General features: G+C 45.6%; 3 protein-coding genes across 5 annotated transcripts; 1 reads left to right on the top strand and 2 right to left on the bottom strand.

Annotated features, from left to right (window-relative positions):
- Positions 1 to 20,748: 20,748 nt before the first annotated feature.
- Positions 20,749 to 52,783, bottom strand: CSAD (cysteine sulfinic acid decarboxylase). Of its 2 annotated transcripts, none has more exons than XM_060251993.1 (15): positions 52,690 to 52,783; positions 51,211 to 51,363; positions 45,666 to 45,792; positions 43,973 to 44,063; positions 41,231 to 41,337; positions 39,656 to 39,771; positions 36,968 to 37,047; positions 35,957 to 36,011; positions 34,535 to 34,651; positions 27,697 to 27,761; positions 26,243 to 26,324; positions 25,165 to 25,364; positions 24,938 to 24,989; positions 23,813 to 23,902; positions 20,749 to 21,444 (listed from the first exon to the last, which is right to left on the bottom strand). In XM_060251993.1, exons 2-15 carry the CDS (start codon positions 51,334 to 51,336, stop codon positions 21,271 to 21,273), a joined length of 1,482 nt encoding a protein of 493 aa, XP_060107976.1. In that variant the 5' UTR covers positions 51,337 to 51,363; positions 52,690 to 52,783; the 3' UTR covers positions 20,749 to 21,270. The 2 variants fall into 2 exon arrangements, with proteins under 2 accessions (XP_060107976.1, XP_060107977.1); XM_060251994.1 differs by lacking the exon at positions 52,690 to 52,783 and adding an exon at positions 52,392 to 52,481.
- Positions 52,784 to 64,334: 11,551 nt separating this feature from the next.
- On the top strand, positions 64,335 to 85,091 carry ZNF740 (zinc finger protein 740). 2 transcript variants are annotated; one of them, XM_060251992.1, is made up of 7 exons: positions 64,335 to 64,484; positions 67,047 to 67,417; positions 70,411 to 70,503; positions 70,711 to 70,797; positions 73,703 to 73,826; positions 75,131 to 75,249; positions 80,435 to 85,091. In XM_060251992.1, exons 2-7 carry the CDS (start codon positions 67,409 to 67,411, stop codon positions 80,522 to 80,524), a joined length of 522 nt encoding a protein of 173 aa, XP_060107975.1. In that variant the 5' UTR covers positions 64,335 to 64,484; positions 67,047 to 67,408; the 3' UTR covers positions 80,525 to 85,091. The 2 variants fall into 2 exon arrangements, with proteins under 2 accessions (XP_060107975.1, XP_060107974.1); XM_060251991.1 differs by having other exon boundaries at positions 64,356 to 64,484; positions 67,013 to 67,417; positions 70,411 to 70,542; positions 80,435 to 81,160.
- A 2,083-nt stretch (positions 85,092 to 87,174) lies between these two features.
- Positions 87,175 to 143,028, bottom strand: ITGB7 (integrin subunit beta 7). The gene is made up of 16 exons (XM_060253103.1): positions 142,966 to 143,028; positions 124,589 to 124,661; positions 121,812 to 121,885; positions 106,202 to 106,403; positions 104,352 to 104,522; positions 103,189 to 103,430; positions 100,753 to 100,911; positions 98,170 to 98,265; positions 98,008 to 98,097; positions 96,694 to 96,837; positions 96,374 to 96,567; positions 94,238 to 94,455; positions 92,848 to 93,064; positions 90,667 to 90,872; positions 88,848 to 89,008; positions 87,175 to 87,775 (listed from the first exon to the last, which is right to left on the bottom strand). The coding sequence occupies exons 2-16, from the start codon at positions 124,656 to 124,658 to the stop codon at positions 87,710 to 87,712; spliced, it is 2,310 nt and encodes a 769-aa protein (XP_060109086.1). The 5' UTR covers positions 124,659 to 124,661; positions 142,966 to 143,028; the 3' UTR covers positions 87,175 to 87,709.
- Between the last annotated feature and the right edge of the window lie 226 nt (positions 143,029 to 143,254).

The raw sequence follows: 143,254 nt of genomic DNA, 5'->3' as shown, positions 1-143,254 counted from the left end.
CGTTGGGCTTGGGCAAGTTGCTTGGTGGTCGTTGTTGCTTCCTAGCCCAAGCCTGAGGCCTCAGAACAAGCTGAGGCAGCAGCCACGGAAAACTGGAGCTGAGCCACAATCTGGAAACAATAGGTAAGGGTGGGGGGGGTTCTCCCAAGAAGGACGTTGGTGTTTGTTTGTTTTTTTCATGCTGCAGGCAGCAGGCCCATGTGGCAGCAGCAGCAGCAGCACATACCGCGCTTTTTGAAGCTGTCATGCTCAGTAGGGGTGATTGAGTGAGGGTGGCAGGCCCTCGCAGCCGCTGGCCAGTTTAAAAACCATGTGCAAGGGGACTGTAAAACGTACTTGGGTGTAGGTTGAGGGCGGTGGCAGGCTCTTGTGGCTGCTGGGCAAGTTAGATCTTGCTTTGGAGATGCGGGGTTTAAATGCCCATTTGTTTGGGGAGAGGGGGAGCATGGGGGGGTTGAGAGCACTTGAGCAAGGATTAAAATACTCTGGGGGGGGGGGTGAGGGCTGTGGGCTCTGGCCCCCTCCCAGCAGCGTAACAGCTATGCGCTTTCTGGGCGGAGGGGTGGGTGTGTGTGCACGCTCGCCAGCCTTTGCTTGGTTCCTGCTCGGGGCTGCCAGCACAGCTTGCTCTCCGGGCTTTTCTTTTTTTCTTTTTAAGCGGACTTTGCCCCCCACCCCGTTCAGAGCAGGCGGGGGAGGATGCTCTCAGGCTGCTGCTGTCGCACAGCTTACTTGGGGGAAAGTGGATCCTTCTGCAGTCATGCTCTCTCTGGCTCTTTTAAAAAACTTTTTAACCGGCTTTGCCTCCCGTTCAGAGCTGGGGAGGGGCGGGGGAGAATGCTCTCAGGCTGCTGCTGCCCATACTAGTGGAGCCATCTGCATTCATGTTCTTTTAAAATTATTTTTTAAGCTGACTTTGCCTTCCGTTCAGGGATTTGTGGGGGGGGGGAGGATGCTCTCATGCTGCCACTGTTATCCAGGTTACATGGGGACAATGGAGTCGTCTTCATCAATGCTGGTGGGGGGGGTGTTAAATGCCCTGGCTTCACCTGTTTGGGGGTGGAGGAGGAAGGATGCTCTCAGGCTGCTGCCTTGCCCAGCTTACTTGAAAGAGAGTGGAGCCCTTTTCATCCATGCCTGCAAGGTGGAGGAGGGGGGATAAATGTCTTGGCTTTTGCCTCTAATTTGAGAAGGGAGGGGGGAAGGATGCTCTCAGTCTGCTGCCAGTAGGCAGCTTGATTGGGTGAGAGTGCAGCCATCTGCATCCATGCTGGCGGGTGTGTGTGTGTGTGTTAAATGCCTGGGCTTTACCTTCCATTTGGAGCTGGGGGGATAAGGATGCCCTCAGACCCCTTGCCTTAGCTGCCTTCCTGGGACAACCTAGATCTGTGATTGTCATTCCAGCCTCCATGAAGAGAGAGAGTGTTTTGCTCAGTGTGGTCATTGCCCCATTTGGACTGGCCAGAGCACTCCAAATGACAGAATTCCAAGTCAGCTGGTAGGTTAAGCTGAAAGTGTGTAACTGGTCCAAACTCTCCCAGCAAACTACCACAGGAGACTGAGATTTTGAAACTTTGTTTGAACATGCTGCCAGTTTGCATAAGAAACTCCAGCAATCACTTCCTGGCTACTGAAGCAAGGGAACATTAGTGACTTACAATGAATTGTAATAATCTCTAGACAGAAGGTCTGGAGTATTTACAGCTGGTTTTAGAGGATAGAATGGAAAATCAGAAATGTGACAGGAAGCCCACTTGAAACATGCATCACGAACATACACAAACACAAGAGGCAGAAATGATGAGAGGCTAATAGGACAGCAATTATTGTACAGCTTTTTTTATTTATGTTGACAGCTTTAACATCAGTTAACATCCAAGCAAGTACATTCATTTCTGAAGAATGATTTTAAGCATATAGTTGTTGGTATGATGCTTAGCTCTAAGGATGCCAGCATCAAGGTGGGACCTGGGGATCTCCTGAAATTACAACTCATCCAGACTACAGAAGTCAGTTCCACTGGAGAAAATGGATGCCTTGGAGGATGAGCACTATGATGTTGTACCCCACTAAGGTCGCTGTCCTCCTTAGGCTCCACTTCCACATCTCCAGGAATTTCCTAACCTGATAGTAGTTCTGATAGAGAAGAAGAAGAATTGCAGATTTATACCCCGCCCTTCTCTCTGAATCAGAGACTCAGAGCGGCTTACAATCTCCCATGTCTTCTCCCCCCACAACAGACACCTTGTGAGGTAGGTGGAGCTGTGAGGCTCTCACAGCAGCTGCCCTTTCAAGGACAACCTCTGCCAGAGCTATGGCTAACCCAAGGCCATTTCAGCAGGTGCAAGTGGAGGAGTGGGGAATCAAACATGGTTCTCCCAGATAAGAGTCCACACACTTAACCACTACACCAAACTGGCTCTCTAAGAAGAAGACGACATTAGATTTATATTCCCCCCTCCACTCAAGAGTCTCAGAGTGGCTCACAATCTCCTTTATCTTCCTCCCCCACAACAAACACCCTGTGAGGTGAGTGGGACTGAGAGAGCTCTCCCAGAAGCTGCCCTTTCAAGAACAAGTCCTGTGAAAACTATGGCTGATCCAAGGCCATTCCAGCAGCTGCAGGTGGAGGAGTGGGGAATCAAACCTGGTTCTCCCAGATAAGAGTTCGCACACTTAACCACTACACCAAACTGGCTCTCAAGTTTTTGAAAGAAGCTACTCAGTACTGGTGTCTGTCTGTCTAAGAGCTACTTAGGCTTGCAATTGTGTGTGACCTGAGAAGAAAGCAGTGACTGGTCTTAACCAGATTGGGAATGGCTTCAAGTGTTTAAGGGGGAAGCACAGATTTGTTGTGAATTAAGTGATATTACCTAGCAAGCTTCTGTGCTAAAGCAGCCCATGAGAATGGGTAAAGGTGAGGTACAGGGTGCACTTTTTGGCAGGTAATTGAAAATATTAAGATGTTAGTATGCCAGACTAGCATGTGGGAGGCCCAGTTTCAAATCCGTACTGTGGCATGAAAAGCTGCTAGGCCACCTTGGGTCAGTCAGACACTCAGCCTAACCTGCCTCCCAGGATGGTTGTGAGGATAGAAGAGAAGAAAATAATGTAAACCCCTTTGGGTCCCCAGTGGAGATAACTTGAAGTAAATAAAAAACATTATATTTGTGTGATAAATAGCTGCCAAACTGATGAGTGTATTTGTTAACTCCACCTACAAGGCTATCTGTGATTGCTGTTTTTTTCCTCCCCTCTCTTGCAGTACTCAGGGTTGCTTCTCTTCAATATTTTGAGAAGGCATGGCAAGTGGAGAAGGTCCATCTGGTAGTAGCGAAGCAAAAAAGAAAAAATACCTTTCAGTTTTTAAAGAGGAATGGCTGAGAGAAAGCCAATTCAAAAGCTGGCTTTGTAAAAAAGACTTAGAAACAGCAGAATGTCTTTGGTGCCGCTGCACAATATTTGTGCGTTATGAGGGGAAAGGTGCCATTATAAATCATGCAAAAAGTATGAAGCACAAAGTGGTGAAAAAAACAGTACAGACAGACACCAGTACTGAGTAGCTTCTTTCAAAAACAAGGTTCTTCAGAAGCAAATCAGGTCACTGCAGCTGAAGTGGCTGAAGTGTACCATAGTGTTATGCATCATCATAGTTATGCTAGTCAGGACTTCACAAATAAACTATTGCCAAAAATGTTTCCTGATTCCAGCATAGCAAAAAATATGTCTTGTGGACGGACAAAAGCTACCAGCATTGTGGAGAATGTTTTGGCTCCCAAATCCGTAGAATTGTTGCTGAAGGACCTAAATGCTGCACACTTTTTCTCTATAGGATGTGATGCCTCCAACAAAGGAAACAGGAAATTCTTTCCTGTGACTGTTTGTTACTTTTCTGTAACAGAGGGAATAAAAGAAGGATTGCTTGATTTCGACAATGACAATGAGGAGACCAGTGAGGCAATTGCAGCACAACTCTGCAGTGTGCTGCAGGACAGTGGTCTCACTTTAGACAGAGTGTCATCATACATTGCTGACAATGCAGCAGTGAATTTTGGAAAACACAAGTCATGTTCCAAAAACTTAAGCAGCTTAACAATAGGCTGATAGATGTGGGCTGCAAATGCCATGTGCTTCACAATTGCCTTAAAACAGGGAAGAGAGCACTGACTTTCAACGTTGAAGTCTTTATCATGCAAATATATAGCGAGTTCTCATGCTCAGCAGAAAGTACAGACTCCCTGAGGTCCTTCTTTGAGTTTGTTGATATAGAATATAGAGATTTGATTCAGCATGGTCCAACACGGTGGCTGTCACTTATGCCTGCTGTTGAACGGGTTCTTCAGTGCTGGCCTGCACTGAGGTCATACTTCCTGTCCTGTGGGGAAGAAGAATGTGAAAAAGTTGTTTGGGAAGGATTCAGTCCAGAAGAGGAGTCATCTCTTCCTCTATGCTATATGTACTTTCTACACAATTTGATGGCATTGTTCGACCCCATTGTGAAAAAACTGGAAAGTACCAATGTTAGCTGCATTGAACTCCACCAAATTCTGAGTGACCTTTGAGAAAAACTTAAAGAGAGGAAAGAGAAACAGTTCTATGGAAGATCTGCTACAGCCATCCTACCCAATGTCTCCGCATCTCAAAGGGCAAAATTCCAGAGAGAAGCAGAGCAGACACTCTCAAGTTGCATTGCCTACCTTGAGAAATGGTATGATTTTGAGAAATCAGTTTTCAAAGATATGGCATTGTTCTCACTTGACAGTCCTGTGATTTGGGAAGACTTAGAGAATCTTGTCAAATCCCTTGATTTTGGCCCTGATATCATAGACACTGACAAGCTTTTTGATGATGTCTGCATTGTTGCAAAATGCCAAAAAGAGATTTCCTCACAAGAAGAGAGGATAGACCAGAGATGGGTTCAGATCTTTAGGCGCATTCCAGACAGTGGTGTCAGCCATCTGTTGAAGCTGGTCTCTTTTGCACTGTCCATCCCAGTATCCAATGCCTACTGTGAGAGTCTTCAGCTCTGGAGCAAGGAAAGAAACCGACTGAGTGATAGCCTTGTTAAAGCAGAACTTCAGGTGAAGCTAAATTTCAGAATGTCCTGTGAAGAATTCTGCAACTTTATAAGGTCGAATCCAGAGTTGTTGAAAGCAGCAAGAAGCAAGATAAATACCGCTTTCTTTCCCAAAAGCAGAAAGCAACGTAAACATGACGGGTTCTCTTGTTTGATGTGTGCTGTTTGATTGGTTTTTGTTGCTGTAATTGTTAAATGTTTATGTTTCTTAAATTATGATAGTTTCTCTGGTTTTATTCACTCGTTTGACATATGCTGGTTGCTTGGTGTGTGTGTTGGGTTTTTTTGTAATGGTTAAATGTTTAAATTAAAGCACTTTATGTTTCTTAAAGCTTTTGGTTATTTTTGCACTGGAAGGAGGCCTAAATGCCTAAAAGTAATGTAAAATGGGGGAAAGGTGGGGGTGGGAAGTGATATATTTTGCAAAAATGTTTGAATTTTGCAAAAGTGGACATTACTTTACAGGAACAGGCAGGTTTGGGAGAGTGCCCAGAAAGTGACATCACATGAGGAGGCAGGGTTTTGGTGCCGGAAGTGACATCATTGGAATGGGTGGAAGTTACATCACTTGACCTTTGACCTGGACATGACACCACAGGAAATGACATCACAAAAGTCTCCTGGCTCCTCCCCAAAGTCTCCTGGCTCCACCCCCCCAAAGTCCCCAGATATTTCCTGAGTTGGACTTGGCAACCCTAGGTGGAGCTCATCCAAGGATTGTTATGCAGCTGCACCTACTATTCAGTGGACAAGGTAGGTTGTGGGGAGGGAGGAACCCTCAGGTTCAGGAGCTGTGCAACTTTTTCATACATTCCCAGGGTCCTCTCTTTCCACCCTCACACCTGCATGCACCTATCTGTTTGTGTGTTCTTCTTCAGCTTGCAAGCACTCCTAATGCCCATGTTCAATTGCCTGCACCACCTACACACCCCTTCCTCAACAGCACTGGCCAGTGTATCCAGTTGGAAGTGTTGTTGCCATTGCCATCAGGAATGCCAGTGCTGTGTACCACTCACACTGGGCCCTGGCAGCTGCTGTCCCTCAAAATATGCTGACATATTTAGTAGGCCCTTCCTTCAGCTGCTACTACTGGTACCTTTCCTCAAGCGACAACCAAGCTTGCTTGGTTTCAGAAAATCCTTTGACAGCTATTTTTCGTACTTTTCCTTGACTGAAACACTGGAAAATTGCTGTGAAAGGTAACAGAGAATTGTACTGAAATTAATGAATTAATTTCAAATTATATAAAGTTCATACAAGCTTTTCTGCAGTTATCCCAAAAAGGATATTTATGAGGGGCTTGCAGCTTTTTACTGGCTGTGTTTTCCATGCCTTTAAAAGCAACCTGTTGTGCAGATATTTAGCCAGTGAACTTCTTTCATCCTTTTTAATATCTACAGGAGGAGTTTAATTTTGGTGTCAGACAGCTGTTAAAAACAGGACCAGTAAAATGGTGCCAAGCCATCACTTCCAGTGCTGTTGAGATATACAGCAGTAATCTCAAATAATCTCTTTCTGCCCCACACCTCTTACTCTCACTCACTCACACAGAAATCTCATAGAAAGGCCAGATGGCTACAGCTGGGGATGCCAATTTTTCAGTGACAGATCTCCTATGTCTGCAACAACAGTATGATGAACAGAAAAGTTTCATCCAGTAAAAATGGAAAGAAAGAAAAGAAAAGAAGGAAATGGAAAGAAAAGAAAAGAAAGACATGGAAAGAAAGAACATAAGAACATAAGAGAAGCCATGTTGGATCAGACCAGTGGACCACCCAGTCCAAAATTCTCCCATAGAATGCCCCAAAAGTACCAGAATGTCCACCAGTGGGGCCAGGGCACTAGAAGCCCTCCCACTGTTGCTTCCCCCCACCCCAAGCACCAAGAATACAGACAGAGCATCCCTTGCAGACAGAAAAAGAAAGAAGGGGGGACAAGGGGAAAAAAAACCTTACTCACCATCAGATTACCCCAGTCAGCAACAATTCTGCCCGGGGTCGTTTGGTAAAGAAAATAGCTACTGGAATACCCACTCCCTGCCCCTCCCGACTGAAAAACACACACACCCCTTCTTTACCATCCAGGCCTCCTGGGGAAATCTCCCCAAAAGAACATACTGCAAGGCACTTGAAAGCTCATACCTTGAAGAACATTTCATGGGTCTAACGTGCCAGTGGACACCAGCTTTTCTCTCAAACACTGGGAGAGGGGGAGAAGGAAGGAGAGGTAGCCCAGCTCCTCTCTGTGGGAGGATCATGCGTTCAGCATGCCACCTGGTTCACCTATACTCTGCAACGTCTGCAGACACAAGAGCACAAGATCCTTACACCCGTGTTCAACCGCATTTCTGCTTCCTCAGATAAATCTATTCCTGACAACTGCTGAGCTAGCATTACTTTCTGTAGATTATGCAGACACGACCTCCTTGTAACTGGGCAGATGTTTCCTGTTAGGCTTTAAGTGTGGGTGACTTATAATTGAAGCATGTATAAAAATAAAGGAACCTTGCTCAGAAGGCAGGCTTTTTCTCCTGGAGCACGTGTCGAGTGATCATTCCTACAAGTGGCTCCCGAACAGGGACCGCTGAGCTACTGGAACAAGGGACAGCTCATCTCCTAAGAACATAAGAGAAGCCATGTTAGATCAGGCCAATGGCCCATCCAGTACAACACACTGTGTCACACAGTGGCAAAAAAAATTATATATATATATACACACACACACTGTGGCTAATAGCCACTGATGGACCTCTGCTCCATATTTTTATCTAAACCCCTCTTGAAAGTGGCTATGCTTATGGCCGCCACCACCTCCTGTGGCAGTGAATTCCACATGTTAATCACCCTTTGGGTGAAGAAGTACTTCCTTTTATCTGTTTTAACCTGTCTGCTCAGCAATTTCATCGAATGCCTATGAGTTCTTGTATTGTGAGAAAGGGAGAAAAGGACTTCTTTCTCTACTTTCTCCATCCCATGCATTATCTTGTAAACCTCTATCATGTCAACCCGCAGTCAACGTTTCTCCAAGCTAAAGAGTCCCAAGCGTTTCAACCTTTCTTCATAGGGAAAGTGTTCCAGCCCTTTAATCATTCTAGTTGCCCTTTTCTGGACTTTCTCCTACTTATCAACGCCTGGCAGAGGCCCCTGAGTGCACTCCTCGTCGTTCGCGACCTCTTCATTGGTAAGTATGGGAGGACAGTTATCACAGGCTGAGCAGAAATGTTTAGATGAGTTAAAGTTTTTGATCCAAAAGTCCGGTGGGTCCGTGACTTCTGGTCAACTTAAGACTCTGTTACAAGAGATTAGTAAGCAATGCCCCTGGTACCCAGAGGGAGGTTCTCGTAAACTTCAGGACTGGGAGAAGATAGGGAAGACCTTTCACACAGAGCCCCGAGCTTCTATTGAACTTCTGCAAGTCTGGCATCAATGCAGGTATGCAGTAGAGAAATTTATGCCCGTTTCTAACCCAAGCCAGCTCTCCAAAGATTGTCCCCTAAAAGGCACTGGTGTCCAACTTGTGCCCCCTGCCCCTCCTCTTCTTCCTCCTCCTTCTCCCCCTCCTCCACCAACAGATCCACCTGTGGGCCCACCATCTAACGCCCCAGGATGCATGGTCTGTGAAGTTTTGGAGAAGGAACTTGGTCAGGCTAAATTGGAAGATGTTCCAGAACTGGTGGAAATGTTTTCTACATTTGACAGGGGAAGAGTTGCCTGACCTTTTATCGGTATGCCCAGAAACATATGCACAGAATGAGAATAGGCAACAGGTTGTTAACTATACTGTGTTGCCCCCTCTGTTTTAAGTGAAATTCAAAAGGCTATTAGAGATATGGGCATAGGGGGAACCAATGTGCAAGGTCTTTTAAAAGGAATCTCTAATGGATACACTGTGATTTCTCAGGACTGGAAAAATATGATAAGGATGATGTTAACTCCTGGACAGTATGTGGTATGGGACAGTGAATATTGTAATTTGGCTGATGCTCAAGAGTGTGGCTCCAATGGGGTTTGTACTGCTGAACAACTATATGGATCTGGACAGTTCAGTACTATTGAAGCACAAGCTGTGCTCTCTGTTGCAACCCTTGCTATAATATCTTAATGTGCTTTACAGGTCTTTGCCAAAGTACCTATAGAAGGGTGGTCAGCTCATAGTTTTGCAACTGTCTGTCAAAAGCCACAGGAGCCCTATTTAGACCTTATCAACTGTCTTCAGGCAGCAATCAGAAGACAGGTTGATAATCCTGATGTAGCAGGAGAATTGATGATGAAATTGGCCAAGGAAAATGTTAATTTCGATCTAAAAAGAGCCCCGTGGTGCAGAGTGTTAAAACTGCAGTACTGCAGTCTTGAGCTCTGCTTACGGCCTGAGTTTGATCCCGGCGGAAGCTGGATTCAGGTAGCTGCCTCAAGGTTACTCGACCTTCCATTCTTCTGAGGTTGGTCAGATGAGTACCCAGCTTGCTGGGGGGAAAGTGTAAAAGACACACTTTACTTTGCAGCAGTGCTCAGTGCAGCAGGCTGAAATTGCTGCTATTCACAACGACCTTTCAACTTAATAGTTGACACCTTATATGCATTTAATTTGATTCATCAACTTCCTGGTGCATGTATCTCTCCAAATTGATCTTGATTTGATTGGCTATATTTTTTAAACTTGCAGGTTTTAATTTCTTGCTGCTACTATTCTCATTGCTCACTATTTGAAGCTATTCTAATCTACCTGGTGTGATTGCTCAGGGCAATGCATTTGCTGATAAGAATTTGAAAGATGTTACTTCTCTATTTACTTTTCCTTTCTCAGTCGCAGCTATTTTCACCTAAATGCCAAAGCACTAGACAAACAGTTTTTGTTGCCTTTGATCAGGCTCAGCAAATTGTTTACTTGTGCTCACATTGTGACTCTACTAATCATCTTCCTGATTATGCTGCTAACCTGCATAGTTTGCAAACTAACATAAGAACATGAGAGAAGCTGTGTTGGATCAGACCAGTGTCCCATCAAGTCCAGCACTCTCTGTCATACAGTGACCAATATATGTGTCGGTTTGGTGTCGTGGTTAAGTGTGTGGACTCTTATCTGGGAGAGTCAGGTTTGATTCCCCACTCCTCCACTTTCAACTGCTGGAGTGACCTTGGGCGGTCATAACCCTCTCAGAGGTTGTTCTGGTTAAGAGCAGTTTCTGTCGGTGCTCTCTCAGCCCCACCCACCTCACAGGGTGTCTGTTGTGAGAGAGGGAGGTAGAGGAAATTGTGAGCCGCTCTGAGACTCTTGAGTGGAGGGTGGAACATGAATTCAATATCATCTTCTATGCATACACACACATGCACATATATATGTATGTATATATATACTGTGGCTAATAGCAACTGGTGGACCTCTGCTCTGGTGGACCTCTGGAGAGCCAGTTTGGTGTAGTGGTTAAGTGTGCGGACTCTTATCTGGGAGAACCGGGTTTGATTCCCCACTCCTCCACTTGCACCTGCTAGCATGGCCTTGGGTCAGCCATAGCTCTGGCAGAGGCTGTCCTTGAAAGGACAGCTGCTGTGAGAGCCGTCTCCAGCCTCACCCACCCCACAGGGTGTCTGTTGTGGGGGGGGGGAGGTAAAGGAGATTGTGAGCCGCTCTGAGACTCTTCGGAGTGGAGGGCGGGATATAAATCCAATATCTTCTTCTTCTTCTCTATATTTTTATCTAGTCCCCTCTTGGGGCTGGCTATGCTTGTAGCTGCCACCACCTCCTGTGGCAGTGAATTCCACATGTTAATCACCCTTTGGGTGAAGAAGTACTTCCTTTTATGTGTTTTAACCCGACTGCTAAGCAATTTCATTACATGCCCACAAGTTTTTGTATTGTGAGAAAGGGAGAAAAACACTTCTTTCTCTGCTTTCTCCATCCCATGCATAATCTTGTAAACCTTTATCATGTCACCCTGCAGTCAATGTTTCTCCAAGCCAAAGAGCCTCAAGTATTTTAACCTTTCCTCATAGGGAAAGTGCTCCCTAACAAACTTTGACAAATGGATATTAACCATATAGTTTCCCTGAAACCCTGATACTGTGTCCATGTTTGCATAGACATGTACTCTGGATATCTTTAGGCTACTGCTCACTGTAGTGAAGCCACAAAACATGTAATGGCTCACCTTATTTCTGCCTTTGCGGTAATGGGTCATCTACAACTGTTGAAAACTGATAACACCCCAGCATATAGTTTTTCTGAATTTATTGATCTTTATACACAATGTAACATATGAACATATGAAGCTGCCTTATACTGAATCAGACCCTTGATCCATCAAAGTCAGTATTGTCTTCTCAGACGGGCAGCGGCTCTCCAGGGTCTCAAGCTGAGGTTTTTCACACCTATTTGCCTGGACCCTTTTTTGGAGATGCCAGGGATTGAACTTGGGACCTTCTGGTTCCCAAGCAGATGCTCTACCACTAAGCCACCGTCGCTCCCCAACATTCAAATCTAGCATGGCATTCCATATAATTCCACAGGTCAAGCTATTGTGGAACATGCTAATCAGACATTGAAAACCACTCTTCAAAAACAATTAAAAGGAGTGACAATGAAGGTTCCTGTCCAAATGCAGTTTCAGGAACAATTGAATTTGGTCATTGGGCTTATTAACTTGGCATGGTCCAATTCCCCTTATTACCTGGGGGTGCAGGCATGCTGCTGTGTTTTCTCTTGCAGGTCCTTTGTGGGTTCTGGCATGTTGTGTTTGCCCAGCTAAAGATGGCATGGCATCAGGGTCTCCCAAATCTGATTCCCAATTTCAGTCTCAGCCTCAAACGAGAGATTGTGCAACGCCCACACACCCAGACAGCTTGTGATATCACATGGGGGGATGTGAAGCGTTTAACTAATCAAGCTCAACAAACATTGGAAGAGGCTGGGGGAGAGCCATCTCCAGAGACTTTGGTGGCTGCTGTTTTTGCAGCTCACAATGATTTTTTGTTGTTTGTGTTTATGTATTTTGTCTCCTGTCAAGGCTATTAGTTTTACATTTAACAGTTTTCTATCTTACCTTGAACTGCTTCCCAATTTTTCATTCATTTAAATCTGAAAATTCCTTTTGTTGTTGGTACTGAATTTTTATTTTCTGAAAAGAACAGTGTTTTAAAATTCTACCTCACAAATTTTGGTTCCTACAAGACCTCTTTTCATTTGAAGTTATGTAATGTAAAATGTAATGTAAAATCTTATTTATATCCCGCCCTCCCCCGCCAGAGCAGGCTCAGGGCGGCTTACAACATTTAAAATGAACAATACAATAATAAAACATTAAGAACACATTAAAACCAATCAGTGATTAAAACATTCCTAGACTAACAGTGGCGGTAAGCATTATTAATTTAGCAGTAAACATTGGTACCATCATTAGTGAACGCCTGTTTGAAGAGGGCGGTCTTGCAGACCCTGCGGAACTGATCTAAGTTCTGCAGGGCCCGCACCTCCTCTGGGAGCTGATTCCAGAGTTGTGGGGCTGCAGCGGAAAAGGCCCGAGTGCGGGTGCTTTGCAGTTTTACTTCTTTTGGCCCAGGGATATTCAGTTTGTTTTTACCTACTGACCTCAGTGCTCTCTGGGGCTCATATGGGGAGAGACGGTCCCTCAGGTAGGTCGGTCCTTGGCCATATAGGGCTTTAAAGGTTATGACCAGCACTTTCTACTGGATCCGGTATACAATTGGCAGCCAGTGCAGTCCGCGCAGCCCAGGCCGTATATGCCTCCATCTTGGAAGACCAAGTAGCAGCCTGGCTGCCACATTCTGCACTAGCTGTAGCTCCCGGGTCCGGTATAGAGGCAGCCCCATGTAGAGAGCGTTACAGTAGTCCAGTCTTGAGGTGACCGTCGCATGGATCACCATCGCTAGGTCCTGCCGCTCTAGGAAAGGGGCCAACTGCCTCGCCCGCCTCAGATGAAAGAATGCTGACTTGGCAGTGGCTGTTATCTGGGCCTCCATTGATAATGAAGGCTCCAGTAAAACACCCAGGCTCTTTACCCGTTGCGCCATCTTCAGTGGCGCCCCGTCAAAGGCCGGGAGAGATATTTCCTTCCCCAGAGTGCCACGACCCACCTGGAGAACCTCTGTCTTCGCTGGATTCAACTTCAGCCCGCTCAGTCTGAGCCACGTTGCAACAGCCTGCAAAGCCCGGTCCAGGTTCCCCGGGGCGGAGGCGGGCCGGCCATCCATTAGTAGATAGATTATAGCATGTGTTATAAAAGAACACCTGTACCCTTCCTTGGATAAAACTACCCTCTCACTGTGCAACTTCTCTCTTAAGTCTTGAGAAACTAATACTTTGTTTTACCAGTGACCCAATTATTCTGTGTCATGTTTCTCATAGAAATACCTTTTCTAGATTTGTTGGTAATTCACTAGGCAGAATTCCTGAAAACTCTTGGTCTTCATTAGAAATCTGGACTTTAATAATGTTCTGCATTCCTCAAATGTATATCTTCAGTTGCTCTCTTAATGTCATTTATAGTAATGTTCCATCTATGATCAATCTTCCTATTTAGCTATTTGGTGAACCTCTTACCTGTGGAAAGAGGCATCTACATGCTTATCTCTCTTATTTTATGCCTCCATCTATAGTATCTTGTTAGAGTTTGACCTTTTCTGAGTGTTTTGTTTAGAAAATCCTTTCTATATGGATGTGCACTAGCCTGAATCATGAGAAGTGATTGTGGATTTGTATTCTGCATAATGTATGATGTATGAAACTTACCCTTTAACACTGGAAGGGTAGAGACCTTGTCAAACTAAAACTTCATGTGAGGAGGAGGAAGTCTCCAGTCCAAAACAAGTGTGGTAATTTAGCTAATGTGTGCAACCCTATCTCAACAGAGTTGAGCTCAAGTTATGGCAATTTGTGGACAGCCAAGAAAAGCTTTAAAGGGGAAAAGCACCTATTATTGTTGTTTTGTTTGTTTCTCCAAGTATGTTTTCCAGACTCTTCCATATCTACCCAAAGGTCCTGAAATTTGCATGGTCATGCCTCATTGATGTTGGAAGGAAGGCCTTCCTCAGAACCCCTTCCAAACTGAGTTATGGAAAAAACTTATTTCCAGGGAAATTCCTCTACCTAGCAAAAGGCTGGTTGCCCCAGCTGATCACAACAGCAGCCCCACTGCCACTTCCAAGTTGTGCTTCCAGGAAAAGGAATTCCTTTTGGCTGCAATAGAAACAGATTTCCCTGTGAAAAGATTGTCATGCATAGAGCACGCAAACTCTTCATGAACTCAAGAAAGACCTTTTGTTAGACTAAGGGAGGAGGGAAACAAGGAATTAGTCAGGAAATGGTTTTTCTATTGTAATAATATAGCCAAATGTGGACTGCCCACAACTGGCAATGTTTCCAAGTATGTCTGAATGTGTGTATCTTAATCACCTAGGCTACAACAAGGTGTTTACCATAAAGGCACATGAATTGATTCAGTTTATAGCATGTCACTTGCATATGTCCCTTATGTGTTTTAGAAATTGAGATGAGTTTTTGTATTCTTGCATCATAACTAGTAATGTTTATTGCTAAAGAATTGTCAGTATCAAGACACATAGCTTTTCCTTATGCATGTAGAGCTTACCTTTGGTGGTTGACATTCCTAAGCCCTTTCGCTTTGTCCCAACTGTGTCTCAACCCTGGTTGTTTGAAATCTGAATGGCAGCATATCATGAAATATGGCACACATCCTCCAAGGATTAGGCAGTGCAAAAAGGGGGGGGATTAATAACAGACTGCTGTCAAATAAAGAGGGTAGCCTTGAAAGACATGGGGGGCCCTCTCAAGCTCATCTGTGTGCCCAGAAAGGCCCCATGATGGAGACCAGAAAAACTCCATACTGGAAGGCTGGACTGCATAGTCAAGGCATGCCTCTGAGTGACCTTTTCCCCTCCACACACACATCTTCTCTAGATGGAAAATACTGGGATGTGCCAGTGTGAATGGATAATCCCATCACTGTCTCTCTCCTCCTGTGACCCATCTTTACCCCATCTCTATCAATATACTATTTAATTACCCCATTGTAGTGTCATTTCAGTCTTTCTTGGGAATGTCAAAAACCAAATTGTCACCTAGCTGCCCTTCCTAAGTGGGCATACAGAATTGATTTAATATGTTTTTGCCTTCAAAAGAGAATGTATGATACAATGTTTGAAGCAGCTATTTGTTAGCAGATAGTCTCAGTGGGTGTGGATTTAAGGTTGTAAAGTAGATATCAAAATAAAATTGTTTGCAACTTAGCAAAAACTATTAATTCTACCTCCATCGCCTTGGCCGCTTTGAATGCAGAACAGATGGAGTTGCGGCATGTATTCCTCATTATTTGTGGTATTTTGTTATTTGGCGTGATCTGTTGCTGTTGTACACAATGCTTATTGCCCCTATGCCACACTTTGCACACCTCAGCCCCTCCCACGCCCACCTTGTTATGAAAACACCAGTATGTAGCTAGCTTACAATAAATAAATTAAAAAGAGTGGGATGTGGGAGGATCATGCGTTCAGCATGCCACCTGGCTCACCTATACTCTGCAACGTCTGCAGACATAAGAGCACAAGATCCTTACACCCGTGTTCAACCGCATTTCTGCTTCCTCAGATAAATCTATTCCTGACAACTGCTGAGCTGGTATTACTTTCTGTAGACTATGCAGATACGACCTCCTTGTAACTGGGCAGATGTTTCGTGTTAGGCTTTAAGTGTGGGCGACTTCATTATAATTGAAGCATGTATAAAAATAAAGTAACCTTGCTCAGAAGGCAGGCTTTTTCTCCTGGAACACATATCGAGTCATCATTCCTACACCTCTCTGCACATCACAGAGACAGGGGAAGGAAGGAAGCCAAACAGAGCTTAGGCTTTGCAGCCTGTGTCAGTCTTCAAGGCTAGCTTTTCTCTGCACAACACAGAGACCAGGGAAGGAAGGAAGCCAGATGGAGCTCAGGCTTTGCAGCCTGTGTCAGTCTTCAAGGCTAGCTTTTCTCTGCACAATAGACACATGGTGGAAGGAAGGAAGCAGAGCAGAGGTCATGCTTTGCTGGGGGCGGGGCTAGCTTTGGCTTTTCTTGTGACCTGGTAGTCAGGCTTACGTGGCCAGGTACCAGGTCCCGACCATGCAAATGGGAAACAGTGGGTTAGAGTATACACACATACAGGCCATTTGGCTAATTTATGACTGCTTGATTTTAATCCTATACTACCATTCTTCCTGTGGAGGCCAGTGTACATCACTGGTGCCAAAGCATCTCTGCCCTGCTTGTGGCTAATTTTACACTGGGCAGAGATTCGCTCTCAGTGCACTTTAAAACGTGTAAAGTTACGCTGCATTCTGCCTTCACTTCTGTCTTGCTTTGCATTTTTGGTTGTCATTTACATTCATTTTCGTGAATTGGCACTGGAAGTGTTTTCACCCCGGAATTGCTCCTCACTTTACAAGACCACTTTTGAACTGGGGTTTTCTGCAGATTTGGATCTAAAGCCGTAAGTGTAAAAGTTTTCCTTCGGTTTCTCCTCCCATTGTGCAAAGTATGGTGGTGTTAAGGTGCATTGTTTCATGAAGGACAGCAGGTGGTGTTTTGAGCCTCCCAACGAAGGTAGTTCGTTCTTTTATGTCTTATCTGCAATGCTACTGGTTGTTGCTTTCTGTGTAGGGCTGGCCCTAGGGTCCACAGTGCCCTAGGCAGGTCCACTGTCTGCTGTTCTTCTTGGTGCCAGCCTGCAGTGCGAAGGAAGCAAGATGGAGGCGGGGAAGGTGGCCTGAAAGTGAGAAATGCGGCAGGAAAGCAAGAGAGCTAGGGCAAGCAGGAGAAAGGTGGCAGGAAAGCAAGAGAGCCAGTGCGAACAGGAGAGAGGTGGTAGGGAAGCAAGAGAGCCAGGACAAGCAGAAGAGAGGTGGTAGGAAAGCAAGAGAGCCAGTGCGAGCAGGAAAGAGGTGGTAGGAAAGCAAGAAAGCCAGGGTGAGCAGGAGAAACGTGGCAAGAAAGTGAGAGAGCCAGGGCAAGCAGAAGAGAGGTGGTAGGAAAGCGAGAGAGCCAGCATGAGCAGGAGAAACACGGCAAGAAAGCGAGAGAGCCAGGGCAAGCAGAAGAGAGGTGGTAGGAAAGCAAGAGAGCCAGGGTGAGCAGGAGAAACGCAGCAAGAAAGCAAGAGAGCCAGGACAAGCAGAAGAGAGGTGGTAGGAAAGCGAGAGAGCCAGTGCGAGCAGGAGAGAGGTGGTAGGAAAGCAAGAGAGCCAGGGCAATCAGAAGAAACATGGCAAGAAAGCGAGAGAGCCAGGGCAAGCAGAAGAGAGGTAGTAGGAAAGCAAGAGAGCCAGGGCGAGCAGGAGAAATGCGGCAAGAAAGTGAAAGAGCCAGTGCGAGCAGGAGAAAGGTGGTAGGAAAGCAAGAGAGCCAGGGCAAGCAGGAGAAATGCGGCAAGAAAGTGAAAGAGCCAGTGCGAGCAGGAGAAAGGTGGTAGGAAAGCAAGAGAGCCAGGGCAAGCAGGAGAAATGCGGCAAGAAAGTGAAAGAGCCAGTGCGAGCAGGAGAAAGGTGGTAGGAAAGCAAGAGAGCCAGGGCAAGCAGGAGAAACGCGGCAAGAAAGCCAAGAGAGGCAGGGCGAACAGTAGAAAGGTGCTAGGAAAGTGAGGAAGGCCTCTGCGAGTGGGGGGCATCCAATTCAGCACCCCCTCAGGGCTAGTACCCTAGCCAAATGCCTAATTTGCCTACTGGAAGAGCCGGCCCTGTTTCTATGATGTTTCTCAGCTGAGTCAAGCTACTGGATTTTGTTTTCTTTCATGCCTCCATTGTGTATCCCTCCTTCTACTGCCGGTTTGTTCTCTCATCAATACTAAGTACACATCAATTCTCCACTTTGAAAATGGAAAGCAGCACCATTAGGCGAGGAGGTGGTGTTTGTGGAGTTTCTTTTAATTACAGCTTCAGTCTCAAACAACGGATTTAAAGTCTGGTCTTCTATTTCACTATAGCTTGTGCATGTAAATCATCATGGACCTATACAGGGACTTAGGCCACCACAAAGTAGTGCTTATTAAGGCACCACAGATTCTTTTGTTGTCAAAGGAAAGAGTCATGAAGGAACACCTAGAAAGGCACAACACCATGCCCCCTCCCCCCCAAAAAAAGAATAAGGATAAGAGTTTGTTTGCAGATGGCATTTCTGCACCCAGGCTTCATGTACTCTGATACATACCTTTAAATTAAAATGCAGTTTTCCTGCAGAACAAAACAAGAAACTCCAACCATTGCCACTAAATTCTATTCCAAAAAAGAAGATAGCTGCTGAGTTCATCCTCAAGCACAACTTCTGCCCTTCTCATAAGAAGAAATCAATCTGTTTTTAACTAGCACTGATGGGGAGGGGGGGAATCTTTCAACCAAATTAAAACAAAACACATCTTTTCCCGTGCACAACACTGCATTCATGTACAGGTTTTTTCCTTAAAGTAGTCTTGAATTCCTGTTGACTGCTTTCCTGTGAAATATCACAGAGCAATCCTAAGGAGAGCTACACCCTTCTAAGTCCATAAGGACTTCAATGGACTTAGAAGACTAACTCTGTTTAGGGTAGATCCAAATAGGCAGCCGTTAAGCTGCAGTTGACTGGTATGCATTGCCCTTTTGAGTTGATTCACTACATGAGGATAAGCTGCCACCATTTCCAAGATTTTTCATAACCCTTTTCTTAAGTATTTTTTTTCTGAACATGTACATTCCCTATAGTCCTTGATGGCAGGAAATGCATGCCAAAGTATAATGCTGCTGGATCACAGGGCGGGGGGAGGTGTTCAGAGAGCTCAGCAAGTAACATTCTGCTCTCAGGAATAGATTCTTCAAGCAATCTCTTAATGAATAGCTTGAAAAATGATCCTTTTTAAGCTTTATGTCTCATAATGACTAGGATTGTTATTAAAAGAACAAGTGAGCAAAGAAATTCACACCAACTGCATACCTTCAGTATTCCTTTGAGATGTGAATGTTGGTCTTCCTGCAGCCTTCCGAATTTTATTCATGCTCTCAAAGTGCAGTGGCGACAGAAGAGCATTACTTGCATTATTACAGACACACTTGTAAGCCATGAATGCATGCTTTAGTTTTTTAACTAAAAACTCCGTCTGCACTGCATGAAGGTCCCTGGGTTACCCTTCGCCTCAAGATCAGCAGATATCATTTCATAGTACTCACTGTTACTAATATTTTTGCTGCTCCTAAGGGCTTCCGAGAAGTCCCTGTGAAAAATTGCTTCCAGCAGCTGCTCTGTCTCATAACGAAGCCAAACATTCCCAACGTTTTGTTTTGCCATTTTTTCTAGATGTAGTATAACTTTGAGAGTGATCCAAGGAAGAAATTCCTCAGAAATGCTCCCTAAACTGGGCTTGTAGACCTGTCTAACAGCAAGTATTCATGGGATTCCTCCCAGCACAAGAAAACAAGCCTCTGTTGGTCTAACCAGCAACCAGGAAGACGTTTCAAAGTATTCTTCCTGCAAAAGTGTGAATTTAATGACATGGATAATGCTTAAATCATTTCAGTATTAAAACTCACATTTCACTCTAGACTTTTAATCCTGGTTTAGTGCTGTCCCCAAGCTGACATTCTACACTAAAATCATAGAATCATAGAGTTGGTTTCTCTGATTCTAGTGTAGAATGTCAGTTTGGGGACAGAGTTAAACCAGGATTAAAGGTCTAGTGCTAAATTGGTCTCACATTTTGCCGATTTATTAGGCCACTGGCATATTTTAAAAGGCTTCAATGGTTAATGCAAGGTTGTTCTGAATGCAATTTCACTGTTGCCAACCTCCAGACTTGGCTAGGGGACAAGGCTGGTAACCAAATTTGTGGCAGTAGGAAAAAATTATTCATCTCAACATATTTGGTGAGCCTGACCCACGATGATCCTCTATGTTCGCCTAGATTGAGGTCTGACTTCCTTTGTCTCCATATGACCTCGTAATGAGAGCTCTGGAGAACAATGCTTATGGGAAGGCATGGGAAATACTCAACATTGGATAATTTTATATTCTTGTTCAATTGGACAGGAGATCGCTGTTAACAGCCATTGAAAAATCAAGGCGATTTCTTGCAATGAAATGTAACAATTTTTGTCTAGATGCAATGTTAGGTTATCTCAGGGCCCCTTGATCATTGAAAGAAATGTCCCCAAAGGGAAGGCATTATGGATTGCTCTTTGTGATTGAGAACGGTGGTGATTCACCTTAGCATTTCTTTACATCTTATGGAATTTAGCAGTGCCGGATTAAACCCTGTGGAGGCCCCTGGGCAGTTGAAATCTTATCTCAGAGTCTGAGTGCTCGCCCCACTGGCCACAGCCCCCACTGCAGCCTGCAGGCACAAAAGCCCCTTTTACTAAACTGGGGGGGAGAGGCAAACTTGGTGACAACACCACCAGCAGCTGCACCAGGCAAGTTGGCAAAAACCAGCTCAGCTGCTGGCTGCATGTGCAGGCTGCGAGGGCTAGAAGCAGGGGGGAAACCTCAGGGGAAGGCTGGCCTGGAGTCCCTAAAGGTGTGGAAACCCATAGGCCAGTGCCTAATTGGCCTAATTGTTAATCCAGCTCTGGAATTTGGAACAGTTCTAGGAATCTATATAAGTGTCACCCAGTGGGTATTTAAAGGACCAACTCCATCAAAGCTATGCAAGAAAATCTATTTTTGTACAACAGATCTGACATTCTGTTCATCATTGCAAGATCACATTCATTTCTTATAATTCAATTGTAATTGTCATCCCCACAATTTAACTGGGCTGCTTGTAAAAATTATTTACAAAGGGGAGAGGCAAACTTGACCTAGGGAGACCAAAGATAAGGCTTGAAATTTTCCTTCTTTCACACAATGTAGTTGGTACCCTCACCTCTACCTACAGTGGCTTCTTGCAACAGCTGGTCCCCCTCTGACATCCCTCCTCTCAGAGGAAGGAAGGCCTAGAAAAATATATTCTAGATGGTCTTAGGAGAGGGTTTATTTGAAGATGAGTAGGATGGACTAAGCACTGGTGAGCTGCAGCATTCCTGATTTTTGCAGTACCTTCAGAAGGCAGCAGAAAAGGAAAAGCATGAAGCCTCCCCACTCTTGTGACACGTTCCCATAATCATTCCAGAAGTTTCCGCAAGCAGACTGAGGGGAGGAGTGAAGAGAGGCAGGGCACGGCGGCTACAGGTCCTTGCCAAGCCTTTCAATCTCGTCTAGGAAGAAGTCCAAGTCCGCTTGGGTGACTGCTGGATTGGTGACCACCTGGCGGAAGAAGTTGGCTTTGTCTCCATGCGGCTGATAGCTCACCATCATGGATCCTTTCTTCATCATCCGTTCCTTAATAGTAGGAGCCACCTAAACCGGGCAAAGCAGAAAGCTCAGAACAGATGGAATAAGGATGTTATGGAAAGGGGTATTTCTGTTTCCTTCAGAAGGTTTCCAGATTTATCACCAAAGATGGATCGTTCTCACTGCACAAATTACCAAACAAGGCTTGCCAGAGATACAGTAGCCAGGAATGATGACTCTTTGGGGGGGGGGGGGGCAGGGACAGAAGTAATTTCACACATCTCTATGAAGTGCCCTAAACTCTATGGCAGGGGTGTCAAACATTTCTTACGAGGGTCAAATCTGACATAAACGAGACCTTGTCGGGCCAGGCCATGTGTGTACCTATTTAAGATTAGGTAGTAGGGATATAAACTTTATAAAGGACACAGATAAAACATTAGCACTTGGTCTTAAATGTGCTTTCTTGGCATTTTCCCCATGGGATTCAGGGAACTGGGCAAAGGAAGCTCTGGCTCTTTCCTTCCTTCCCCAGGGGACCAAGAGGGGGAGGAGCCTCAGCCAATAGAAGGGAGAAAGGCTTGGCTCAATAGCTCTGCTAATGATTGAGACAGCCTAGAAAAACAAGCCCTGCCTTCCCTTCCCCCTTCCTCCCCAAGGGAGGAGCCTCAGCCAATTGAGAAAATAGAGGTTTTGCTCTGTAGCGAGCCTTGCAAAGCAAGCTATTATGTGGAAGGAAACAGAGAGGGAGAATAAAGCAGATGACAGCCAGTTGCTCAGGGGTCTGATAGGAGCCCTCCAGAAGCCTGATTCAGCCCCCGGGCTGCATGTTTGATACCCCTGACCTATGGCTTCCCAGTAATCCCTAGAGGCATGACATCTCCTGAGTCAGAAGTGATGTCATGCCATACGTTGATGGTCATTTTTTTACTTTAGTTTTCACTTGCCACCACTTTGAAAGGCAGTGGGGAACGGGAGCTCAGGATATTCCAGCCAAAACAGAGAGACTAGCAACCCTAAAGAAAGAACAGTTATGCCCCTTCATCCGTCCACTGTCCCATGTCTCAGTGGATAAGCTGCAGCATTTACATTTTCCAACCCATGCAAGGGCACACCTCAGGATGGTCCAAGTAGAAAACGGGCATACTTCAAAAATGCATTTAAGGAGGTGCCATATAGGTTTAGAGTGCAGGATTCATTTGTGGAAGAATCACAACTTCCTTGGCATCTCTGGGTTAAAATCTTTGGTTTCAGAAGAGCTTAAGAACAAGGGCTGGCAATCAGGGCCCTCATCAAGTGTGCCAAAGGGGTTTGGAATATGCAACCCCAGACTCTGCTATTGTCAGGTAGTATTTAGCCAATGGATTGGCCAGGCATGATATTAGAAGCCTGGCCTTCTAACTTTGCAAGGTCAAAAGAACAAGATCTTCTTACTGCTGAACTTCCAGTTCAGCCACCCTCAAAAAGAAGAAGTTAATGATATTGGATTTATATCCCGCCCTCTACTCCGAAGAGTCTCAGACTGGCTGACAATCTCCTTTACCTTCCTTCCCCACAACAGACACCCCGTGAGGTGAGTGGGGCTGGAGAGGGCTCTCAACAGCCACTGCCCTTTCAAGGATAACCTCTGCCAGGGCTATGGCTGACCCAAGGCCATGCTAGCAGGTGCAAGTGGAGGAGTGGGGAATCAAACCCGGTTCTCCCAGATAAGAGTCCGCACACTTAACCACTACACCAAACTGGCTCTCCATAGAAGAAACCCAGTCCTTCTATGTCTGGATTCAAAGGTTGGTGCTTAAGCAGCACAATCCTTAACAGAATTACACCCCTCTAAATTCATTAATGTTAATTAACTTAATAATCTATTAATGCTAATAAATGTTAATGAGCTTAGGAGGATTCAACTCTCTGCTAAGGACTTCTCTGTACATCCCTGGGCTGACCCCAACAGACAAGAAACACATACAAATTCTTTATCAAACTTTCCCTTTGGGAGTTCTTATTGCGCTGTTAATCTTCGCAACATGCTATCTGTAGCTGTAACAAAGGAAAGGAAGGTGGTGCTGATGATGGCTGGAAAGTGCCATGAAGTTCCAGCCAACTTATGGTGACCCTCATGGGGTTTCCAAGGTGTTCAGAGGTGGTTTACCATTGCCAGCCTCTGCATTGCGACCCTGGACTTCCTTGATGCATCTCCTATCCAAGTACTTACCAAGGCTGACCCTGCTTAGTTTCCAATATCTGATGAGATTGGACTGAGCTAGCTGAACCAGAGCAAAGGCCTGAAAACAAGGCCATTAAAAAACCACACCTTTTTTGATTTCAGCAGTATTGAAACAACAGCACACATATTTTGGAAACCGTCTCGTTCCACAATATGGAATGAGAAAGAAGCCCTGCAAATCTTTTACCTCCCCTACAGTTCAGCACTCACCTTCCCCAGTCTGTGAGAGTAATCAGCAGATCCCTCCTTTCCCCGTAGACTGGGAGGCACAAACCAAAAACACAGATTGATAAACTCTGGCTAGGAGAGAAAAAAGAACAGGAAGGAGACATCCTAAACCAAGTGTTTCAGACCAGGATTCTTCCCCAAACATGTTACCAAGTGATTTGGGGGCTTATGTCAATCATGTGTGTATAATAACAGAGGAAAAGGCAAGTGTTTTGGAAAAAGCAATATTTAAAAGGTAAAGTGAGAGAGATTAGGGCTGACTGAAGCCACCCCCACCCTGCTCTGGAAGCATCGCTGCCTGATCCCAGATGTGAAAGAACCAAAGCGGGAGATTATGTGCTTTGCACAGAGGAAAAAGGAGTCTTGGCCAGGTTTGATTATAGACATCTCCAGTGAAAATGGGTACGAGCACTGGAGATCTTGACACAGGCCTTAAATAGCTGCAATCTCATGTACACAGCACTTTGCTAGAGTGGGGAGGGGCCATGGCTCAGTGGTAGAGCATCTGCTTGACAGGTAGAAGATGCAAGCCATCTCCAGTGAAGAATCAGATGGTAGGTGATGTGAAAGACCTTTGCCTGACACTTTGCCTGGAGAGCTGCTACCAGTCTGAGTAGACAATATTGACTCTGATGGGTTTCCACAGACCAACGGTCTCATTTGGTGTAAGGCAATTTCCTTACATAAGCAGAAAAGTAGTCTCGGGCTGTTCAGTGATGCAAGGAGGTGAACACTGAACACTTTTCAAGGTAGCCTCATTGCTATTCAGAAGAAAAATATATTGGATGTATATCCCACCCTCCACTCAGAGTGGGTCACAATCTCCTTTACCTTTCTCCCCCATAATAGACACCCCATGAGGTGGATGGGGCTGAGAGAGCTCTCCCAGAAGATGTCCTTTAAAGGACTACTCTGTGAGAGCTATGGCTGACCTAAGGCCATTCCAGCAGCTGCAAGTGGAGGAATAGGGAATTAAACCCAGTTCTCCCAGAAGAGTCTGTGCACTTAACCACTACACCAAACTGGCTCTTTACATGTCTTAGGGCCAGGCTCAGTTACTGGATACTGATTCCTGGATTGAGCTGTATCGGTTCACCTAAGGTTTACCTCCTGCACCAGTTGAAAACCTTCTCTCTTCTTAATCTCATCAGCCAGATATCTAGAAAATAATGGAAGAAAATGCCATGGAACTGTATGAAGCTACTATACTTTTCACCTACTGGTAACAATGTCAATGGAGATGCTGACTCCACTGACTAAGTTTTCTTAAGGATTATTTGGAAAATGAGACTTTCTCCCACACCCTCAACCCCTCCCCCCCTCATACTGCATACCTAGTGAAGGCAAAAGCCCTATCCACTCTCTGCTCCAAGCCCTTGGTCCCATTTGCCTTCCACATCAACCACAGCTTGAGGCAGTCTACTTTCCGCCCACACTGGATGGTTTTGTCCCCCCGGTCATAAGACATGTCGTAGAACTTGTCAGTCTGGAAGAGGTAGGTGGCTTTGGCACAGTGACACCTCTGCAGCAGACCCTATCAGAAAAGGACAGGAGGGGGAGAGAGTTAGAACACTTGGAAATAGGACCAAGCATGCACCCACTCTTCAGGAGCCAATGAGGGTTTGACTAGAGGGAGATAGCAATTTCAAGAAGTGGGAAAAGTTGATCTTTGGTACAGAATTCAACATCTTTTGCACCTTCATTCTTTTAAAAGGTTCTAGGCCTTATGGCTTAAAAGTACACACGCAGCACTTAGTAAACTGTTTGCAGTCAGAAAGGATGTCTTCTTCGCAAAGTGGAGTTTCAATGACCTCCATAGCTCTTCCTCAATGATAGGTAGGGAAGGCAGCAGGAACTATCTCAAACTGTTCCAGTTGCATACATTTACAAAGCTTGTGAAATTCAGCTATTGGGCTTTTCCACATTTCCCTGCGTATTCTTGTCGAGTGTGTGTGTGGGGGGAGGGGGTTTCTGTTACACACGTGGTTTTCTCCCTCTCGTGGTCAATTTGATATTGCATCAATTTATGCCTGACAAAAATCTTCTGGGAGATATGCCAGGCATACAATGACATAACATTAAATTGACCACTAGAGGGAGCAAAACATATGTATAACTGGGGGAAAACCTGAAGCAACATGAACATAACAGTAATTAAGAATGAGAATGTAGAAAAGAACCTTTGTTACAATTGTATTTGAATTACTGCAGCACAAAACACACGGGACCATGTAGAGTTACACCCTTCTAGACCCTGAAAGATCACCCTATTAAGAGTCCTGATTTTTACTTTGGTGCTGAATTTGGAGCAGATCACCCTTTGGCTCCCACAAAGTGTAGGATAGATAGAGACGGTTCAAGATGATCCCAACCAAGCTAAGGTGGTCTTCCTGAGAACCTCTGAATACTTACAGAGCTGTCTCGAAGCACAAAGGCAGAGCACTGCAGCCCAGTCATAAGCATCTTGTGGGGATTCCAAGCCACAGAGTCAGCCCTTCACATAAAAACAGAAGTGAAACAGAAAAATTGATCCAGCATTTATTTATAGAAATAAAAAGTCACACTGGTGTCTTAAGGTTTATGAAAAAGCAATGTAATGGAGGACAGAAATGAGACAGGAAAATGAAATGAAACTCTTTAGAACAAGCAAAGCTTCTCTTAGAAGGATATGGTTGTTACTGTGAATGCAGACTATTCCAAATGTCTACAAATATATGTCCCCCCCTTTTAAAAAATAACACCAATAACCACATCAAGAACAAGGCAGTGCAACAAATCCTTCTTGCAAGCTTACAATCTCAAGGATTCAGTGAGAGTCAACATCCTCTTGTGTATCTCCAAGTTTCCAGTTGAGATTGCCAACGTATGTATGTATTAGGGTTGTCAGCCCTGCAGCTGCCAATCCCAGGAGCTTTTGTGGGAAAGAACCTCAGGAGGGGGATTTGGCATGGATGCTGTAGCATCACTTCCAGACATAGCTCCCCACAGAACACAGAGATTGGGGGAAATTCCTAGAGCATCACAGATGCCATAATGGTCTTCCTCCATTTTTTATTTCTGCTGCTCCGGTGATCAAGGATGAGAGTTTGCACCATGTGGGGAGGGGCAACTGGTAAGCCTAATATATTTGGTTGTCAGTTCTCCCCCTGTATTTCTGGTTGTGTGTTTGTATGCATGCTTGGAAGTCATTAGCAACCCCAACTGGGGCATGGAGGACATTCCGAGAAGCAGCTTGAGCCTGCCTCTGCCTCCTGGTCCTGGTATTCCAAAGAGTTTTTTCATTGTACTTGCCAGGGTTGGCCCTGCTTAGCTTCCAGGATCTGACGAGACTGGGCTTCCCTGGGCTATCCAAGTCAGGGCTAGCCTAATGTATTTGTTGACATTCATTATAATGTTATAAAGGACTCAGTCAAGCCATCTAGTTCACCACTACCAACCCTATGCAGCAGTAGTTCTTTAACACAGATAATTACCAGCCTCAGTACAAGAGACATCTGGACCTAAACATACAGCATCCTACATGACAGGTAGCAAAGTGCTAGGCTCCCAGGAACTGGGGTCTCTGTTAGAAGAATTCCACCGCCTCACTCTCTGTAACACCTTGGCAGCTTCCCAAAAGCAGCATACTCTCTTGCTGTTCTGCAGCACCATCAGTGAAAGTTAGCCAGACAGTGGTACTGCACCTGCCAGCACAGCAAGGATCAGGTGACATAAGGGGCCAATTGGGTTCCATCCAGTTCAATGAAGCAGTTGATCCTAGATAGGTCCCTCAGGTATATGTCAGACTGTTTGGACTGCCCATTCATGTTTGCCTCCGAGCCATCAGCCGTACTGGCATTTTACTGTTGACAAGGAACAATGTCTACCTGTTAATCCCATCCAGAAGGTGCCGGTGTTTTCGGGAGAGGAGGGCACTGCCACCCCATGCAGCCTACAGTGAGGGAGAAAAAAAACATATAAGTTGGGTCTAAAGCCTGAGGAGGAGGCATTTGTGTCGCTAGCAATCTTCCCATGAAAATAGACAAAGAACATTCATACAACTGCACAGTGATTCCAGAGATAGCCTACCGGCCCTGGAATGGGACACTTCACCTAATTGCATCTCTGATCTATGAAAGGAAGGTGCTGGTATTGTGTGATAAGACATAGATTGTGGGCCAAAATCATCATCACCCACACCAGTTTTCCTCTGATAACTGAAGGACCATTCATAGGTATGAGAAAGATAGGTATGTCACTTATGTGCACAGCCATGAGAACTAGAAAGTTGGGCTTTTTTCAAATATGGAAGCTGGGATTTTCAGGATTCTGATTTCTGCACCAATCCAGGCTAATACAAAATGATCATAGATATGAATTCTCCTCTCTCCAGTATTAACTAAGCTAAAAGTTGCAACATACAGGGGACACAATCTGCTGTCTCTCTGCATTACTGATTCCGCACCCTAACCATGCTTCTTTCTAATCAGTCTCCAATGGGAATGAATAATTTGAACCTGGATAAAATTCACTCTCTCCCAGAGTAGAAGAATGTGGCAGAACTGCCCACTCTGAAGGAGGTTGCATGTTGTATCTCTGCAGGAGTCATTCCTCTGCACTTACTGCCTTGGAATCAGAAAGTGAGCCCAGAACAGTGACTAGCACAGAAACATAGACGCTTCCTGTGATGCCAGTTAATTCTTTCCTCTAGAAAGTTAAAAAAATGGAGGATAAAAGGAATAATGTGTGCCTCCAGTTTTAATCCGGGGGGGGGGGGCAGGGAATTTGCCAAACTATCAGAAGTTTGGGGGACCCTGCCTTGAAAACAATACACAATACAATAAACACAATACACATGGAATGTAATATTCTTAAGATCTTTTTTGAGGTATCCTTTGGCCACTTTTGATGCATTTCTGAAGAGATCCCAAGAATCAATCTACAAATAAAAGTCTGATGATCTCTGTGCCAGTAAAGATTTCTTCCTGGGTTCTCTATTAATTGTCCTTTCCCTGCTGTTTTAAACTGCCTTCTACATTGAAACATATATTGAGTTTAATATTTCTGCTGCTACGGGTCTTTTAAATTATTCCAAAGCTGCAGTAGGTATTTTGTGTGTGTTGTTAAGTGCTGTCAAATAGATTGCAACTTAAAGAGGAAAGGAAAGGTCCCCTGTGCAAGCACCAGTCGTTTCCAACTCTGGGGTGATGTTGCTTTTACAACGTTTTCACGGCAGACTTGTTAATGGGGTGGTTTGCCACTACCTTCCCCAGTCATTTACACCTTCCCCCCTGCAAGCTGGGTACTCATTTTACCGACCCTAGAAGGATGGAAGGCTGAGTCAACCTTGAGCCAGCTACCTGAAAGCCCAGCATCTGCCGGGGATCGAACTCAGGTAATGAGCAGAGCTTAGGACTGCAGTACTGCAGCTTTAACACTCTGCGCCATGGGGCTCTTCAAACTTATAGAGAAACACTATCAATTAATGACCAACAAAATGCCCTAATCGTTAATAGCCTTGCTCAGGTCTTGCAAGCTGAGGGCCAGGGCTTCCTTGACTGAGACAATCCATCCAGTGTTGGGCCTTTCTCTTCTCCTGCTGGCTTCAACTTTTTCTAGCATTATTGTCTTTTCCAGTGACTCTGGTCTTCTCATAATGTGACCAAGTGCAATAGCCTCAATTCAGTCATTTTAGCTTCTAGGGAGAGTTCAGCCTTGACTTGATCTAGAATCCACTTCTACAAGTATTTTCAAAGCTTTTTTGTAGCAGGAACTCCTCTGCATATTAGGCCACACACCCCTGATGTAGCCAATCCTCCAAAAGCTTACAGAACTCTTCTTACAGGGCCTACTGTAAGCTCTTGGAGGAGTGGGTACATCAAGGGGTGTGGTCTAATATGCAAAGGCGTTTCTGCTACAAAAAAAAGCCCTGAGTATTTTAATGGTGTTGTGTATTGTTGCTGATTAGGGATGGGCACGGAATGCAAAAATGGTGATTCAATTCATTTTATGGTTCATTGGGTTGCCTGAATTGGTGGTTCATTTAATTTCATCCCCTCCATCCAATTTCCTGCACAATTCATGGTTCATTAGTTTGTTCAGTTTGGGAAAGTGTAAAATGGCCCTCCAGTGGGCTAGAATAACCAAACTTGTGGCAAACCCTTCAGTGGACTCTCCTCTGTCTGCTCTCCAAGTTTGGTGCAAATTGGATTCCAGGGGGCCGAGTTACAGGCCACCAAAGCAGGTGCCACAAGTAAACTGCTCTCCTAGGAATATGTCAATTTGGCGAAAGAAAAGGAAGCCACCCTGCAGCTTCTGTTCCGTTTCACCCCTGGGATGCTTAGAAACTGACTAGAAGCAACAGCTCTGCACTCCCCATCCCACTGCACTTCTGTTCATTTCCCAGTGAAACTGACTAGAAGCCACAGCGGGCTGGGGGGAAAGGGAGTTACAACATCTAGCCAGTTCCTCTGGAAACTAACCAGAAACACAGGGGCTGAGGAATCATGCTGTGCCAGGCTGTCTGGAAAAATGAAGCAAAAATGAATCAAACAACATGCCAAGAAAAAAGGCAGTTCGTGTTCATGTGCAGCGGGATCAGAAGAACCAGTCTTCCGAATGAACCACAAATTGGCCATTTTTAGCATGAGTCATGATTTGTGGTTTGGTTCATGCCCATCCCTACTGCTGATCTTTAACTTGTTATTGTTGCAAACATACTGCAAGCTGCCTCATGATCGAGTAAAGCTGAGCATATGGAACATAAGCATGTGGTAGACAAGCAACAGATTTCCTTGAGTCCAGTGGCACCCTTAAGACCAACAAAAGTTTATTCAAGGTATGAGCTTTAGAGGTGCCACTGGACTCAAAATTTGCTCAACTGCTTCCGACCAACACAGCTGCCCACCTGGATCAGATTTCCTCAGCTCTGCATTTCTTTGCTATCCGCATTCTGGCTTCTAACCAACATGTCAATCATTAACACACACTGCCTCTATTCTTACCATCCCCACACCTTTAACGTAACCATCTCCTCCAGAACTGCCTGCCAGTTCTTTACAAGCTCTGCTTTGTGAGGAGCTGTCTGAAAAGATGAAGTGGGCCACAACCAAAGGTAGTGCATTTTCAGTGGTGGCACCTCGTCTCTGGGAAATTCTTCCCCTTGAGACTCACCAGATGCCTACCCTACTCTTCTTGGTGCCAAGCCAAAACGGTTTCTTTTCAACCCAGAATTTGTGATTTTTATTTACATTATTTATAGACTACCCTTTTTGCTTGGACTTGAGGGGGATTACACAGAGTGAATCAGTACAATTGACTGATGAGACATTCAATAAATAATGCAAATAGGAATAGGTTGTAGAACTAGCCAGGAGTCTAAAAACAGAACTGAAGCAAAGCATAAGTACTACCGTGACACATTAAGTAATGTAAAATTCCTAGTTTCAACAAGCTATACACAGTAGTATAGATCACTGTCCCCTGGTGTATCTCTTCCCATATGTAAGGTTTGAGGAAAACTGTTTCATTGTATACCCAGAATTAAACTTGATTGATCTTAAAGGTGTCACTGGACTCAAACTTGTTCTGTTGCTTCAGACCAACATGGCCTGAAATGAACTTTGTGAATCATTTAGTACAGTGCAAGTCTATTGCTTGCATAGAATTACAAGGTTGATCTTTTAAAATCCTTTTAACGGTGTTCTCCTACCTAGCCCAAAGACTTTCTCATGAGATTTGTTTTAAGATGCTTGATGTCTCATGCTGTTCTGAAAGCTGGGTTTTTAATTGTTTATTAACTGATAATGGCTTATATGATTTATTTTCTATTATGTTTGCATTTTGAAACTACCTTGAGCGGGCTCTCTGGAGAGGAACCCTAGATGTTTTCTTAATAAAAACTCCTACATGATGCTTAAAGGGTTTAGAGGAAAATCATGACCTTCTATATTTTTGATAGTTCTAGGGTTGCCAAGTCCAATACAGGAAATGTCTGGGGACTTTGGGGGTGGAGCCAGGAGACACTGGGAGTGAAGCCAGGAGCAAGGATGAGACAATTGACCTCCAAAGGGAGTTCTGGCCATCACATTTAAAGAGACCACACATCTTATGTCTTTTCTCCCTTGGAAATGATGAAGGATATGGGTGCCTTCTTTTGGAGCTCATAGAATCAGATCCCCTGGTCCAATCTTTTTGAAACTTAGAGGGTATTTTGGGGAGAGGTACTGGATGCTGCCATGCTGCAAATTTGGTGCCTCTGCCTCAAAAAACAGCCCCCTTAAGCCCCAGATCAATTCTCCATTATACCCTATGGGAATTGGTCTCCATAGGGAATAATGGAGTACCGAGCAAACATTTCCTTCCCCCCCTCCCGCTTTCTGATGACCCTGAAGTGGGGAGAGGGCCTCCAAACCAGGGAATCCTCTGCTCCCACATGGGGATTGGCAACCCTAGATAGTTCTGTTCTACAAACTTCAGAGTCATTTGCTTGCTAATGGGTATTGGTCATTGCATCTGATCTACAAGGAGAAGTTATGCTGGAACTGGTTAGCATATCAAAGGCTGAGATAAAACAATTCCACACAGCAGGTTTTTTAACTTACTGGCCCCCATGCCCCTGTAAGAGCCCTGTTGCCTAACATAACAGAAGCAGAAGCCCACAGATCAAACACTGTTCCATTCCCAGGATGTTAAACTGCCACATCTAGTTCCCAATCCATCTGGCCATGTGCAGGGATCCTGTTTCTTCATAATATCCCCACCTTGTCCTCAAATGAGAACTGGAAGCAACAACTGTGTCTGTCTGTCTGTCTATCATCCTATCCATCTATCTATCCACCTATCTAGCCATCATCCATCTATCATCTGTGTTCAATTTTAAACTGTGTTCGATTTTAAACTGTACCAATTTTAAACTGGGCATGCTCCCTGCACTTTATACGTGAATCTATCTATTTGTCCAACCTTCACCTTGTTAACCCCCTTTTGTAAATCATCCAACAAAAAATTCCACTCCAGATAGACCTATCTTTTTTCTTTTGGCAGAATGAGTGAAGTAGCTGAACAACTTTGTTCGTTTTTACAATGCACATTAGTAAATAATGTCCTGAAAGTAGTCACTCTCAATGTATTTTTCTGTAAACCAAGGAAGGAAAGCATCCAGTTTGGCTACAAAACAGCCCTAGAAATCTGTAGATTTTGCCTTTGAAATACCACCCCCTCCCCTCCACAGCCAATACAACACACTGGTGTAAAAAAGTATCCCATAAGTTTTTGCAAAGGAAAACTGGTCCATGAAGTAGGGCTGCCAGGCCTCCCACTACAGCAACAGGGGGAAGGGGGGAGTCAGCATCCTGTATTCGCTACGTCACTTCCAGGGAAAACCTTGAAGTGACACAGTGTAGCTCTAGGAACTACTGGAAACTCTGTGGTAAAATGCACACCACTTCCGGGTTATCCTCAGAAATAATGTAGCAGTTCACAGGATATTACCCTCCATGTCCCCAGCCTTGAACCTCCTTGCTGGCTGTAAGGTATGGCCTGAAAACCCTACCAGGAAAATGTTGAAGAGAAAAAGGTTTATAGTGGTCTTTAGAGCAGTGCAAACAAAACAATAGACTTTAACTGGAGAACATTTACTTTGTCACTGATATAGAACTCCCTGCCCCCAATACCAATAGGAATTATTAACGTTAACATTAATAGTTAATAAAGACAAATGCCCTTGCCGTTTATGCTGGTTTTCTAATATCTCAGGGGTTCAACATTTTGTGTATGTGCCATGTTCATTTCTACCCACCACAAATATGGATTTGCTTTTGGTGACAGCTGGAATTTGGCTTGAGGTAGTGAGTACACCCCAACTCAATTTGTGTATATTTTTTCATGGAGGGGGAAAAAATTAAAAAGTTTTCAAAAGGCTTAAAAAACTGCTTCTTGGAATGGGGCGGTACTAATAATATCACCGGTGCCAGTCATCCATTTCCACGCAGAGCCAGCTTCAGCTACAAATTCCTCAAAACCATTTGTTCTGCAATTCAGCACTAGATAGCTCGGCAGGGAATTTTTTTGTAGCAGGCACTCCTTTGCATATTAGGCCACATACCCCTGATGTAGCCAATCCTCCAAGAGCTTACAGGGCTCTTAGTTCAGGGCCTACTATAAGCTCCAGGAGGATTGCCTGCATCAGGGGGGTGCGGCCTAATATGCAAAGGAGTTCCTGCTAAAAAAAAAAAGCCCTGGCAAGAGGCCCTTTCCAAATTGTCCCAGTTGTTCTATGTTACATTATTCCTCCCTTTACCTTTCTAGAGGATTCTGCTGTGACCATGGCCAAAAAGGAAGAGCTCATGAGATCTCCATCAGCCAAAATAATAATAATCTGACTGTTGAATGTTGGCACAAGTTTAGATTAACACCAGAGAATACAAAGACTGGCCAGGATCCAGATTACACCTGCAACACACCTCCCTTTGTGTGTAGGCAAAGGAACCAATTCTCCCTTCTGGCTGCAGCACCCTACATAGCACTGCATGCCACACCAAGAGTGATTTGGATGTGTATGAAAAAGAGGGCTTGCAAAGTCCTGTTGCATGCTGCCTGCAGCCCTCCGTACCCTAGCTAACATGTTAGAAGTTGTAAATCTTCGACCCAGCTTCCTTGCCTGGAAGCATCTAGAGTTCTCCCACCCTTTCCCAAGTTATGTAGGTTGTTCCTTAGCATACTTACATCCACATGCAGCCAGACTTTGTGCCTTGAGCACACTTCTGCAATCTCAGCCACAGGGTCAAATGCTCCCAAGACGGTGGTGCCACAAGTGGCATTGACAAAGAAGGGAACTGCACTCTGGAAAGGGGGGCAACAGAACAACCAGAAGTGTGAGTGGGGAACTGGTATTTTTAGGGAGATGCAAGACTACTTGCTCACCCTCCTCTGCCTCCTCTTGGGTGACACCATTGCATTCCCCACCCCTTGCAAGCAGTAGCCACTGAAGCTTTTCTTTATTTAACAATCAGATGACCCAGCAGTCTTGGACAGAACCAGTATTCCAAAAGCCACCCTCTATTTCCATCCTCACCTAGAAGCCACTGCAGCCAGAAATTTAGCTGCAGCCAAAGTAATATCCATTTGTGGAGAGAGCAGGATAGAAAACTAAAGTAAGTAAGTCAGTCAGTCAATGCTTTGAGCCTAAGAGGGGAAAACATGAAATGGATGGGCATTGCAAGCTTTTGGACATGTTGTTTCATGTGCTAGTCAGCCAATAGAGAAATAGAGGTTTTGCTCCGTAGCTCCTGTGTGATTGAGCAAGCCTGGCAAAACAAGCTGTGATGCAGAAGGAAGCAAGAGAGAAAGAAGGAAGCAGATGACAGTGAGATACTTGAGGGCCTGATCAGGCTCTCGGGACGCATGTTTGACACCCCTAGTCTAATGTCTCCAGTGCTCTATCTAAGAGCAGCCCATAGAATGAGGAGAGTGGAATAATTAATGTGGTGGAAATTGCACTCAGGCAGAAATTTTTCTCCACCTTAGGTTCCAACCTGGAGCAACTTTTTTTGGGGGGGGTGGGGAGGGGAGCATCCCTACAATAGTATGCTCAAACCATCCTTATTTCTAGGTTTCCCTTCCATCCTCTTTTTTTGTTTCAATTTTTCCCAAGCCTGATTTGCTCTGATCTTTTATTGGGGGGGGGGGGGGGAGGACAGAACACAGTCAAAGTACAGGCCATCTAACACAAAAAAGGTCACTTTTCAAAGTTCTCAGAGCCGTTTTTCTTTCCTCAGTTCTTTTTGCCTGTCATTTTCCTTGGCGCAAAACTAGAGAGCTTTTGTTTTTTAAAAAAACTGGTAATTGTTATAGCAATTGTATACTCTGGGGACACAGAGAGTAAAAAAAATATTAAGTGTCAGCTGACAGAGGAAACTGCAGAAAACTCTACTGCCAACCAAAATGCCTCACACAGTGCTGATGAATGCAAAATAAAGAATCCTCCCTCTGTGGATACAGCTAAAGTCACCTCATATTTTACATTTTTATATGTTCTAGATTTTGTTTTTGTGACCTGCCCTGAGTCCGCTTGTGGGGAGGCAGAATATAAATCTAAATAAATAAATAATTTCTGATTGGCTTCCAATTCCATCTGGGAGAACTTACCTCAGATTTGACCCGGTTGATCTGTTTCTCCAGATCAGCAGGGATCATTTTCCCCCTGCAGAAGAAATGAGCAACTTAATTAATGCACAATGAAGAACAGAAAAAAAACTTCCCTGCTAAAGCCATCTTTGTTTAGAGTCAATCTATTTGCGCACCTTTTATTGAGAGTTTGAGACTAATTATTTCAGGTTGTCGTGCTGGAAAGCTTGCCCTCCCCCAAGAAGGGTGCCAGTGGATACAAAATCAACACAGCAGCTCGAAAACTGATAAAAGTTAGCCTTTCCCCTGAAAATACTAGTTCTCTCTTTGCAGGGAAGGTTTATCTTCCCCCATAGGGAAGCATTTAAACATAAGGTCATCCCACTTGCAGTCCGAAATGATACTATCTGCAAAAAAAGATGAATGATGTAATCCTGTTTCACATATTGACTCAGAGGGGCTTTAGGGATCTAGGATGAGATTTATTTCAGGCTGGAATCTAGTTTATACGACATTTAGGGTGTATTTTCAGCCTAAACCAGTTTTGCCACACACACCCCACAATGAATCACATGTCTAGTGCTAAACATTCCTTAAAGTAAACCTAGATCCTTGCATAGTGCATCCTTTTAATTTCTTTGATGACATATCTCAGCAAAATTTGGAGGAAATGATCGTTGCAGTCTTAAGGACTAGAAACTGGTTTATAAAGTTTTTAAAAGTTCCCATTGTCAGGATTCTAAACTCAGTATCAACTTGTGTGTCTCTGCAATGCAACTGCAGAATCATGAAGTCCACAGAGCCCTATAAAATTATCAGCGCAAACTAAACTTGGGGAAGGGGATCTTAAAAGTTCAAAGGGCAATTAAGCAGTGGAATAAGTCGTCTCAGGTGGTCATGGAAACACAGTCCCTGAGGATTTCCTAGGAAAGGCATGCATCAAGACAGGCAAGTGTGACAGATGATCCACTGGGAGTGTCACAGGCTCTGACTCTGGTTAACTCCACAAGGGTTTTCAGTGTGTGCTCTCACTTTTCATCAACAGCAACCAGGTAAACATTGTCTGTGCCGATTCCCAAGAAAGCTGCTCCCTTCTGGATGGAGTAATGGCACTGGAAGGGAAAAGAAGACAGTGGGGATCAGAGACAACTGCCTACTCGACTACTCTCTCTGCACATCTTGCTACATGATTTGAACATTTTAGGGCTGCTTATGGTATATCTGACTTGGTTGTGCAAAAACTAAAAGAGTTAGTTAAGGAGTGCAGTAACCATATGGAAAGTTCCATATGCTTCCATATGGAGAGTTCCCCCCGCCCACAACTAGAACACAGGAGGCCTTTGCAGTTTTGGGGCACTTCCTCAACACCAGGCTCTTTTCTGAGCATGACTCCCAGGGCTCTTAAGGTTTTGCCTTTAAGTGGATCAAAGGACCACCACCTTTGCTCTGACTCAAAGAAGGAAATGTGGGGTGGCTGCAGATGGAGCTTCCGTGTGGACGCCCTGCTTAAGGCCAATTGGAGGAGGGAGAACTGAGCTGCACCTTACAAATGTCCAAGCCCATCAAGGGGCAGTCCTAGACAATTGGCAGCAGGAGCAGCTGCCCTGGGACCCACATGGGAGGAGTACTAACTGCTCACAGAGCAGCAGCAGAAGAGCAGACTGCTGTTGCTACCATTCACATCTGCCCCATGTGGGGTCTGGGCAGTGTTCTTCTGCTAGCAGCAGCTCCTCCTCACTTTGTACATGGATCTTGCTTCGCCCTAGTGGGGGAGTGGAGCCACAGAATCACTAAGGCAGCCCCTGAGTTCAGCTTGATAACACCAGGCCTCATTTTGGGCAGGAGCTCACTAGAGCGGAGCTCTGGAACCTCTAAATTTTATTGCGCTCTTTCTTTCTTACCCCACCCAAATAATTGCTTCTGGGCTCCATTGTTCAACCCCCCTGAGAGAATTTTGCTGAACTCTAAGATTTGACAAACTTTCTAATATTTCCCCCCACCAAAAATAGGGAAATAACCAAAACACAAAGCAAACAGATGGAAATCTTCATCATGCTACTTTGGCCACACAGGAGAAAGTAATTTAAAAAGTATGATGGGAGTAAGGTTTTATTATGACAATTATAATTCAAGAAGCATTTTAAGGTAGATTCTGAGCTGATACCAGTTAGTACACTTTCTGGTGATGTCAGGGGTGTGTGGCATATGCAAATGAGTTGTGCTAATGAGCTCTGGCACCTCTTTTTCTACAAAATGATCCCTGGATAGTAACACCCCCCATTTAACTCTTTAACTGGATTTCCCCTCCCCTCAGTTCACAGTTAAGCCACAGCATCTGTTGACCGAACTGATAAGGAAGAAAGTTGATGCTAGCCTACAAGGAGACCTGGCCCAACCCTCAACACATTGTTGCTTATGGGCAGGGCTTTTTTTGTAGCAGGAACTTCTTTGCATATTAGGGCACACATCCCTGATGTAGCCAATCCTCCTGGAGTTTACAGTAGGCCTGTACTAAGAGCCCTGTAAGGTCTTGGGGGATTGGCTACATCAGGGAGGTGTGGCCTAATATGCAAAGGAGTTCCTGCTACAAAAAAAGCCCTGCTTATGGGCCAATGTTTCTGAGGAGCAGTGAGGCAATGGGCTGTAAATACCACCTCCCATTAACACCTAAAACAGCTGCCAGGGGTCAACTGTATGTCTTTGCTTCTGGGGAAACATACAACGTAGAATCAAGATCTACATCCATGTTTAATGAGACTGGGCAATTGCCATTTGGCATAGATCTTCTAAGCAGCCCAGAATCTGGACAGCTGTTCAGACATTGGAAAGTACGCCACTGACACCAAGTGGGATCCAAAGGTGTTCTTCTACCAACACGATGGCACTAATAGAATAGCACTTCCATTAGCAGAGGAGGAGGGTAATTTTGCCAGTTCTGTTTCCAATGCAGAGGCCTACTCCACCCCCAAGTTGCTGGAGAAGGCCTTCAGGAAAAGAATTTCTGGGTGCATGATCGTCTGCTTCAGCAGGGAGGTAGAAAAGGGCCTGTTCCATGAACTTTGTTCTACTCGTACTGTTTTTACTACAACTCATTGATCAATTCCACACTAGCAGTCACTCTGCCCCTGGGCTTCTGCTTTCTTCAGATTAAGCGAACAATTCCCCACCAGTTGCTGTGTGGGCATATTTTGATACATGGCTCCCGCCAATTTCCCCCACAGCTTCTTGCTCTGGTGTTTTGGAGATTTGGAAGCTGCAAGGGAAACAAGAGGGAGCCTTGAGTCAAAAGGTAGCTACGCAGTGACTAGTGGGGAATTGATCACTTAATTTTAGGGAAGCAGAAACAAGAGGGTGGAGCGACTACTAGTGAGGAATTGGTCATTGTGTCCCAGAATCCCCAGCAATGGCACAGGGAATTCTGGATAAGCTCTTAATTCATATGCCCATTTTTCTCTGCTTCTTCACTGGCCAGACCTTCATTTTCTTTTATAGTTGGGAGGCACACTCCCAAGAGCCTCAACCTGTGCCTGGAATTGGGAAAGCTACTAAAAATTTGACCCTGCGATGGCTGTACACACATATGGGGAAGTAGCCACCCATAATCTCTGAAGCAAGAGATAGCCTAGAGTTACATCCAGAAGTGGCAGCTACAAAAGTCGAGACCCCACGGGACAGCCTCCACATGAACTGCCCTAAGCAAAAACAAACAGAAGATCATACCTCTACTGAAGTGAATGCGGCTAGCCTGGGCAACGCCCAGTTGCCTTTCTGCTTGCATTCTGGGAAGCGGTGGTACCGTGCCACGTTCATGGCATATATATTAGAGATGGAACCTCCTGTGCAGAATCAAAGACCAGAGAACTCACAATAAATGTTATTTGTTCAGATATGTATTACACTTACAGCCTAAGCTACATGTATCTTGCAGTTCTGCAGGAACACTGAAAAGCAACAGAACATAGTCACAGATGCAGAATTCAGCTTCCTGATGATCTCTGCTTTTGCTCTTTTCGCTAAGAAACATTTATTTAAGACACTGATATGCTGCCTTTCCACCCAATTAGGGCCTTCAACGCACATAACAGCAATTAAAAAGACATTAAAATCAAATTTTAAAATTATGTACATAAACCCAGAAATTAAAGAACAAGAAGGGTCAGTAAGGGACTTCAGATGAAACAGAAAAGCCCTCACCTGTAGGCAACGGACAATGATGAGGGATAAACAAAATCACCCTAGGAAGGGAATTTCACCTTTTTGTGTCATGACAGAGAAGACCCTTTCTCGGATAGCCACATCTCTAGCCACAGGTAACAGTGGCACCCAGTCAGTCAATAAAATTTATTGTGTATAGCCATTGGCCATTACAAGATAGAACACGAACAGCAAAGTTCCCAAATAACACCTTAAAGGTTCCTCAGAAAGGCCAGCATCAAGAATTAGTGTTTGATGAGTGGCACCCAAATGAAGGCATTTGTCCCTTTAAATCACTTCTCCACGCCAAGCCAGCTGGCAACTTGGGCAATGCATTTAAAGTTGCTTTCTTTTTACCTCTACCTCCCCCCCCATCTTCCTTCCTTTCTTCCTTCTGGCTTTCAAATATCTAACATTCATGTCTTGCGGCTCTCAGACCTCTTATATTTATTCTATGTAGCTCTTACGTTAGGCAAGTTTGGTCACCCCTGATACATAGTTCACAAGCTCTATAAGGCTTTAAAAATCAGTACCAGCATCTTGAATTAGGCCCAGAAATGGACTGGAATCCAGTGCAGATGGAATGATAGGATCCCTATGACCCACTCCAGACAGCATTCTCCCTGCTATATTTTGTACCAACTGCAGTTCCTGGACACTCTTCAAGGGCAGCTTTGCATTCAGCACATTGCAGTAATATGTAATCTGGATGCTACCATGGCATGTACCACAGTGACCAATGGCAAGATCTTTCTTACTCAAGAAAGGCTGCATCTGGCTCACCCACTAAAACTGGTAGAAGGCACCCCTGGCCACCAAAATATACTTGAAAGCATGCAACAACTGAGCAGATGAAGAGCAAAAATGAAAGGCAGCAAGAAGGTCTGTTTCCATGTCCACTTTACAATTATAGTGAGAACTGTCAAGGGATTTCTGTCTGGAGACATTTGCTTCAGAATGAGTTTCCCCAAACGTGTTTGACACAACACTATGTAGGCAATATGGCTACTTTGATAGGATGTAGAATGACCTGCGATAAAGTGCTTGTGAATCTCAACAAGAACCCATGCCATGTAGCCATCCCTTTCACAGGCTGTATACCTGGGCAGAAGATCCCGTCTCCGCCCTCCCATCCAATCAGCTTCCGCAGCTGCTTCAGCACCACCTCCTCCATCAGTACAAACACTGGGGCAATCTCGTATGTATACCTGGAATGCAACAAACAGGCAGATGGGAATTTCTAATGAGATGCCTCCAGAGGCCACAAAGAACAGCAGGGAAGTTGTATCAAAACCCATCCTTTCAGCAATGGCACTTATGACTCAGCAGTCATTCATAAATGGGTACAGACACACAAGCAGGGCTGTGGAGAAATCTAAGGACTTTCTTGCACTAAGAAATGAAGCAGACCACAACCCCCCATTTTATGCTGGATGTGATGTTCCCATAGAAAAAGGGTGGCCAAACTATGGCTCAGGAGCCACATGCGGCTTTTACTCACATATTGTGCGTTTATTCTACGTGGCTCTTAAGTTAAGCAAGTTTGGCCACCCCTGCCATAGAAGCAGGTGCATCATGGTACAATAGTTAGTACACTGAGTGAGGGGATAACTTTCTGTGGCTCGATGTGTGCCTTGCTTGATCAGAACAAGAGCCTTGCTTAATCAGACGAGAGGCCCATCTAGTCCAGCAACATGTTTCAGAGGTCAACCAGTTGTCCTGGAGGGTCAACAAAGAGGACAGAGACTAAAGCCTTCCCCTGAGCATTGGTATACAGGGTTTGCTGCCTCTGAAGGTTCCCTTTAGTTACCCTGACTAGTAGCCACTAATGGACTTCTCCTCTGTGAGATTATGACCAATCAACCCTCCAAGTCAGCTTTTGTCTGGCCTTTCGCCAGTAATCTTTAATAAACATGAGGCAGAAATCACAGATTTTAAATATCTGTGACTATGGATGAGAGTTTCCAGTTATTTATTTTTGCCAATAAAAAAAGACAATAAACTTTTCATTAAGCAGCATGAATCAGACATTGAGAACTCTATGTAGAAGTAATGACAACCCATAATGTGTCATGATGGGATCAAATCTTGTCAGTTCTTGGGCTTGTGGGTTCTCCTCGCCTTAAAGGTGGCTTGAAGACTTTCTGGTTCCCATCAAACCACTGTTTATTGTTTTGTCCTGTTCAAACATCGTGACAAACTGTGGTTTATTCTCCGTTCTACAAGATTCCAAAGCAGGACTTGAACAGTAGTTTGGAATCCTAGTTTGTGGGCAAGAGAACTACATTTTTGTTGTGTTACCTGATTCAGAAATCATGAAGAACTGTGGTTTGTGGAGAATCAATCAATAAGCCATGAGTGAGGGAAAGGAGGGATGTGAAACACATGGCCCAAGAATTTCCAAGGCATGCTCCCCCAATGGCAAACAACATTCTGGCATTATGTCTCAGTTCAGCCAAACACTATTTCATCTTGTGTACATTCTGGATTGTATAACATTAAGTCTATCCAGGGTTTTTGCATACGTTTGGTTAGGAGTTTGTTATGGCCTTCAAATATTCTCCATCTCAGATAAGACTCTATATGACGTGACAGGCTGGGGGAGGTGGTTAAAGCTTTCAATACATTATGTACTGGCAACCCCCCTGATGGCCTAGTGTGTAGCAATGCTTCTTTATGCGTTTACAATGGTTAAACATTTACACATTAAAATACTCCAATAAAGCAGAGTTCACAAAATGGGTTGACAGAGCAAGGAAGGGAGGTAGAGGCAGTCATGCCCTTTTAATCTGTTTTTCAAATGAAAACACAACTTAGAGTTCCAGCAACTACACATGCTCAGAAGGCACAAAAACAGTGAGTGCATAGACAGGCAAGAATTGAGGTCATCTGTCACTAACAGGTCCTAACTGGAGAGCCAGTTTGGTGTAGTGGTTAAGTGTGCGGACTCTTATCTGGGAGAACCGGGTTTGATTCCCCACTCCTCCACTTGCACCTGCTGGAATGGCCTTGGGTCAGCCATAGCTCTGGCAGAGGTTGTCCTTGAAAGGGCAGCTGCTGTGAGAGCCCTCTCCAGCCCCACCCACCTCACAGGGTGTCTGTTGTGGGGGAGGAAGGTAAAGGAGATTGTGAGCCGCTCTGAGACTCTTCAGAGTGGAGGGCAGGATATAAATCCAATATCTTCTTCTTCTTCTTAACCTGGATTGTCCACACTAACCTGAACTCATCAGATCTCATAAGCTAAGCAAGGTCAGCGTTAGTTAGTATTTGGGTGAGAGATCACCAAAGGAAGCCCAAGGTCATGATGTAGAGGCCGAGTGGCAAACCTTGAAAACTTGAAATCTTGCTCTGAAAACCCCATGGGGTTGCCATAAGTCAACTGACAAGGCAAAAAAAAAAAAATCACCATCAGAGCTGGAAGAAATATTCAAGTCCTGACCTGGATAGCCCAGGCAAGCCCGATCTTGTCAGATCTTGGAACCTAAGCAGGGTTGACTGTGGTTAGTACTTAAATGGGAGACTTCCTTTAAATACCCAGTCAGGAGGTTAGAGACAGGCTTTAGTCAGTAACCTCTCTGAATATCCTTCAGGCCCCCAGGAGGGGTCAGTCACTAGAGGTTGACATGGCACACAAACACACACACACAAACCTAAAATATACAAAAATACCAGAAAAAGAAGAAACAACAAACTGAGACAAAAGAAATGCATGGACATCCTTTGTTACACAATGCCATTCTCAAACTTCTTCTAAAAATGGTAGTCTGTCTCCAGTCCAAGACAGCAATATCAGGTTCAAGAGACAGCCCTAGAAACGATTCAGCCAAAAGAGCAGATACTTACTGGCTGGTATTGAGCATGTCTGTGATCAGCTGTCCAGTCAGGGCATGAGGATCAAGCCCTGAAAACAGCTGGTTAAAAAAGCGAGGATGGCCTAGGAAAAGGAGAAAGTAAGAGAGATGTTAGCCTGAGTCCAGAACAGCCAACTTGGATATGGGATCAATAATCTAACACCAGCCCTTTCCAGAACACAATCCTCTCCAGAACAATGCTTGTTGTTTCTGTATTTGTGTGTGTGTGTAAGTGTCAACTTGGAAGTCATGGCAACCTCTGGTGACTGACCCCTACTGGGGGCCTAAAGGATATTCAGAGAGGTGGCTGAATACAGCCTGTCCCTGTCCTCCCACTGGTATTTCAAGGAGGTCCCCATCCAAATACTTGCCAGAGTAGACCCCGCTTAGCTTCCAAAATCTGATGAGATTGGGCTTGCCTGGGCTACCGAGGTCAAAGCAGAACACAGTCATCTTTCATGAGGGGCTGTGGCTGAGTGGAAGAGCCTCTGCTTTGCAAGCGGATGGTCCCAGATTCAATCCCTAGCATCTCCAGTTTAAAAACACCAGACAGCAGGCAATGTGAAAGACCTTTGCCTGAGACCCTGGAGAGGCACTGCCAGGATGGATAGACAACACTGACATTGATGGAATCAGGGTGGGACTTGCAGCACCAAAGGTGCAAACTGATACAGTCCCACTGTGCCCTAGCACCCTATAAATTCTGCAAGGAACTCTAAAAAGAAGCGGGCAAAGGGCCATTTAAGATAAAGAACCAAATTGTCTTTGTGTCCCTGCATTTTAACATCCAGCCTGATTAGGTTTGCCAGCTGCAGGTTGGAAAATACCTGGAGATTTTGGGGGGTAGAGATTAGGGAGGGCAGGGTTTGGGAAGGGGAGGGACCTCAGCAGGATATAATGCCATCCTCCAAAGCAGCCATTGGGAACTGATCGTGGTTGTTTGGAGATCAACTGTAATAGCAGGCAATCTCCAGATGCCACCTGGAGACTGGCAACCCTAATGTGCCTGATGAAGCATTCTGACAAACTTAAAAGATTGCATGCTGGGTTTCTTGTGTCATTTTTGTTTGGTTTTGATAAAAAATACTACGTGGTTCTGGTGTTCCAAAAGAACTTTCAGAGCAGCTCTTAGTCACCTGGAAACCATTTGAGAGATCTCTCTGAATCTAAACCCTTTAGCCAGTTAGCAAGTTGCTGCAAGATTTTAGACTGATAGTGAATAAAGGAATATGACTGGTTATCTTGAATCCTGGCTACTTCTTTAACAAGGGCAGAGAAATGTGGGGGAGGGGGGAGGGTTTGCACTCTCTGAACTCACAGTTCCAATCACCTTTAGGTCCGTTGTGTGCACAAATTCATCCCCCTCCCTTTGTCTTAATAGTGAAGAAAACCACTGTCCATAATTAACCACCCATGAACTGTATCATCACGAGATGAAACAGAGAAACACAAAGAGGCACTAATTATTATTCAGAGGTTTATGTTCCCTTTAATCTCACTTGCTTAGAACATTTTAATTAGAGTCAGTAATGATGGAGCAAAATGCAATCTGCTGGACTGTGAACTCAAAATAATCAACCAGAATCAGTTAGAGCACAAACCTCACTCCCAACACACAATGCCCCAAAGAGATCTGGAGTAAATACCACACACAAGTGAACTAGTTGGCAGAACAAGACACTCACATGTTTTCACACTATATCTGATAACTTCCCGACAACGTTCCAACAATCTTTCCTGGGGCTCCCCACTGTCTTTTAGATCCAGGTCCAGAATTTGATGTAGGTGATCTGGTTCCTTCCAGTCACACACCTGCATGAAAGGAAATATGATGACCAGTTTGTGCCCCCAAGGTCCCTTCTAAATAGGGATGCCAGCTCTAGGTTGGGAAATACTGGGAGATTTTAGGGGTGGAGCCTGGGGAGGGCATGGTTTGGGAAGGGGAGGGACCTCAGCAGCATTGTTGTTGTTGTTCAGTCACACAGTCAAGTCCGACTCTTTGGACAAAGTCATGCCAGGCCCCCCTGTCTTCCACCATCCTCTGAAGTCTGCTCAAATTCGTGTTTGTTACATCAGTAACACTGTCCAGCCATCTCAACTTTTGCTGTCCCCTTCTTCTTTTGCCTTCTGTCTTTCCTTGCATCAGGATCTACTCCAGGGAGTGTTCCCTTCTCATTTGGTGGTCAAAGTATTTGAGCTTCAGCCTCATCATCTGACCTTCCAGGGAACAGTCTGGGTTGATTTCCCTAAAGACTGACTGATTTGATCTTCCTGCAGTCCAAGGGACTCTCAACAGTCTTCTCCAGCATCAAAAGCATCTATTCTTCTGCACTCCACCTTCCTTATGGTCCAGCTCTCACAGCCATACCTTACTACTGGGAATACCATCGCTTTGACTATGCGGACTTTTGTTGGCAGGGTGATGTCTCTGCTTTTTATTATTCTGCCCAGGATTGCCATAGCTGTCCTCCCAAGGAGCAAACGTCTTTTAATTTCATGGCTACAGTCACCATCTGTTTGGAGAACAGTTGTAATTAGAGTTGCCAGGTCCCCTCAGGCCACCAGCAGGGATGAAGGGGTAGAGATGCCAGATCCAGGCTGGGGAACTCCTGGAGATTTTGGGCGAAGTCTGGGGACAACATGGACCTCAGTGGGGTACAATGCCATAGAGTCTACCCTCCAAAGCATCGATTTTAGCCAGGGCAACTGATCTCTGTAGTCTGGAGATGAAATGTAATTCTAGAGGATCTTGAGATCCCACCTGAAGGTTGTCATCCTAGGGTTGTCATCCCTGGAGATCTCCAGGCCCCACCAGGAGGTTGACAACTTTACTTCCAAAGGGCTCACATATAAAACTAAAAAATCAAGATGGTATGACTTTATCCTCTTAGATGTAGGTCAAGGGCTTAGGAGCCCAACAAACTAAATCCAGGTGGGCAGCTGTGTCAGTCTGAAGCAGCAGAACAAATTTTGAGCCCACTGGTACCTTTAAGACCAATGAAAGTTTATTATCTGAGGAAGTGTGCCTGCCTGCACATGAAAGCTCATACCTTAAAGAAATTTGTGTTGGTCTTAAAGGTGCCACTGGACTCAAAATCTGTTCTATTAATTAAACAGTTTGTTTCAACTTTTAATGGGCATGCCAATGTCACTTTTGAGAAGTTCAGATTTATATCAGTCCCACACAGATTACACTGCCAGGTCCTCTCATCTTCCAAATTTCTAATAGCTATTTTCTGAACTAAAACTGGAAACCCTGACTGACTTTGAATGGTTCCAATTCCTCAACATGATTTTTTTTTTTTTTGCACTGCTGAAGGATCTCTACTCTGCATGCAAGTGGAATTACAGGTTTCACGCAGGATTTAGTATAGATTCAAGTGGGCAGATGCGTTGGCCAGAATGAACAGAACATAGCATAATGTTCTGTATAACAGTACAATGTTCCTTAGCATAATAGTACTTCGTATAATCATATTACGTTCCCCTTTAAAAATCCATCTCCACTGCCAAGATCCTACTGCATGTTTCCTCCAACATAGTGCAGGCAGCTATTTAAAGACTAACAACACTTATTTCAGTATAAAACTGTGTCTCTTTAAGGCATACCTGGACTTTCTCTTCCTGTACTTTCTCTTTCAATCCTTTCTTTATGGCCTAATTACCCCAGTTCTCTTCTTGCTGATAAGTTCTACCAAGGCATTCATAAACAAATGGATAATAGCTCTTCTTCCCTGAGGGAAGATGGGAGGGCTTAAATACTAGGCATTTTTATGTTGTAGGAAGGGAAAACACACAGCTTTTTGTTGTTTACAATAAAATTGTGCTAATGAAGAAGAAGATGATGATGTTGAATTTATATCCCACCCTATGCCTTGAATCTCAGAGTGGTCACAATCTCCTTTACCTTCCCCTCCCCCCACAACAGACACCCTGTGAAGCAGGTGGAGCTGAGAGACCTCTGACAGCAGCTGCCCTTTCAAGGACAACTCCTACAAGAGCTATGGCTGTCCCAAGGCCATTCCAGCAGGTGCATGTAGAGGAGTGGGGAATCAAACCCGGTTCTCCCAGATAAGAGCCCACGCACTTAACCACACCAAACTGGCTCTCAATGAAATGATTTTAAAAAGTTATCACTCGTTTGGGTTGACCACACAAAGCAAAACAGTACTTCTCTCCTTCCCCCTCCTCTGTAGAACAGGAGGGAACACCCTATTTACCTAAAAAGAAGACTAGTCTTTTTTTTCACATGTGCCATCAAGAAAATGAGGGCACCACCTATAATTTGCATACATTTGCAATTATGTAAAGTAATAAAACATGCTTTTTAGTGGGGTCATCTTACATTCAAGATTGTCTTCCTTTTGGGTTAATAAGGTAATTTTCAGTTGATTCATGAATTATCCCCCCCCCCAGAGAAGAGCTACGAAGTAATTAACTTGGGCAGGAAAAAAAAAAACAAATGCAATTTTAAAGGGGCAGCAATTCTGGGAGCAGCACAGGGTGCCATCAAGAGTGCTTTAACTTCCAAAGAAAATGGCCAAGAATTAGATCTTTAACAAAAGACAGGAAAAAGAAAGGTCCCCTGTGCAAGCACCAGTCGTTTCCGACTCTGGGCTGACGTTGCTTTCACAACGTTTTCACGGCAGACTTTTTTACGGGTTGGTTTGCCATTGCCTTCCTCAGTTATCTACACTTCCCCCGCCCCCCCCCCCCCCCAGCAAGCTGGGTACTCATTTTACAAACCTCGGAAGAATGGAAGGCTGAGTCAACCTGGAGCCAGCTATCTGAGAACCCAGTTTCCACCTGGGATCGAACTCAGGTCGTGAGCAGAGCTTAGGACTGCATACCATTAAGCACACCATTAAGGGGAAAAAAATAGAGGAATGGCCGAATACAGCTTCATCCAGGTGGTCTGTAAAAACCAATTGAATTAACTGTAGTCATTCCAAACTCATTAGCCAGCTGAGGAACCTTTCTTAGAAGCATTGATCCAGGCATGCGTCCAAGAAGGCACACCTGAAGCAGCCACACACACTCTCTCAAGACTGACCGTTGTGACTGACTGATCCAGTCTACCTATTGAAGATCATCCAGTATAACAGAATCACCGAATCCTAGCAGCCTCCAAATACAAAAGCAGAAAAGTGAATAATGCAGAACATCAGCTTTGCAACCTCTTCTGCAGATGGTGTCCACATGAGCCTTTAAGTTATTTAAAGTAGTAACATATTTTGCAGTTCTGCCACAATCTTGCAGTTAATGCTTTAAAGTGCAACTAACAAGCATCTGACCCATTCATCTAAAGCTACACACTGAGATTTTTAAAAGGTGTTAATGCATCTTCTGTATTTAGATCCACCCAGATGGAGGCAATCGTAAACTTGAGTATTTGGGAAAATAGGCTGTTTTCAGGTCAGAAAAATACCTATGGTCTTTGAGTATTTTGGGAAATTTGGCATTTAGCCACCACAGAGGACTGCTTCAAAGGGGCAAAGATGGATCTTCAAATGGGACTCATAAAAGCTGCTCATCTGAACCACTAGTTTGTCAATCCAGACTGACTTTCCTGGAATCTTTATCTAGTGCAATACCTTAAAAATCTCCAGCTGCCTCATTGTTCTTTTGCTTCCTGCCTTGCAAAAGAATTGTGTGTTCTGATCCACACAGGAAGCATTTCACTAGCTGGGAATATAAAAGACAGCAGCATGTACTGCCAGAGATATAGACAAGTTGTGCTTCTCTTTGGACTTTTTATATACCTATGTACTATCATGATGCCAACTTTATTACACCAGAAAATTAATTTGGGGTATAAATTAAATTTATAAATATAAATATTTATTTATAAATTTATAAATATAAATTTCTGAACCTTGTAGTAGAGAATGCATGGCAGGATTCACCAGCCACCTTATTAAAACCGTGCATTATGGTTTTCCCACTGACTTTCCATCAGTCACACATCAATTGTGAATTTCCTGTTGGGAAGTCAGTTCCTAAACATATGGGGGTCTAGTTCAGATTGGGACCGATTCCTCACTAGCAGCTGCTCCACCCCCAAGCTTCTGTTTTCCCCAGCTCAAGTGATCAATTCCCCACCCATTGCTGCATGGGCACATTTTGACCCATGGCTCCCTCCAATTTTCCTAAAGGCTTCTAGAACTCTAAAAAAACAAGAGCAGGAAGCAGCAAGAGAAATTGGAGGGAGTTGCAGATCAAAATGCGCCCATGCAGCAACTTTGCGGGGGCGGGGGGGGGGGTGGTTGATCACTTGAACTGGGAAAAGCAGAAGCCCAGGCGTGGAGCAGCTGCTAGTAAGAAATTGGTCTGAGACTGTGTCACATGGAGCAATGGAGCTTTGGCCTAACCCTCCCCTACACTATTTTTCCAACTTAAAACAGCCCCATTCTATTTTCCTCATTGGGGAACTGAAACACAGTGCTGAGGCAGTTCAGATCAGGAAAATGACATGGGAGGGAAGGCAGAAACCTTCTCTCTTTCCTCATGCTCTATGTTTCCAATATGAATTGGGCACACACATACTAGGACAACGGTCCCCAACCTTTTTGGCACCAGGGACCGGTTTTGTGGAAGACAATTTTTCCACGGACCGGGGTGGGGTGGCGGTGATGCTTTTGGGATTATACAATTGTACACTTTATTTCTATTCGTTTGGTGTAATGTTTAAGTGAGCAGACTCTTATCTGGGAGAACCGGGTTTGATTCCCCACTCCTCCATTTGCAGCTGCTGGAATGGTAGAGTTGTCCTTGAAAGGGCAGCTTCTGGGGAGAGCTCTCTCAGACCCACCCACCTCACAGGGTGTCTGTTGTGGGGAAGGAAGATAAAGGAAATTGTGAGCTGTTCTGAGATTCAGAGTGGAGGGCAGGATATAAATCCAATGTCATCGTCTTATTATTACTACTACTACATTGTAATATATAATGAAATAATTATACAACTCAAGCCCCAGTTGCAAACAGGCCACGGACCGGTACTGGTCCACGGCCCGGGGGTTCGGGATCCGTGTACTAGGAAATTGAATTTCCAGCAACAAAGTCACAGCTGATATATGACAGCCTGCAAATCAGGTCAGAGAACCTAGTCATAACGCACAGCACACCACGATGTGTTGTTTAACCCTCTAGGTTAGCCATCTCTACCCCAGAAGCAGTAAGATGGGAAAAAAGCCAGGATCAGATTGGGAGAAAAAGCTCTAGAACCCTTACCTTTTCAGAGGCATCCATCCCTTTCCTGATGCCTTCCTCCATCATAATCTGGAATGCTTCTAGCAGGAATTCCTCACCAGCCACCTTATCCAAGCCAGGATGGGATAATAGATCATTGTCTGCCATTGTCAGCCACAGGTCTCGAATAAGCCCCTGGAAATCCCAGCAACAGAGGAAACTAATTCAAATTGCAGCCACTCCCCCAAGGCAAAGCCATTTAGAAATTATCTGCACCAACATGTTACAGCCCAGAGAATACCACCAACAGCCATTGCAGTCTGGACAGCCATCCCAGATTGGCGTGTTCCCTCAATGAAGAAAAACAACATGCTCAGGTTTTGTCCTGGAAAAGTAAGGACTTGGTTTATTTATTAATACACGACTTTTTCCCCCAGTGGGAATCCAAAGCACCTTACATCGTTATCCTCTTCTCCATTCTATCCTCTGAACAACCTGCTGAGGTAGGCTTAAGGCTGAGATAGAACTACTGGCCCAAAATCACCCAGCAAGCTTCTGTGGTAGAGAGGGAATTGGAACTAAAATCTCCCAGTCCTAATAGTACATCAGGAGGCTTAAAGAGGATCTAGATTTCCTCTAACATTCTGTGCAAAGTCTATGCTCATTTAGAGGCTAAGCATTCCCCACCTGTATCATTCCACCTCAGGAAAACATATCCAACTTTATTTTTTAAAACGGTGGATACCAGTATGTGTAAGCATCCTACTCTAACAATGTATTATTTCAGGAATCTTTTGTGTGCTTAATTTTTTAAAAACTGATTTATTCAGCTCTCTGGAGGCTGTGGTACTCCCCCATTCCCAGCAATGGAGCACGTGGCTGCCCTGAGATTTTCAAAAGCAGCAGGTAACCTACCCAGCAATGCTGTCCTTCAAGTAGGGGGTGAAATATTGGTACTGCCAAGAACTATATCAGGGAGGCAGGGAGAGAGAGACCGAGCCCTGACTTGGTAGCCCAGACTACCTGTTCTGATTAGATCTCAGAAGTTAAGCAAGATTGGCCCGAGTTTTATACACACAGTTTCAAACCCATTGATCCAGCCATAATTTTTTTTAAAAAATTAAAAATACAAACTGGGCAGCTGAATTCTGTGCCAAATACCAAGATTACACACTCGTATGGTGTGGAAAAACTGTGATCCCAACCATGGGTGCAGGGCACACCTGTTTTCACCTCCCTATGGCCTTGATTTCTTCTTTAGATTAACACCAAACATCTGCCAGACCTCTCTGCAGTTTCTCTCTGCCCTTCCTTGCTGCCAAACAACCTCTCTCTCTTTCTCCTTCCTCACAAACTGTTGCAAGTGGGGTGGAATTAACCCCCACTCTTTCAGCCAGCCAAAACACTTTCTAGAACCAAGCTCTATGCAGTCCAGGAAAACATTCAGCCAGAGCAGATACCATTTTTCCATAAGAGGAAAACAAAAGCTTAAAACTATTTTGCCAAGTTGCTAAAAGTTACCTGCTCATTCACGCATGGATCTCCGCAGATTTCAGGGCCAAAGTACAAGGGGAGCGACTTGTCACTGACAAGTATCGTTAGACACTGTGAGAGTTCAATACCTCTATAGCGGGGGTGTTTACATATATGCTAACAGCTTGTGGTGCCTTGCAGGAAAGCTATTTCTTTCTGGTATTGAGTCACCTATTTGTTTTCTTAGCCCTGAAACATCAGGGTTGGACCCATTTAGAGCCTTCCTAGAACACCCATTCCCCCCTCCCCAAAGCATTTGTAATTGTAAACATTAGAAGCAGCACATGCTGTGATTTAGCACTGTTGGAGAGATGAGGGGACTCAAATTGCCCGTTTGATTGACCTTTGCTCCTTTACAGCGACTTCATCAGTCAACAGTAGCAAACAATAATGCTTATCTCCATGTCATGAAAAAGCTGTACCTGTTGATTTCTGCGGATCAAGAGGCTATTAAAGGTACAGGACTTGAGAAGCTGGGTCTGCCCCCTCCCCTGGTGGTTTATCGACTGTAGGAGGGAATAACTATGCTGCTTGGCTGTGACAGATGCACTCCAAGTGCTGAAAAGATAGAGTGCACAAAAGGGAAAGATTGGGTTTTTTAAAACATTCAAATAAATAAATAAATAAATAAATAAATAAATAAAGCAAAATGATAAGGAAAGCAAAATGGAAACACTACAGTATTCAAGAAGCAGCAGCTAGGGAAATGTCACAGTTTTAGGGATGCCAACCTCCAGGTGGGACCTGGGGACCTTCCAGAATTACAGCTGATCTACAAACGACAAAAATCAGTTCCTTTGGAGTTAATGGCATTATACTCCATTGAGGTCCCTGTCCTCCCCAAGTTCCACCTCCTATTCTCCAGGGGTTTCCCAACCTGGATTTGGTAACCATACTCCCCCATTCCCAAGTGGCCAAGAGAGACCTGGGCAACCCTAGTTCCCAAGCTCCTGGCAATTATCTTGAAAAGGCAACATCCATGCATTGCCAAATCAGAAATATAAAAACGCATTAAACTGTATAGGCTTGCCAGGCTTCAGGTGGGACCTTGAGATCTGCTTTTACAACTGATCTCCAGCTGGCTACCCTGGAGAAAATGGCTGCTTTAAAGGGTGGACTCCATGAAACTGTACCATGCAGAGGCCCCTCCCCCTCCCAGATCCACCCACAAAGTCCCCAAGTATTTTCCAACACAGACCTGGCAACTCTAGTTGAAACTCCAATACTGCAGGGAAGAATGTCACATTCCTGTGATCTGGCATCACAGTTGAACTGTGACAACAAATACTGCTTCTCCAAGATAAACCTTCTAAAATGACACTATTTTTTGAATCCACAGTAAAAGTACAAGAACTGCACATTCCAACCTTTGAATAGGTTATTAAAAATACTGTAATCAAAACATCAACGAGAACACAAATCAGCCACTAAGAGAACCCACATGTTCATCCTTGACCTCAAAACATCACCCGGATACATGATTTACACTGTTCCCAAAGATTTCAAAAGTTGTAGAATTCCTTTTCCTTTTTAAACACCTGAGCTTGATATACTGTATGCTAACTGCCAAATAACACCACATGGTGGTCACCTGCTTCTTAGAACTCTTTCCATGATCTTTCTTCCTAGTTGATAGCATCAAGACTGAGTAAAGGAATCAATGTAGCATGGGATAACTGCAGGGGTGGGGAAATTCCAAAACAAATAGCAACTAGGAAACAGGACTTCTCTCTGATGAATGATGTTCCCTGGAAGGTCAGATGCTGAAGTTGAAGCTCAAATACTTTAGCTACCAAATGAGAAGGGAGCACTCACTGGAGAAGATCCTGATGCTGGGAAAGACAGAAGGCAAAAGAAGGGGACGGCAAAAGATGAGATGGCTGGACAGCGTTACTGATGTAACAAACATGAATTTGAGCAGGCTTCGGAGGATGGTGGAAGACAGGAGGGCCTGGCGTGACTTTGTCCATGGGGTCGCAAAGAGTTGGACTCGACTGTGCGACTGAACAACAACAAATGGGAGAGCTAAATCCTGTGCCATAGTCCTTGTCTACTGCCTTGAGGAAAAGCATTCTGTCTCTTTAATAGAGATGGAAGGTGCTGTTCTTTATCTCCATGCCATGAAAAGCTACAGGCACTCATTTCCACATATTATTCCTCTACTAATGGGAAAGGGCATTTCCCCCAGGCCTGTTGGCAACCTTCCTCTGATCCAAAGCTACTTCCGCCTCACTTGTTTTTTAACCCTAAATTACACCTCAGGAGATCTGATCGTAGACCTCCTACATCTTATGAAATCTAGATCCAAGTGGACAGTCTGTATTGCAAAGAAGGGAGCACCAGTGTGGTATAGAGGTTACAGTGCCTAGGGTTGCCAGGTCTGTCTTGGAAAATACCTGGAGACTTTGGGGGTGGATCCAGGAGAGGGTGGGGTTTAGGGAGGGGAGGGGCCTCCGCGGGGTAGAGTGCCCTAGAGTCCACCCTTTAAGCAGCCATTTTCTCCAGGGGAGCTGATCTCTGCCAGCTGGAGATCAGTTGTAAAAGTAGGAGATCTCCAGGCCCCACCTGGAGGCTGAGCAACCACTGACCTATACAGGCTACTGTGATCAGAAGTTACTATGCTGCATTTACAAATATAAGTGATATTTAATCAAACAGGTATAACCTTGAAACATTATACACAGTATCATATAGAAAGAGTTCATTATGCAACTTTACAGTAGAATGTACTTCTTAAATCCCATGAAAAGTAGACCGCAACAGGACCATTAACTTCCTGTTTCATTCAACAATTTCTTCAGGCTTGGGATTTACTTAGAAAGTTAAGTCAATCAAGACACAATTCTATTTTCTTTCCAAGGGATCTGACCAAATGTTCTTTCAATTTGTTAATTTCACTATTTTGCCACTGGATTCTAACTTTGTACCGCTTTGCATTCTAAACCACTGCCCACTGGCTATAAGTAGCTCTGCTCACTGTACCCCATTCCATTATCTGATGAAGTATGCATGCATATGAAAGCTTACATTCTGAATAAAACTTTGTTGATCTTAAAAGTCTACTGGGTGCCTATGGAAAACCCCCAGTTAAAGCATGGAGATCTCCTGGAATTACAAATAATGTCCAGACAAATGAAATCAGTCTCCATGGAGAAAATGACTGCTCTGGAGAATGGACTCTGTAGCATTATACCCCACAAAGGTCCCTTCCCCAAACCCCACCCCTTCCTAGGTCCACCTCCAAATATCTAGGAATTTCTGGAAATGGCAATCCTACCCATCCTAAACTTTTGTCCAGGGACCCAGAATCCTTAAGCTTGCCCCCAAAAATGTGTTTAGTTGTTGAGAACACCACAACAGTCTCCTCATGAATCCTTGTTGGAACACTGCTTTAACAAATACTGAAATGCAGAATTGCACAATTATTTTCTGAACTCTTGGAAAAGAGCACTGGATGACGCGCAGTACATCTTGTCCACGGCCTTATCCGATTTGCAAAGTTATAAAGATGACTATTATCCTTTACTTGCAACCACAGAACAGTCCTCCTTCCTCAAAGTTCAGCTTAGGCAGGAAATATTTCCACAAGCTAAGGCAGACATGTTACCTGAGGCATTTCCCAGCCCCAGCACCTGGGACACAGGAATTAAAAGGGCTTTTTTTTGTAGCAGGAACTCCTTTGCATATTAGAGAGCCACAAGAAATGAACATCAGATGTTTGGAAGGAAGGAAGGTTGGTTGGTTAGATGGGGGGAGAAAGGAGGGAGGGAGAGGTGGAAAGAAAGTTACTTGAACTTGAAATGAATTCTCCAAGCCACTGGCTAGTTTGGCAAAGTGATTTAAAGAGAGAAATGCCTTCTCCAAGCTAGCCAATGGGGGAGTGGGGGCTTTCAGAGCCACACAATGAGTGTGAAAGAGCCACACGTGGCTCCTGAGCCACAGTTTGTCTACCCTGAGCTATATTCATATCCCCTCCAACTGATCTGCACAACATGAAACACCAAGCTGGAGCTGTTCCTTACCAACTGGTCTATTTGTAAGTAAGCAGTCCACTTCACATTAGCTTTTTCCTCAAAACTTCCAAACTTCTTAGTCAGATACCGCAGCAATCCCTTGATATGCAAATATTAGCCAGGTAGTCATCAGGCTTATATCATTAATGTGAAAAGCTTCACCTGATGACTTCCAAGCATCAAACAGCTTTGAAAAAAGCCAGGCAGGTCAGGTTTTGTTTTTCTTGGTTCTTTGGCAAAAGCCTTATGTTCTTACGCAATCATGTTTGCACTCACAGCTAGGGTCACCAAAAGGCTTGGAGAAAAACAATTCTATCTTCAATTATTGCTCTCAGGTTGCCTGCATTCAAACCCAAGCAACTGCATGGAATAGTTTTATATATTGATTTTTTAAAATGACTGTGAATTGAATAATCAAGCTGAACTGTCAAATCAGTTTGAGGGCTTCAGCAGTCCTGGAGTAAAATACCCTGCTGCTTCACTTAATGCATGAATACCAGCAGCTGAAGCTTTTTATGGCATAGAAGTAAACAATATCATCGGAGAAACAAACAGCTCGTATTTAAGGAACAGGGCATTATTCTCTAGGCCTGTTGGTAAATCTATCTACAACACAAAGACCAACTAGACAAAATGGATAGTGTATAGTGTAGAAAAAGGGTGCACAATGTGGGAAGGGTACTGGTTTTAGTGATCCATATACTTCTTTGTTTAGAGTGCACTTGGATTTAATGCAGCAGCAGTGCTTATCCCAAACTTACCATAGGGCTACCAATCCCCAGGTGGGGGCAGGGGATCCCCTGGTTTGGAGGCCCTCTGCCTGCTTCAGGATAATCAGAAAGCGGTGGGGGGGGTAGAGGAAAATGTCTGCTGGGCACTCCATTATTCCCTATGGAGATAAATTCCCATAGGGTATAATGGCGAATTGATCTGTGGGTATCTGGGGCTATATGGGGGTGCCTGGTTTTTGAGGTAGAGGCACCAAATTTTCAGCATAGCATCCAATGCCTCTCTCCCCAAAATGCACTCCAAGTTTCAAAAGGATTGGACCAGGAGGTCCAATTCTATGAGTCCCCAAAGAAGGTGCCCCTATCCTTCATTATTTTCAATGGAAGGAAGGCATTTAAAAGGAGCAGGGTCCCTTTAAATGTGATGGCCAGAACACCCTTGGGAGTTCAATTATGCTTGTCACAACCTTGCTCCTGTCTCCACCTCCAAAGTCCCCAGATATTTCTTGAATTTAACTTGGCAACCCTAACCTACCTTGTGCTTGCAAGAGTATATAGTTACACAGAGCCATGTTTCAGTTTGAAACAAAAGAATGACTTTATTCTAGGGATGCCAGCCTCCAGGTAGGACCTGGGTATCTCCTGGAATTATAGCTCCTCTCCAGACTGCAGAGAAAATGAATGCTTTAAAGGGTGGGCTCTGTGACATTGAACCCCATCAAGGTCCCTGTCCTCTCCACCCAAATCTTTAGGAATTCCCCAACCTGGATCTGGCCACCTCCCATCCCTTGCTGGTGGCTGGAGGGTTTTGGGAATTCTACTTTATTCTAGAAATACGTGCCTGATAGCACAGGATAGAGAGATAGAGACAGTTCCTATACTAACTAACTAACTTCTCAGCATCTGCATCTCCATCTTGTGTCCCTGGAAGAGGGAGGGAGACAGAAGTTCTGAAAACGTTGAAACAGTGTGTGACTGCAATAAAAAAGGCCAACGTTATGCTGGAGATTATTAGGAATGGAAATGAAAACAAATCACCCAGTATCATAATGCCCCTGTATAAATTGATGGTGCAGCCTCATTTGGAGTACTGTGTACAATTCTGGTCACTCAAATAAGATATTATAGCATTGGAAAAGTGCAGAAAAGGGCAACTAAAATGATTAAAGGGTTGGAACACTTTTCCTATGTAGAAAGATTAAAATGCTTAGGGCTCTTTAGCTGGGAGAAATGACATTGGAGGGGTGACATGATAGAGATTTACAAGATTATGCATGGGATAGAGAAGGTAGAGAAAGAAGTACTTTTCTCCCTTTCTCATAATACAAGAACTCATGGGCACTCGATGAAATTGTTGAGCAGTTGTGTTAGAATGGATAAAAGGAAGTACTTCTTCACCCAAAGGGTGATTAACACATGGAATTCACTGCCACAGGAGGTGGTAGCAGGCAGCTACAAGCATAGATGGCTTCAAGAGGGGATTGGATAAACATATAGAACAGAGGTCCATCAGTGGCTATTAATCATAAGGTATGGATGGAACTGGGGGGTGGGCTCCCTCTGGGTGTCCTGCCCCCCTGGGAAAGTGCACGTGCAATACATCGCCTCTCCTTTCCCGGTGTAGTGAACGCTGCGTGGTCACTGTCTGGCTATGCCTGGCAGATGGTCACTGCAATGGCCTCTCCTACATTACTGCATCCGTGGCAACACCTTCTCGCTGGTCCCCCCCGTTTTCACAGAGTTTGCCACGTCATGGTGCGACCGAATGTCTGGCGGTATAACTGGATGGGCAGGCTGGGCTCACCAACCTCGCCAGCCAAGAGAAGGAAAACTCTAACATCAAGCCCGGGCAGAGCTCGTTAATGTAACATCTACCACCTGGAGGACTCGCTGCCGGCGTCCCGGCTAACTAGGCCATGGCAGATGACCCCATGGTGAAAGGGTGGAGCCAGTACTGCGCACACTGCGCCTCACCTAAAAATTCCTCTGCACAGGCCTGAAGGGTATCTACATCCACAACCCACAACATACCAAGTCCTGCAGTGATGGGCAAGGGGCGAAACGGCAGGTGGAAGATGCCACTGGAAGCCGCAGTCCCGATCCTGCATGTAGGCGGTTCAGGGTATTGGTCGCCTGATGCTGACCCGGAGACGAAAGCATTTTTCAGCAGCACCCTGAACGACCAAGCAGCCTTATTTAGGGACAGCACTGCTTGCTCTGTATGGAGAGGGGCCTAGAAAAGGTGGCCTAAATAAAGCTCGTCTCCTCCCTACCCCCCAGTTGGCTAGCCACGGTCAACGGGCATCCTTACTTGCAGTCGAAAAATAATCATACTGCTACAGCACCAACCCCAAATCAGACTTTTCCCTGCAGCCACTGTGGCCGGACCTACCTGTCCCGCATTGGTCTTGTCAGCCACCAGCAAGCCTGCAGCAGACTACTGCACCTTTCTTAAATCTCCGTTCGCGAAGTCAAGCTGAGAGAGATGGATGGAACTCTATGTCTGGGGCAAGTGATGCTCTGTATTCTTAGTGCTTGGGAGGGCAACAGTGGGAGGACTTCTAGTGTCCTGGCCCCACTGGTGGACCTTCTGATGGTAACTGATTTTTTTGGCCACTGTGTGACCGAGTGTTGGACTGGATGTGCCATTGGTCTGATCCAACATGGCTTCTCTTATGTTCTTATGAAATTGCTTTTCCTTAAACAGTGTTGATCTACACTTCAAAGGGAGTCAGTGAGAGTAGAGAGGAAACACAAAGATGCTTAGTGTCTGCCTACTGCCTGCAACTCTGTGATCATTTGCTTCTGGAGGCCAAGACACTGGGACATCGCATCTGGTACTCCCAACACCCAATTCACAAGAGGTTTTTACTGGAGGTAAGTGGACTACCCTGTAACATCACCTGGCTCCATTGTGGACAGTGTTCCCTCTAAACTGAGTTAGTATGAGCTAGCTTACAGATTTTTAGCCTCCAGCTCACATATTTTTGTCTTAGCTCAGAAGGATGACCCCAGAACACACTAATGTATGCAGTAGCTCACAACTTTAATTGCTCACAAGACTCTGCAGATTAGAGGGAACATTGATTGTGGCCCAAGTAACTGTGCCTTCCATCTGGGAGGTGGAATTCTACAATTGAGCCACCAACTACTGAGCTCAGTTTGTTCCCCTCAGCAAAATAGCAGCTTTGAAGGATGAACTCTGTTGGCATCACATCCCTGTTGAGCTTGCTCCCCCCAGACACCACTCCCACTCCCAAAAGTCCAGGAATTTTCCAAGCTTGAATTGGCAATAAGCCACATGTACACGCACAAGACGATGCAGAGGTAGAAATAAGTGCAACATATCTTAGTGTAGGTGAAGGATCTTAGTGTTCTTTTCCCTGCTGAAAGAAAAACAGCAGAACAAGCAGAGAAAGGTGGATTCCCTGCTGGGCTAGCTTTTCTGTTCATGTAGAAATAATTCAAGAGGAGTAACCATGCAGCAAAATTTTTGCTCAAGCAAAAGTTTTTACGGACGATGTGAAACAACATTCAAAATGGGAATCTACCCATGGTCCAACAGACTCCTTGGTGTGTGATTAAACATGAGTAGCTGTGTTAGTCTGTTGTATCTAAATAAAAGAACACAGAGCACCTTAAATGTTAAAAGCATGTGTTTTAATTAGAATCATAGAGTGAGTCAGAAGGGACTTCCAGAATCATCAGGGGTGGCCAACATGTGGCTTGGGAGTCACATGTGGTTCTTTCACACATATTGTGTAGCTCTCGAAGCCCCCACTGCCCTGACCTGCAAGCCAGCAGGCGGCTTGGAGAATGCAGTTAAAGTTACTTTCTTTCCACCTCTCCCTCCTCCACATCTACTTCCTGCCTGCCTGTTCTTAAGACACCTGATGTTCATGTCTTATGACTCTCAAACATCTGACATTTATATCTTATGTGGCTCTTACATAAAGCAAGTTTGGCTGTCCCCGATCTAGTCCAACCCCCTGCACAATGCACGAACTTCACAAATACCCCCCCCCCCGGTTGTGTCTTACAACACAGCAGACACTACGGAGGTGACCAGTGGAAGTCCACTGGTCCCCGGATGTAGCTCTGCAAATACGCTCCGCCAATCAAGATCTGTGGTGGGAAGTTTAACTGGCCAGGATTGGACCTGGCCAGACTGAGAGTTGTTCCAGGGTATGTATATAATCGGGACCCAGCCCGCGTTGCCTCGCCTTGTGATGTACTCGCTAATAAAGCATGTTGCCTTCAACACGTCTCGCCACTCAGTACATTACAGTACGGAGCGCAACTATGCCCAGATAGACAAGGAGGCCTTGGCAATAGTGGCGGGTGTGCATAAATTCAATGACTACCTGTATGGTAGGTGTTTCACGATCGCCACGGACCATAAGCCGCTACTGGGCCTCCTCGCCCCAGACCACCAGACACTGCAAATTCTGTCACAGCGCGTCCTGCAGTGGAACCCGTTCCTCAACTCGTACACATATGCCTTGGTCCACCGCCCCGGCAAAGCTATGGGACATGCGGACGCCCTCAGCCACCTGCCGCTGCCCTCTATGGACCTGTATCCCGCGCCCCGCCCACCATGTGATGCTTATAGAGACTCTATCAGAGAGACCCCTCCACGTCGCTGAGGTAGCTAAGGCCAAGGGTAGAGACCGCATCCTCGCACGCGTTTTAGTCTGGGTGGGAAGGGGTTGGCCCGCAGGCAAACTGGATGCAGAATTCAGGGCATTTGCATCACGCAGAGAAGAACTGTCCATGCACAAGGGGTGCCTTCTCTTGGGTAGCAGGGTGGTGGTCCCCCCCCATTGCATAAGCAAATGCTGGAAGACCTACACGAAACACACCCAGGGATAGTGTGCATGAAGGCCCTGGCACGTAGCTATGTATGGTGGCCAGGGATGGACGAGGAGATAGAAGGGTGAGTTCGAAGGTGCCAACCCTGCCAAGAGTCCCGACCCGATCCGCCCAGTGCCCCTGTCCACCGCTGGGAGTCCAACAGGAGGCCATGGTCCCGGTTACACCTAGACTTTGCAGGGCCATACCAGGGCCAAATATTCTTTATCTTAATAGATGCATACACCAAGTGGTCGGAAGTGATTTCCGTAGCTTCAACCTCCATCGCGGCAGCTGTCAGAGCCTTGCGAAGGGTCTTTTGCACTCATGGGATTCCCGAGACCCTCGTCACGGACAATGGGACTGCTTTCACCTCCCGGGAATTCCAGGAGTTCTTGAATCGGTACTTCATCCAGCACATTCGGTCCGCCCCTTTCCATCCAGCCACCAATGGCCAAGCAGAGCGCATGGTGCGCACCACTAAAGAGGCTCTGGGTCGCATTGTACAGGGAGATTGGGACCACTGCCTGGCAGCCTTCCTATTTGATAACAGAATCACCCCCCAACCCCATCACCGGGTTAAGCCCTGCCGAGTTACTAATGGTGAGGAAGTTGATCACGAGGCTAGACAGGTTGCATCCTGACCGGGCTACGGACCTCCGCAATTCCCCCGAAACCAGGGAAGCCGCTAGGGGATTCTTTCCAGGGGATCCGGTATACGCAAAGAACTTTGCAAGCGGGCCGGAGTGGTTAGCTGCCTGGGTGCTGCGGGTCACTGGGTCCCGCTCCTACGAGGTCTCGTCGGAGGGAGGCCAGATCCTAAGGAGGCATATTGACCAGCTGCGCCGTTGCACATTGCCGGAAGAACCGACAGCAATCGGGGGAGTACTAACAGCAACACCCCCGGAAGCTGCCCAGCCTATGCCGGCCACACCGACTATGCGGGCGGAAGAGCACCACAGCGGAGGGAGCACCTCCACCCCCAGAGAGGAGATTCCGGAACAGCAACAGGCGATGGACAGCCCTTTTCCGGCATCACCCCACCATGAGGAACCAGCCACCCTGCCAGCCACGGCGGCCACTCCAACTCCCCAAATAACCCCAAGGAGGTCGACCCGGGAATGCAGGGAGCCAGCCTACTTGAAAGACTTTGTGTCTTGAACTAGTGGGGGGAGGAGTGTTGCGTCTTGCATTTCAGTCCCGAAATTACAACACAGCGGACGCTACGGAGGTGACCAGTGGAAGTCCACTGGTCCCCGGATGTAGCTCTGCAAATACGCTCCACCAATCAAGATCTGTGGCAGGAAGTTTAACTGGCCAGGATTGGACCTGGCCAGACTGAGGGTTGTTCCAGGGTATGTATATAATCGGGACCCAGCCCGCGTTGCCTCGCCTTGTGATGTACTCGCTAATAAAGCATGCTGCCTTCAACACGTCTCGTCACTCAGTACATTACACCCCCCACTAACAAACACAGACCCCAATTTGTGATTCTTTTAATCTGCTAAAAACATTTCCATGACCCTACCTACCAACTCACGGCCCACTTTCTCTATATTTAAGGATGGCTTGCCAATTTTGTCTGCTTAGTGCATTACATTACTTAGAGTTTACATTCTGAATAAAATTTAGTTGGTCTTAGGTGCAACTTGTCTACTGCTGTGTTCTACATACATCCCCAGAGACCCCTGCTGCATGCCCAGAAGACGGCAAAAACCTCCAGAATCCCCGGTCAAACTGGCTTGGAGAAAATTGCTCCCAGAGTTTTAATCTTTAAACGGCCACTGCACTTTTGTTTTACCTTGCATGCGTAAAGCAAGGTTTTAAAATAGTAGGGGGGCCATACCCCGCCGTGACTCCAGGGGGCCTCGGTCTCAGTTAAATCTGTAGTTCTAGGCCTGGTAACCTTGGTAACATCACTTTTTTTTTTTTGCCCTCTACCAAAATGACGGCGGCGGGAGCTTCAAGAATTCGCCCAACGCGCGCGCACAAGTCAGCATCGAGCGGAACTGCTTGCCTGTTTGTGTGTGTGTACCGGGCTGTTATGTTTCCGCTTCCGGAGCAGTGGCGGCGGCGACGGTGGCTGCAGCGGTCGGGAGTATTCGACGGCAGGGGTGGCCGTGCGCGAACTTGTCCTTCCCTCCCCCCTACAGGGGAAGGGGAGCGTGGAGCGACAGCAAAGCGGAGTCAGGTACCGGAGTCGATGGGCGGCGGAGGGGGAGGGAGAAGAGCCGCGCTGTCTCTTTCGCGCGCGCGTGCACGGCACCTGGACGCCTGCCTTTGGCCCGGCACACCCGGGCTCGCGCGCGCGCGCACACACACGCACGAGCTCGCGTGGGGGTACTCGGGTGACTCTCTCGCTAGGAGCAGCAGCAACAGCAGCAGCAGCGCGTGCTTGGCGCGAGCGGATCGCGCGCGACCGGCATTCCTTGGCTCTGGCTCTGGCCCTGGCGGCACCTGTTCTCGCGCGGGCATCGCGTCGCCTTTGCGGGACGGTAGCTGGTCGTGCGCGACCTTCCTTCCTTCCTTGCCTCGAGTCGGTGGGCCGGGGCTTGTTGCGCGCTCGCCGCCTCCCCGCAGTCCTTCTGGCACGGCCAGTTCTGCTGCTTTTGCCGCCCCGGTGCACGCCGCTTGCAGTTCTTTTTTGCAGCGGTGTTTTGTTTTGGCTTTTTGGGTTTTTTTGAAGTTACGCAGCCACCTTCCCGCGGAAGTCTCGGCGCTTATGCGGCGGCTTCTTTTTCAGCCATTTCTCTCCTAAACTCCCGTATCAGGCCAATCCTTGTCTGACGGTTTTTTTTACATACTGTTTTTCCTGCTCTGTGGGAACGCAGAATAGCTTGCAACAGTGCTCTCCTTTCGCCCGTTTTGGCCTCACAACAACCACCCTGTGAGGTATGTCAGGTCCAGTCAGAGAGTGGCAGGCCCAAGGTCACCTAGTGAACTTCCATGGCAGAATGGGGATTCAAACCTCAGTTGAAGATGCACGAGTTCTGTCTAGTTTCCTTGGGTTACAGTTCAGCAAAACAACAACAGTCACCAAAAAATCCTGTTCTGTGAAGTAGCGTTTTGTCAAAATTAGTTCCCTGGCAGATTGGCGCTGTGATTATATATAGAAAATGCAATCTATATAATCTCCATATATAGATTCTCCACAGGGAAGAGAATGGATGATGCCCATGTACAAAAAGATGTGACCCCTTTCTTGGGTTTTGTTTGTTCTTTTTGTAGAAGGTGCAGGCTGTCAGATTTAGGGCAGCTTTGCACAGCATGGAGTTGCCAAGCAGAAGGTTCTTTTTGTGTTGGACCTCAGGTGAGGAGGGCTGGTGCTGTGATGGAGCATCACTGTTGCATGCAGAAAGTGTGGGGTTCTTTCCCTGGCATCCTCAACTGAAAGCCACGAAAGACTTGCACCTGGGACCTTAGAGAGCAGCAGGCGGTCCAAATAGAAAAGGCTGACCTTGAAATGCCAGTGGTGTGTCTCAGGGAAAAGCTGGCTTTTTGTTTTCATGAAAGCTATATGAAGATATTTAAAAGGACCAAATATATAAGGGCTTGTATATGGGGGGGAAATGTCCACTGAAAGAGTCCCTGAAGTGACATCTACTTGAAACAGCCCCTTTTCTTCATATCTCTACTGCAAGCTCACTTGTTTCAAGGAACTCTTTCCAAATCCCATCAGTCTTCATTTCCAAATGCATAAAAGCTTAAGTACTCTGAATAGCATTTCTTTATATTAACATCTTGAGACCCTTGCAGGTTAAATTGTAAACTGCTGGGGGAGGGGTTGGGGAGACAACCTTGATTTGCCGATTCTATATGACAGCACAGTGATGATTGTGCAGTAAAAAATTGTCATAAATTATAAACTTTAGCTAGTTTTGATGTTGATTTTCCATCATGGGGGAATTTTGTCAAATTCCTATTCGTTTATTGGTGCAGTAGGCTAACAAGGTTCCCCCATTGGCCCTTGTGGCTGTCCTATCACATTGGCACTAGGTATATTCCTCTCAAATGGCTGCATTTAAGCAATTGCACGGAAATAGCAAGGCCTCGAGTTTGCTTTTCTAGCAATGTGAGTCAGAATGGGTGTCATGATTAGAGCATAGAATGGGATCTGAGAGGTTTGAATTTTAATTCTGCCCTGGAAGTGCACTGGGAGACCTTGGGCCATGCACTCTCTCAGCCTCACCTACCTCCCAGGGTTCTTGTGAGGATAAACTGGAGGGGCGGAGAACTGCGCACGATGCCCTGAACTCCTTGGAGGAAGGGCAGGATTAAAATGTATGAGATAGGAGAGGAAAGCTGCCTTTATTTTGTGAGGCCTAGAGAAATTCTGTACGTGACATTCAGGTCTTTTATGCTATGCAAATTTATCGTCCTCTGTGTTGCTGATATTCCTGGGTGTGGAGTAGCTAAGGTTAGGTATTTGGTCATTGTAACATAGCTGCTTACATGGTTACACTGGTTTTTTTAATATAGTCTTGCATCAAGTATTTGCTTCTGTAGATAATTATTTGATTGCAGATGGGAGTTGTGCTTTGTAGGGTTAAAACTCCTAAGACCGTGTTTATTGTGTTTTCTCAGTTACACTATAATTGTGATAAGATTCAAAAATGACTAGCTAAAATGCATGCTTGATACTGTCATTGTATTTTTATCCTGGCTTTGATGGTTCTTTGACATCCTGATCAACATGCATTTTTCTCTGTCCCTTTCCAGACAGGTGGGTCAATAAACCTTTCTTAATCTGCAGGCTCGAACTAGAGGAGGAAACACGGCGCCAATTGCAGCAGCTGTTCAAGAAGGACCTGCATCCTTTTCTCCAGGGTGGGCCCTCCGGCCTGCGGAGTTAGGTTTGGTGTGACCCGTCCGCAGCAGCAGCGCAGTCTGTAGCTTTCCCCAGCCGTAAAGGTGCTGGGGGAACTCGCTGCGTGCCGTTCTGGGCTCTCCGACTCCAGAAAGATGTCAACAAAGTGGAAGGTATTGGACGGAACCGGCGCAGAAACGATTTACTGAAAAAAAATCTTTGTAGTCGTAAAATTCTTTCGTGGGCGAGAGAGAAAAAGCGTAAGGACTTGGCGTAATCTACGTGTTGAGGACTGTCAGACTAACGCGATGGCTCAGGTAACAGGCCCTGGTTCTCCCATCCTGTCCAACAGGAATTCTTCATTACAGGAGGTGGCTATGAAAGGCCCACAGCGATGACCTGTTCTGTGCAACATGAGCAGCTTAGCTCTGGGCGGCCAGCAGCAGCGGCCTGCGGTCCTCCTTCAGCCAGCTGCAGAAAGGGCAGGTGGCACCACTTTGCTGTCCTTGTCTCTGTGTTAAGATTAGCAGTTTTCTTAACAGTGTAGAGGGCAGTGGAAGGTGAAAGGCACTTCCACTTTTGCAGATGCTCCTCACAGGAGGATACTAAGACTTTCTTTCTCTCCCTTAGTCCTTCCTGTTCCCCAGCTTTAGTAGGAGACTGGCACGGTTCAGTAAGTGGTTATAGAATGTGGACAAAGTCACCATGTCAGCCAGCCAGATGCTGCCGGCAGGTCTCCAGGTAGCCATCCCTACCCTGGTCAGTTGCAAGAGCAATAGAGGGCTTTGCACCTGGTCTCCCTGTATTGTGATGCAGCATTCAGAATCTGTCAGGGGTCAAGAAAACTGTCTGGGCTGGGCTCCATTTGGCTTAATTAGTTGAAATCCCTGTGCCCTGCTCTCCCCACCACCCTCTGCCAGCCAATGACAAAGACCCAAAGTGTCTCAGAAAGTAGTAAAGCTACCCAGAATAGAAATAAAGAGTTTACAAGCAGGTCAGATCAAAATGTATTTTAATTTGTGCACATGAAAGAAATTGGCTCCTCATTATCAAGTATATTTTTTTAGGAGCAAGGCTTTGCGAGTGTAAGGACGTAGTAGAGAGATGTGCATAACTCTGTTCCGGGGTTGACTTTGTTTACCTCTGTGGGTATCTCCTAGGCCCAAATGTTCCCTGTTTGTTTTATTTGTCTTCCATTAGCATTATGACTTCAAAGACTGTCCCCAGATCCTTAGGACGAGCAAAGCACCAAAAAGGCAGCAGGGAAACTCTAAACAGTTCCCGCAGTGGGTTTTTCAGGGTGGTAGGCAAAACGAAATGATCATTTCCTTACGCTCTTTTCCACCTTGTCAAGTGGCGATGCTCTAACTTCTGTTTGAATAATTTTAGGTCATTAAATGCCGCAGTGCCTTCATTGCATCTGTTTTTACTCCTTGTTTGGCCCAAACTTTGATCCTAGCTGCTTCCATGCAACGAAGCCCTGTGTCTGCCACCCAAGCTATGGATTCCCTGTCCTTCTGCAGAGATGCCCACGTTGGTCCTGACAGCCAAAGCCCTTTGGGATATATATCCTTCAGCTTCTGCCATGGAGGGGCCAGTCGTTCCACAGCCTTCCTTGCATCTCTTCATGCTCTCTTTGTTTTCCTTTGAGGATCTCCTCCAGTATTGCATTCCTTAGGTGCCTTTGGAAAATCCATGCTCAGAAGTGACCAGATGGTGGCCTCTAAAGGCTGTATGTTTGATGTCAGAAAGATCAAACTGTGATGAGGTCTGGGTAAGGGCCTCTGGGGACTTGCCAAGTGCAGACATCACATCTGTGGTACCCCGAAGGTGTTAGCCTCTGCTCTTTCCTTGCCTTTCTCTTGCACAAGTTTTTAAAAGTGAATAAGAGGTGCAGGAGGAAATCCAATGCTGTAACCTGAGCTGACTATCTTTAGTTCTTTCCTATTAATTACATGGAAGCTTAGTTTCTTTCTCACATGTGCGCACACACACAGAGCCATTCTTAAGACTTAGGCATAAAACACTTGAAGTACCCATCTGTTAAGTGATGTATGGAGGTAACCTTCCAGATCTGTTGGTGTATACACCTTTGCAATCCACAAGATACGCACCAGTGCTATTGCAGGCTTGCAAACAGCAACCTGCAAGGTCACCAGGGGCTAGTAAGACCTCCTTCATGTCTGCAGGGGAGTGAGGGGGTGGAATGGAACATTCTACTTGGAAGACTGCAACCTTACATTAAAAATGCCCCATAAAAACAAAATTAGCACAGCAGGCTGAGAAGGAGGATACAGCTTTTCTTCCTGCTTTGATGGGTGCTTGCTTGTAGTTCTTTTTTTCAAATGCAAATGAATGTTCAGTCCTGAAACAAACGTCAGTAAACAGCTGGGCTTCCACTCCAGAACGATGTAGCCCATTTTATCAACTCAGGTGTGTTGCTCCCTCATTCTCCTGCTGCATGTGTGAACGGTACATGAGACATGCCTCCAGGAGTGAAGTTCTACAAATCTGTCTCCGTTCTCTTTTTTTTTTAAGGCACAGATCTGCGGACTGACTAGGAATGATCGTAGACTTGCTTGCATGGTCGTATTAATTGAGATCTCTCTGGGTCCCCTTTTGCCAGGGGGCAGGCAAGGGGGAGAAAAGCAGTCTAAAAACATTTAAACAAAGTTCATCGTGGTCTGTTGAGTGCCAGGAAGGAAAAGAAGCATGAGTATAAAGTGGGTTCATGTTTTCTTTGTTGAGAATATTGATAAATGAACTACATTCCACTTGGCCTAACTTGAAGCTTACTCTCCACTAGGTGCTGGTAATTCCATCATCTGCGTATCAGATAGTAAAGTGAGTGGCTGATGCCAGCAATAAAAGTTGCAAAGCCCCAGGTGGTCTGCAGAGAAGGCAACATTCACACTTGGGCAGGAAAATGGCTTTGCGAGTTCAGCTAAAAGAAAGGGGGAGAAAGAACTACACAAAACAGCCTGATGCTGAATGGGCACGCTTCAGAATGCTGACAGCAAGTGAGAGTCAGTTAAAGGGTGGAGGGGGGTGAGGAATGCTACAGGGAGATTGGGAACTTGGCTGTCAGAAGCTTACAGGATCCTGAAGGAGGCAGATTTCTGGTTGTCTGAAGGGGGGTTTTCAATCCCCCCTCGCTCCTACAATTCTTTGTGTAACCCTTGTTGGAGAAGGTGTTGCAAAACGCATGGCAACCAACAGCTTAAAAAGGACAGGTCCGTTGTCGTGCCAGCTTGCTACCTCGAACCACGTTCGGCTTCCCCCTCCTCACTTTGTATTTGTCTCTCCTTAGGCAAGTCTCCTGGCCTGCGAGGGTCTTTCTGGGGTTTGCCTCGTGCCAACTGTTGCCAGCAAGAAGATGATGCCGAAGCAAAGCTCCAAGCAGGTGGAGAACGGAGAGAGAGGGGGTGCACCAGATATGTTGGTATGGGGCAGCCTATTTACAGCTTATCTGCTCCTAGGTGCCCGCTTCTACTTGTGCCAGTGGGGTGACAAAGGAGAAAGAGTCCAGGCAGGGAACATGGCGTGTAGGCCTCGGGGGTGACATTGCTGGCATTTGCCTGATCTGCTATCCTGTTTTCTGTCAACAAAGGGTCACCGCAAAGAGAGTGAGAAATCTCGCAGCCGGAAGGAAGAAGAAACAACAGAAGGGTCCCAACCTAAAAAGTCCCTTAAAAAGGCAGGTAATCTTACATAGTACGGCCTAGCCAGAACCATCTTCCTGACCCCAATGTAGCTGTTGTATGGTATACCTTGTGGGACTAGAAGGGTACCAGATGTTGCTCTGATAAATGGGCATTTTTCTTCACGGGAAAGCAGTAATTGAGACCCCCTCCCTTCCACTGGTTGGTTGCTGTAAAATGCCTTTTCCAAATACAGGCCTCCTTCCACTTGAGGTGTGGGCTGCTGAAGAACAGGAAACATAGGAACTGCCATTCCACACATTAGCAGTAACTTAGAAGTGCAGGAGGCAGTACTCAAAGACAGGCGTGCTGCCTTGCTGAGGTGTGTGTGTGTTGCACAGCATCTGCCTTACAGGATTTCTCACCTGCGTAGACCTTGTGATCCTCCCAGGTCTGTTGTGTAATCAAGGAGGGATCAGAACAGTTGCCTTCTGACTTCTGGGGATGGCAGCATCGTGAATCGGTGTATCTGAGCACTGATGCTCATGTCCAACATGTCCTGATTGCAAAGCACCCAGAAAATATATCTTTGGATTGAAACCAAGCGAGGGTACTCCAGGAAGCTCAAAGCACAACCCTAAACAGCTTTTCACTCTTTTGACTTCAGTGGGCTTAGAAGGATGTAAGGATGTATTGGGAGTCAAAGCTTTGGTTGTATCCAACGGAGGACTGACTCTCAAAAGCTCATGCCCTGAAAATCTTCTGGTCTCTTAAACTGCTACAACTGGACTCAAGTGCAGCTGTTTTGCTGCAAAGCAACATAAGGGAACCAGTTTTTAATCCTGACCCCAGTTCCCATTGAGCAAAACCTGACATACTTTCAAAGAAAACTGTAGATGGGTCAAGTGCTGGAATTTTGATCGGAGAGACCTGGTTTCAAATTCCTTTTCAGGCCTGAAGAACACTGAGTGACCTTGGGCCAGACAGACTCTGTCTGTCCTACCTTGATTGGCCGTTGTGAGAGTAAAATGGTGGGAGGGCACCCTATGCCTCTTGTTAGCTGCCTTGCACACTTCTTGTGATAGGTCAGTAGATGGATGGATAGCTAGGTAGATGGATGGATAGCTAGGTAGGTAGGTGCCTCTTTAGGCTTCTTGCAGAAAGAGAAGATTTTTTTTTTAAAAAAATGCAAAACCTAGAAGAAATGAATAGCTGTGAAATTGCTTTCCTGGAGTCTTTTGAAACCAGAGCCCAGACTCAGTGGGGACAGCCTTGAGCAGGGGTGGCCAAACTGCAGCTTGCATGCCACATGTGGCTCTTTTGCACACATTGTGTGGCTCTCAAAGCCCCCACCACCCCATCAGCTGGCTTGGAGAAGCATTTCTCTCTTTAAATTACTTCTTCAAGCGAAGCCAGCTGGGAGCTTGGAGAATGCATTTAAAGTTGTCTTCTTTCTACCTCTCTTCTCCCTCCTCATTTATTTTCCTTCCTTTCCTCCTTCCTTCCTACCTCCCTACCTACATCTGACGTTCATGTCTTGTGGCTGTCAAACATCTGACGTCTATTCTATGTAGCTCTTACATTAAGCAAGTTTGGCCACCCCTGATCTTGAACAACACATAAGCAAAATAGATTGCATTTAGTGGTTTTTCTGGGACAGGCAAAAAAAAGTCCATCACGCTCTCTTCAGTAGAGACCAAGTTCAGGACTGTGAACAGTATAGGGTATAAACAGAGCAGTGTCTTTTAGAAACAAACTTAAGCATCCAGGGGGATCAATCTTCCATATCAATAAAAGTCAAATCCTAACGCACAAGGGAGGCCTCTTTAGATTTGCTGCTCTTGAGTGGCGTTTTCTCCCTTGGGAAATTTTGAAACTGGAATGTTTAAAAGAAGGCATTTTCAGCATAGGATGCATCTTGGTGCTTCAAAAGCAAGTCTCTTGCAAGAGACTGAGCTGGATCCCAGCTGTTACTCCTGTTCTCTTTTATGCATTTTGCATGTCAATTCCACTGGGTCTCCATTCATTCTCACATGATACCAGAAGGGCCCCAAGCTGTTTTCCCAATTGCTTCTCCACTCAGTCTGCTCACAGCTTCCCGTACATTGGGCTCAGTGAGAGCAATCTGTGTTATGGCTATTCAATGATCACCATAGCCGTAAAAGAGGCATTGTGAAGGTGTGGTGCTTTCGAACCTCTTTGCAGGGGCCTTGGCCAAAGCTTGCATTGGGAAGGTTGAGGATGGAAATTGAGACTGGGTGGGCCTCATTTTGGGCAGGAGCTCACAGTAACAGAGCTCTGGAACCTCTAAATTTTATTTTGCTCTTTCTTACCCCTCCCCCCAAAAAATCACTTGCTTCTGGGCTCCATTGTTCAAACCTGTGAAATTTGCTGAACTCTTTAAACTTTGACAAACTTTCTAATATTTTTCCCCACAAAAAAATGGGGAAAGAACCAAAACATCTAAAGCAGGCAGATGGAAATCTTCATCATGCCACTGTGGCCGCATAGGCGAAAGTAATTTAGAAAGTATGATGGGAATAAGGCTTTACTATGACAGTTATAATTCAAGAAGCATTTTAAGGGTAGATGCTGAGCTGATATAATTTAGTACACCTTCCAGTGGTGTCAGGGGTGAGTGGCATATGCAAATGAGCTCTGCCACCTCTTCTACAAAATGACGCCTGAGGCTGGGTACAATTTGAACTGAAGGAAGGCGTCTCTGCAGTCTAGATTTCCCCTCCCCCCCAGCATCTGAGGGTGAAGCAAGCATGCACAGAAAATGTGGCACTGAGACTAGAGTGCCAGCAGCAGCAGCAGGCTTTAGAAGCAGCAGTTGGAGTTGGGCAGGGCTAGGTAGCATAGCTCAGTGGGCCTGATGCATAGTTCTTGGACCACAGGCCTAGACCAGGCATGTTTATGTGCTAACTGCAAAGATAACCGTGAGTGCTGCAATTGCAGGTGGTGGTGATCGAACAGAACGGATCCTTCCAGCTCCGGATCCCCAAGAATTTTATTTGTGAGCACTGCTACGGTGCCTTCCGGAGCAGCTACCATCTCAAGAGACACATCCTCATTCATACAGGTGAGTGGGCTGGTGTGGCCAGGGACCAAAGTCCTGTACATTTGGCTGTGGCCGGGGACCTCATAGGGGAAGTGGGAGAGCTACTTCATCACCAACGCTGAGCTATTGGGTTCCAAACTGTTTTTCAGGCAGCAGGTCCTTGTAATAAAACTTGCTCCGTGAATAATTTTAGCCAAGAAAGTTATATTTTTCCCCCCCAAGTGGGATAGGATAGAGACCATCAGGAACAGGATATCGAACTGCCTTGGGAGGGAAGAGGGAATTGCTCCAGTGTCTCAGTCAGAGGTCTTTCACATTACATACTGCCTGGTCCTTTTAACTGGAGATGCCGGGGATTAAACTTGGGACCTTCTGCATGCCAAGTAGATGCTTTGTTTCTGAGCTACAGCCTCTCTCAAAGGGCATGATTGCCCTCTCTTGCAGCCTACAGCTTGGCTCACTTGAGCGATTCATCTTGAGCAGTTGTGATTTGTAGACACTGTCCTTTTCTTCCTTGTCCCTCCCTTCCAAATGTGCCTGGTTTTGCTTGTGGTATAAGTGGTTTGGATTCCACTGGGGTAGATGGGTTGCCCTCCCTCTCTGCAAGAGATTGGAAGGGAATGGACTTTTGGTTCCTACTCACCCTCTAATGTGCCAGGCTGGGAGAAAAGGGGTGGGGAGGAGTGAAAAAGAGCTACGAAAAAGCTTACTGCTTGGATCTGGAGAAGATATTGCACAAGGGGGCTGTGCAAATGAATACCAGTGGCGTGGACCCTAACATGTGCTTTGTATGCCCTTAAGCTCTTTGCTCCACGTCAGAATTCATGCCCACATAATGGAGCAGCGGTCAAGCACAACTCTATAACTGCAAGCAGGCAAAAAAAGAGATGGGAACCTATCTCTTGAGAGCTGTATCCTTTTGCACTGAGCAGCAGCATCTTCCCTGAAGAAGATTGCTGTAGAGCATGCCCTCCGGTCTAGTGTGGGTTCTGGTGGATCCCATTTCTGGGAAAAGGTAGAACACCATCCTATGGGGAGAAGGAAGTTGAAAGCACACGTGCTGCAGTTTCAGGTAGGCTTGTCGTTTGTGAGAAGGCAGTGCTCTGCCAGGGCCATCTTCTTCTCAAGGCTGCTGACACAAATGAGGATGGCACAGAAGGCTCCCCTTTGCATCCCCAGGGCTTTTGTAGGAGACATTTCTGGTTATGTTGCATCTTGCTGTTTTGGGAAAGGGAGACAGCGCAGGAGCTTAGGGTTGTTGGGAATAAGCAGTTGAAGCTCCTTTGTTAACACCAATGAAATCTCTTTTCTCACACATTTTCCAGGTGAGAAGCCATTTGAGTGTGATGTTTGCGACATGCGCTTCATTCAGAAATACCATCTGGAGCGCCACAAACGTGTGCATAGTGGGGAGAAGCCGTACCAGTGCGAACGCTGCCTGCAGGTAATGTTTCTTGCCTCCTCATTTCACCTGTATTTTGGGGATAGGTCAGCATCCTCATCTGCCCTGGAGGCCTCATGGGTTCATGATGGAAGGAAGCGGTTGCATCTGTGACCTCTCTTAGTGTGTCTTGGCTGGAAATCACCAAGGAACAGGTGCAGAGGACATTGTGCTGCGGCTGGCAAATCTTTTCAGCAACAGAGACCCCTAGGAAGATACCTCAATGATCCCATCTCAGTAGCAGAAAGCAACTCATAATTGTGTATGAAATAGACAAGGTTTTTTTTAAATAACATACTTATTCCTGGGGCTTACAGTTGCTTAAGCTTTTGTGTGTATTCTGCACATACATGGAATTTATAAGCCAGCACAAAAGTAGGGATCTAGTGCAGAATTCTAGTGCAGAAGCCAGCACAAAAGTAGGGATCTAGAAAGTGATGATGATGATTTTGGATTTATATCCCGCCCTATACTCTGAATCTCAGAGAGCGGTCACAATCTCCTCTACCTTCCCCCCCCCCCCCCCCCCCGCAACAAACACCCTGTGAGGTAGGTGGGGCTGAGAGTGCTTTTACAGCAGCTGCCCTTTCAAGGACAGCTTCTATGAAAGCTATGGCTGACCCAAGGCCATCTTAGCAGGTGCAAGTGGAGGAGTGGGGAATCAAAACCGGTTCTCCCAGATAAGAGTCCGCACACTTAACCACTACACCAAACTGGCTCTAGTGCAGAATCCTGAGGGTTTACTTTTTCAGAGCAAGTTTCTTGACCTTCCATGTTCAGAAAAAAAACACATGGACAGTGTTTTCTCAGAAGTTAGAGGAGGACTGAACAGGACTTTATAGTAGGGAGTAGGGCTTTTGTTGTACTTTTCAGCACCCCTGAAATGTGAAATTTATAGCCTGTTACGCAAATCTAGCAACATTTGTGTATTTCTGTTTATTTCAATTTGTATTCTGCCTAAAATGGGCAAAGGAAAGTATATTTATTTACTTTCCAGCCTGCTTCACATCTGCATGAAATTTGGAAGCTTATCTCTACCACATGGCTATCATTCCCATTTTCTTAAAAAATTATTATTCTTAAATGTATAATCAAAGTACAAAATGTTAGGCATAAATATAGCATAACTATTACTAACATAATTGATCTAATAGCATCAATGATGACTATAACCCTACCCATACACACACACAATATCAAGCATAACAGTAGGGGGCGTATGTACAAAGAATTTTACATAAATAATCCATAAACTATTTTGCAATCCCTACTTCATAGCAATTCCATATTTAATTTTTTCATAATAAACTACCTGTCATCGAATCAGTTTCACAAAATATGTTATACAAACCTATCAATTTAATGCCCGTGTCACCCAACCTACCTACAATCTCATGCTGTTCTGTGCCATTTCAACTAATTCATTCTCACATCCCTGTTTATACCTGTTTGTTCCCTCGTCAGTGTCCCTTTTCCCCTGTCCTTACACAAGACCCAACTTTTTGGAAATTGGACCTTGGAAGTAAAGTTCATACATAAGGAGAAAAACATAGTTTTGTTTGTTTAACTGTGAGAAACTTTTAAGTCAACTAGAGTCGCCTAACCCCTTTTTGTGGAAATTCATATCCTGAAGCTCTGCCATCCTTTTTATTCTAAGGAAGACACAAACACTGTTAGGCTTCACCATGATTTGTTTCATTTGCCCTAGTTAAGGTAGGACAATGTGGTAGATGCCATGGATTATATTGCTTTATCTAGAGCAGGAGTCCCAACCCCCAGTCCGCAGACTGTTGGCAACTGGGCCTTAAGGTGCCCTAGGCAAGCACCTAGTTTGCCTGTCTTGCCTGCTGCTGCTGCTGCTCCTTCCCTTCCGCTCTGCCTCCCCCCCGCCCCCAGCATGATCAGAGCGTGCCTCGGCCCCACCAGCTGTGATGAGGCATGCATCTTATCCTTGGCTCCCTCTCCCTTCCGGTTCCAGAAAGGAGGGGAGAGAAGCATCCTCCAGCACGTTCTTTGAAGAAGGATAAGATGCATGCTGCATCATACCCAGTGGGGCGCTCTGATTGCGCAGGGAGGCGGAACGGGAGGGAGCGGGCAAGGCTCTGATGAGGGTGGGCAATGGGGGGTGTGCTCCGTTGGATCGCTGTGGAGTGGGGGTGGCGGAAGGGTGGGAGCCTGCCCCGGTCCTTGGAAAAATCATCTCTGACAAAACCGGTCCCTGGTGTCAGAAAGGTTAGGGACCACTGATCTAGAGCACATGTATAGGACCTTCTTGTTGCCTTTTAAATGCAGAGGCAGAGTGGGTTTTCTGGTACAGATTTAATGCTTAACCTAACACAAACCGTAGCTGGCAAACTCGCATCAAAACATGGTTGTGTGTTGTGACTTACAGCCAGTCCTTGACATCTTTTGGAGATAGGCATTGTGCCTTTGGGGTGATGAAGCATAAGAACATAAGAGAAGCCATGTTGGATCAGGCCAATAGCCCATCCAGTCCAATATTCTGTGTCACACAGTGGCCAAAACCCCCCAAGTGCCATCAAGAGCTCCACCAGTGCCGCTAGAAGCCCTTCCACTGCCCCTCCCCCCAATGCACAAGAATACAGAGAACCCTCTGCCCAGACAGAGGGTTCAAACAATAAGCTATGGCTAATAGCCACTGATGGACCTCTGCTCTATATGCTTACCCAATCCCCTCTTGAAACTGTCTATGCTTGTAGCTGCTGCCACCTCCTTTAGTAGTGAATTCCACGTCAATCACCTTTTGGGTGAAGAAGTACTTCCTTTTATCAGTTCTAACCTGACTGCTCAGCAATTTCATTGAATGTCCAAGAGTTCTTGTATTGTGAGAAAGGGAGAAAAGTACTTCTTTACCTTCTCTATCCCATGCATAATCTTGTAAACCTCTATCGTGTAACCCCACAGTTGACGTTTCTCCAAGCTAAAGAGCCCCAAGCATTTTAACCTTTCTTCATAGGGAAAGTGTTCTAACTCTTTAATCATTCTAGTTGCCCTTTTCTGCACTTTTTCCAATGCTATAATATCTTTTCTGAGGTGCGGTGACCAGAATTGTACTCAGTATTCCAAATGAGACCACACCATCGATTTATACAGGGACATTATGATACTGGCTGATTTGTTTTCAACTCCCTTCCTAATAATTCCCAGCATGGCATTGGCCTTTTTTATTGCAATCGCACACTGTCTTGACGTTTTCAGTCAAAGACAGTGATTGGTTGAGCTGGGATTACAGCATTGAGTGTTCAGTTGCTCATGTAGCTAAATAGCTTGCAGTGAAGCTGCTTTGAGGAAATTGGCCATTTGGCTGAAACTTCACATGGAGTAGTCTATGGACTGGGAAGAGGGTGGGGTGCAACATGGTGTTCAGTTTTGTGCACCACCACATTTTAAGAAAGATATATACAAGCTGGAACAGGTCCAGAGGAGGGTGATGAAGATGGTGAGAGGTCTGGAGACCGTCCTATGAAGAAAGGCTGAAGGAGCTGGGTGTGTTTAGCCTGGAGAGGAGGCGGCTGAGAGGTGATATGATCACTATCTTCAAATACTTGAAGGGCTGTCATATAGAGGATGGTTCAGAATTGTTTTCTGTTGCCACAGAAGGTAGGAACAGAAGAGTTTCTGGTTCAGCATTAGGAAGAACTTCCTGACAGAGTAGTTCCTCAGTGGAATAGGCTTCCTCAGGAGGTGGTGGGCTCTCCTTCCTTGGAGTTTTTTAAATGGAGGCTAGATTGCCATCTGACAGCAATGCTGATCCTGTGAACTTAGGGGGGAGGTATTTGTGAATTTCCTGCATTGTGCAGGGGGTTGGACTAGATGACCTTATGATTCTGTGGGCAGTGGGGAGAGAGAAGAACTTGAAGGCAGAGGTAGGTGAGGATGAGGTTTGAGGAAAGGGGGAATGGAGATGGTGAAGTGGAACAAGTAAGGGGCTGAACAAAGAGGTTTGGTTTCTGAAGGAAAGTTGTTGATCTTCAGATTTGGAAGGGTTGGGTGGTGTGGCAGGAGGATGGTATCTGATGGAAGTGAGGCAAAATAGGCAGTGGGCTGAGAGCCAATAGGTGGGGAGATAGAGCTGAAGAGAGGAGGGAGGAAACAGGAAGGTAAGACTGCGCAAAACAACTCCTAGGGACCCAGGGGGCTGTGGCAGGAAAGGGTGGATGGGGCATAGTGTTGCTAGGCTAGTTATGGCTGCTTCCTTTTCTGCATTGTCATAACCTAACAAACATGAGGGGATAACAGCAAGGAACCAAGGTGAGGGATGACACTCACACATTGGTTTGGGCTCACAGGTCAGTTCCCTGACTGAGGACTTCTAGTAATACCTAACCAGGACTTTTGTTTTGTAGCAAGAACTCCTTTGCATATTAAGCCACACCTCCTGATGTAGCCGATACTCTTGGAGCTTACAGAAGGCCCTGTACTAAGAGCCCTGTAAGCTATTGGAGGATTGGCTACATTAGGGGTGTGTGGCCATATTAGGAGTTCTACAAAAGTAAAGAAAAGGCAAAGAAGTTCTACAAAAGAAGCCCTGTGCCTAGCCATTGGCTGATTACAGACCGGCACTTTGGGCCAACTCAGAGACACCTCTGAAGTCAGCCCAAAAATACCTGCAGATGATAACATCTGCCTCCCGTCCCCATCCCGCACTCACCCCGTCCTCTAGGCCGATCCACCCAACCCGAAAAGCTACCACTTCAGAAGCGGTCACAAATTTTTGGCCTCCGCGCTGTTTGAAAAGGGAAAGGGCGCACACGAGGCGACTTGGCTGTGTGGAAGCGCCAAGCTGCCCTGAGCTGGTTCCAGCTTTATTTTCTTTACTGGCCAGTCAGAGTGCTTCGGTGCTCAGCCCATTAAAAAAAAAGAGGAGGGACTTCTGAGGTGCCTCCCCGGGTGGCGGCACTCGGCTGCCTCAGGGACGGGATGGGGCCACCTGGCCGGGGGTCGTGTGGAAGCTCCAGGGCGGCTCTTTTTGAGCCATCCCAATTTCAGCCACCTTCCAGCCACCCCAGAATGCCCGTCTGTTCTCAGCCATTGTTAAATAAAACAGACCACGCTTAAATATGACAATGTCAGCCTGCGTGGGACCCTTTCTCTTTCAGAGTACCATGTGGCCACTCTAGCCTCTACCAGCTTTAATTTCTGAGTACTTCCTCTCCCTCCCTTTCAGAGCTTCTCCAGGACAGATCGGCTGCTGAGACACAAACGAATGTGCCAAGGTTGCCCGAGCAAATCGTCTGACTCACAGATGCTGCTTTAGGGGTGGGACCGGAGAGATGAATCTAGAAGAAGCTGGAAAGCCAATGGAATACTCTGTGGTCTTTTTGTTGGTTTTTTTTGGGGGGGGAGGGGGGATTATTTTGTGCTTGCGTTTGCCTACTGGGCGTGTACCCCCGTAAAAAGGGGAACAGCTGAGGCGGGGCACAGACTTTTCAGGCAAGGTTTGGACACTGTAAATAAGTTGAAGATGAACTGCCCCTTGCGGTTGTGGATAAACTTTGGTGTTTGGGGGGTTTTCTTGTGGGAGGGGTGGGTGTCTCTCTATTTTGTGGGGGAAAGTTGTCACCATTTGCCTCGCGGAAAGGTTCTGAGAGAACTGCTAGGCCTCTCCTGCCGGCCCGGAATGATGGCGCTTTAAGAGCTCTTGACTAACCTGTCCTCCTGCTTGCTGAACTGCTGGGCTTGCAAAGAGGGAGGGAAATATATATTTAAAAAAAAAGAAGGCAAGCCCAGCACCAAACAGTTTGATGGAAGAATGTGACACACAAGCGATGGATTTAAGAGACAGTGTCTGAAGATTTTTTGAATCCCGAATTCACTGGAGTCTGACCCATGAAATCTTCGACGTAAGGTCAACCGAGCTCTTTTTTTTGTTTTTTTAAACTTTCCTATGGTATCTGGGTTTGTGATTTTAAGTTTTTCTTATCTCTCAGGTTTCAGGAACACAAGGGCTGGAGAGAGGATGGCATATGCTGCCAGTGGTTGTAAAAGTTACCTTTTAGGCGGTACCGCTGGCACAATCGGTGAGGTGCTTGCTATATCCAGCTGGCTGGAGAGAGAGATCTGGTTACTCCCAGTTGTGGGGAGGAGCTGCAGTCCTTTTACAGGAAAGGGGCTCCTTTCCCACTCCCTTGTACATACCCATGAGTTCAGGGTCCGCTCCATTGAAATGCCTCTTTCTGCAGAACTTGGGGGTCTTCTGAGACCCTTGATTCCAAGCTGGTTGACACAGTCTTTAGTTATTCATATTTCGGCGAGCGGGATTTAAAACTGTGTGGTATCGGAGAAATCAGAGTTCTCTTTGGGTTCTGTGGTGGTGGTGGTGAGGATATAGGCCTCCTGTGTAAATGAACCAGAAGTTGAGACTTGGGGCCCTGGCGTGCCTTTTGGTGCCATTAAATCAATTTCAGCTGCCTTGACCCTGAAAACCATCATCTTGGGAAGGCAGAGAAACTCCCTTGATGCTCTTGGCTGCCCTACTGTTTTCAGGCTTCGATGGAAAGAATTTTGCCAAAAGCCCACTCTCCCCTCCCTCCCCTCGCAAAAGCCATTCCAGGTAGTGCTGCGATCTGTGCTTTGCATCAAGAAACCAAGGTCTTGTGTGATACCTGCTTTTGATTCAGGTGTCTGTGGGGTTTGCGAGGACAAAGAGGTGTTTAGGACTCTTGTGAAATGGGTTACCTGCACCTGGAATCCTAGTGTCATCATTTGTCCTGTAGGCAGAGCTCCCCCCTTCTCCCCCTTAACCTGAATTTTCACAGGCTTCTTCAGGCCTCCAAAGGGGGTCCCAACACCCATCTGCACACCTACGTAAGCGGAGGCCTCACATCTTCTCTCCCTACCTTCCACCAGATGAAGAAACATTGCAGAGGGGAAGAGGCTTAAAGACAAGTCCAAGTGACTTGGGAATTTTGTAAATAGAGATGGGGTACTTTAGATAAAGCAGGGATCCTCTAAGGCAATCCAATGTACTGCCTGCCGGTGCTATATTCAAGTGGCTGTACTGAAAAAAAAATCGCTTGGTAGCTTGCAGAGATCGTGCCCAGTGTCACATGCTTGGTCTTTTTCCTAAGCGCTGTCTCCCCAGGTAACTTTGCATCTTCGACTCTGTAGTTATTCTGAACACTGGCTGGAGCGATACAGCAATACTGGAGCGTTGGGTTGTCTGTTGCAGTGTTCTGTGATCTTGCTGAGAGTCAACATTGTTCTGGCACAGTGGTTACTGGTGTTACCAAAGGAGCCATTAGAAAAATATAGAGTGCATCATCACCGAACTTCCACCGCCAGTTCTGCGCTCCTTATGAAGTGCAGGTCTTACTGTACTGGTATGAGATGAGTGTTAAAGTTGTTTCCAAGCCCTGTTGGCCATTTCCACTGTAATCCGGCCAAGCAGATGCCGAAGGAAATTTTTTTGAAATCCCTTTTGTGTGAATGCTGCAGAGTACAGAAAAGAGATTCTGAGATATTTGTTGGGGAAGCCAGTGTTTCACAAAAAACACGCACATCTCTTATTTATTTAGCTGAAGTGAAACAGGAGCCCACATTTTTACCAAAATTTGCTCCCTCAAATTCTCTTAATTTCTGACAACTGCTTTCTCCAAAAGGAAATACGGAATTGTTTTTTAGAAAGAGAAGAGAGGAAATGCGTTCTTTGGCTCAGTTATATGTGGCAACATTTTAAATTGGAGGAATGGGGGTTGTTTATCAAACATTTCTGTAGTTATGCTGGTGTCAGTCTTGAAATCATTGAAACACGAGGTATGAAGTGTATTCAGCAGGCTGGAAACCTGGATCCTTAGAGGGACTACCTTTACCAGAGTAATGAGGTGTCCAGACCTCTCTCAAGCACTTGTTAATTTTTGAGATCCAGGGTTTTGAGGCTTGCTTGCAATATTTGTAGTATTTTGGAGGCCAGTTGACAGTGCATTACTGTAGAATCAGCACTCGAACGCCTACTGTTTTGGTATCCTGGTTTTTCAGCGACCAAGCCTGGAAGAGGGAAAAATCTGCTTTTGTTCAGGGTGACTGGCAGCAGAGTGCAGGCATTACTCTGTAACCATGCACACACCGCTTCTAGGGTCAATGATATGGAAGTCAACCGTGCATCAAAAGCTGACATGTGATCTTTGCTTCGGAGGTTTTTCTCAGAACCTGGCTAGCATGTGTGAGGGAGGGAAACCTAGATACTGTACATGAAGGTGGGTGGAGAGTGTGTTGATTCTGCGTTGTGGCAGCCGTCTTCCTTGTACAGCTGTAACAGCCAGTCTTGTGGCTCGTCTCTGTACCACAGCACACCAGAGTTCAGCGGAACCAAACCAGAAGGCGGAGTGTGTGCAAAGTGGGGCTGTCTCTGCTTTGAAACACATCTGCTGTCTTAAGAACCCTGTAAGGATACTTGGTTGAGGCTTACAGACCTCGCCAGTGCTTTAGGACCAAATTGCTTTTTTTTTGCGGGGGGGGGGGGGATTCTAAAAAAAACGCTGTCTTGTGTTTTCGGGGGGCTGTAGACCAGAGTTTCCCATGGCTCTTGTGAGGCAATAAAAGCAGAATCATGTGGTTAAGGCTATTCTTAGACTGTAGCACTTACAGTTGCAAGTGGAGGGGAAAAGGATGTCGTTTAAACATTTCCCTGATGTTCTAGTTTTCTACAACTGGGGAGTGGATTTGTTTGTTAGTAGAGGAGTATCTCAGCATATCCTGTTTTTGAAAATAATGACACACAAAAAAACCCCGACCCCCTACCTAAGACTTCCAATAAATTGACTGCTTCTTTGATCAGTATTTCATATGAATTAGAAACTAGTCACCATTTTCAGGGAAAGAGGGCTTCTCTTCAAGGGTGATTGCCCTGGAATTTGCTAGTGAAGGTGAGACCTGACTTTCTCTCCTTGTTTCTGGACAAGACCCACTTCAGAATGCATCTTGGTTCAGAGGGGCTCCACGAGGTGATGGTCAGGCTGTAGTCTGAAATGCCAGTAGGGGTTAACTTTGTGCAACCATAGCAAAGAGCTAATGGGAGTGCAAAGCCACCCAGTTAATATTGACTTGGAAACTTGAGTTTTGCAAATCCTTTTTCCCAGGCATCGTTTGAGGAAGGAGTATTCCCTTCCTTGTGAGAAGGGAAGATAGCTCTTAGAAAGATGGCCTATGTCAAACTGACACTTGCATCTACACATAGCTTGTATCTTTCCTTCCTGGATGTTAGAGAAAGGTCAGTGTTACACAAGGTGGGCATGTACCCTTTTGCCCAGTGTTTCTTGAGGGCACAGTGAAGTTCATGTGTGGAACCTGTGTCTTCTTCATTGCTGTTAAGCATTAATATACATTTGGGGTAGAATTCTGTACAATCTGAGGTGTTCCATATCCACTTTTCCTGGGAAATGGGTGTAGGTCTCATCTGTCCATGCACAAGTCTGGGAACATGTTGGAATTCCAAGTTCTCTTGCATGATGAATGCACGAGATTCCCCAGTGAATTGCACCCTGGAGGTATTGTCCCTGATTTTAAGAATGGACTTGGGAATACAAAGAGGTGGGTGTGGTTCATACTTACTTGGCAACACTCAAGTCTTTCCCTTGATAACAAAGGGGAAGAAATCCCAGCACTTCTGATTGATGAGAGAAACCATGAAATCTGACGGTATTGTTTCAGCCTAAGATCAATGTCCAATGGCTTATTTTTGTTGTTATTCCTTTCTTCCCTATCCTTTAATTCACTTATTTTGCTATGGGGGAGGGAATTGGGGGCAGGGACATACCCAAGGGTCAGGATCACTTTTAAACTGTAGTTTTTATAAGATGTTATAAACTTGTATCTTTTTACCATTACTGTGTGGTGTCTGTTCTTTTGATGTGTGTGATCAGTTTAGGATAATGAAATAAAATCATGCTTGCCTTTTCCCCCCTATCCACCCCTTTGCGTTTCACTGCTTCACAGCTCAACATTGTCATGCACCAGACATTCCCATGTGCAGCTTTTACTGATGAATGACTACCCAGCTCATTCCCAGGAGGTTAAAGGAAAGAACCACACCCTTAAGACCAGCGTTGTGGCCAGGGGCCTGCCCACAAGCCTGAAAACTAATGACAGCTTGGGGAGTCTGAATCTGAAGACAGTCTGTGAAATTTTTTAAAAAATTTATTAGGACCCCCAAAAACCTAAAGGAAGTAAGCAGTAAAAGGCTTACGTCCATGTCTAGTTCAGAGGTGGATAAGCTTGCTTAACATGAGCCACATAGACTAAGCATAAGATGTTTGAGAGGCAAATAGATGGGAGAGAGGTGGAAGTGACTATAAACGCATTATCCAAGCTACCTTGGTGAAATGATTTAAAGAGAGAAATGCCTTCTCCAAGCCAGCTGATTGAGTGTTGGGGGCTTTGAGAGCCATACAATGTGTGAAAGAGCCACATGTGGCTGCCTAACCATAGCTTAGCCACACCTGGTCTAGTTGATCGAACCTGATCCCGGCCATGATAGCTCCAAAAAAGCCTTCATAAATTTTATTAGATTTATATCTTGCTTTGTGAATATAGGGGGCCGCAAAGAAATAAGTTTTAAAGTACAACTTGTACTACTTCCATTCTTCTCCAGTTCCCAGTGCAGTATTTCCTTTGGTGAGTCTGAAATGGAAGGTGCTGGGGTAGGGGTGTATGTAGACCCTAGATGGGAACAGTGCCTCCACCTGTTGGGCAAATGTATGTTTCTCCCATTGTCCCCTAATAGGGAGTAACAGTTGGGACTCATGAGGTTATAGAGGCATCTGCCTGACCAGTGCTGGAAACAGGACTTCAGTTTAGCTTGACCTGTGCTAATGACTCCTCACTGTGGTCTGAGACACTGCAGTGTGCCACTGGGAAATAGCTGGGCTGCCCCATTGCAAAGGAATGAAGCTTTCATGCTTCTCTGTCTCCCTGCAGCTGAGCCGTGTGTATAGATGTGGTTTCTGTTGCATCACATGTAAGGGCAGGCCTTGAATTCAGCAGGAGCGCAGCTCCTGACCCTTTGTGACAGCCCCCCTTCCTCCTCCCCACCTATCCTGTCCATTGAATAGTAGGTGCAGCTGCATAACAATCCCTGGATTAGGAGAGTGGGCACCCAGCCAGCCACCAGGAGCTTTACCGCACCCCCAGCAGCCCTCATTAACCGCACCCCCAGCAGCCCTCATTAACCCCTGGAGAAGCCCGCATCACCCTTTCTCTACTTGTGATTTTGGGTGATACGTGCCTTGCTGGCCTTTTGATGGGATGGGGGCACAGCCAAGGAGAGCCCCAAGTGAGCAAGGCCTGCTTGGGTTGGCTGGATCTCTACCTAGCCCAAGCAGGCCTCACTCACCCAGGGCTCTCCTTTCTTGCGTCAGGTTGCTTTTGGCTGGTGGGGAGGTAGCATATGCTAATGAACTCTACCACCGATTTTTCTACAAAATGACCGTGAGGGAATTATGTAGAGATGTACTAGAATGATCTACCCCTCCAGAAGTGTAATCAGAGCAGTGACTCAAACCAGAAGTGGGCTCCAGGTGGTGAGGGGTTACATTCTAGGGGGAAGTTGCTTGGCAATTATAGTGATGCCTCACCATCAACTCAGTGCAGTTGTCCCCTTTAACAATTGGGCTTGGTGGAGCTGGCCAATGATGTTCTCCTGTAGCATGGAGGGGAGAATTTGTTGGGCGGGCAGGATCTTGGCCCTAATATTAGATTTATTAGATAGGGAGCTGGGCCCTTATAGATCTGGGAGAGGTTCCTCTACATATGGCAGAACATTTGAAAACAACCTTTTGAAACCAAGAACTAGCCATATAATCAAGCCCAACATTTTAATGCCAATGCTGCCATCTTAGGCTGGCTAAAAACCTGTTAAGTCACCCTGACCTGGATAGTGTATAGGCAAGTCAGTCCTCAGAAGCTAAACTGGGCTGGCCCTGGCACATACCTGGACTAGAAACCTCCAAGGAATACCAGGACCAGGAGGCAGAATCAAGTTGTGTCAAGCTACTTCTCTCTACATTCTCCATGCCCCAGTAGGGGTCACCATGACTTCTAGGCAGGCATGCACATGCACACAAGATACAAAACAACAAAAAACCCCTGGTGAGTCATAGCTCCCCCTCTTAAAAATTGTTTTGCTGGGGCAGGGGAGCACAGAGCTTTCTGGTGGACATCCTTTCACAGAATCACAATTCAGAAGGCTTGCTGGAAGATATGTGCATTACTCCATGTGCACATTTGTACTCCAACAGCGCTCTAATGTTTCCTTAAAAGTGACTTGGCAACTCAGTGGAGTTATCCTATTTTATCCTCTGAAGAGACTTGGTTGGAAGGACAGCCTTGAGGTGATCTGGCTGAGTATGGCAGCTTGAACAGTGACCTGAACTTGGGTCTCTCCAGCCCAAGATTAACATTTCATCAGGTTTCAGGCCAGGTTTTCTTTCTCCTTCCAGTCAGTGCATTAGTCCTTGATGTACTGGGGGTTTACGACTGTGGTGGTGGCTCTCTGGAATAGTGGGTTGTTCACCTGAAAAAGGAAGCAGGTAGAACTCAATACTAACAGCACAGGCCAGGAAGAGACAGTACAACTAATTTAATTTAATTTTTAGATTTATATCCCGCTTTATCCCTGCAAGCGGGCTCAGGGCAGCTTGCAACAATAAAACGACAGAGTTAAAATAATATCATAAAAACAGACTAGAGAGGACTGTGGATGGCTTTGCTTTCTACTGTAGATTTATTATTTGTCTCCTAGAGCTGAGTGCAATCTCTTTATTTTTGAGGCAATTCTATAAATCTATATGGGATTTAGAATAACATTTGGAGCTAGACTGCTCAGATTGACATATAACAGGGACATAAAACTATGGAACGGGCAGCCAAACTTGCTTAATGTAAGAGTCACATAAAATAAATGTCATGTTTGAGAGCCGGAAGACATTTTTTTAAAAACAATTTTTAAAACTTTATTAGAGCTGCAAGACATGAATGTCATATGTTTGAGAGCTGCAGGACAGGAAGGAAGGCAAATGGGTGGGAGAGGCATAAAGAAAGCAACTTTAAATGCCTTATCCAAGCCAGCCAACAGGGCAGTGGGGGCTTCGAGAGCCATACAATACATATGAAAGAGCAACACATGGCTCCTGAACTGCATTTTAGTCCTGTCTGGTTAAGACCTTCACAGGCTGACATACATGGTTGGTTCACATTCTCCAAAGCTTTGTTAAAAGTGTGTTAAAACTGATTGAACAGCGTTAATATAACAGACTTTCTGTATCTGTCAACCAGAAGAAATGCTTTGAATCTGACTTGTCTGGAATTATTTAAAAAATCAAACTCTAGTTACATCTAATTTTGCTTGCCGATTTTCAGGTTGCAAAACTCTTTACTTCAACTTGTTGCAGGGTGTTTGTGTGTCTAGGTTTCCTTCAGCTTTTGGGCAGAAGGAAGCAGCCCAGCTGGATGGATTGCAAGTGGCTTTCTGGGCACTCTTGGTGGGGGGAGCTGGGCAGGGTCTAGCTACACTGACCCACCAGTCCCCACCTACAAATGGAGCCAGGCATGTGGACTTTCTGGTCAAGACAGCCGAAAATACTAACCTCATTCCCCCTGGCCCGTTTGCACTCTTCCTCAAAGCGCTTGACCTCCCTCCGGTCCCAGAAATCCACCACACAGCGATATAGGCCCATGAAGAACAGTCCAGCAATCAAAAGGCCCAGCACCAAGCCTAGCACCACCTTGAGCGTCTGGTCAGTAGTGCCTGTGAGTGGATAAAGGAGGCATCCAATGAAAATGATGGGCAGTAGGTTCAGGGCAGTCAAGAGGAAATACTACTTTGCACAGTGTGACTAAACGGAGGAATTTGCTGCCAGAGGATGTGGTGATGGCCACAGGAATAAACAGCTTTAAAAGTGGATTAGATAGATTCATGGAAGATAGGTCTATCATGGAAGACAGGTCCATCAATGTCTACTAGCCGTAGTGACTGAGGAATTTCCACATCCAGAGGTGTTAATCCTCTGAATCCCAGAGCCAGGAGGCAACATCAGGGGAAGGCCTTGGACTCTATGCCCTGTTGTTGGCTGTCTAGAGGAACTGGTTGGTCACTGTGAGAGACCGGATGCTAGAGTAGATGGACCACCGGTCTGACCCAGAAGGGCTCTTCTTATGTAATGCAATGCCTGAATAGATATAATGCAAATCCTAAGTATAATGCAGTGCCTGGAAAAGGTAAGCCACTCCCTTCCAAGAAACTCAAAAGAAAATTAACCCTTCCCTGGTTATTTCCTTGAGTGGTGCAGACTTCCTGGGACTTAACAGCTCAAAATATAACAGAAGGAAAGTTCCCTTCTAGAAAACAAGCACAACAGAGCTAGATGGACTTTCTTTCAGCCTAGCTTTTCTGTGGGTAGGGAGATTTGTGTGCCTGCCAGAGCGGAAGGATCAAGTTCATGTATGGACTCCAGCTCCTGAATTTTGAAATGGTGCAGTCACAGGAAGGCCAAGTATACAGAACAGCAAATACGTGGCAGTTTTCTATTAAACTATATTTTAGAATGCAATGGAGGTATTTTTTTAAAAAAAGGAGAATATTCCAATAGGCAATCTTGAACCACGAGGAAAGACGGTGTGTAAATGTTTTAATAGATCAATCTGTACTAATGAAATTGCTAAACTGGGGTGGGGTGGGGGGAGGCTTACACGGACATAGGAGAGGGACAGAACTGGGTTGAGGTCATTTGTTCAGTGCCATCCACGTCTGCAGCAGTTTACAGACTGGCATAAGCAAAAGAAGGCAATAACAGGATCCTGACCTGAAGAGCTTGCAACTGAAATGTCAACGCTGGAGAAGGCAAAGGCTGGGGAAAGGGAGCCCTGTTCCATCTAGCATTTCAGACAACCAACGTGTCACAAGTCTGGCGCCGCAGCTAGTTCAGTAGGATATTGGATGAGCACCAATTTGAAGGTCTGCCTGTACATGGAGATGACTCTCTGCATCCGTCTGCACTGGCGAAGGAGCCAGAAGGTACAGAGATCGCTTGCTGGGCTGGGTAAGAGGGTAACATGGGATGCAAGGGATCGAATCACACACCTGTAGCCCTTAACTGCATCTTATTTAGACCCAGGAGAAACCGGATGGCCCAGGCTAGTCCAATCTCATCAGATCTTAGAAGCTATGTGGGCTGGCTCGGTTAGTACTTGGATGGAGACCATCAAGTGAGTCCAGGGTTGCTTTGCAGAAGCAGGCAATGGCAACCACCTCTGGACATCTCTTGTCTAGGGGTTGCCATATGTTGGCTGTGACTTGACAGACAACTGAGACTCAAACAACTCAAACTTCCACGCCCATTCCGCATATCCTCACTTAAATGCTTCTTGCTCTCTCAGCCCTGCTTCTTCCGATCTCCCACCACTCACCCTCTTGGATGTTCATAGTCAGGGTGATGCCATCAGTCTTGTCCTCCTCCACAAGGTAGAAGAGGAGGCTGCCATCTTCAACTGTCGTCTTGCACCATTTCTCATCCACAGCAGATGCTGACACGACCCTTGTTGTCTGGTTGCAAAAAACACTGCAGTTCCCACGCAGGGGGCCTGTCCCGAAAGCTTTGCACTCTGCACAGTCCCTGCCAAGAAGCATAGGGAGTTCTTACATCCTTTGCTTGACCTGTTATGTTCTCCTCTGCCTGCCAGGAGCTCTCCCACCCACCTCCCTGACGCCCTCCAGCTTTGCAAAGCAACACAGAGAAGTATTGGGGTGGATAAACATGGCCTTTTTGGTGCTGGCCCCCAAAGTTAGGGCATTCCCTCCCAAGGGAGGTTCAGTTGGCCCTAATATTGGTTGCTTTCCCAGAAAGGTATCCCAAACAGAGGACTGGGGATTGACGGCGCTCCTAGTAGCTGCCGTGCCCAGGGCTGCAATGACAGCTAGGCACCCTAAGGTCCCAGATTGTGCGGGGATTCCAAAAAGATGAGAGGAGCTGCCTCTACTGGCTTGAAGGGCAACCTGGTATTAACAGTCTTTTCCAGTTTCTACATCTCTCTACTCTGGTTTTCTGTAGCTGCCATGATGGAGCATGGAGGGCTTTTGAAGAGTTAATTTTTAAGAACATAAGAACATTTTCACATCGTTCATTTTGAATACTCAGTAAGTAAAATGCTCATCCTAGACTTTTCTCTCTATCAAATGGAGGAGAGTCAAAGACCGATTTCCCACTTACCTTGTTCTGGTCTCATTGCTCCTTTTCCCTGCGAGGCTGCTGCTGGATTTCGCACAAGCTGCCCTGAGCTGGCAAGTTGCCCCACCCCTTTTCAAGTTCCCTCTGCGGCAGACAGAAACCGGTTTTCAGAGGATCTTGCCTGCTGTGGAGGAAACCTGGAGAGAGGCGGAGTGACTCACTGGTCCAGGGCAGTTTGTGCAAAATCCAGCAGCAGCCACACAGAGAAGAGGAAAGTGAGAGCAGCGTAAGGCTAGTGGGAAATTGGTCAAAGTTTTCGTTTGCCCAAGGAAGCCAAAATACTTTGAGCATGCACAAACCAGGGCCCGCCCAATCTTGGCAGGCTTGCTTAACTCACGACCAGAGGAAGGAACTCTGATAAAGAAATCTTCCTTTGCCATCTTCCCTGATGCACTGCAGAGCCTTTGGAGCAGCTACTGAGAACACCTTTATGCCTCCTTTATTGCAGTTCTGGCAGCTCCATTCAAAGTGCGTTGGAGTTAACTGAACAGCACCAAAGGGCAAGCTAGCAGGAAATGTATGCAATGGGATGCTGGATGATCATGGACTCTGATGTAAGGCTCTTGCTGCTTTTAAGGCATAACAGTCATCAAAGAGAGAGGGCCCTCTTAAAAATGCATTTAAAGTTGCTTTCTTTCCACCTCTCTCTTCCCATCTATTTTCCTTCCTTCCTTCCTTGTCTCGTGGCTCTCACCTGGCCACCCCTGGACTAGAGCATACCTGACCACCACCGTCTCCTTTTGCCAAAACTTGTGGCAAAAGGAGACAGTGGTGGTCAGGTATGCTCTAGTCCAGGGGTGGCCAAGTGAGAGCCACGAGACAAGGAAGGAGGGAAGGAAAATAGATGGGAAGAGAGAGGTGGAAAGAAAGCAACTTTAAATGCATTTTTCCAAGGTTGGCTTGGCGAAGTGATTTAAAGAGACAAATGTCCTCTCCATGCTGGCCAATGGGGAGGTGGGGGCTTCGAGAGCCACACAATATGTGTGAAAGAGCCACATGCGGCTCCTGAGCCACAGTTTGGCCACCCCTGCTCTAGCCATAATTGGGGGGATGCCCCAGAAAACTAATTGTGCTGGTAGGCTCTTCCCCGTGTCTGTTTCAAGGCAGGCCAGAAAGATGTTTGTTAAGGGGGCAGGCACTGCTGGGGGTCACCAAGAAGGGGGGGGGGGTGAAGAAAATGTGATATAGTGTATTAACATTTAATGACAAATGATAACATACCATTACAATATATTACATTATAACACATTGTTTTAAACACCAAGGCAGGCCAGAAAGACACCTGCTGAGTATCAGCGACCATCTGCATTGCCCTCCCTCTGCCCGCTCCTGCTTGTTCCCCCCGATCACATCTTGGCCTCACCTGTGTTGCTCACAAGGCGTCCGGCACTCGGCACAGTGGCTGCAGTGACTGCCCAGCCAGCCAGTCTCACATTGGCATCTGTTGCAGACACAACGCCCATGGCCGCTGCATACAGCACCCTCCCTCAGGCATCCACTGGTGTCCAGGCTGCATTCACATCCACTGCCAGTGTAGTTACTCTGGCACTCGCAAACGCCGCACCTGCACTGTCCATTACCTGTCAGCAGGGGGAGATGGTCATCAGCACCACAGGTTTCCTCTGCTACAAAACCATCCCACTCAGACACTCTGGACTTTTTTGAAGTTTCAGCAGGCATCGCTCACCTTACAAACTTACCTGCATCCATGAAGGCTAGAAACTTTCTTTAGAAAAAAATAAAACTAAGAGGAAGCTGCATCCTGTGCCCATTCTGCACTCTGCCTGCACTGCGGTATCCATACAGCCCTGAGCACTAGAGATCCGGTTCTCAACTTCCTATTCAAATAATATGGAGAGACACCATGGGTTGGATCCAGACTATGGGCGCTTTCACACATGCTCAATAATACAGTTTCAATCCACTTCACTGACCATTTGCAAGTGGATTTTGCCATTTCACACAGTAAAATCCAGTTGCAAAATGCATTGAAAGTGGGTTGAAAGTGTGTTATTTAGTGCGTGTGAAAGCGCCCGAACATTTTCCATGAGTGGAATTCCAGGGATGGAATTCTAGCAGGAGCTCCTTTGCATATTAGGCCACACACCCCTGATGTAACCAATCCTCCAAAGGGCTTACAAGGCTCTTTTGTGTAAGCTCTTGGAGGATTGGCTACATCAGGGGTGTGTGGCCTAATATGCAAAGGAGCTCCTGCTAGAATTCCACCCCTGATTTCCACCAATTTTGTCTTCTTGCTGTAGTTCCCTGGTTAACCTCTCCTACTGTCCCTGAGGGCCCCCATCCCCTGGGAGCAGCATTTTGCAGAGATCAGTGGACTATAGCAGGAAAGGGGAGACAGGGACCCTCTCTTCCACTAAGCCTTGCATGCAGGGAAAATTTTAGTGTGGAACCAACGCCATGATTGTACTGTGGTTACAAGCATGTCCTTCCGTGCCTTGCCCATTTTGTCCTATTAATGCAAAGAATGGCCATCTTGCTTTAGAATCTGCCTACTTGAAGGTGACCAGGGCTTTCTTTGTAGCAGGAACTCCTTTGCATATTAGGCCCCATCCCTCTCATCTAGTAAGTCCTCCAAGAGCTTACAGGGCTCTTCTTACAGGGCCTACTGTAAGATCTTGGAGGATTGGCTACATCAAGGAGGTGCGGCCTAATATGCAAAGGAGTTCCTGCTACAAAAAAGCACTGAAGGTGACAATCCGCCCCCTCCTCAGTTGGAAGGCATCGCAATTTACCTGCACAGAGCTCCCCATTGTGTCGTTCACAGCTGGTGTCATCACACTTGCAAAGCGGCCCACTGGCGTGGGCGTTGCACTGGCATTTTCCGCAGACACACTGGCCCTTGCCACTGCACACGGGACCAGTACTGTTTCCATCACGGCAGCTGGCTTCTGGGTGACCCTGGTCCTCTTGCTTGCATTCACAGAGACGGCCTCTGTAGCCCTCCCGACAGCTAGGTCAGAGAAAAAGGGGGTGCAGTGCTTCACCATTGCTGTGTTCTGCAGGAAGCATGCCACCTTAGACCTGCTGAGCCTCTGGGTGACCTCCTCACACACACACTGCTTCTTCCCTTTCCCCTCCCTGCAGCTTTTGCATGTTTTTCTTCTCCCGCTTGTCTTCTCCCACCCTCAAGGGCAGCCCGAACAGACTGAGGTGCTGGATTCTCTTCTCTGCAAGAAAAGTCTAATGTATAATAAAAGCCAAAGTTTGAGTCCAGTGGCACCTTTGGGCCAGCAAAGTTTTAATTCTGGGTATAAGTTTTTGTGTGTGCACATGGAAGTTTATTCCCACAATTAAACTTTGTTGGTTTTAAAAGGTGCCACTGGACTCAAACTTTGTTCTGATGCTTCAGACCAACATGGCTACCCACCTGAGTATAATAAAACTGATTTTGGAGGAAGGGTATGGCAGAGGTTTTCTTTCAAAAAGACCCAGTTTGGAGTAGCAGTTGAGAGCACAGACTGTAATCTGGGAGAACTGGGTTTGATTCCTCCACATACAACTGTTAGTGTGACCCTTGAGTTAGTCACAAGTTCTCTCAGAGCTGCTCTTCTCAAGAGCAGTTCTCTCAGCCCCACCTAGGCCTCACAGGACATCTGTTGTGGGTAGGGGAAGGCGATTGTAAGCTGCTCTGAGTGAAGGACGGGGATAAATCCAATCTTCTTCAAAAAGTACAAACATTGTGGAAGCCTTGGATAGAGAGGATTCATTTTCCCTCTTGCAGAATACTAGGAATTCACTGGCAGGGATTTCAGGAAGTACTTCTTCAAAACAACTGAAGAAGACGACTGCAGATTTATACCCCACCCTTCTCTCTGAATCAGAGACTCAGAGCGGCTTACAATCTCCTATATCAGGGGTGGCCAATGGTAGCTCTCCAGATGTTTTTTGCCTACAACTCCCATCAGCCCCAGCCATCAGCCATGCTGGCTGGAGCTGATGGGAGTTGTAGGCAAAAAACATCTGGAGAGCTACTGTTGGCCACCCCTGTCCTATATCCTCTCCCCCCACAACAGACATCCTGTGAGGTGGGTGTGGCTGAGAGGGCTCTCACAGCAGCTGCCCATTCAAGGACAACTCCTGTGATAGCTATGGCTAACCCAAGGTCATTCCAGCAGCTGCAAGTGGAAGAGTGGGGAATCAAACTCAGTTCTGCCAGGTAAGAGTCTGCACACTTAACCACCATACCAAACTGGCTCTTTTTAAAAGAAAACCTCTGCCATAACTGTCCTCCAAAATCAGTTCTATTATACTCAGGTGGGCAGCCACGTTGGTCTGAAGCATCATTAATTCATAGAATCTGCTGCTGTAAGAAGGTGTGAGGGCCACTGGCTTAGACAGCTTTAAAAAGAGATGATCTCATCAGATCTCAGAAGCCAAACAAGGTCAGCCCTGGGCAGCACTTGGTTGGAAAGCCACTGAGGAAGCCTAGGGTTGCTACACAGAGACAATGACATCTGTTCATCTCTCACCTTGAAAACCCTATGAAGGGTCTCTATGAGTCAGCTGCAACTTGATGGTGCTTTCCCATCCCCTAAAACATGAGGCAAATTCTTGGAGAAGCCATGAGAAGCCAAGGAAAGCTTCATGTTCAGAGGCAAATATATCTCTGAATATGAGATGCTCTGGAGAACAATAAAGGAGGACTATAATTTCTATGCCCTGTAGTTTCTGCTGGCCACTGTTGGGGAAGACGATGCTGAGCCTTTTTACACCAATTCAAGTGCGGTCCTTTTTATTACTTCAACATGCCTCCCGATTCCTGACCCTTTTTACACCAATGGAACACCAGTGGAACCATGTGGCTCTACACCCTGTTAAACCTCCCTGAATATTTTCTTTTCTACTGCTCCTTTCCCATATGCCCATACCTGCAAACACCACAGGTGAGGTTGCCCTGGCCACCAGAACAGTGTGGTGCATAGGGCTGGACATCTCTGCACTGGCACTCACACATTGTCAACAGTTGGACCCGCAGTTCCTCCACTACTCCAAGCACTCGTAGCATCAGATCCTGGGAATCAGGAAGGCAGATGGTGGCATTTATCCTTACGGTGAACTGTACCTGTGAGAGAGGTGTAAGTAAGAAACATATGCAGAGCTCCCTGCCCATTACGCCCCGCAAGTTACATTCACTGAGGGGGGTTGGCTCAATTTCAAGCTAACCAAGCCATCAAACCAAAGGCCTCACCAACTGGTTGACGTGTACGCCTGAGCATTCTCCACCCTGTGTGTGTCCAAATGTTTCCAGGTTGCCACAGTGTGAGTCGTAAGCAATTGAGATGCCGGGAGGGAGGTCTGAGGAGTGTTCCAAGTTCACGGTGGATGAGAGGCTCTGTAGACAAGACAAGCAATGCAAGCAATTGTGCCCAGACATAAGAGAAAGCTTCCATACCAATTGAAGCAAATCCCTGCTTGTCATAAAGTTCATGAGGCAATCGTGACCCGTTCACTCTCAGCCTAACCTACTTTAGAGGTGTTGTGTATGAAATAAAAAAGGGGGACCATGTATGCTACTTTATTTCTTTGAGGGAGAGCTGGGTATGAGGGTCGACATTAAAACCAATAGAATTCAGTAGCACTTTGGAGACCTACTATATTTTGGGGATATACCCTGACCCAGATAGCCCAGGCAAGCCTAGTCTCATCAGCACCGACCCTGGCAAGCACTTGGTTGGGAGACCTCTAAGGAATACCAGGGCTGGGGCACTGAGGCAGGTAATCCAAGCCATCTCTCTGAAAACATTCTAGCCCCACTAGGGATCACCAGAAGTCATCATGACTTCCAGGCACACAAAGACAAACACACACGCTTAAAAACAAGATTTTGGGAATACAAGCTTTTGAGGGTCAAAGCTGCCTTCATCAGATAAGATTGGAATCTGGTAAGACCAACAAGATCTGCGGGATATAAGCTTTTGAAAGTCAAAACTCCCCTTGTCAGATACCTGATGCGGGAAGCTTTAATACTCGAAAGCTTAGACCCCAAAATTGGTTTCTAAGGTGCTACTGGACTTGTCTTGGGACATCATCGGTTCCAGCTCTGTTTGCACTATGGCGTGATTAGTGGTCTTCCACCTGAAACGGAATAATTTTATTGTTTTAATGGTTTATTTCTCATTTTATTGCTTATTGTTATGGTTTAAGTCTGCTGCGATCCGCCCTGAGCCTGCTCGCAGGATAGGGCGGACAAGAAATTAACTAGCAAACAAACAATAAATAATTTTTTAAAAGGTGTTCTACTATGGACAGCAGGCACAGCTGCCCTCCGAAACATTAAAATAATCTCTCTTCTTCACATTCATCTTCTGTCTTGACTCCACTAGGGTTCTTTCCCCACTCTGGTGAGAAGAACAAGATGGACACATTTTTAGTCTGAAAATCTTGAGATAATTAAATCACAACTAGCCCACCCCAACTTGGACTTCTAGGGATCCATAAAGATATCTCCTACCCTCCCCAAAGGTTCTGCCCCTCTTGCTACCTCCATGGTTCTTCTCCTTACATTATAGGCATCAGTAATCAGCTGTACCACGTTGCTGGAATCTTTTTTCAGTTCTCCAACAGCTGATTTGGGAATGAGTTTGCTCAGATCCTGGAGAGGAAAAGAAGAGTGAGCCAGGCTCTTTGTGTTCAGATGGCATTCACTCCTCCCCTTCCAGCTCACCTCATACATTAAAAGCCTGGGACCAGTCACAGCAAATATGGTCTGTATGTTAGACTTTGACAACACCTCAGCCAAGTGTCCAACAGAGGGGTAGTCCTGCAAAGAGACGAAGCCAGGGATGGTATCATGAGGAAAACCCCTGCCCCAATTTCTGTTTGTTCATCTCTTCCAGCCAGGTTGGTTTAGTGGTTAAGTGCGTGGACTCTAATTTGGGAGAACTGGGTTTGATTACCCGCAGCTCCACATGCACCTGCTGAGTGACCTTGGGTCAGTCACAGTTCTCAACAGCTGTTCCCTTAAAAGCAGTTCTGGGAGAGCTCTCTTAGTCCCACCTACTTCACAGGGTGTCTGTTGTGGGAAGAGGGAAAGGAGATTGTAAGCCCTGGCTGTCCAGGGTCTCAGGAGAGTCTTTCACATCACCTACTTCCTGGTCCTTTCCACTGGAGATACCGGGAATTGACCCTGGGACCTTCTGCATGCCAAGCAGATGCTCTACCACTGACCCACAGCCCCTCCCTCCTAATTTAATAGCAGGCAGCTATAAATGGTCATATGAACAGAGCCCTCCATTTTCGGGTCCAAGCACAAGATCCTGAAATTCTCTCCCCTAGACTGAATTCCAATGGAGAGCTTTTTGATGCAGAGGTATTACAAATTTGGAATGCCAGCAGGTGGGGAAATGCGAAATGCCAGCAGGTGGAGAAATGTTCAAACTCAATTCACACTTCACCATCTCCAGGAATACCTTTGACCTGGGGTGGGGAGTATACACTAACAGGATGGTGACTTCTGCTTAACTTCTGGGGTGGGGAGTATACACTAACAGGATGGTGACTTCTGCTTAATACATGATATACAGCATTCCAAAGAAGCCAGCTGGTGGTGGCTTCAAAACATCTTATCAATTAGGACACAAAAAACTGCAAACTGGATATCAAACATGTACCCAAATGCAAAACAGCCATTTCATGCCAAGCTTTTATTTTCCCTCTGTAGCACATAGCAAGACCCATCTATGTTGTAGCATCACAACGTTATGCATTTCCCCAGCCCAACTGTGCATCAAGGGCTGTCACTGGCAGGGAGAATGGAGTGCACATACAAGTTAAAGCAAAATGCTGCTGAAGTGGAGGGTGGAGCGCTAGAGTCACAGCTGCCATTTTCAGCAACCTAGATTGGTTCTTCACTAGAAGTTGCTCCGCCCCCAGGCTTCTGCCTTCCCAAGCTCAAGTGATCAATTCCCCACCAATTGCTGCATGAGTGCATTTTGATCTGCAGCTTCCTCCAATTTCTCTCACAGCTTCCAAATCTAAAAAAAAAAACAGGAGCAGCCAGCCGCAAGGGAAACTGGAGGGAGCCACAGATCAAAATGCGTCCATGCAGCAACTGGTGGGGAATTGAGAAGGGGAAAGCAGAAGCCTGGGGGCGGAGCAACTGCTAGTGAGGAATTGGTCCTAGTTATCACATTTGATTTGGTCTTAAGGTTATAGTCACATGGCAGGTATTCATGCTCCTCTTTGATAATATTGCTCACAATCAGAAGGGCAAGCGGCTTGCGTAGAAAAGGGCTTTCCCATGAGATTCCCATTCCAACATATCAGAGGTTTGCAATAAGTACTGCATGGCCTGTGCTGGTCCTGTAGTCATTACTAAGTCAGAGAACTTCTAATACAGGCTGATTGCCTAATTGTGGCTAAGAAATCTAAAGAACCCTACATACTCTCACACACAGTTCCTTCCCTCTTCAGACCTCCCCCTTTTCACTGCTAGAGCTAATTATGGTCAACATTCCATCTGCCTTTTTCCTGATAACCCACAGTTAGTGCCAAACCATAGTTTGCAAGCATTGGCATTTATTTGGGTTCTCATCCTATTTCTCTTTTGTTACAGAGCACACAGGTTTGGGACTGGTGTCCTTAGAAGGGGGGAGGGAATACAAGAGTTCATAGGGCATAGGCCAAGTGCCTAACTAAGGTGTGGAGAAACAACTTAAATCCTGGGTGGAAAGTTATCAAATACATACAAAGAATATAAACAACTGTTCTGCATTTTTAAAAAGGCTGTGTTTAGTATCAAGAAGTGATCACATTTGATTTGGAGTTATGAGGTAAAATGTGATTCTACTTCTGTCAGGAAGTAAAGCTACAAAGTATGTAGGCCTCTGGGCAGCCTGCCAAGCAAGTGAAGCGGATGCCTAGTTACTGTTACCAAGGGTGGTTTGGGTCTCTGAGGTTTTCAGTGAGTTTCTCTCCAATTCATCTGGGAGAGGAGGATTCAAAATGCATCACTTCTGATGGGTTGTGTTTATCACTGGTTAATTAGTGGTCAATTTAACCACTTTCTGTGGCCTTCTGCTTAGAACCACTAAGCTAAAAGGAGGGCGTTAAAAACCTATGTCCCCTCCACAGTTGCCACCCACAGGTGATTAGGCAGCCACACACATGCACTGAACTGCTGTCTTTCAATTCTAGCTGAAGAAATTCCCCCTACACCAAGTATCCCCTAAACTTCTAGGTTCCTCATTCTGCTGAGTTCACTCTTTGTCGATTTCCACATATTTCAAGAGGATTGAGGGAGACCTACATAGAGGTGGCTTTCAGTGTATAGACCATTTTCATCCAGATGACAGTGCCCATCATTAGGAAGGTAGACTCCACCCAACTTCCCATCCCCTGCTGTGTGGAAAGTGCCATCTGAAGTGAAGACCAACAGCCTTGTCACGTCCCGCCAGCCAATCTGTTCCTAAAAAGAGGGAAAGGAATTATATTGTAGCAATTGGGAAAGAGTTGCCCCTCCCCGTTATCTGTCTTAAGGAGGAGAGCAGCAATTTAACCTTAAGAGCAATCCTTCACAGTTGATGTGGTACACAGATGTTTTATGAAAACAATTTGTCAGTGTGAGGCATTGTCCACACAGCAGAGTCAGTCAATAAATTTGTTGAGAGAGCCAAAGTAAAATGCCAAAATCTGCTGAATATACAAATATCAAAGCTGATTTGCATCAGAATTCAGCATTTGGATTTTAAAGCTGAAACTGGGTGACAAAATTTGAAACTGGCATTTAAAAAAATTTGGTTAAACGAATATTCAAATAGAATTCACCAAAATGTAATACATGGCAGTTGCCCAGTACAGACAACTGCTGATTACTGCCTGAAATTAATGTCTGATATCAGCATGGTTTATTGCAGGGGTGTTGAACTCATTTGTTATGAGGGCCAGATCTGACATAAATAAGAACGTTTTGGGTCAGAACACATGTGTCATAAAATTTAATGCCAGGTAGTGAAGATATAAACGTTATAAAGGACACAAACACAAATATTTTTTTAAAAAAACTTAAAATAAAACATGCTTAAAAGATTAGCACTCTTGCAATATTTTGTTTAACAGTCTCTGATAACTGACACCTCTTGTTCTAAATTATTACATCAAAATCTGTAGACAATGTTTGTGCTGTAGCAATCTAGAGTATGATGTTCAGATTTGCTCACGGGCCTGATAGATGCCCTCTGGGGGCCTGATCCAGCCCCCAGGCCACATGTTTGATACCCCTGGTTTAGTGGATGATGTATAAGATTAGGATCTGAGAGACCAAGTATCAAATCCCCACTTCTCCATGGAAGATCACTGTGTGACTTTGGGCCAGTTACTCTCTCTCAGCCTACCTCATGGGGCTATTATGAGGAAAAAATTACGGAGGGGAGAACTAAATTGTAAATCACTTCACGTTTCCACTGGGAAGAAAAGTGAGGTATACATATCTTAACTAATGCTGACATCTACTGCATGTCATCAGGCAAATCACTACTGATGACTACAATTTTAACAGAATGTCCTTGGCAATGACAGCTGTAGACAATCCTGTTATCATGTTGAATGTAAGAGAGCTGGTGTAATGTAACGTCTGGACCAGTGTTCTCTCTAAGCTGAGTTAGTATGAGATAGCTCACAGCTTTTTAGCCTCCAGCTCACACATTTTTGTCTTCGCTCAGGAACAATGGCCCCGGAGCAAGCTAATTTATGCAGTAGCCAAATCGCTAGCTCACCACTTTCATGCCAGTAGCTCACAAAGAATTTTTGCTCACAAAACTCCACAGTTTAGAGGGACCACTGGTCTGGACTAAGCCAATCTCTAACTCACAGAAGAGTTGCTTTTAGGATAAAATGAGGCAGATAGAAGTATGCAAGCTGTGATTCCAAGGTGTCACTAAGATAAAAATTTAATAGATTAAATAACAGGAATTATCACAGGGATTCATCATTTCAACCTGCATCAGCCTAGAACCATAAACCAGATAATTGGCAAATTGGCAAAAAAAAAAAAATTAACAAAAATTAATTGGCCATTGACCTGTCCACCCTTGACTTGAACCTATTCTCTGGAAGGGCAGAGACAGACAGTTCATTCATTCAGCGGAATCAAGGAATAAATATTTTCATATTCCAGAACACTCCAAGCAGCATGTGGAAAGGAGGTACGTGTTTGAAAGTTCACATGCAACACCAACTTCGTATGGATAATTGAACCTTCTCCCCCGACATGTTAGCTTTTGTTGAGGATTGCTTTTTAATTACAGGGGAACATTCAAAACATGTAACCTCTGCTATATACAGATGGAAATGGTTAAATCCAGTGGGTAAAAATTGTATTGCCTTAGCAAGCTAACATGTATAGTCAACCTCCACTGAAGTGGGTAAGAGAAACTATGTGGCATGCATCTGGAAACTTCATATCAAGGCCCAGGTTACTTTAGCAACCCCTGACCTTGAGGCAGAGCTCCAGATAAATGTCCCATCTATCTAACAGATGGACTGGCCCTGCATGAAACCCACATGGATATAGGATGCACACTTTGCATATGCACAGAAGAAAATTGTGCAGGTCAGTATGTACACAGGTTTTCTTGTACTAATATGCACATTCCTGTGCATGTGATTGTTTTGTGATCCTATCACCTGTGGATATCCCAGCCAGGCACCTCTATCAAATATGCACACAGACCCTCTGGCTTCTCACCTTGCAAGCCGCCACCTGCATGATAGCATCGAAGCCTCCCTCGGCCATGTCTAGGTTCCCCGAGACAAACTGCTGGCTGACTCTGTTCTCAAACTCACTGGCGTTGTCGGTGAGCGCCAACACGTGCCGATAGCTGAACGGTGATTGACAGGGCTCATTGGCACTCGGACAGGGGTGGAGCCACTTGGCAGGTGAGGTGCTCACGTAGGGTAGCACTGTCTTGTCCACGAAGGAGCCAAACCCTGCAGGGCAGAAATTCTGCAGCTTAACCACCTGCATTCTTGAAAGCTTTTATCATAACTGTTGGGTCTGGCTTAGGATGGCTGGACTGGTCAGGCAGCTGTCCTTACCTCCACTTAGCAGAGTGCTCTGTCTGAGCTTCAGCACAGCAATGTGGCCTAGTCTAATGATTACCACACTAGCTCACAAACTGCACAGAGAGCCTTTGCATTAAGATAAGAAACCAATACTGATGGATATATTTTGAGAAACTTGACATGTAAATGTGGTGCAGAGAAAGAGTGGCTGTCTATTCTAGTTTATGGATGGCTTTGGATTGATAGTAAGCCATCTGCTTAGTTCAGATCAGAGGAGAGACACCATGCTGTTCCTCCTGATGCATGCAGGGAAGAAAAAAAAAGAGGAGGAGAACAAGGAGGAAGGAAGTTCCCTGAGATTACATTCTACTGGTTAGGGAGGCTGAGTGATAGTAGACAGGAAGGAGACTGATATTGTCGTAGCTATCTAGCTTGCTCTATGGTGTTCTTCTTGGGTAACAAGAATAGGATTTCAAGCAGCACTTTGGGCTCCCATAGCGGGGAAGGCAGGGAAATCAAACTTCGAGAGCAGAAGTCCTTGTGCCTAAGGAAACACTAGAGAGGATCCACCAAACCACGCATGGGGAAATGTGCAGACTATATTCTACCCAACTGCTCAGTAAGTAGTTAGTAAACTTGACCAGAGAGTACACAAGTGCTGACACATACTTGGCGTTTATTTTTTTAACTGTACTGAATTTCATTAATAAAACACACTTTTGTTCTAGATACTTATAATTCGCTTTTTGCTATTTCACATTGACTTATGATGCCTCCCCATCCAGAGAATAATTCTGCAGCCTCCTCCACCCACCACAACATCCTGGCTACGATGGCCTTCCATACCAATTTTCACAGAGGTAGTGATATTCTGTAGGGCAGCCAAGAGGTCACTGCCCAGCCTTTTGATGTTCTCCAGATCGTCCTTCATGGAGTGGGATAGGTCCATAAGGTAGTACAGGTCCACAGGGTAGCCTTTAGCCCTTCTGAAGCGCACAGTAAAATTCTGCTCTTCCCCTGTGGATACAGAACAGGGAAAATGGTGGAGGTGGGGGAAGGTATCCAACTTGGGAGACAGCGGCTACATACAGTGGCTATCAGGGCTTTTTCTGTAGCAGGAACTCCTTTGTATATTAAGCCACACACCCTTGATGTAGCCAATATTCCAAGAGCTTACAGAAGGTCCCTTAGAGCCCTGTAAGCTCTTGGAGGATTGGCTACATCAGGGGCGTGTTCCTGCAAAGGAGTTCCTGCTATTAAAAAAAGCCATGACTATTATTCATCTGTCCATTCAGCATGGCAATCTTGGAAATAGTGAAATACTTCCAGATGTGGCCCATGGTTTCCACAGAGACTATTCCATTTCTTTCAAAGGTCTGTAGAGTACATTGGCTTTTAGACAGTACAAGTGGAGGCCCATGAAAAATTCACACAGAAATTCTCCCACTGGTCTCTGCTTCTGATATCCACCCCCAGCCATCTTTCTCTCCCTTCTCCTCCCACTGCAGCCATCGCCTCTGGTCTTTTCACTTCCACCTCCTACTTCTCCTCCTTACCCCCAACACTTGTCCCCACCTCCCCTTTACTCTCCCCTTGCCCCTTCTTTCCTCAGTCTGACCTCCCTCCTGGCCACCCTTCACCAGCTGGAATCTAAATTGACTGAAGAGGTCAGCCAACTCAAGAAGGGGGAGAGGAGAGAATCTGAAAAAAGAAGATTGCAAGAATTCTTCTGCATTTCTAGCGTGAAGTTGGTATTAGTGGAGCAGGGAGCCAGGCAGTCCGGCTTTAGGATATTTGGGCCCCTCACACACCTTAAGTTGATTGCCAGCTGCTGCCTGAGTGCAGCCCCTTTACAGGCATTGCCTCTGCAGTTGGGATGGTGGTATAAAGGCCAGGGATGACAACTAGGACAGCTCAGTAACCACAGGTCCCCCAGTGCAGTCCCACACCAGCATGGTGACCCACGGCTGCTGTCAGATTGCCTCATAACTAAAGACCTCCTCCTGACCTGGATGGCCCTGGCAAGCCCAATCTCATCAGATCTTGGAAGCTAAGCAGGGCTGACCCTGACAAGTACTTGGCTGGGAAACCTCCCTGGAATACCAGCAGTTGGGAGGTGGAAGGTTTTATTCAGCCACCTCCCTGAATATCCTCCAGACCCCCCCATAAGGGTCAGTCACCAGAGGTTGCCATGCCTTCTGGGTGCAGACACACAAACATGCACACATAAACAGAAAAGTCCAAAAATAAAGCCCTCCTATGTGGTGGAGACCTGACCTGAATACCAAGGCTAGCCCGATCTCATCAGATCTTGGAAGCTAAGCAGGGTCAACCCTGGTTAGTATGTGGATGGGAAACCACCAAGGAATCCAGGGTCACCATGTGGAGAAAGTCAATGGCAAACCACCTCTTTAGTCTCTAGCCTTGGAAACCCCAAGGCATTGCCATAAGTCAGCTGCAATTTGACTGCACTTTACACACAAACACAAATGGTGGAGAAAGGGGGTCAGGAGAAACAACTCTAACCAGATCATGAAAGCAGATATTTGTTCAACTCATAATCTGAGATGAGTAACAGAAGGTTGTTCTAGGAAGGAGAAGCGGGGGTACTCTTCCACCTGGATCCACTATGTCAAACAGGTGGCTTCTGCCACCCACACAAGCTTCAGTCTGCCCTTTCCCCTTGAAGGACCCACCAGGCCGTAGCTGCAGAGCAATCCTTTGGGGTGCCAGCTGAGTGATGCTCTCGTGTTGGGGGTTCTCGCTGAGGGGCCTGTCCTCCAGGATATGCTGCTTTCCACGAGGGTCTATGACCTCACCAGGGAGGCAACCGCGACGCTCCAGCTCCAGCCGAGTTGCACAGCGGGCTGCGTCTGACTCATCTGCTGGCACAAAATCCTAGGGGAAAAGAGTAGGCTGCAGCAGGGTTTCAGTGTACCCACATCTTCTTTGGGTGGCCCTGCAAAGTAGGCTGACCAGTGGCATCACTGTATGCGGAGGATCAGAAGGAAACATAACACATGGAACTGAGACACAGGAAGCCATTTGTCTATATTTTTGAATAGAGAGCGACACCAATACCCCCCAAGGATCACATTTGGTCTATCTGACAAAGAATTCAACATCCTGAAGTCACTAGATTTTGTCTTTTATTTTCTTTTTAAAATTCCACTGTACTACCTAGCTCATGGGTCCCCAAGCCCTTTTGAGTGTATGGGAACCTTTGGAATTCTGACACAGGAAGGTGATCACAGCCTCAAAATGCTGCCGCAGGAGCTGGAGCCAGCCACAAAACAGCTGCCGTAGCTTACCTTCAGTCACACAATGAAGATCCTTTTCAGTCAACACAGAGAGAGAGAAAACGAAACCACTGTTTGTTGAGGCAAACCAGGATTTGAACAACTGTGAGTCGAACTTGGATTTCACAAACTAACCACAGTGAAAATAAGCCATAGTTTTGCATCGTGTCTGAACTGAGTCAGCGGTTCAGTAGTTCAGCACGTAAAAGTTTTACGTGCTGAACTACTGGTAAAACCATTGTTTAATTAAGCTTTGGTCAGAGATCATCTGAATGCAGACTGCTCCATTAACTGTGTTTAGCTAGTGTCCATTAAACCAGCACCTGAAACTATATATATAAACCACATATAAAATTCTAGCAGATCTCTTTTTATACAGAAGATGCAAGAAATTTCCACTTTACACATTTATTTCTTTTGTGCTTTCCATACAAAAGCCAGCATGTTTTAATGCTCTCCTCTCCACCCCGCAATTGTCAAGACAAACCCAGCCTCTTCATATCAGTTGAACTACATGGTTTCCTGTTTCTATAGGTGAAAACCGCAGCTCCAGCTGCATTTGGCTAACGTATGTCCACAGTTGTGTTTTCTCACTCTTCTCCCCCAAGTCTGCCCGCTGTGATCGCTGCTTTCCCCAGGAGAGGGAAAGTGCTAAGTACATTAAAGAGCACAGCATGTTAAAAGATATGAACATCAAATTACCAGTTGGCTCTTCTCTTTCTTTTCAATGGCCCAAATTGAAAAATTACTTTTTAAAAAGCACATATGTATAGCAATAGGTGATACAAGAGTGAATTATAGTAGATTTTATAAACATTTGTTCTTGGGGGAATGGCTTTGATCTGTTTCATTTGTTAAACTGTGCGTCTTCTCATTTAAAGCTAGGAATATATCAAAAATTTAAGAGGAAAAGCAATGGACTACTGAATGCAGTAGATTATCACAGCAATTCAGAGCAGTGATTCTCAACGTGGTGTACACGGGCTCCTTAGTGCCCACCAATACATTTCCTGGTGCCCACTTCCTTCTTCCCCCATACATCGCTTCCACAAAACAAAGAGCCAATCCTGGCTTTCTTCCACATGCCTGGAACAGGAGGTCTTTCAAAGGAAGGTAGGAATATTTACCCTTATGTCTGCAGGGAGCACCAATTCAGAAACAGCTGCCCCCAGGGCTTTTTTTGTAGCAGGAACTCCTTTCCATATTATGCCACACATCCCTGATGTAGCTAATCTTCCTGGATTTCACAGTAGGCCCTGTACTAAAAGCCCTGTAAGCTCTTGGGAGGACTGGCTACATCAGGAGTGTGGCATAATATGTAAAGGAGTTCCTGCTACAAAAAAAGCCCTGGGGGCCCCTATCAGAGAAGGATGCTTAGTAGCCATTCTTTCCCAGAATTCTAAAAGGGCCCACAGGCTTAACGAATGTGAAGGACTCCTAAGCTAAAGGATGGGGTTTTTTGATGACTTGCAAACACACACAAAAAAAACACATTTAGAAAACTTTGTACGTCCCTAGTCCCTAAGGCTCCGAAGCTAGGCCTGAAAGCACAGACTCACAGAGTAGGAAGGGACCTCAGGGTCATCTAGTCTAACCCCCTGCACAATGCAGGAAATTCACAAATACCGCCCTCCCCCTTAAATTCACAGGATCCGTATTGCTGTCAGATGGCCATCCAGCCTCTGTTTAAAAACCTTCAGAGCCCACCACCTCCCGAGGAAGCCTGTTCCACTGAAGAACCGCTCTAACTATCAGGAAGTTCTTTCTAATGTTGAGCCGGAAACTCCTTTGATTTAATTTCAACCTGTTGATTCTGGTCCTACCTTCTGGGGCCACAGAAAACAATTCTGCACCATCTTCTATATGACAGCCTTTCAGCCACCTCCTCTCCGGGCTAAACATGCCCAGCTCCTTCAACCTTTCCTCACAGGACTTGGTCTCCAGACCCCTCACCATCTTTGTTCCCCTCCTCTGGACCCATTCCAGCATGTCTATATAGTTCTTAAAATGTGGTGCCCAAAACGGAACACAGTACTCCAGGTGATGTCTTACCAGAGCAGAGTAAAGCAATACCATCACATCACGAGACCTAGACACTATACTTCTGTTAATACAGCCCAATGTTGCATTTCATCACACTGTTGACTCATGTTCAGCGTATGGTCCACTGAGACCCCTAGATCCTTTTTGCACATACTATTGCCCAGACAAGGCCCCAAATTGGGGGAATGCTCACCCCTGGCAGTAGGCTGGGAACCCTAATAGAAGAATATTGAAGGAGTGGCAGAGATAGATAAATTTATTTGGAATAGTAAGAAACTAAGATTAAGCTTTAAAATATTGCAAGACGAGAAAAAGAGAGGAGTAGCAGTTCCAAATACAAAATTATATTATTGAGCAGCAGGTCTGGATTACACATTGGATTAAAAACCCAAGACAAAGAGCAGTAAAACTTGAATCAGCAGATCTAGAAGAAGGTTTACACAATTATTTATGGATTAAAAAAGCAACCAAAACAATCAAACAATCAATCAAAACAATCAAACAATCAGAACAAACAAAAAGCCATACAATCAGAGATCGACTTTTGAGAATATGGTTTATATGCTGGAATTTTCTGAGCACTTCAAACTCTCTGCTTATGTCCCCAATAGAAGAAATAAAAATTATTTTTAAATGTGTGGCAACATGGTAAATGATTAGAGGAAATAAAGTCTTGGCAAGATATTAGTCAGGGCAAAGCCATCCGTGGGAAGGGCGGGATATAAATCCCAAATAAATAAATCCCAAATAAATAAATAAATAAAAATCCCAAATAAATAAATAAATAAATAAAAATATTAAAGATGAAGGAATAAATATTTAGTGGTTGATACATTGTCATTCAGTTTCAAGACTAAAGAGGATAATTAACACAGAAGATGGAGCTTTACGAAATGAGACTGAGTTTTAACAGTTGATTACAAAACAAAAAGTTTATTTACTACGATGGATACACAAGTTATTATTCCAGCTAAAAATAGAAAAACAAGTGGGAAAATGTATGATCAAATGGATACAGAAGTTCAGAGAGCAAATATCTATGGATCAATGGGAACACTTATGAGAAAAAGAAATCCAAGCTTGCAGCCAGCCAGCCATTGAGAACATTAGTACAAAATGTTTTTAGATGGTATATAACCCCAAAGGATGTTAAGAAAGCAGACAAAAACTACAAAGGAAAATGCTGCAAATGCCAAAACACAGATTAACTTTTTTCCAGATGTGGAAGACTTGTAAAAAAAGCAAAAAAAAATGGAAGAAAATGCAGGACATATTAAAATTTAAATTCCCTATGGAAGCGAAGAATATACTGTTAGGTAGTATATTCTTTATTATACTGCCTAATAAATTACTAAAATTCTGAAAGAGATATTCAAACACATAGTGACAGTACCTAGAATTATCTATGCAGCAAAATGGAAACTAGATGTCTTTCCCCACCTAGAAGAATGGGAAAATAAACTTGACAAATATGCAGTAATGGCAAAATTAACAACTTAACTGAGAAATAGATCAATAATGAAATCTGAGGAGATGGAGTGTGTATTATGCAGGCAGGAGACAAATTCAAAATGAGAAGTAGTTTAAAAATTTATACACAAATGTATTGAAATGTAGAAGCAGAATGAGAATAAGTTTTAAATGTAACAACTTGAATAGAAATGTATAAAGAAGTGGATCCTAAACAGAAATATCTTCTACCTTCTTATTATAAGATATATAACATATTTTCTTTCTGTACTGATATATTACTTATTGTCAAAAGTTACACCGAGTAAGTAGAGGTGGCAAAACACATAGCACTAAATATGTTTTGAAGATGAAACCAATAATGTAAAACAGATTTGCTATGGAATTTGAAATCCAAAATGTTGAATATAAATGTACCCCAAAGGAAGTAAGTACAATTGTATTTTATGGTGTTTTGAAAATTATAATGAAGGGTATGGGAGTGTTGGGGAGAAATACTTTTTCTCTCACACACCCTATGTTACATAATTATTTTCGTCGCTATATCCCCTTTACATCTTTACTTTGTTTTCTGTCGGTCCGTCTGCCTGCCTGCTGCAGGAGTGGAGCCAACCATAAAAGGTCAGGGAGTGAGGTTGTCATAAATAACTGTAATAGTAACTCTTCAACTTTTCAGGAAGAAGCTTGGTTTAATAGGATGCCTTTTAAAATAAACATATTGTTTTATTGTTTGTGTTCAGTCACAGAGTGTGCTGGGCATAGCAACTATTACCACACCAACTTTTAAAAAAATCTGCACTGCCAATCAGATCTTCAATGGCCAATGAGAAGGCTATCTTGACAAAAGCGCCAGGTAGACCTGCTCGCATTCTGAAAATACTGTGGGTGCCACACAAGGTGTTGGCAGTCACTACAGCACTCATAGGTACCACATTGGGGATCCCTGACATAATATACAGAAAGGTAACATTATACAAAATTTACCACATTTCCACAGAGACGGGGTTGCAGATTGTTGGGAAAAACAGGTTACTCACCTGTAATTGATGATCTTCGAGTGGTCATCTGTGCAGTCACACACATGGGTTTTCCTATCAGGACGAACCCTACCTCGGAGATTTTAAATAGCTAGCCTAGGCGTTATTTTTGGCGCGCACTCCCTCCCGCTCTGGGGAGCAGGCATCCACTGCGCATGCCTGTAGCGCGAGGGAGGCGCCCAACCCACTCAGTTTCTTTCCCCGCCGCTGACATAATAGGAGCGCGGATATATAAGACAAGTAGCCAGCAGCGGGGACGGCTGGGCGGGCGTGTGTGACTGCACAGATGACCACTCGAAGATCATCAATTACAGGTGAGTAACCTGTTTATCTTCTTCGTGGTCTCTGTGCAGTCCCACACATGGGTGACTGATAAGCTGATCTGCAAGGCGGTGGGTGCTGGCACTAGAGTTGGAGGAAAAAAATAGTGCAAAGGTTAGTGCAACATAGGCAGCACATTATAGGCTATAAGGTAAGTAACTACTCACCAAGCCCGGACCAGCTTCTTAGTCAAAGATGGAGCGAAGAACTGCCTGTCCAAAGGATGCATCCCGCCTAGCACGAACGTCCAAAGCGTAGTGCGTGGCGAAGGTCGAGGAGGAAGACCAAGCGGCAGCAGCGCAAATGTCCTCCATGGATACACCCCTGGCAAGGGCAGATGACGTTGACAAAGCTCTTGTAGAATGAGCTCTTATGGCAGATGGAACTGGTTGCTTCGCGAGCTTGTAGCACAGCTCTATAGCAGCAACCAACCACTTTGATAGTCTCTGCGTAGATATCTTTTTTCCCTTATGACGGCGGCCGTAGGCCACGAAAAGTCTGGAGTCTGTGCGGAACGATGCAGTTCGATCTATATAGTAGGCGAGTGCTCTTCTCACGTCTAGACAGTGTAGAGCTTCTTGGCCCTTATCCGTAGGCCGTTGGAAAAAGGCAGGTAAGGTAGTGGTTCTATGCAGATGGAATGCGGAGACCACCTTCGGTAAGAAAGCGGGATCTGGCCGTAACACCACCTTATCATGGTGAAACATGGTGTAAGGCGAGTCCGCTCTGAACGCGCAGAGATCACTTGCTCTTTTAGCAGAGGTGAGTGCAACTAAAAGAGCCGTTTTCCATGAGAGGAGGTGAAGTGGTATCGTAGCCATAGGTTCAAAAGGTGGTTTTACTAGTTGGCTAAGCACTAGTGACAAACTCCAGCTAGGATACATTTGCCGTAGTGGTGGGTGCAAATGTAAGATTCCCTTTAAGAAGGATTTCGCAGCAGGGTGTGAGAAGACAGTTCGACCCTGTACATGCGGGTGAAAAGCTGAGATTGCTGCCAGGTGCACCTTCAGAGAGGAGTACGTAAGGCCCTTTTCTGACAAATGCAGTGTATATGCTAAGATTTGAGGCATGGAAGCCGAGGAGGGTCTGAAATTATGCTTGGTAGCGTAGATGGAAAACCTTTTCCATTTCATGGAATATGACTTCCTTGTTGACGGTTTCCTTGCATTAAGGAGAACGTGTCTTACTCCTTCAGGAAAGTCTGAGAACATATCCTCCAGGCCGTCAGGCGAAGTCTGTTCGGGTCGTGGTGCAGAACCCTGCCGTTCTGTTGGGACAGGAGGTTGTGTGCCAGAGGGAAGTGATGGTAAGTGCTTTCTGACAGGAGGAGAAGGGTTGTGAACCATGGCTGACGTGGCCACCATGGCGTCACGAGAATGCAATCTGTGTTGTCCAGTTGAATTTTCTGTATGCACCGTGTTATTAACGGAAAGGGAGGGAAGAGGAAGTGTAGTGGACCGGTCCACGTCTGTATGAAGGCATCCCCTGCAGACTGTTGTGAGGGCGGACCTCTCATAAAAAAGATCGCACACTGTGCATTGTCTGGTGCAGCAAACGCATCTATTGACGGAGTTCCGAATTTCCGGAATACTGGCAGAAGGTATGACCGGTGGAGTGACCACTCGTGGTCGTTGATGGAATATCTGCTCAGTCTGTCCGCTTGAACATTCTGTATGCCAGGAAGATGTACCGCAGTGAGGTGAATCTGATGGGCAATACTCCAATGCCACAGGTGCATTGCTCTTTTGCAAAGGCGGGTGGATGCTGTCCCTCCTTGCCTGTTTATATAAAAAACCGTCGCCACATTGTCTGAGGCGATCTGTACGTGTAGGCCTTGAAGAGATGGAAGGAACGATTTTAACGCTCTGTGAACAGCTAGAAGCTCTAAGCAATTGATGTGGAGCGACTGTTCGTACGGTGTCCATTGCCCCTGGACCGTGAGTACGTCGAGATGAGCTCCCCAGCCCCATCTCGAGGCGTCTGTTGTAACCACTGCTGATGGACTTGGCCGTAAAAAGGGCATTCCCGCAAGCAGGTGAGCTCGAACTGTCCACCATTCGAGCGAAGGGAGGATGTGGCTCGGAACAGTGAGGACCGTTCCTTGAGATTGGTGTTGGGGTCGAAACGCGCGGACGAACCAGATTTGTAGGGTTCGCATGCGTAGTCTTGCGTGTGTCAGAACTGCCGTTGTGGCTGCCATAAGTCCTAACATGCGCTGAATGTTGAAGGCCGCTTGTTTGGGTTGTTGCATTATTTGTGTGGCCAGCGTCTGAATGGAGGATATCCTGTCCACAGGAAGATACGCCTTGTGGTCCGTGGTGCACAAACGAGCCCCAATAAACTGAATGTCTTGAGTTGGGGTAAGGTGTGACTTTTGATGATTGACCTGGAGGCCCAGGTTTGCTAGGAGCGCAAGTGTGATGGAAATGTCCTTCATCAACTGTGTCCTTGAAGCTCCCACAAGGAGCCAATCGTCTATGTATGGGTAGGTTGCAACGCCGCGTTGCCTGAGGTACGCTGCAATAACCGCCATACATTTTGTGAATGTCCGTGGTGCCGTGGAAAGTCCGAAGGGCAGAGCTCGGAACTGGTAGTGGTTGTTGCCAACGGCGAAACGCAGAAACTTCCTGTGGCATTGGTGTATTGTCAGGTGGAAGTATGCGTCCTGTAAATCTACCAGTGCCATCCAGGAGTTTCTGGGGATTAATGGCAGAATCGATTGTAAGGTGATCATTCTGAATTTTCTGTGGCGGATGAATTTGTTTAGGGCTCTTAGATCCAGAATCGGGCGCTGTCCCCCATCCCTTTTCGGGACTAGAAAGTACCTGGAATAAAAACCTGTCCGATGATACTGGACTGGGACAGGCTCTATAGCCGCTTTGGCTGTTAAGGTGTCTATTTCTTCCTGAAGGGAAGGTGATGGGGGAGTGGAAACAAAATGATGTCTTTTTGGTGGTGCTTGGAACTCTATGGAGTAGCCCCTCAAAATAATGTTCAGAACCCATTTGTCTGTGGTTATTTGTTGCCAATTGTCGAGAAATGGAAGAAGCCTGGAGACGTGCTGAAGTGGTAGAGGTAGAAAGTCAAAGAGACTGCTTCGATGAAGATGCAGCCTTTTTAGGTGGTTGTGGTCTCTGCTGTCTCTGGTTAAAGGATTGCTTTGGAGGAGGAGCTTTACGTTTCCAGTATTCAGATTGTCGAGGGGATCTGGAACGTTTGAAGGGGGTTGGTTTCCATGATCTGGGCTTATAGCTCTGTTGTTGTTGTTGCTGTTGGGCTACCCCCAATCTTTTCGCTCGTTTGCGGCTGTCATCCACGGTGGACAGTATATCGTCCGTTGTGGCATTAAAGAGACCTTGGCCATCGAAGGGAAGGTCTTCTATCTTGAATTTTAGATCAGGCTGCAACGAAGAGGATCGAAGCCAAGCATGTCGCCTTAGGGCAATGGAGGCGGCCATCGCCTTGGAAGTGCACCCCACAGAGTGACGGATGGTGTTTATCTGTTGCTTTGAAATCCTGTTGAGCTCCTGAAGTAGCTTGCAGGCTTGTTTCTGGGAGGGCTCAGGCAGGGCAGAGACTAGCGTATTCAGTTGGGAGGAGATATTGTGGGAATACGCGGCGAAGTATGCTAGGTAATTGTTGATCTTGGCAGTTGCCGTCGAGATTGAATACATTTTCCTTCCAAGAGTATCTAACTTCCTGCCTTCCTTCTCAGGGGGTACCGGGTGGCGGGTCTGTTTGGTTTTAGAAGATGAATGCACTATCAGAGAATTCGGTGCTGGATGGCTAAATAAAAATTTCGAATCCGGTGCTTGGATCCTATAAAGGGATTCGATTCGTTTTGAAGTCGGGGGAATGGAGGCTGGGTTGTCCCAAGCTTCTTTGATGGCTTCTAGGTGTACCGGCAGCATCGGCAGAAAGGAACCAGCAGGTAAATCTGAGTGCACCAGGTCGTGTACCACGTCTGTCACCTTGGGTGCATCCGAAGTCAGAGTTACGTTAAGTGCAGAGGCCATATTGGCAATCAAGTCCAGGTATGTCTTTGCCCCTTCGGAAGGTGACAAATCCGCGGGCTTGGCGATATCTGAAGCAGGGGACCCAGGGGACATGGACTGTATCGAATCCGATGATTGAGCTTCGGATTCAGCATCAGAGTCAGGTTCGGGTTCAGGTAGGTCCGGTCTGGTTGGAGTCGTGCTTTTGGGTTCCACTGGAATCGCACCCCTAGGTTTAGAAGTCGAAGTGGAAGGAGTCGGAGACGGCTGTCTCGGTGGTTGCTTGCTCCGTTGGACAGGAGTCGCTTCCTTGGATGGGTTCATGTGATAATCGGTTCGGTACCGAGAATGATGGTATCCGCAGCATGCATGGGATTCGATGGAAGGAGACCTTGAAGCATAATGGCGTCGCCTCGGGGACATGGATGGGGACCGAGATCTCGGGTTGTAGCGATGGCGGTCCCTCCCTCTACTAGGGGATCTCTCCGGGAAACGCGCATGATGGTACCTATATCTCTCCATGCTGGGAGACCTGGCTGGGAACCGATGCGCATCGAAGTACCTGTAAGCATCATGTTTGTGCTGGATGGGATTCGACATATCGCGGAACGATCTAGGATTGATGTGGTGTCGAGTCCACTGTTGCGGGTCTCGAATCGGCTCCAGCGCAGGGTCTAGCATGGATCCATGCGGGGAAGGGGATCGGGACGGAATGGGAATAACTTCTTCCGTCTGCTGGTGCGGCGACTCCGTAGCCGGGGTGGTCACTTCCTGGGTGTCGGATCCGGGAGTGGAAGGCTCGCATTGCGTCTCAGGCTCATTCTGTTGTTCGGAGGATTTTCTCGAGTCCTTCGGAATCTTCGGGTCCTTCGGGTCTGTCGGTTTCCGCGGAGCCTTCGGATCGGACGGTTTTCTCGAATCCTTCTGGCCCTTCGGGTCGGAATGCTTATGTTTCTTAGTGTGCTTCCCGCCCTTTGGTTTAGTCGCCGCGGCCGTTTGTTCTGACGTTCTCGCGCCGTCGCCGGCTTTCGCGGCATCGCCGGACTTATGCTTGCTGGGAGCAATGGCCACTGAAGCTGCCGACCTTGCGCCGTCCCCTTGGGGAGTCAGTAGGGGAGGCGACTTACTTGCTGACGAAGATTGCGACATATCAGGCTGGAGCACAGACTCCATTAAGTGGCTTCTGAGTCTAGCGGCTCTGTTTTTTCGCGCCTGTTTGCAAAATTGAAGGCAGTGCGCACAGGCGTCCACTTTATGGGATTCTCCCAAACAGAACAAGCAAAGCGAATGCCCGTCCGATGTAGGGATTTTCGCCCTACAGCGCGAGCACCTTTTGAAAGTTATTTTACTGTCCCTTCCTTCCATACGCCCGGGGTGGGGGGTGGGGGTGGGGGAAGGGAGGTCTGAGGAAAAAGCGGGGAAGATATTTATCTAAATCTTTTTTTTTTTTTTTTTTTTTTTGAAGATAAGAATATGAAGAAATAGCGAAGGATGAAAGAAGAGGAAACTTGAGGAAAACGAAGGCTAGATATCTGAGGTAAGTGAGGAGCGCAACGAGGTAGGACTATCCCGGGCGGCGGTTGGAAAGAAACTGAGTGGGTTGGGCGCCTCCCTCGCGCTACAGGCATGCGCAGTGGATGCCTGCTCCCCAGAGCGGGAGGGAGTGCGCGCCAAAAATAACGCCTAGGCTAGCTATTTAAAATCTCCGAGGTAGGGTTCGTCCTGATAGGAAAACCCATGTGTGGGACTGCACAGAGACCACGAAGAAGATCCATATTCTCTCACCCAATGAAGTGTACTTAGGTCCTCAGTGAGGTTTTGGTAAACAGCCTGCTTCACACACACACAAAAAGGAGGGAAATGTCCAATGTACATGACTGCAAAGGATTTGGGCACCCAGGAAGGGGATTATTGTTACAAAAAATTTTAACAACCCGTTTTTATTCCCTTCCTCCATTCATTTATCATGTGAAAATTTACAGTAATGAAAGTGATAAAACCATATTCATAGATTCCTAAACATAAACTCTAGCTTCAACTTAAGCATCTGGGCAGGATGTGGTAAGCAGCTCAGTGACTCATCCAGGCTGGGATGCCACCTGGGAGGATTTCCGGCTATGGCCATGCTCACCCTTGTGGGACGCTGAGTTTTGAGGGGTATTTAACACACACACACAAATGAGGCTTTGCTGGGAGCAAAGGCTCAGCTCCCTGGCAGACAGGGATGGGAGACAAGGTGGCAAGGGGAAACCACCGTCTGATTCAAAGAATTACGCGAGAGGTTTCCTCAGAGAACATGAGGGTGGGTTTCCACGTCAACCCTCACCCAGCCTGCTGTTTTTTAAGTTACCACAGGGCTATGGAGATGCCATCTGAGGAATATTATTAGAGCCTTAAGGGCTGCTGCTCATTGAGCAGGCAAGAAATGTTTACCTTCTGTTGCTAGGACAAAAAAGGTTCTTCTGGTTCTGGTAGGAATTCATGAATTCAACAGGTGCAGCTGTTCTTAGAGGTGGAGTAAAGCCTCACCTGTTCAGTTTTTTGATTCAGGTGGGTAGTCACGTTGGTCTGAAGCAGCAGGACGAAGTTTGAGTCCAGTGGCTCCTTTACTCCTTCCTGGCACCACCTTCCCCACCCTCTACCTCTATGTAACGGTTGGTGATTTCTGTTTCAGTGTATCTGACAAAGTGTGCACGCACATGAAAGGTTATACCTGGAATAAAACTCTGTTGGTCTTAAAGGTGCCACTGGGCTCAAACTTTGTTCTGCTGTTCAGTGTTTGATTGTCAGGCAGCTGGTTACAGGCACAGGAACCCTACCATTCGTGACTGAAACACCCACGTGGTATTTGTAAGTGTGGTATAGTAGTTAAAGCACTAGCCTAGGACATCCACCTTCAGATTTCTGCTTCTCATTAAACTCACAGAGTGACCCACTGGCTAGTCATTCTCTCAGCCTGCCCCACCTCACCGGGCTGTTGCGAGGATCAAATGAAGCAGGGGGGCCATAGTTCCCTTTGAGATTCCAGCAACTGTTTGGTACTAAACTGTACTAAACCAGTAAGTAAATTTAGATGTATTCTACTTTTACTCTGGCAAGGTGGTGCAAGGCCACAGCAGCTACTGAGAAGATGACACCCACTTACTCCCATGAACGGCCAAAGACATGTCACAGTCAGCGTTCCCTTGAAACTGAGTTAGTGTGAGCTAGCTCACAGATTTTTAGCCTTCAGCTCTCAGATTTTTGTCTTGGCTCAGGAAGGATGACCCCAGAGCATACTAATTGATGCAGTAGCTCACAACTTTAATGTCAGCAGCTCACAAAGTAGAATTTTTGCTCACAAGACTCTGCAGTTTAGAGGGAACATTGGTCACAGTCCACCAATGTTTTCCTTAATCCAGATTACCTGCCAGAGTTAGCCCAACTAGGCTTGGAAAGTCATCTCTCTCATAAAAGCTCCACTCCCCAAAGTTCAGAAGCATCCAGAAGCACAGGCCTCAGTACATTCAAAGTTTCCACAGCGCTAGAGATGGGCCACTGTTGGGTCAGAGAGTGTTGCTGACTCAGTCAGTATGTGCCCGTTTTACATATTTTGAAAGAAAGTCTGTGGGAGAAACCAGAGTGAAAGGGCAAGAGGTGAATCAGAGGCTATGCTGGTAGCTTGCCATCTGCAGATATCACTGCCTTCCAGGAAATACTGTGTTTTTTACCAAAGGGTGTTTCCATTAAGCTAGAAAAAGCAGAAAACCAGGAGCTGGAAAGCCATGGAGTCCAAGCAGCTATGGAGTCTAAGCAGCCTTCCAGAACGTTCACCTCCAGGATGCACAATGCCAATTGTAGCACTCCCAGGAGCAGGGAGAAGATGCAACTGTAGGGAGGTTTCACTAAATTTTGGATTGCTAGTGCCTATGAGCCCAAGCATGAGCATGAATCGAATATGGAAGAACAAGGACATCAGCCTAGCAAGCAAAAGCAGATTATTCTGTGTTGTTGTGTTTCCCATAGAATTTATGGCTGCGAAAGCTGGACCATGAAGAAGAAAGACAAGAGGAAAATCGACTCATTTGAGCTATGGTGGTGGTGAAGGCTCCTCTGCATTCCTTGGACAGCAAAGGTGATAAACAAGCTAGTACTGGAGCGCATAAAACATATCATTGGAAGGAAACATCACATAACTGCAACTGACTTATTTTGGCCATGTCATGCAGAAAAAAAAATTATGCTTGGATTGGTTAGCGGCAGGGGTGGAATTCTAGCAGGAGCTCCTTTGCATATTAGGCCACACACCCCTGATGTAGCCAATCCTTCAAGAGCTTACAAGGCTCTGTTTTGTAAGCTCTTAGAAGGATTGGCTACATCAGGAGTGTGTGACCTAATATGCAAAGGAGCTCCTGCTAGAATTCCACCTCTGGTTAGCGGCAAAAGGAAACCAGGTCACCAAAGAACACAATGGCTAGACACCATAAAAGTCAACTCCAGACTGAACATGGAACAACTCAACAAAATAGTACAAGAGCAGAAAACATGGAGAGAGCTGGCCCACAGAATCACCAGGAGTTGGACACGACTGAAGGATTAACAACATGAGCCAAGCTGCATGTTACAAAACTCTCATGGCGGGTACCCAACAAAAATATCTCTATTCGCAGAAACGACTGCCTCTGTGCATACATAAACCCTTTCCTTTTACCACTATGGGTCCACAATGAAATCTGTGCACTTGGGAGTTTTGAGTAGGGATAATCAGTCAATCTTATTAAGGTGTATTTTGCAATTGGATCTTGATTGTCCTCCAATGGATTGCTCTTTGGAACAAAACAATCTATGGGATATCTGGTGGAATATCTGAGGCCCAAACTAAGCATGATGATTTTATATGGTCAGGGCCAGGTTCCCTGCAGTGGAACAGCAGAGGGTCCTGATTCAGCTCATAACAATGGTGTAAGGGGGAAGAGGGGCTTCTGTCTCCCTGCCATGCCATTTCTCCTAAAACAAAAGTCATGGCATTGGTATTTGCTCCATTTTCAAGTTTACAGTACTCTGTATACCTACAGTTCTCAGTGGAGCAATTTTCCCTCCTGAGGCAATTTCAGTTCAGGAAAACAGCTTCAGGGGGAAGGCAGGAGCTCCTCTCTCCTACAAACCATAGACCTGTGTCAACTTAGACCCCTGTAGTGCTTTAAAAATGAGTTCCCTACACCAAATGCATTGCTGTGGGAAAAACAAGTCAGATCCAGGAATTTCTTGTCTAGTTTGGACTCTAAGATGGACTCATTTTTTGTTGTGTTTTTAATACTACCTACCGTAGTTTTTCTCTGGCTCTTATATAGATTGCAAATACTGGGGTCCCCCTCCCTTTAAACTCCTATAGGTGTGCATATCTGCAATCTGAGATTCAGAGATCCCTAGAAAATCACACCTGTACATCATACATGAGAAAATAGTAAAAATAAACAATTGAAACTTGTCTTTTGGATGCCAAAGATAGATAGACAAGATTAGATAGATAAGGATAGATATAGACAGACGGACAGATGATAGGTTTTTCAGCATGTAAAAGCTTTCTAATTTCTTTCAGGGCTTGTTTTCTCAGTACTGAAATACACAGGTGCACTTTTCTGCAAAAAACCACTGGGACATCCCTTAAAATGAACTAAAATTGTTTTTCACATTTTGGGGCAAAGAAAGGGATAATTTGTAAGGGTTACTTTACTGCTGTTTTTATGTTTCATAATACAGGTGCACTTCTTCCAGGATCAACAGTTCTGTGCATTGTGGAAGTACACACCCAAGAAATGTCAACATTTTTACCCCCTTTGGCCATGATCTCAGCAGACACTGGGGAAGTGGAGAGACACATTCTCAGTTTAATCCTTGAGTTCTGCTCCTCCAAGTTTTGCCAAGTTTGATAAATGATAATCGGGGGGGAAACCCCATATTAAATACAGAAATACAAAATCCTAATCTGAATACAACTGGTGGAACCTATTCTCTCTTTTAAATCCCTGGTCGTTTACCCTCTTGCCAGTTAAAAAAATGAAGATCTAGATGCCAGGTCTATGGAAAATGCTTCCCGAATCCTGAGTGTTGGGGAAATGACATTAAAAAGAGCTCCAGAAGTTCTTAAGAGAAAGTATTTACCAGTTGTTTACACCAGGCACAGCTGGGGTGGGAACGGATGCATTCATGGCACGAGGGACGTGGCTGGCAAGAACCTGGAAAGGGAACATGGATGGGTAAATTCTGTGTACTGCTGTACCCTGCATCCCATCTGCAATCTCTTCCTTCTCCACCTCCCTAATGCCAGTCCTGTCCTTCCCAGACTAATTTGCTTCCTAACCTAAGCAAAGGCTGCTCCATCATTCTTTCCACACAACTTCCTTCCTACACCACTGCTATGCTAGTTTCAGCTACACAGTGGCCTCTAATTTAAGTCTTCCAGTTAATGAGTCAGAAATAAGAGTAACCTGGCCATGAGAAAAGTCAAGCACTTCAGGTGACAGACTAGAGTGGAGACAGCAAGCTGGCACTAGATTCTTCCTTGAAGTACCTGCCCCTCATCTTCCAGTTTGACTTGCTCCACCTGCGGTGTTGTATAAAGGAATTTGATGTAGGAACAGCAAACCAGAACACTGAATTCCTCCCACACGCACATCTTCCGTCTCAACATATGTAAAGAGGAGAAGGATGTAAGCCACTTTGGGTCCCCAGTGGGGAGAAAGATGGGGCACAAACTAATTAATTAAACAAATTAATTAAAATAAAATAAATCTTCAGCTAGGGCCAGTATTCAGCTTTCCTCTGAAAATGGGAAAGGACAGGGCCTGAAAGGGGGACATCCATCACCCCTGCCTCCTCCCAAGAGGAGCAGAGGAAAAGCGCCATGGTGATCAGGGCTTTCATTGTAGAAAAAGACCAGCAGGAACTCATTTGCATATTAGGCCACACCCTCTGATGTTACCATTGCTTCACACAGGGTTTTTGTAGAAAAAGCCCAGCAGAGACTTATTTGTATATTAAGCCACACCCTGGCACCAAGCCAGTCGGAATTGTGTTCCTATGTGTTCCTGCTCAAAAAAAGCCGTGATGATGTATGATGACTCCTGCAAGATCCCTGTGCATGCACTCACCTTGCACACAATGCATCCCAGAATACTCACTATTTCCCACCCCATAAAGTATGCCTGTTTGTAGCAGGAACTCCTTTGCATATTAGGCCACACACCCCTGATGTAGCCAATCCTCCAACAGTTTACAACAGGCCCTGTATGAAGAGCCCTATAAGCTCTTGCAGGATTGGCTACATCAGGGGTGTGTGGCCTAATATGCAAAGGAGTTCCTGCTACAAAAAAAAACCCTGCCTGTAGTCCTGCTACAGATCACCATTAACAGGGTTTTGTTTGGTGACTGATTACTTTCACAACTTGCTCCCCCCACCCCGACTCTCTGCATCTAGCATCACTGATCAACTGGGAATGCTGGGATTTTTTTAAAGAAATGAATATAAAATTGTTTAATTAAGTTACAAGTTTAAGTAATTAAAATTTCTTGATACCACCCCCCCCCCATTTTATTTCACTTAAAGAATCTGCAAGAGCAGGGATTATAGTGTCAAGCCTGGGACCAGAAACCCTCCTTTGGGATATGAGTCATAGCCCTGCACTCAGGGCTCATTTTGTAGAGGGAGCTACTTTGCATATTAGGCCACACCCCTCTGATGTAGCCAATCCTCCAAGAGCGTACAGGGCTCTTATTACTGCGCCTACTGTAAGCTCTTAGAGGATTGGCTACATCACAGAGGTGTGGCCTAATATGCAAAGGGGCTCCTGCTACAAAATGAGCCCTACCTGCAGTCTAAAATGTCCTGAGTGTATTGTTCACTGCTTAGGGAGAGAAACCAGTCTATCTTCTCCCCATCCATATTTCTCCCATTTCTAATTGCTATCTCCCGAGACTTTATATCCTGCATTGGCTCTCCTTTTTTGAGGCATCAAACACTCTGTTCTTCCAAATCTTCTTGGCTCTCCCTTCCATCTACTCTTGTTTCTCTATTCTGACTTTTACTAGCTTCAGTCCTGCTTTGACCTGGATAGCCCAGGCTAGCTTGATCTCATCAGATCTCAGGAGCTAAGCAGGGGTTGGCTTGGATGGGGGGCCACCAAGGAAGTCCAGGGTCCCTTCATAGAGGTAGACAATGGCCAACCACCTCTGAATGACTCTCACATTGAAAACCCTATGGGATCACTATAGTGAGCTGCAACTTGATTGCAAAAAAAAGGGGGGGAAGGATCCTAAGCCTTGATTCCATCTGCATCCTTGGGGGTTTTTGTCTGCTGGCGGTGGGGGGGGGAGGGGCATCCCTCTGCTGTGGAGCCCATTCCTCTGGTGCGAGGTGCTTTTCAACCTTGCTGCTGTTGCAGTCAGCTTTCACCAACAATAGACAAAGCAGAATTTCCAAGATGACTTCATCTAGTTTTGTTCAATAAAATACGATCTCAACAAGATCTGCATGTATGGGGGCAGGGAATCTCCCCTCATATGTCAGTCCACCAACTCCCCCCACCCCCCTTGTTCCCTGTGGCCCAGAAACAGCATTTTGAGGGGCATTTGGGGTCAGGGCCTGCCCTGCCACTAGGCAAAATAGGCGATTTCCTAGGGTGCTGGCCTTCTGGGGGTAACAAACTGGGCACCCCGCACATGACTCAGTGATGGTATCATTGAGGGGGTGGGGGAGAAGTTAGCCTTGCCTAGGGTGCCAGACAGTCTCGGGCCGGCCCAGTTTGAGGTTGCTTTGGGAGTGGGGAGTCAGGGAAATTGTGCTTCCATGGATGCAATTTAGACTGGATCCATCCCACACTCTCTGTCTCAAACATACACAACATGCGCACACACACACCAGCTTTCCTCCATACTCATACCTGTTGTCTTCTGTCCACATGCCATTGCTATGAGCAGAAAGAGAAGCCACAGTTTCTGAGTCCATCTCATGACCTGGAAAGCACAAAGGTCACACTTAGGGCAATGGATGGAAGTAAATAATATAGGTATATATGAGCAAAGCCTGCTATTAACTCTCCCCCCCCCACACACACACACAGGAAAAAGACATTTAGATTATTTTCAGTTATAGAAGTCCTCTATTTTTTTAGACCACATTTGTGCCTGAATGTGTTTTCATGTGTAGGGCTGAGATCAATCTGCCAAGGTTACACTGACTAGAATATAGCCTGGGTTTTAAAAATGGCTCATCTCTTGTTTTGTAGTCCACCTCTGCTACATTTAAACATGGCACAAACATACACCAGTGTACATGAGGGTGAAAGTCTTTTCAGTGACCTGTGAAAACAACTCCTAAACTGGCTAAGCACATTTACCATAGAACACAGGAGAGTTCCCCCCACCACCACCTTGATTTTGTAATGATCTTTTTATGTTCCAATTCTTAACGCTCTTCAGAGTAGCACCTCCTGGTTCACAGACTGGCACAACAACGCATGCTGACATGGACCTGTTTGTTCGCAATGTAATCTGAGGACTCCGGGAAAGCGTCAAGGTGACACAGTTCTTTGGTTTGCAATGGTACTTTTTTTATAGCTCTGATAACATGCTGAAATCTGAGTAAAAACACACCTTTGAAAATAGAAGTGTGAGTTAAAGTGAATTAGTCATTTTGTACTATCTCCATTAAGAGACAAAAGGCTTAGAGATGTCGTGAAAAAAAGCTTACTCCCTTTTTTGTGATTTTACAGAAAGGAAGTGAAAGCTAAGAAACCATGGCCTAAAACTTTCCAGACCGCGTGTTGCTGGAGTGTGCCGTAATTGATTTCTAAAGAACAAGGGGAGCCAAAGTTCAAAGCAACAGCCTCTTATCTTAGCAGCCAAAAAGACATGGGCAGTTAAACCACAATTACTGAGTGATCTATGGCTCCGAATCGTGGGTTTTATACCGTCATCACCTGCGACTCCTTGAGCGCTTTCATCAGCGCTGCCTTCGCACCATCCTCAACATCCACTGGAGTGACTTTGTGACCAACACTGAAGTCCTCAAGCGGGCAGAGGTTACCAGCATCGAGGCACTGCTGTTGAAGACGCAGCTGCGCTGGGCAGGGCATATTTCTAGGATGGAAAACCACCGCCTTCCCAAGATTGCCCTGTATGGCGAACTCTCCACTGGCCATCGAAATAGAGGGGCACCAAAGAAGAGGTACAAGGACTCCTTGAAGAAATCCCTTAGCACCTGTCACATCAACCATCACCAGTGGTCTGACCTAGCCTCAGATCGCAAAGCATGCAGGCACACCATCCACCAGGCTGTCTCTTCCTTTGAGAACACACGCATAGCTGGTCTTGAGGACAAAAGGAGATTGAGGAAGAATCGCACTGCTACAGGACCAACCCTAAATCAGACTTTTCCCTGCAGCCGCTGTGGCCGGACCTGCCTGTCCCACATTGGTCTTGTCAGCCACCAGCGAGCCTGCAGCAAACGTGGACTATTGCACCCTTCTTAAATCTTCGTTCGCGAAGCCAAGCCGAGAGAGAGAGAGAGACTGAGTGAAGAGGGGAAATGTACTTTGCATGTGCTCAGAGGCTGCCTCTTTGCGGTCTCACTTCCATATGTTTGAGACTGAACTCTGCCACTAGAAACTGCTTCTGAGATGCACTCCACAGTTTCAAAGGTTGAACACTGGTTAAAATTAAGCTCTAGATGTGTATGTGTGTTAAGTCCCATCAAGTCACTTTTGACTTAGGGCAACACTATGAATTAATGTCCTCCAATCAATGTTCCTTCTAAGCTCCACCGTGTTGTGAGCAACAATTCTACCTTGTGAGCAAAAAAAGTTAGTAGCATTAAGGTTGTGAGCGAGTCTACATTTGACTTTCGTGCAAATTAGCTTTTTAGAAGACTACTTCCATAACCTTGTATCTATCTCACAATAAATTCTTTTAGATGATATTTAAAATGTATTTTAATAATAATTTTGTAATTTAAGCATTACAAGAAAAAACAGATCAAAGTAGTCAGCCGTGTTGGTCAGAAGTAGTAGAACAAAATAGGAGTCAAGCTGCACCTTTAAGACCAACAAAGTTTTATTCAGAACGTAAGCTTTCGTGCGCTCTCTAAGCACACTTCATCAGATGAGGAATCCAGTACAGTGAGCAAAGACATACATAGCTGGTAGTCAGTGGCTCAGAATGTATACCCCTGAATCAAGTTGAATTTCACTCACCCCTTTCCACTACATTGACAGGCCCATCATCCCAATCCAAAGGAGGCAAGACTCCAGAACACTCGCACACGGGCCTCCTCTATTGCGGCACCACACCTCTAGAACCAGCTCCCAGAAGAAGTGCGGGCCCTGCGGAGCCTTGAACAGTTCCGCAGGGCCTGCAAGACCATCCTTTTTAAGATGGCCTTTGCTGATTGAATGATCAAAGGACTTGCTCAAGGTGACGTGCCATCATATTCGCTGATGGAATAGCACCAGAAATGTCAATTTTAGTTTATAATTAGAATGTTTTTAAGGTTAATGTTGTTTTAATACCCCTTGCATATTGTATTGTATGAAATGTTGTTAGCCACCCTGAGCCTGCTTCGGCGGGGAGGGCGGGATATAAATAAATTATTATTATTATTATATATTGGTAGACCTGTCCTCTGGAGCAGCGGTTCCCAACCTTTTTGGCATCGGGGACCGGTTTTGTGGACGACAGTTTTTCCACAGACCAGGGAGGGAGGAATGATTTTGGGCAATGCTCCCTGTAAGCTGGAACACTGGTTTCAGGATAATACAATTGTGCACTTTATTTCTATTATTATATTGGAATATATAATGAAATAATTATACAACTCACGGCCCAGTTACTAACAGGCCACGGACCGGTACTGGTCCACGACCCGGGGGTTGGGGACCCCTGCTCTGGAGAACAAGTCTACCCAACAACACTTTTTCCTGACTCCATTGTAGCCTATGTTCCCTCTAAGCTGCAGAGTCTTGTGAGCAAAAATTCTACTTTGTGAGCTACTAGCATTAAAGTTGTGAGCTACTGCATAAATTAGTTTGCTCTAGGGCCATTTTTCCCGAGCTGAGACAAAAACGTGTAAGCTGGAGGCTAAAAAATTGTGAGCTAGCTCACACTAACTCATCTTAGAGGGAACACTGATGGAGACCATTATAGTCAATGAGCCCCAATCAATCTAGAGGTATCTGAGGAGAGGAGCTGGTTTTAGTTTTGTTTTTAAGCAGAAGTACCAAATTTGCCACACAGCTGCTTGTGCCTCTCCTCAAAAATTGCCTCCCAAAAATACAAAATTGTGCCTTCCCAAATTACAAAAAGATTGGACCAAGGGGTTGTATTCATTGGGCCCCAGAAGGAGGTGCCCCCATCTTCCATAGTTTCCAATAGACGGAAAAGATGCCTTGTGAGCAAAGAGCAGAAATCTGTGAGCGGCCATTTTTTAAAATGTGCACCAGCACCCCTTAGAGCAGCTTAGAGGGGACTGTGCTTCCAATGCATCCTGTCTTTAACAGCTTTACTCAGGTCTTGCAAACTGAGGGCTGTGGCTTCCTTGATTGAGTCAATCCACCTCATCCTGGACCTTCCTCTTTCTTGCTGCCTTCAACTGTTCCTAGTATTAATGTCTTTCCAGTGACTCTTCCTTTCTCAGAAAGTGACCCAAATAATAGCCTCAGGTCATTTTAGCTCCCAGGGAGAGTTCAGGCTTGATTTAATCTAGAACCCACTGATTTTGTCTTCTTGGCAGTCCATGGTATCCATAAAACTATCCTCCAACACATTTCAAATGAATCAGCTTTCTTCCTGCCAGCTTTCTTCATTGTCCAACTTTCTGCCAGTCTGAGAAGACAATACTGACTTTGATGGACCAAGGGTCTGATTCAGTATAAGGCAGCTTCATATGTTCATATGTTCACACCTATACATAGCAATAGCAAACATCACAGTGTGAATTAACTCCATCTTAGTTGCCAGAGACACATCTTTACACTTAAGAATCTTTTCTAGCTCTTTCATGGCTGCCCTTCCCAGTCTCAAATCTGCTGATTTCTTGGTTGCAGTCACGGTTCTAGATATACCCAGAAACACTGAACTCAGCATAGCTACAAAACCTATTACACAGCCCTTCACTTCCTCTGAGACACGTTTGGACCAATACAGAGGAAGACCAAACTGCAGCCTTAGGTGCCAAAATTCCAAGAGCATATGCCCCTCAGCTATACAAACATTCTGGAGAGAGAGAAAGCCACCCTCTGTCTTTTTATAGGAACTGTGCAGAGCCAGCTTAGTGGATCACAGGCTAAAAAAGGGTTTGTCAAACATATGGCCTGGGGGCTAAATCAGGCCCCTGAAAGGCTCCTATCAGGCCCCCAAGCAACTGGCTGCTATTGCCTTCCTTCTCCCTATCTCTTGCTTCCTTCTGCATAACAGCTTGCTTTGTAAGGCTTGCTCCATCGCATAGGAGCTACAGAGCAAAATTTCTATTTTCTCCATTGGCTGAGGCTCCTCCCTTGGGGAGGAAGAGGGGAAGGCAGAGCTTGTTTTTCCAGAATCTTTCAAACACACAGCAGAGCTACTGAGCCAAGCCTCTCTTTCTTCCCCCTCCTGGTCCCCTGGGGAAGGAAGGAAGAAAGGACAGAGCCAGAGCTTCCTTTGCCCAGTTCCCTGGATCCCATGGGAGAAATACAAAGAAAGCACCTTTAATACCAATATGTGCTAACGTTTAAGTATGTTTTAAGGTTGTTGGGTTTTTAAAAATTAATTGTGTTTGTCTGTGTCCTTTATAAACTTTTATCTCTGCTACTAATCTTAAATAGGTATACACATGGCCCGGCCCAACATGACACAGCCCAACTTGATGTGGCCTGGCTCAACAAGGTCTCATTTATATCAGATCCAGCCCTCATAACAAATAAGTTTGACACCTCTGGGTTAAAGGGTAAGCCCCACATTTGAAGAGAAATGCTCAGGAGCCATCTGATTTCCACTGGCTGCGTGTGTTTTTTAAGTTCCCTTAGGTTACTTCCGACTTATGATGACCCTATGAATTCATGGCCTCCAAAATGTCCTCTCGTTCAGCTTTGCTCAGGTCTTATAAACTGAGGATCCTTGTGGCTTCTTTTATTGCTGAGTCAACCCATAGGGCTTCCTCTCTCCTCCTGCCTTCACTTTCCCAAGTATTATTGTGACTCTCATCTTCTCATAATGGGACCAAAGTACAATAGCCTCAGTTTAGTCATTTTAGCTTCCAGAGAGAGTTCACGCTTGATTTGAACAACTGGCTACCTGAGTTCATAGAAGCATGTCGCAGTGTGTGACATAATTCCATGGCCTCACTGAAGCCAACGGAAATATAGCCACATAAATAATGTCATTTTCACAATGGAGCCAAAAGTGATTTCATGGGGCAGTCTGACATGAAAACTGCTCTGGGTGGACCAAAGCCACTTCTGCCCAGGCACTGCAGTCTCAAGCATTTATTCATTTATTAAATTAGATTTATTAGTCCTCCCTTCCCTACAAGCAGGGTTCAGGGCAGCTTATAACAGAATGAGTACAATAAATATTTCAATCATTAAAACAGTTCAATGTTAAAATATATATGACGGAACAACAAACAAACAGTGCACTTCCCAAGATGGCAGAAAAAGAATTTAGTTCTCCTTCAGAGGCAGAGGACATCTGAATGGGGTTGTTCCCATGATCCTTCAGGGATCTAAATAAAAATTGGTTGGTCTTAAAGGTGCAACTGGACTCCTGCTTTGTTCTACTTTTTTCTCCTTCCTTTAGGCGCCCTTGGGACAACCTGCCCCTTCAGTTTAGTTCCTGCCTCTACAGGGAGAGCAGCTAGATAGCTAGGCTGAGGGCTAGTTATTATTTTTCTGCCCTACAACTATCATTCTTTCTGTCTTTCTCCATATATATATATATATATATATATATATATATATATATATATATATATATATATATATATATATATATATATTAAAAAGACCTTCACTTTGTTCTACTTTACCTCTCTTCTCCTGGTATTCTAACTGCACTCTGAAGACAGAAGCCAATGGCGGGTGAAGGCACCGCTTAATGGCGGCCAGCCGGGAGGACAGGTTCCTCTCAGAAGAGGAACAGGACTTGCACGCCGCAGACGTGGCTACCACGAACAATGTCGACGGAGCTGACATGCCTTCGCAGCATGATCATGCTTTTCAGAATGATCATGATCCGCAGAAGAAGCGGCCGCGGGAAGCAAGCGGCACCGCTTGCAGGAAGAGCAAGCGATTCCGACAGGGAGCGCTGCAGCAGATCGTGGCGGCCATTTCGGAGCTTCAATGTCCAATGCTGGATCCTTCCCACCTTTTTTATATGATGCAGCTGGATTTCAGAGGAGCAGCCTGCCTTCTGAGCCTCATTACAGGGGCAGCAGTCGCTAGTGTCCACTTATCCTTTCGAAGGGGAAAAGCTATTTGGAGAGTCCACAGCTGCGTGAGTAACATGCCCTCCCCATGCTGCAGACTATCTCCCAGGCTATACAGGAGGGGATGGGACAGTTTTACTCCAGAGTAGGGCTTACTCATCCCTTAGTTCCCCAGGGTGCAACTTTGGATGTTGGCCAGTCTAATCCACCCTGGCCAACCAAGGCAGCCCGCAAGGCTATCAGGTCGCAGGAGAGGAGCCAGGAGTCACTAATAGACTCTGGCTCCAGGAATAGACACCATTCTGGGGAAGAGTCCATGACCTCTAAGTCAGTAGACAACAGGGAAGAGGGTGAGTTCCTCTCAGGAGATGAGGAGGAAGAAGTTACCGTACCTGAGCAAGCTACTCAGTTCTTTAAGGTGGAGGATTACCAGTATTTGCTAAGACATTGTCAGCCTTAGAAATCTGTGGTCTTCCTTTTGAAGATGCTACCAAGCCATTGAGTTCTAAGAAATTAAGATCTAGAGCCAGTGGCAACTCAGAGTTTCTCCCCAGAGATAAACTGCCTGAAAATGTTTTTCCCTTTCCTGAATTTTTTGAACATCAACTCAGAGTTGAATGGGAAAAGCCTGCTGCCATCAAGCAGTTTCCCCAGTTAGTTAAAAAGCTATATGCCTTGCCTGTTTATACCACTGAACTTTTGCAGGTCCCAGCGGTGAATGCCCCCAGTGGCAGCGCTACAGACATCTGGTCTTCTCTCAGAAGATAGTCATGGGAACATAAAGGATGCCCAAGACAAAAAAGCGGAGGTTGCTCTGAAGAGGGCCCACGAAGCAGTCGCTATGATAGTCAGGGAATCCTCTGCGGCATCCTTGATTCCCAGGGTCACAATAGTTTGGGTGCGCAAGCTGATTCAAATGCTGCCAGAGGACAACAGGCGCTTACTGGAGGGTGCCACCCGAATCCTCTAGGCCTCTTCTTTTACGGCTGATGCAACACTTGATGCTATCACCTAAGCCTCCAGGGCTATAACTTCCACCACCGTTACCAGAATCTGCTTTGGCTTAGAGCCTGGCAGGCCGATCTTTTATCCAAGTCGCTAGTGTCCACTTATCCTTTTGAAGGGAAAAAGCTATTTGGAGAGTCATTGGAAAAGATTTTGGTGGAGACCAGAGAAAAGAAGGTGATGCCCAAGTCTCTGCGTCAACAAGACAGAAGGTCTTCAAATCCTTTTCATGCCCAGCATTCCTTGGCAAGATTTCAAGTAGACAGAAAGAAGCCAGTTTGGTGTAGTGGTTAAGTGTGCGGACTCTTATCTGGGAGAACCGGGTTTGATTCCCCACTCCTCCACTTGCACCTGCTAGCATGGCCTTGGGTCAGCCATAGCTCTGGCAGAGGTTGTCCTTGAAAGGGCAGCTGCTGTGAGAGCCCTCTCCAGCCCCACCCACCTCACAGGGTGTCTGTTGTGGGGGAGGAAGGTAAAGGAGATTGTGAGCCGCTCTGAGACTCTTTGGAGTGGAGGGCGGGATATAAATCCAATATCACCTTCTTCTTCTTCAGCTGGGATTCTTTCAGACACTCCTTCAAAAAAGCTCCATTCGGCTCCAAGTTCACCAAGGGATCCTTTTCCAAGTCTGATAGACATGCTCATATAGGGACCAGTGTGGCATCCCGATCCAACATGGCTGTGTTTGACTGCCTGGCAGTTGAGAGGGACTATTTCCAGAACTTAGGCTATTCAACAGAGATAAAGGACACCATCATGACGTCTAGAAGAAAGTCTACAATTCGGATATATAACATGATCTGGAAAGCGTTCGTAAGATGGTGCAGATGAAAAAAGCTGGATCCTATGTCCCCATCTATTGCTAATATCTTAGGTTTTCTTCAGGAGAGTCTGCATACAGGTCTCAAGGCGTCTACCCTACGACGACAGATTGCGGCTTTAAATACTGTTATTCCACACATTGGGGGTTACAAGCTGTCCAGATATCCTCATATCTAACTGTTCATTCAGGGCGCTAGGGCCTTGAGACCACCTCAGGTTCATCCATTTCTCACCTGGAGGCTCAACGCAGTGTTGATGGCGCTCATAAAGTCTCCGTTTGAACCCTTGAGAGAAGTGGGCTTGAGATGGCTTCAAATGAAGATTCTCTTCTTAGTTGCCATTACGTCAGCTCAAAGAGTCTCCAAACTACACGCCTTATCCATTAGAACAGGTCTGTGTGTTTTTCATAAGGATAAAGTGGTTCTCAGAACGGATCCAACATTCGTCCCCAAGGCTGCATCCAGATTCTATAGGTCCCAAGAAATTTTTCTACCCACCTTCTGTCCGCAGCCAAGCATTCAAAGGAGTTCATGTGGCACACTTTGGATGTGAAGAGGGCTGTCAAGATTTACATCGCCAGGATGGAAGAATTCAGGAAGACAGACACTATGTATGTTAACATTTCTCAGCCTATGAAGGGCAAGAGGATGTCCAAGAGCTCTATCAGTTCCACTTTGAAGGCCTGCATCGTGGAGGCGTCCAATCCGTCAGTACCTCCAGGCATCACAGCTCATTCACTCTGCAGCGCATCTACGAATGCAGCCTTTAAAGCATCGGTGGAAGAAGTTTGTAGAGCTGCTACATGGTCATCCATTTCCACCTTTATTAAGCATTATAAGATCCATTCTACAGCATCTGCAGATGCAGCCTTCGGAAGAAAGGTTTTGCAACACGTTGTAGAGATCAACGAAGATGAGGCAATCCCACTCGACTGAGGGACACTGTTCTGGAAGGTCCCATTCAGATGTCCTCTGCCTCTGAGGGAGAACGGACCATTGGACTTACCATGAGGGGTCCTTCTCCTCAGAGGACATCTCGCCGCTTCCGCTCATCTTCTACCTTCACGACTATGTTTCTCTCTTATATTACCTTTAACTTCACCTCTTTCCCTGGGTGTATATCTGCAGAATGTTTTTTCTCTGTATTTCACGCTTTCTGTTATTAGTTACTGTTCATGAGTTTGTTCCTGTCAGTTTGTTCTTTTTTACAGTTTATTTAGACAGGGTAGAGTGTTCTCACTGCTTTTCGGAGTCCCTAAACTGAAGGGGCGGGCTGTCCCAAAGGCGCCTAAAGGAAGGAGAAAAAAGTAGTCCTGCCTCCCTGAAGGATCATGGGAACAACCCCATTCATATGTCCTCTGAGGAGAAGGACCCCTCACAGTAAGTCCAATGGTCCGTTCCCACAGGCCGCCTATGGGGGGAGGGGTTATAGAGGGTGGGGGAGGTGTGAGAACACCAGGTCTTATACTGTTGCTGTCCTCAACCAGTTGCCTTGTGGAACATCTCTGCCTTGCATGTCCTGTGAAAAGGAAGTAAGTCCTGCAGGGCATGGATATTTTCCAGCAGAGAGTTCCACCAGGTGGGGGCTAGGGCCAAAAAAGCCCTGGCCCTGGTTGAGGACAGAGAAAGAGACTGGATTTATACCTCACCCTTCATTTAGAGTTTCAGAATGGTTTACAATCTCCTTTCCCTTCTCCTCCCCACAACAGACATCCTCAGAAGCTGAGAGAGCTCTTTCAAGAAACTGCTCTTGAGAGAACAGCTCTGAAAGAACTTGTGACTGACTCAAGGTCACTTCAGCAGGTGTGTGTGTGTAGAAGTGGGGAATCAAACCCAGTTGTCCCAGATTAAAGTCCACACTCCTAACCACTACATCAAACTGGCTCACAACCAAATCTCTCTCAGGTCGGAAACCACCAGAAAGTTCTTAGTAGAAAAGGGCTTGTGTGCATCTGGTGGTGGAAAGCCATTAAGTCACAGTTGACATATGGTGACACTTCATGGGGGTTTTTTCCAAGGCTGAAACAAAGGCAATTTGCCATTGCCTGCCTCTGCGTAGCAGCCCTGGACTTCCTCAGAGGTCTTGCATCTAACTACTAACCAAGTAGGGTTGCCAGGTTGAGAAATACCTAGAGATTTTGGGGGTGGAGCCTGAGGAGGGCAGGATTGAGGGCATAGTTGTAGAGTCCAACTTCTGAAGCAACCATTTGCTCCAGGTGAACTAATCTCTGTTGCCTGGAGATCAGTTGTAATTAGCAGATCTCCAGCTCCATCTGGAGGCTGGAAACCCAATGATGGCCCTGCTTAGTTTCTAATATTGGGCTAGCCTGGGCTATTCAGGTCAGAGGCTCAGAGCATCTTGGAGGCACAAAACTCTCATTGCAGTGGTACAAAGTCCTTGCACCATCAAACACAAGAACTTTGTAACCTATAGACTGAAGGACAAATCTCTCTAAAAATGACTTAACATGAACTGCCCTTGAAGTTAGACTTCCTTAGTTCTTCCTTAGTTTCTGCAGACCAAGAAAGACAAGTTTCCTAATGAAGCTGGTCAGATGTCTTTTTCAAATGGTGTCCATTTTTTAAAATGCTGATCTTCAGAATAGCAAAAGGTGGACTTATTTATTTATCTACCTTTTCAGCAAATGTTTAGCAGCAGGCAGCAAAAGACTCCTTACCTAGGCTAGTACACATTACCAGAAATCTGGGACCACGGTTAAGAACATAAGAGAACCCATATTGGATCACCAATGGCCCATTCAGTCCAACACTCTGCGTCGCACAGTGGCCAAAACCCATGTTCCATCAGGAGACCCACCAGTGGGGGCAGAGCTTCAGAAGCCCTCCCACTGTTGCCTCCCAAGTATCAAGAACAGAGAGTATCAGTGCCTCAGACATAGTGGTCCATCTATACCTTGTAGCTAATAGCCACTGATGGACCTCTGCTCCATATGCTTATCCAGTCGCCTCTTGAAGCTGTCTATGCTTATGGCTGCCATCACTTCCTGCTGCAGTGAATTCCAAATGTTAATTACTCTTTGGGTGAAGAAGCCCATATATCCCCCAGAGAGCACTGCGATCAGGGACAAAAAATCTGCTGTCCGCCCCTGGCCCAAAAGAAGCCAGGCTATCCGCAACAAGATCTAGGGCCTTCTCGGTGGCAGCACCAGAACTCTGGAACACCCTCCCAGAAGCTATAAGGGCCCTGCGGGATTTGTCGGCGTTCCGCAGGGCCTGTAAGACCGAACTGTTTAGGCAGGCTTTTCTGGTTGACTGAAAATGGGCTGCCACCGGACATCCTACAGAAGCTGGTGGTCATAGTCAGAACCTAATACCGCCAGACTAGACTGAGATAGCGTAATAGTTTTTAACCTATAAATGTATTATGGTTTTATATGTTTTTATGGAATTGATTGTTTTTATGATATTGTAAGCCGCCCTGAGTCCGCTTGCGGAGAGGGCGGGATATAAATATAAAGTAATAAATAAATAAATAAATAAATAAGCTGGTTCAAACATTGCATTACTGACATTTTATGCTAAATGAAAGAGATGTGATGATTGGGGCTCTATAGTGGCATCCTAAGTAGAGTTAAACCCTTTCAGTCCCTTGAAATTAATGGGTTTAAAAAAGTGTAACTGCACTGAGGATTACACTGTCCATCCTAAAACACTGTCCACTCCTAAAAGAGAGGCAGGGGTGCTAGAATTTAATTCCTTTCAGACAGGGGGAAGGAATCCTTGAGCTAGTTCTTTTGCTTTGGAAAGAACTTCTTTCCCACCCACATAGCCACCATACGCAAAATAAAGCAAGCAGCAAATAGTATAAAACTGCATTAGTTTCCTTCAGCTAGCCTCTAGGACTTTCCCCCTGAGGTTGGCTAGTGGTTTACAGCTTGTACCACACTCATTCATACCTGCTGCAGTGTCAGGAACCAGCCAAATACAAATACATGCACACATGCATAATGGCAGGACGATACTCCCAACTGATGGGACAATTTGCTGCTGTTTGTTCCCCAGAGATCTGAAAGAGGTACTTGAGACTTGTCGTTGGCTGTGGTGAGCACACTCATTTTGTTTATTACTGTTACCTTTGGGTCAAACAGATTTTATTTGCAAGGCTCCAAAAACCTGCAGAATCCTTTTGAGTAGATATGAGAGTTAAGAAATTTGCACTAAGGAAGGAGAGTTCCCACCACCCAGCTTTCAACTCCCTTAAAATCATCAATCTCTTGAGTTACTAGATCCCACAAATTTGTTACATTAGCAGTGGAACTTTTCTCAGCATAAGAACCCCTCCCTCTTGTCCATCAAGTAAAGGCACTTTGCTTCAGTAATTTCATGCTTTCTGCATTTAGTTTCCATGCTATATTTTAGAAGATGAAATGCAGGTAATCAGAACTAAATTCTACAGATTTTCTTTTTAAACTAGGGACTTCCTCTAACAACTCCATGGTTATTTGGTGCAAAATGAATTGATACTTTTTGATAAGTACAGGAGCAATTAGATTCAACAGACAGGAACAATAGAAACAATTTATAGCAGATTAATAAACAAGCTGCCCAGATCTGGATCCCTCAAGCTAGCCCAATCTCATCAGGTACCAGAAACTAAGCAGGGCTGGGTTAGTACTTGAATAGGAGAGCTCCAAGGAAGTCCAGGGTTGCTGCGCAGAGGCAGGCAATAGGAAACCATCTGTGAACATCTCGTCTTGAAAACTCTACAGCAGGGGTAGCCAACGGTAGCTCTCCAGATGTTTTTTGCCTACAACTCCCATCAGCCCCAGCCAGCATGGCCAATGGCTGGGGCTGAAGGGAGTTGTAGGCAAAAAACATCTGGAGAACTACTGTTGGCCACCCCTGCTCTACAGGGTTGCTGTAAATCAGATGTGACTTGACAGCACTTTACCCCACTAGTATGCATGAAATTAAAAGATGTTTGCTCCTTGGGAGGACAGCTATGGCAAACCTAGGCAGTACAATAAAAAGTAGAGACATCACCCTTACAACAAAAGTCTGTATAGTCAAAGCAATGGTATTCCCAGTAGTTTGGCTGTGAGAACTGGACCAAAGGAAGGCTGAATGCAGAAGAATAGATGCTTTTGGTGGTACTGGAGAAGACTCTTGGGAGTCCTTTCGACTGCAAGAAGATCAAATCCTAAAGGATTTCCTAAGCCTGACTGTTCCCTGGAAGATCAGATGCTGAAGCTGAAATACTTTGGCCACCAAATGAGAAGGGAGCACTCACTGGAGAAGACCCTGATGCTGGGAAAGACAGAAGGCAAAAGATGAGATGGCTGGACAGCATTGCTGATTTAACTAACATGAATTTGAGCAGACTTTGGAGGATGGTGGAAGACAGGAAGGCCTGGTGTGACTTGGTCCATGGGGATGCAAAGCGTTGGACTAGACTGTACAACTGAACATCAAAATGAAAGCTAGGTTAGTGGTTAGATGGCCAGACAAGGTGAGGAGACTCAGTTCAAGCTCCTGCCCAGCCAGCAAGCTCACTGGGTAACCTTGGCCAAGCCACACTTCCTTAGACTTACCTACATTATAAGGTTGTAAAGAGACTAAGTAGGCTTTTAGCCTTTTAGAAAAAGAGCGAGACTGAAAAATATTACTAGTAATAGCACTGTAAGAGTATGAAGGCAGATATTTTAAAATGACTGTCCCAAGGTTATCCAGCAAGCTTTCAGCAAAGAAATATTATATTCAGGGCTTTTTTGGTAGCAGGAACTCCTTTGCATATTAGGCCACACACCCCTGATGTAGCCAATCCTCCAAGAGCTTACAGTAGGCCCTGTAATAAGAGCCCTGTAAACTCTTAGAGGATTGGCTACATTAGGGGGGTGTAGCCTAATATGCAAGAGAGTTCCTGCTACAAAAAAGCCCTGATAATATTTCATTGAGGGGGAGAAATATTATGCATTTGGCAATTATGGCTTTTAGCCTCAAGAACCGTTCATGTGAGAGGTCAAGAATAAATATAACCTAAAGGGGAAATCAAGGTAAGAGTTACTTTGAAGGCTGAGCTAGAGAATTCCTCAAGAGGTTTTGCCCCTGGGAGGTTTAATTCTTATAACAGTCCCAAATCTATCAGTTAAAACAGTTACAGCCTGGATTTCCAGCCTCCAGGTGGGGCCTAGAGATCGCCCAGAATTACAACTGATTGCCGACAGAGAAAATGGCCACTTTGGAGGGTGGGGTCTATGGCATTATACCCCACTGAAGTGCCTCCCTTCCTTAGGTCTACTCCCAGATCTCCAGGAATTTCCCAATCCAGAGCTGGCAACTCTAGGTTTATGGAACAATCACTTCCTATTAAATGTATTTATTGAAACACGGATTGAAGACAACGAATAAAATGCCAGCAACAAAGAAAGGTCACAAAATCAGGACCTGTGAAGTTCGTGCTACTTGCCAAAAGCAGGTTTCTAGTATGACCCTACAATGACCCTAGATAGAAAACTGCCTCAGCAAACTGTATTCTTAGTCCTGGCCACAGTCTGACCCAGCCTTGCTTGACACAATATGAAACACAATGAAGTTTCCCCTTTAGTCTGCTAGAAATTCACAGAGCACCACATTCTAACCTCATTCTATGTGAAATCTTAATTGTATCCATCTGCCTGTGTTAAACAGCCACTTCCCTCTCCCTTTGCATACAGACAAACAATCGGGATATCCAGGGATTTCTTCATTCCCAAAAAGATCCAGTTTAAGCACCCCTCACCACCCATCTAATCACTATATTGAACTCACAAACTCCAACTAGCAGTGTTTTTCTCCCTTCTCATCTGGAGAGCCAGTGTAGTGGTTAAGTGCACAAACTCTTATCTGGGAACACTGGGTTTGATTCCCCACTCTTCCACTTGCCTTGGATTAGCCATAGCTTTTGTAGGAGTTGTACTTGAAAGGGCAGCTGCTGTAAGAGCTCTCTTAGCCCCATCTACCTCACAGGATGTCTGTTGTGGGAGGGGAAGGTAAAGGAGATTGTGACTGCTCTGAGTCTCTGAGATTCAGAGTATAGGGTGGGATAGAAATCCAATATCAATCTTCTTCTAATTCAGATTAGTCACTATAGAATTGGAAGATTAGTCATTAATAGAATTGGAAGTAATTCTAGATTGCTAAACCATGGGCATTGTGGTCTGTTATATGTCACACGAATAAAAAAAAAATTAAACAAACCTACTTGCATTCATGTGAACTCAGCAACAATATTTTTCTATAGTAGCGATCTCACAGATAGCCTGGGGTGCGAAACTTCTAGAATGTACTAGCAAATTCCAATCAATGTTTTCTATCATCCTGTTTTGATTTACTAGTCTATCTTGCATATTTGAATTTTATCTATCATCTCTGCATCTGTTCACATATAATCAAAATATCATAAGAAAATCAGACTAGATTACATGTACTGTACTCAGCATCAGATAAAAGAATGTCTAGTTGAGATGGTGGTTTCCCCCCCTCCCTCCTTCTCTCTCTTAGCTTTGTGCATTTAAAAGAAACCTCCCTCTTCCCATATTCTATATGCCACAGCCATCTTTAAAGCAAAACGCATTCTATTCTTAGTGCAGTTACTTAGCTTGGGGAGGGTAACTGGATTTTGCAAAAATCTGATCAAGTAGAAAGGATAAATGAGAGCTGGATTCTATGGATGCACATACAGAAGTCAGGCCACATCATCCACTGAAGCATGAGAATTCCTGATTTGTAATCGTTTTTGTTGTCTAAAATAATAATGCATTGTTTTTAAAGCTTTTCTTTTTGTTATAAAAAAGGAAAAAATGTCATGTTTAATATCAAAGAAATAACAGAAGCAAGAGAAATACTCCAGTGGTACTTAAACAGAGGTTCAGAGACTTCCAGCGATCCTTTAAGGCTTCAAAGAAAATCACAGGGGAAAGTTAACGGAGGTTTCTTTTAAGAGGGCACCTATTATTATTTCAGGGGTCCCTGACACGGAATCTGTAGGCACCAACATAACTGAAACAAGGGCACACAAAGCTGTGCTGAGGAGCACATGACTGCAGCTAGTTATGGCTCTGGGCGCTATGGCACCTGCCAGCACTTATTCTGCTGCCCACTCAAGGGCTTTTAGAACATGGGCAGAGCCAGGTAAGGCTTTTGCTTAACAAGGCTTTTGATTGGTTGTGCTGATTTTTCAAATGTTGCTTTGGCAGCAACTGCCACCACACAAGGATTTTCCCTGTGTGACTGAAGGTAAGCTGTGATAGCCATTTTGTAACTGGCACCACCTCCCAGAGCAGTCATTTTGTGGCAGCCATTTTGTAGCTGTGCCTACTGAAGTGTCAGAATTCCAAAGGTACCTAAAGATTAAAAATGTTGTGGGAAAGCAATGCACGTTTGCCTGCAAAGTGCCACTAGGCACTATTTGATTCAAATTTTAAAACTTAAAACAGAATGACCAACTGATATTTCCAGTGCAACTGTTGCTACTAGGGTTGGCAGGTCTGTGCTGGAAAAAAACTGGAGACTTTGGGGGTAGATCTGGGAGAGGGCAGAGTTTGGGGAGGGGAGGGAACTCAGCATGGTGCAATGCCATGGAGTCCATGCTTCAAAGTAGTGATTTTCTCCAGGAGAGCTGATCTCTGCCAGCTAAAGATTAGTTGTAAAAATGGGAGATCTCCAAGTGCCAACTGGAGATTGGCAACCCTAGTGCTGAAGGGACTAACAACACATCTACACACAGAGACGACACATCCCTCTGTGCATGGCTCTCCCTCCATACATGTATGGGGGGGGGAGGCTGATCACATGACCCAAGTTCACAAATGGAGCACTCAAGCCTTGCAAAGCGACCACCCATATACTGACCATCTTATGACTCTTATTCTGCCCTTCTTCCAAGGAACTGAAGGCAGCAGACAATTCCCCCCCTCCATTTTATCCACACAGCAATCCTGTGAAGTCCATTAGGTTGAGAGAGAATTGACCCGTCCAAGGCCATCCGGCAAGTTTTGATCAAAGATTTAAATCCAAGTCTACTATATCACACTGCCCAAGCCCAGTTCACAAGTTACAGCAAACACAAACACAATCGATGTATGGTGTACCCTTCATTTTTCTTTTTACATGCATTAAGTCCTGTGTTACATTCAGTGAACATACAGCTAAACTAATATCTGAAACTCCATATTTATTCTAGGCAATGGTCCACGGGTTAATTGGTAAAGAGTACATGCATCAGCACTGTCTTACAAATAGATGTACATGCAGGGTGTACCTGTGTATACTGTTAACCTGTGAACATGGCTAATAAGTGAAAATAGTGATATGAAGAACAGGAGAAGAACCTTGCTAGATTGTCTAGTCTGCCCATTATAGTGGCCAGCCAGATGATTTGGACAAACTCACTGGAGCAGGGTGTGAAGACAAACACTCATCAACCCCATTCTTTCCCACCTACAGACTATGGATTTCAGAGGTACAGTCAGAGCCCCTTAACATAGAGGGTACCATTTAGCTACCATGACTAATTGTTGAAAGCATCTTCAAGGAACTGGTCTTCATACACACATTTTACATTATTCCTGAAAAAAAGATAGTTACACAAACAGGAAAGGAAAGGAGGAGGTAAAGAGATACGCATGGTTAAATGTTTGGAAGAAGAGAGAGGTCTTCAACAGTTCTTTATATTTTATTCTACTGAAGGGATTTCTATCCCGCCCTTCCCGATAAACCAGGCTCAGGGCGGGTTGCAACTCACGGCTTGCAGGCGCAGCCAACCTGAACTAGCTTTACTATCACGACATTCATCTGCAAAGTTTCCAAGAACTTTTCAGCCCCCCTTTAACAGCCCCGGGTTACCCAGAAATTAGCTGAGGACCACTTTTCTGGTCCTTCGGTGCGAAAAAGTTTAACTGGCTGATTTCTGTAGGTCAGGGGCTACTCCTGAAGCGAAAGCACGGGTCAGTTCAACGGGCAAAGGGACCCCTCTCTCCTATTCGCTTTCCCTTGCAAAACCATGGAAAAGGCCATTCGAACGAGCTGGACGACTTACAGTTCTACGCCTCGGCAGGTCGGTTCCCAGAACCGAGTGGTTCCTGAATCGGTTGCAGAGCAGAGGTTGCCTGCGGTTCCTCACTGGGCTGCGACGTTCCAGGCTTCTGGGGAATTTCTCTGCGCGCGCCGAAGCGCGTGCTCTGCAGCTTGATGGAGAAGCAGGGGAGCTGGCCACTGGGTACTTCCTCCCTCAAGCTCAGCTCCGCTGGCTGCAATTTGCATGCATCTTTTGTGTCTTCTAAACTAAAGGCAAGTGAGGAAACCGTATGGGTCACACAGAGGGACAG

Source organism: Heteronotia binoei, chromosome 13 (assembly GCF_032191835.1).
Source record: "Heteronotia binoei isolate CCM8104 ecotype False Entrance Well chromosome 13, APGP_CSIRO_Hbin_v1, whole genome shotgun sequence".
NCBI lineage: Eukaryota > Metazoa > Chordata > Lepidosauria > Squamata > Gekkonidae > Heteronotia > Heteronotia binoei.
The sequence above is the reverse complement of the archived record's forward strand: the minus strand, read 5'-3'. Positions and strand labels throughout refer to the sequence as shown.

Bases quoted from the DNA above. Each gene is read 5' to 3' on its own strand.
- CSAD (XM_060251993.1), bottom strand. From the start codon at position 51,336: ATGGCAGACAATGATCTATTATCCCATCCTGGCTTGGATAAGGTGGCT. The intron at 37,048-39,655 runs GTATGATCTTCT...TTTCCCTTCCAG, and splicing joins CCGCATTCACTTCAGTAGAG to TGCCATTACTCCATCCAGAA. The intron at 36,012-36,967 runs GTGAGAGCACAC...TTTCTTCTGCAG, and splicing joins CTGGTTGCTGTTGATGAAAA to GGGGAAAATGATCCCTGCTG.
- ZNF740 (XM_060251991.1), top strand. The intron at 70,543-70,710 runs GTATGGGGCAGC...CTGTCAACAAAG, and splicing joins GGGGTGCACCAGATATGTTG to GGTCACCGCAAAGAGAGTGA. The intron at 73,827-75,130 runs GTGAGTGGGCTG...CACATTTTCCAG, and splicing joins ACACATCCTCATTCATACAG to GTGAGAAGCCATTTGAGTGT.
- ITGB7 (XM_060253103.1), bottom strand. From the start codon at position 124,658: ATGAGATGGACTCAGAAACTGTGGCTTCTCTTTCTGCTCATAGCAATG. The intron at 90,873-92,847 runs GTGAGGCCAAGA...GCTTCTTGGCAG, and splicing joins ACGCCTTGTGAGCAACACAG to GGACTGTGCAGAGTGCAAAG. The intron at 89,009-90,666 runs GTGAGTGGTGGG...ATCCACTCACAG, and splicing joins GACTATGAACATCCAAGAGG to GCACTACTGACCAGACGCTC.